The sequence below is a fragment of the Stegostoma tigrinum genome, chromosome 24 (assembly GCF_030684315.1).
Source record: "Stegostoma tigrinum isolate sSteTig4 chromosome 24, sSteTig4.hap1, whole genome shotgun sequence".
NCBI classification, from domain to species: domain Eukaryota; kingdom Metazoa; phylum Chordata; class Chondrichthyes; order Orectolobiformes; family Stegostomatidae; genus Stegostoma; species Stegostoma tigrinum.
The window spans coordinates 25,576,525-25,720,703 of record NC_081377.1 but is presented as its reverse complement, the minus strand read 5'-3'; the positions used below and the strand labels follow the sequence as shown (position 1 = coordinate 25,720,703).

The following is a 144,179-nucleotide window of genomic DNA, read 5'->3' as shown; positions in this document are numbered from 1 at the left end:
TACGCCCCTCTGTAACTGCATCCTCAACTTCCTGACCCATGGACTAATCGGTAAGAGGCAGCAACAACATCTCCTTCATGAGGATCCTCATCACTGGTCCCCTGCAAGGCTGTGCACTCAACCTCCTACTGTATTCCTTATACACTCAACTGTGGCCAATTTCCACCCCAACTCTGTTTACAAGTTTGGTAAGAACACTAACATTGTAGTTCAAATCTCAAACAACAAACACAGTACAGGAGAGAGATTGAGTGCTTAGTAACATATGTAAAGACAACAACAGTCTCTCCATTGTCATCAAAACGAAGCAGGTGGTCATTGATTTGACAGAGATCTGAGACAGAGTGGAGGACATTCCTGTGTCTGTATCAATGGTGCTGAGGTGGAGATGGCCCAGACCGTCCTGTTCATGGGGAGTGATGATCATCAATCTGCATTGGTCCACCCTGTTCACATAACAGTCAAGAAAGCACAACAACACATCTATTTGCTCAGGAGGCTAAGGAAATTCAGCATGTCCAGAAAGACTCTTACCAATTGTTATAGATGCACCATAGAAAGCCTCCCATATGGATACATTGCCACATGGTATGAAGACTGCGCTGTCCAATTCTGCAAGAAACTATAGAGAATTATGAACACAGCTCAGTCTATTCCAAAAAGAAGCCTTTCTTCCAATGACTCCATCTACACTTCTCATTGCTGTGGAAAGGCTGCCAACATAATCAAAAGGTCCCTCTCACCGTCATACTCTTCCACCCTCTTGCGTCGGGCAAAGGACACAAAAGTTTGAATTCACATATGAACAGGTACAAGAACAGCTTCTTCTCCACCATTATCAAACTTTTGACCAGACCTCTCAAAATGTTAATGTTGATCTTTCTGTGCATCTTCTCTGCAGCTGTAATACTATTCTGCACTCTGTTCTGCTACCCCGTTGCACATTGCATGGTTCGATCTGCCTGTAGAACATGTAATATAACATATTTAAATGTATCTTGGCACAAGCGACAACAATTAATCAAGTCAAAGTTTTTTTTTGAATGAATTACCCGGCTAAAATTGGCTATTAGGCCTTATTTGTACAAAACAATTGAATAGAAGATATGGCAGATCAAAAAGCTGAGATAGATTCTGCAATCAGTAAAGCATTTGGGTGAAAAAAAATCTAGAAAAATTAGTCTTCATACATGTCGAGTGATGTTTTTCCCGAACGCTGCAGAGCTCTTTGGCCTGAATAGATAAGTGAATATCAATAACAGTCAAACATGAGGAAAGTAACAAGCTAAAAGGAAAAGCCTGAGATAATGGGAACTGCAGATGCTGGAGAATCCAAGACAACAAAATGTGAGGCTGGATGAACACAGCAGGCCAAGCAGCATCTCAGGAGCACAAAAGCTGACGTTTCGGGCCTAGACCCTTCATCAGAGAGGGGGATGGGGGGAGGGAACTGGAATAAATAGGGAGAGAGGGGGAGGCGGACCGAAGATGGGGAGAAAAGAAGACAGGTGGAGAGGAGAGTATAGGTGGGGAGGTAGGGAGGGGATAGGTCAGTCCAGGGAAGACGGACAGGTCAAGGAGGTGGGATGAGGTTAGTAGGTAGATGGGGGTGCGGCTTGGGGTGGGAGGAAGGGATGGGTGAGAGGAAGAACAGGTTAGGGAGGCGGAGACAGGTTGGACTGGTTTTGGGATGCAGTGGGTGGAGGGGAAGGGCTGGGCTGGTTGTGTGGTGCAGTGGGGGGAGGGGACGAACTGGGCTGGTTTTGGGATGCGGTGGGGGAAGGGGAGATTTTGAAGCTGGTGAAGTCCACATTGATACCATTGGGCCGCAGGGTTCCCAAGTGGAATATGAGTTGCTGTTCCTGCAACCTTCGGGTGGTATCATTGTGGCACTGCAGGAGGCCCATGATGGACATGTCATCTAAAGAATGGGAGGGGGAGTGGAAATAGTTTGCAACTGGGAGGTGCAGTAGTTTGTTGCGAACTGAGCGGAGGTGTTCTGCAAAGCGGTCTCCAAGCCTCCGCTTGGTTTCCCCAATGTAGAGGAAGCCACACCGGGTACAGTGGATGCAGTATACCACATTGGCAGATGTGCAGGGGAAACCTGCACAACTGGTTCTTAAATCATAAAATGTGAGGCTGGATGAACACAGCAGGCCAAGCAGCATCTCAGGAGCACAAAAGCTGACGTTTCGGGCCTAGACCCTTCATCAGAGAGGGGGATGGGGGGAGGGAACTGGAATAAATAGGGAGAGAGGGGTAGGCGGACCGAAGATGGAGAGTAAAGAAGATAGGTGGAGAGAGTGTAGGTGGGGAGGTAGGGAGGGGATAGGTCCCCACCTACACTCTCTCCACCTATCTTCTTTACTCTCCATCTTCGGTCCGCCTCCCCCTCTCACCCTATTTATTCCAGTTCCCTCCCCCCATTCCCCTCTCTGATGAAGGGTCTAGGCCCGAAACGTCAGCTTTTGTGCTCCTGAGATGCTGCTTGGCCTGCTGTGTTCATCCAGCCTCACATTTTATTATCTTGGAATTCTCCAGCATCTGCAGTTCCCATTATCTCTGGTTCTTAAATCATCAAGGCTAGAGTCACCCTGAACATAGAGCATGGCATGTGAAAGCAGGGAATTAATGCAACTTTGTAAATTAACCTGTAGGTGTAGCCAAGATTCCTTCCTTGGTATCGTGTGGAATCAAAAATAACTAATTGAAATCCTGAAGGAGAAATGCAAATATCAGAGGTGTCAAATTGTTAGATTGTTTTTAGGAGGCTTCCTGTGGAATACTCAATCAGAAAGCTGAAATTTTTAAAAAAACAAAAAAATTCATGAAATCAGGCTAAGTATAAACATTCTCTTCTGACGGATTTGCTTAAAAGAAACTAAAACAAAGAAAAACAAAGTTGACACGTTTTGAATGAGCTAATCACAACTGCCCAAAAACAAAAAGTTACCTTTACGTATCCACTGGACTGGAAGATTGCCAATTTGAACTGGATGCGTTCTTCACCTCACTTCCTCGATGCCACCAGTTCAATCTGGCAATCTTCCAGTCCTTTAATGCTATATTCTCCTCTTCCTCCCTGAACACCTATATTCTCCAGCATTTCACTCTGCTGCAACAATGCTCCTCTGCCTCGATCCAAAAGCACAGCTCACAATCTCTCTACCTCTCCCCTATCCTGGCTTATCAAGGACTAGTTTAATAAAGATGAAAATTCCAGATAGTTCCTTTATTACCCGCTTCACAACCCCGGAATGGGTCAAAGAGCCAACTCATTGAGTCTTGGAGAGAGATAGTAGGAACTGCAGATGCTGAAGAATCTGAAATAACAAGGTGTGAAGCTGGATGAACACAGCAGGCCAAGCAGCATCTCAGGAGCAGGAAAGCTGACATTTTGGATTTTCTGATGAAGGGTCTAGGCCCGAAACGCCAGCTTTCCTGCTCCTAAGATGCTGCTTGGCCTCCTGTGTTCATCCAGTTCCATACCTTGTTATCATTGAGTCTTGGACCCCATTTACATCAGAAGTGATCTGTAGAGACCTGCTGGGTTTTCTCTGAAATGTCACCATCAAAAGATCAAGCAACCCCAACAAAAGATAGATTTAAACTCTGCACACCTTCCACATCCAGTCATGAATTGTTATGAATAATTAAACAACTAACAGGAGAAAGCAGGTTCACTAATATCCCCATGATAGGAGAGCATGACAGAGCAAAAGACAAAAAACTGAAGTATTTGCATCCATCTTCAGCCATGCGTTGAGTGATGATCTACCTAGTGATGAAGTGATTAAGAAATGGCTGAAGTCACAGGAGACTGCAAGGGCTATGGGCTCTGATAAGACTATAAGACATAGGAGTGGAAGTAAGGCCATTCGGCCCATCAAGTCCACTCCGCCATTTAAATCATGACTGATGGGCATTTCAACACCACTTCTCTGCACTCTCCCTGTAGCCCTTGATTCCTTCTGAGATCAAGAATTTGTCGATCTCTGCCTTGAAGGCATCCAACGTCCCGGCCTCCACCGCACTCCGTGGCAATGAATTCCACAAGCCCACCACTCTCTGGTTGAAGAAATGTCATCTCATTTCAGTTTTAAATTTACCCCCTCTAATTTTAAGGCTGTGCCCACGGGTCCTAGTCTCCCCACCTAACGGAAACAACTTCCCAGCGTCCACCCCTTCTAAACCATACATTATCTTGTAAGTTTCTATTAGATCTCCCTTCAACCTTCTAAACTCTAATGAGTACAATCCCAGGATCCTTAGTCGTTCATCATACGTTAAACCTACCATTCCAGGGATGAACTTAATATGACTTATATCCAGAATTAGCCATGCCCATACAGTGTGGAAGTGGACCATTCAGCCCAACAAGTCCTTGGTGGCCCTCTGGAGAGTATCCCACCCTCTACCCTAACCCTGTAACCTTGCATTTCCAATGGCTAATCCACCTAGTGTGGCCAAGTCACCTCACCGGTATATTTTTGGACTGTGGGGGAAAACCCACACAAACACAAGCAGGCAGAGGTTAGAATTGAACTCAGGTCACTGGCACTGTTAGGCAACAGTCCGAACCACTGAGTCACTCCTAGTACAGCAATAGTCTTGGCGTTTACTCTGAAATCTGGAAAATTGCCCAGGTATAATCTGTCCACAAATTCAGGACAAATCCAACCTGGCCTTTTACCACCCCAACAATCAGCCATGCATGAGTGTATTGGAAGGGGCCATTGGCAGTGCTGTCCAGCAGCACTTACTCAGCAATTACTTGCTCACTAACACTCAGTTTGGCTTCTGCCGGGGCCACTTAGTTCCTTAACTCATTGCAACCTTGGTCCACAAAATCAGATTAACTCCAGAGGTGAGGAGAGAGTATCTATCCTTGACATCATGATCACATTTACTCAAGTGTGGTGTCAGGGATCACGAGGAAACTGAAGTCAATGTGACAAAAGAAAACTACTCATGCTGAAAATCTGAAACAAACACAAGAATACTGGAGAAACATAGATAATGGGAACTGCAGATGCTGGAGATTCCAAGATAATAAAATGTGAGGTTGGATGAACACAGCAGGCCAAGCAGCATCTCAGGAGCACAAAAGCTGACGTTTCGGGCCCAGACCCTTCATCAGAGAGGGGGATGGGGGGAGGGAACTGGAATAAATAGGGAGAGAGGGGGAGGCGGACCGAAGATGGAGAGTAAAGAAGATAGGTGGAGAAGGTGTGGGTGGGGAGGTAGGGAGGGGATAGGTCAGTCCAGGGAAGACGGACAGGTCAAGGAGGTGGGATGAGGTTAGTAGGTAGCTGGGGGTGCGGCTTGGGGTGGGAGGAAGGGATGGGTGAGAGGAAGAACCGGTTAGGGAGGCAGAGACAGGTTGGACTGGTTTTGGGATGCAGTGGGTGGGGGGGAAGAGCTGGGCTGGTTGTGTGGTGCAGTGGGGGGAGGGGATGAACTGGGCTGGTTTAGGGATGCAGTGGGGGAAGGGGAGATTTTGAAACTGGTGAAGTCCACATTGATACCATATGGCTGCAGGGTTCCCAGGCGGAATATGAGTTGCTGTTCCTGCAACCTTCGGGTGGCATCATTGTGGCAGTGCAGGAGGCCCATGATGGACATGTCATCAAGAGAATGGGAGGGGGAGTGGAAATGGTTTGCGACTGGGAGGTGCAGTTGTTTGTTGCGAACTGAGCGGAGGTGTTCTGCAAAGCGGTCCCCAAGCCTCCGCTTGGTTTCCCCAATGTAGAGAAAGCCGCACCGGGTACAGTGGATGCAGTACTGCATCCACTGTACCCGGTGCGGCTTTCTCTACATTGGGGAAACCAAGCGGAGGCTTGGGGACCGCTTTGCAGAACACCTCCGCTCAGTTCGCAACAAACAACTGCACCTCCCAGTCGCAAACCATTTCCACTCCCCCTCCCATTCTCTTGATGACATGTCCATCATGGGCCTCCTGCACTGCCACAATGATGCCACCCGAAGGTTGCAGGAACAGCAACTCATATTCCGCCTGGGAACCCTGCAGCCATATGGTATCAATGTGGACTTCACCAGTTTCAAAATCTCCCCTTCCCCCACTGCATCCCTAAACCAGCCCAGTTCATCCCCTCCCCCCACTGCACCACACAACCAGCCCAGCTCTTCCCCCCCACCCACTGCATCCCAAAACCAGTCCAACCTGTCTCTGCCTCCCTAACCGGTTCTTCCTCTCACCCATCCCTTCCTCCCACCCCAAGCCGCACCCCCAGCTACCTACTAACCTCATCCCACCTCCTTGACCTGTCCGTCTTCCCTGGACTGACCTATCCCCTCCCTACCTCCCCACCCACACCTTCTCCACCTATCTTCTTTACTCTCCATCTTCGGTCCGCCTCCCCCTCTCTCCCTATTTATTCCAGTTCCCTCCCCCCATCCCCCTCTCTGATGAAGGGTCTGGGCCCGAAACGTCAGCTTTTGTGCTCCTGAGATGCTGCTTGGCCTGCTGTGTTCATCCAGCCTCACATTTTAATACTGGAGAAACATAGCAGGTTTGGCAGCAGTTGTGCGGAGGGAAACAGGAGTTAATGCTTTGATGCTAGTCTGACTCCTTCAGAATTTCAGAGTCACTTGGGGATGGGGGTGGCACATGTACAAAAGGAAGATGCTTCTGATTGTTAGAGATCAATTATCTCAATCCCATTACTGTACAAATTCCCCAGGACAATGTCCTAGATCCAACTACCTTCAGCTGCTTTATCAACAACACTTGCTCCATCATCAAGTCCAAAATGGGGACGCCTGCTGATTTCAAAAAATTTTTGCATCATTCATGGCTCCTCAGATACTGTAGTAGTCCATATCATTTACAGAAAGGCCAGTATAACATTCAGCTTTGGGCTGATAAGTGAAAGTAGCTTTCATATAAACCAGGCAATGACCAGGAGAAAGAATCTAACCATCACCCTTAATATTCAATAGCACAATTATATCAGAATCTCTCACTATTTTCATCCTGGGAATTACGATGGCTGCAAGTCCAAGTCATGGGTTAGGAATTTTGCAAAAATGAACTCATCGAACTCCTCAGCTGTCCATCATCCATAAAGCACAGGTTAGGAGTTGACAGAATACTTGCCTGGATGAGTGCAGCTCCAGCAACGCAAGAAACTTGACCACGCAAAACAAAAAAAAAGTGACCCACTTGATTAGCACTCCATCCACTATCACCACACTGACCTACAGTGGCTACAGTGTATACTATCCACATGTTATACTGCAGCAACTCACCAAGTTTCTTTCTGCAGCGTCTTCTAGAATCTCTAACACCTAGGATGACAAGGATAGCTGGTACATGGGAACATCACCACATCATACAAACTTGAAACTATATCACAATTCCCTGGCTGTTACTGGGTCAAAATCTTGGAACTGCCTTTCTAACACCACAATAGGTTTACCCCAATCCCCATTTCATAAGAGGTGTTGCAATTGAAGATAGTTTATCGCAGCCTTTTCCAGGTGATTAGGGATGGCAATAAGTGCGGACTTGGCAGTGATTCCATACCACACTAGTGGCTATGCAAAAAAAAATCTAAGAATTGGGTTGCTGTACTGCTGGCAGAAGTCCTTTGATTTGTCTTCTAGAATGTGGAAGTAACCCTGAGGATGACTGGGGAGAGGTTGCAGAAACAAATATGGATAAAGGTGCATTTAGAAGCAGGGTTCTAGCATGGATCAGAAACCGTGGGACAAACAGAGAGCCAAGTTGGTCAATGATGAATTGTGGGGAGTACTTTACATTGAAGTGAATAATCACTATTATTAAAATCTTACCAGGTTCCTGGTGGCTTTGCAACATTTGCTCTCACGACAGCTGGTTTCTTGGTGTGAAGACATGTGTTTGTGTAATTAGCCAGTCATTAACTGCATTTGAGGAAAGTTTTTTTTTCAGAAAGGGTGTATTAGTCATTTAAAAATACAAAGTCAGTTACCTATTTCAGTAAACCTGTTCTGAGGAAGGGTCACCGGACCCAAAACGTTAACTTTGTTTTGTCCTCCACAGATGCTGCCAGACCTGCTGAGCGTTTCCAACAACTTCTGTTTTGTTATCTGCTTCAGGTACAGATCGAGGAGTTATGGGGGAGAGGGGTGAATGGGTGAATGGGTGTATGTGCGTGCATGCTTGTGCATGGGCAAAGTAAAGACACCTTCTGCAAATACACTATTCGACACTTCCATCACCAGGAAAAACATTCATATGGCCAAGGAACCAGTAACAAGCAAAACCTGACAAGGGCAATATGTGTGTGGAGAAAAGCGAAGGGGAAGGTAGAGATTAAATCAAAATAGAATTGGAGGAGGAAATAAAGCACTCCATCCAAGGTGCTCACCTCCCACAAGGCACCAAGTATACTGGTGGACACTGTGCTCCCTCTCCAACAAGGCCCAGGCTTGAACAGAAGAGAGACAGGCAGTTGGCAGAAATGATCCACTACATAGCCTCCTGCCTGGACTTGTTTATTGCCAGCCTGGAGCAGAGTCATGAGGAGTTCCTCTGACCTCAACGCACCCAAAGGTCAAGGGCATGGGGCTGAACTGCAACCAAAAATAAAGCAAAATGTTCTTTAGGTAACTGAAAAAGGGAATACAAAAGCCGACTGCCAATGTACACATGGTCCATGGGCTCCACAACACCACGAAAAAAGCAGTTAGAGTGGGAGCCTGCAGATGACTGCAATCTGCAGTTACAAGGGACTACTGCATGCAACAACCTCCACCCCACATCCCCAGTGGAAAAAGGGAAGACTCCCAGCTAGGGAGCCCTCCACTGGGGATCCCCACTGCCTGGTGGGGATTGTTTTATTCATTCACAAAATGAGGGTGTTGCTGGCTAAGCCAACATTTATTGCCTATCCCTAATTACCCAGAGGTCTGTGGGTCTGGAGTCACATGTAGGTCAGAGCTGGTAAGGATGGCAGGTTTCTTCCCTAAAAAGGAATTAGTGAACCAGATGAGTTTTGCTGACAATTGGCAATGGATTCATGGCCATCATTAAACTCAATTCCAGATAAATTATTGAATTCAAATTCCACCATCTGCTGTAGTGGGATTTTAATCCAGGTCCCTGGAATTTACCTAGGTCTCTGGATTAACAGTCTAGTTATAATACCAGTAGGCTATTGCCACTCCAAATGGGATGCCAGGTGTCCAGGCCATGGATGCAAAAGAGGTGGATGGTGTGCAGCAACAGTCTATACATGCCTGCCATTTCAACATACTCTGTTCATATTGGTCAGCCAAGGCTACATGATTGGGTTGTTAACCTGGGCCAAAGATCAGTCAGTGAGATCTACCTGGTTCTAATTATCACAATACAGAAGACCTGTTGAACTCTTATTTATTTTATACGTGTAAACAGCAGAGTATTGTCAAATTTCTAGTGTTGAGTTCTTGCTTGCTACCAATAGTTATCTATTTGAAAACATAGAAAAATGTACATTGGGAAAGACAATTCCTAATATAACTCAGTTCAGCCCCATGCCCTTGACCTTTGGGTGCGTTGAGGTCAGTGGAACCCCTCATGACTCTGCTCCAGGCTGGCAATAAACAGGTCCAGGCAGGAGGCTATGTAGTGGATCATTTCTGACACCTAGGTGAGCATTATAACCTAATCAAGCTAGTGGAACTAGGTAATGTGAAGGGTTAAAATCTGCTAAATGTTTCTTGATCCAGAACTTGCTTTAACATGGCCACTTCTGACTTTAACTCAAGTTATGTGCAGGTAACAAACATGATCCAAGGAGGTACATTGGAACTTTAAACATCTGGATGTGAATTTGCTCGCTGAATTATAGAATTGTTACAGTGTAGAAAGAAGCTGCAGCTCTCTGCCAATTGAGCTATTACCAATCTCCAGTCTTTTCCTTGTAAGAATGGCCATGATTTTAAATAAAACAATCTAATGCCCTCTGGAATGTTTCATTTGGCCCTGCTCCCACCATACTTCCAGGCAATCAGTTCCAGATCCTAGCTACTTGTTGGTGAAAACCTCAGTTAATTCTTTTGCATAATGCTTTAAATCTGTGACCCCAATTCTCTCCATCTAGCCTGTACAGGCCCTTCGTTTTACAAAAATCATAAAAAACTTCTCTCCACAGGAAACCACAACCAACTTTTCCAAACTGCATAGCTGAAGTGTCTCAAGCTTGGAACTATTCTTGTAAACCCCTCCTGCAATCTCTCCAGAGTACTTACAATCTTCCTAAAGTGCAGTGCCCAGAAGTGTCCACTGGAGTACAAGTAGTGTCCAGATAATAAAATGTGAGGCTGGATGAACACAGCAGGCCAAGCAGCATCTCAGGAGCACAAAAGCTGACGTTTCGGGCCTAGACCCTTCATCAGAGAGCTGATGTGTCATACAAGTTCAGTAAAACTCCCTGCCCTTTAATCTTATTGAGAACACAATGCTTCATTAACAACCTTGATCCTCCTGCCTTGTCACCTATAATGACTTATGTACATTTACACCCAGGTGTATTTGGTCTTGTGACCCTTTACAATATCACCCTTTGTTTAATTCTGTCTTCAAGTTCTTTGTACTAAGATTCATCACTCCACATTTCTCTGCATCGAGCTCTGTCAGTTATCTGTCGACTCTGCCAACTTGTCTATGTACTCCTTAGTTTACTTTTATTCCAAATTTTTAAAATCTATAAACTTTGAAATTGTCCTATTGATGTTAAGTCTAAGTCATTTATATGGAAAAGCAAGGGTCACATACTCATCCCTGGCAAGCTCTACTACAAACATTACTCCAGCCCAAAACAGTCCACGCCTTGATGCCTGTCCCTCAGCCAATACTGTATCCACATTGCTGACTTTTTTTATCCCATTTGCTGTAAACTTGTTCACAAGACTGTTGTGTGGCATTATATTGCACAGCTTTTGGGAGTCCGTAATCATATAAGCAGCATTCGCCTCATCTGCCCTGTTAATGTCTTCAAAAAACAAACAGTTCAGTCAGATATGACTCTCAAATTCATGTTCACGCTTCAAAATCAGTATATATTTTTCAAACTATTACTTCTATAGCAACTAATAGTTCCAAGCAGTTTCCTCACCACTGAAGATAACTGGCTGGCCTGTAATTACTGATCTTATTTCTTGAACAAGCGTGAAATGTTTACAATTTAATCTTGCAATGTGACTCTTCCAACATTCCATTTGAAAGGTTATTGCCAATGCCTCCCCCATTTTCGCTCAATAGCCTTCATTATCTTGGATGCATTTCTCCCAGTGCCTTAACTTTTAAATACCAAGCAGATTATTTAATTCCAGCTCCTTCTCAGTTCTAAACCCTTCTTGTGACTGAGCTTCTTCCTCTATTACAATGGCCTAGGCAGCATCTGCCTCAAAGCTAAAGGTAGATGAAAAGTATTCATTTAACACCCTGTCATGCCTCTTTCTTCAATGTTTAAATCCCTTCTTTAATCCCTAAAATGGCTCTAATCATCCTTTTAAACAGACTTTTACTGTTCATACATTTATAGTAACCTTTGGGATTTCACTTTGTTAGCCACCAGTTTTTGCTCATAACCCTTCTTTGCTCCTCTTATTTGCTTTTTTTCATTTCCCTTCTCGACTTCTTGTACTTAGTTTAGTTCAATTGCATTTTCTACCTATCATTGGTCATATACACACTTTCTTCAACTTCATGTCTATCTTGTTACCTAAAGATTAGATTGTTCTACCTTTTCCTTTTCAGATAATATAGCTTGATTGTACATGAATCTTCTCCTCCTTTGAAGGTTACCCATTGTTCAGCTAAGCTTTTCCAGCCAACTTTTATTCCAGACTATCCAGCCCAGCTCCATTAGCATTCCACTGAAGCCAGCTCTCTGGCAACCAGTTATTCTTACTTTAGATTAACCGTTGCCATTCTCCAACATCTGAAATGTTTTGATATGACGATCACTGTCCTTACATGTTTCCTCATTGACGTATGATTTACTTAGTCAATCTTATCCCCAATGCCAGGTCTGGTAGCGCCTCCTTTCTTGTTGGACCCGAAAGGTGCTTCGTAAGAAATTCTCCTAAACACAGTCTAAGAACTTTTGACTCTCAACTAAGAGAGACCACTATTCCTGCTTACATTAGGTAATTAAAGACCCTTATAATACTCTACTTTACTGAAATTTCTCTGCAAATTTGTTCAGTTATGGCATATGCATTACACCAAGTGATTTAATTACATCATTTTTGTCCCTGAACAATAACCAAACTGATCCTCTACCGGAATCCTCAGGAAGGCAGCCTCTCTCTAATACTACTACTTACTTTTCTGACAAAGTTGTAACCAGGAATATTTAACACCCATTCCTGCCCTTCCTTAACACTTGGTTTTCATTATTGTAGCAACATCATATTCCCGTTTTGTTAACTATCTTTACCTTCCTGATCTTAACTACATTCCAGCATTCACATACATGGCATAAACCCAATTTAGTTTGGACTTTATTACTTTCTTCACGGACTCCATCTATATTCTAGTGCTACCTACATCTCCTCGCATTTTCTGCATGCTAGTATTACATTGTTATTCTTTCCTGGCTTCCACACCCCTGCCAAATCAATTTCAATGCCACACCAACTAAACTAACAGCATGCACTGCAAGGATCCCAGTCCTCGCTCTGCTCAGGTGCAACCTTCCAAGTTGTGTAGGTGCCATCTCCCAAAATCAGTCCTGTTGTGGCAGGAAACTCTGCCCTCTTGTACCTTTTTCCACCAACCCACATATGTCTTATCATCCCATTTCTGCACTCACTTGCACATGACACTGGGAGTATTCCCACAATTAGAGGTCCAGGTAGAAAATTTCTAAACTGGCTCCCTAAAGTCTGTTTAAGGCACCACATCCCTCTTCCTTGATAATAAAGTGTGAAGCTAGATGAACACAGCAGACTAAGCAGCATCTCAGGAGCACAAAAGCTGACGTTTCGGGCCTAGACCCTTCATCAGATCACCCTCTGATGAAGGGTCTAGGCCCAAAGCGTCAGCTTTTGTGCTCCTGAGATGCTGCTAGCCTGCTGTGTTCATCCAGCTCCACACTTTATTATCTTGGATTCTCCAGCATCTGCAGTTCCCATTATCTCTGATACATCCCTCTTCCTTCTTGTGTTTCTAGTACCAATAAGGGAGCGTGAATTGTGGCTGTTTCCCTCCCTAGAAGATCATCTAGGAGTTGCTCTGTGATATGCGTAACCCTCGCACCAAGGAGTCAACATTCTGCCCTGGAGTGACTTTGGCTATAGAATCTACTAACCAACAAAACTCCCCTATCAGTACTGTCACTCCAATCTTCTATCCTTCCTGTATAACTGGACCCCCGTGGCGCAACAAACTTGGCTCCTGCTGCACTGCCATGAACCAGCATCCTGTCTGATGTTAAGACTGTAAAGCTGGTTAGTGAGTGGGGCTGCTAAGAGCTCGTGAACTGCCTGCCTAGTGGTTTTGGTCAGTCTGGTAGGCATATTGCATTGTTTGCCCTTAACCTGCAGCATGACAACCTTACTGAATGTAGCTTTCTGCCTTGCAAATGCTCAGTGGGTCCAGCCACCACTCTAGCTTGAATCCCAGAGCTTAAACTGGTGCAGATGGTGACACTTTCCACAGATCAGGCATTCCACTTAGCCAAGCTGTCCTGCCCTCACCTTAGTTTAGCTTCACTTACTTTGAATGACTTTAACTTTGATCTGTACTGTTTATTCTAAACAGGAGATTGGTGGAAAGTAGAAACTCCCTGCCTTCATTCACAAATCAGCACCTTCTCCTGTGTCTAAATTCTCTCTTTGCCTGTGCTGGTTTAGAAATGATAGCTCAAATTGTCCTTCCTGATTTATCTTTTCTACTGGCTCCAGTGTGAAAAATGCCACAAGCTCAGAGTTAGGTCAATAGCCACTTCCAACCAATGAGCTTGAGCTCCTGAAATTTCACACCAATTTCGGTGCCTTAGTTCTCACTCTCACAGCAGCCACTTGCCCCACACTTGTGCTCTCATTATATTTTTATGGCCCCAAGTACTTCCTTACAATTAACACTCCATGTTTTGTGGGAAAAGCCTAAATTTTATGTTCTCCATGACAATATGAATAAAATGACTCCTGGCTGCAGTTCAGGTAAGTAAATAAGGTAACCCCACCCCTGTCAGTGTCAGCACATTACAACTAATCACTAAACCAATTGATTAAAAAGGGACTATTCCCCAAAAGTCAAACTTTCAGGAAAGCTAGGTGGGAAATTGGAGGGTTTATTTTACTGATGCTCTTCCATTTGATTGCTTTTGAACATCAGTTGGAAATTGGGATCAACCTCATTGCTTTGATTGGAGAGCTCAAAGAGCTAAGGGGTCTGGAAACACTAAATGAGGAGAGAATGCTGAATGTTCTTTGACATAAATTATAAACTTGTTTTAGATTAGATTCCCTACAGTGTGGAAACAGGCCCTTTGGCCCAACAAGTCCACACCACCCCTTGCAGCATCCCACCCAGACCCATTCCTCTATAATCCCTGAACACTATGGGCAATTTAGCATGGCTGATCCACCTAGCCTGCACATCTTTGGGATGTGGGAGGAAACCGGAGCACCCAGAGGAAACCCACGCAGACACGGGGAGAATGTGTGCAAACTCTGCACAGACAGTCACCCGAGGCTGGGATTGAACCCAGGTCCCTGGTGCTGTGAGGCAGCAGTGCTAACCACTGAGCCACCGTTACAATTATGGGACAAGATTCAGCAGTTGTAAAACAAATTATGTTGTTAACACCCTTAGAGAATCTAAAGTTGCTTTGAACATTGACCTCTGCATTTGTAACTTATTATACACTTTCATGTAAAGGTTCATAAAAATCACTTCCTGTGAAGTATGCTCACAATGACATCTGCCAAGCAAATTTCAAAAGCACACTCTTATCATCCTGCCCGCAATGCGTTGGCAATTCCCTGACATGGCTCCAGCATTCACTATTCAATTGATCTTTTTCCTCTTTCATCCTATTATAATCTGCCAGAGATGACTGAGTCTGACATCTTTTGGCGAGAGTTGAGAGATGTTAAATTCACAGCATCTGTCTGAAGGAGCCCCTGTAGAGTTCCCAGTGACAACTGAGCTCTGCTTCATTCAACTGTTCCAGCGCCTTTCAGTTGCTGTCTTATAAAACTGATGTTACTTTGGAAACCAAAATGCCTTTATCCTGCCATTTTATTTACCACAGTTGGCAAACAGACATGACCTTTTCCCTTGTTTGCAGCTTAGATTTGTTTCCTTCAGTGTTGTACCAATTATGTAAGATTGCCCTGTCTTCTCTTCTACTACAAAAAGAAAAAAAATCAAACTTAGTGAACTTATTTTCCCATTTCTCATAGCCAAGCATGGTCAAAATATAAGCATTCTAGAGAAAAAGAAGAGATATGCGTAACCTGTATCATTGACAAGATTCCTTTGCGTGGAAAGGAACGCCTACAGCGAATCCCTGGTACGTTCTACACTGGGCATGTAAGCCATGAGGACAAAAAATTATTGTTTCCTTTTGAGGGACACTTTCACTCCAACAATCTCAGATCAGCAGAGAAATATGATGTCCTCCTGTTAGGAATCAGTTCAGTTGGCTGGTTTGCAATGTGGTATAATGCTAACAATGTGGGTTTGAAATCTGGACAGATATAAATAACCATAAACACCTCCCCTTGCCCAATGTGGTTTAACTTGAAGATCACCATACCATCAGTTGTTGCTCTCTGCTGAGAGCCCAGCCCTATGGTCCACTAGGACTGTGGTGATGTTACCTTTTTCCACTTACCTCCCATTTATCATTTATGACAAATTACAACATCCACGGTTAAAGAGAAAGAAAAGTCCCTTTTGTTTCAGTAACAAAGACAGCTTATGCTTCCAGGGATGGAAATGAAAGATAACGTGCTTAGTTTAAAGGAACATCGCAGTTACTTTAAATCAACCTGTTTAGGCATGTTATGACAAACAAAATGCTGTAGAAACCCAACAGGTCTGGTAGTATCTGCGGAGAGGTTTGAATCGAGTTAGCTTTATCACATGTACCCACATGAGTTCAATGAAAAGTTTATAATGGCACCTTAGTGGCGACTTGTAAGTACAAAACAGTGCCCATGTACAGATTTGAGTACAAATTCTGAGAAAAAAAGCATTTTAAAAAAGAGTATTAAAAAAGAGAGTTAGCACTGAGTCCAATATGACTTCTTCATAACTGTAACAACACCTTCCAAAGTAGGTGGGGCTTGAACCTGGACCTTCTGGCACTAAGGCAGGGAAATGGCCACTGCACCACAAGTAGCCTTGCAGGAAAGTGTGTTTCCTACGAATCATCAATGCATATAAGTGCAAGGTGATATATTTACAATCAGATCAGGAAAAAATACAATTATGAACTCAATGAAAAGATACTGAAATGTGTGGCCAAATAAAGCAACACAAGTATAATATATAATTCATTCAATATGCTAGTGCATACAATGTTTATTTATTGGGATAATATATAATGAATAACAAATAGATTACAATACATTCTGCAAAGCAGGAAGAATAGGATTCATTTTGGAATGTGTCAGGTAAGAGCTGACCAGGCACAATGGGCCCAATTGCAAACATCACTTAAGTTCTAGGTTTACAAATTTGAAAACCACACAACCTCCAAAATCTCAAGCAACCTTAAACTCCTACTCTAAGAAATTTATTTTCTGATTCCTACCAGGGATCTTTAAAGAGTGACATACAAGATGTCTTGAAACATTCAAGCTAAGAAAACCAGCAGATATTCTATTCCAGGAACAGCAACAGAAGTTGCTGGAAAAGCTCAGCCGGTCTGGCAGCATTTGTGAAGAAAAAGACTCTGATCTTTCGTCACAGATGCTGCCAGGCCTGCTGAGCTTTTCCAGCAACTTTTGCTTTTGTTCCTGATTTACAGCATCCGCAGTCCTGTCAGTTTTTACTAGGCATTCCATTCCATTGGGTACTGGCACTTTTTGTTGTGTGCTGCCATTGTGAACCTTCTGCTCTTTCTTTTGATTGCCCTGTTTTATACTGTTACATGTTGACCTTCTATGAACCATTTTGCATACACAGCAATATTGAAATTCCATTGAACAAACATAATAGATGCTGCAATAAAATTAGAAAACCCCAAAAACACTCAGCAAATCGCTGAAAAGTCTTGCAGAGGGGGGCAATCTGATTTTTTCATATGTTGAATCTTCGTCTTTTCCTTCTGTGTCAAGATGAACAATATCAAAGTAATTGGGTGGAAATGAACATCTGAGAGCTGCCTCCTGGAATCAGAGGTTAGGCTTTATAATAGAAAGGACAAGTGATCGACAGATTCTATTACCTGAGAAGATGGAGCTATCAGGAGTTGAATGCAGGAAAGGTTTGAGGAGTGTATTTAACATAGGTGCAGATGGAATAGCTAGAGAGCCATGTAACCTTGTGAACAATTGAAGTGAATTATAAAAGTGGTTTCTTGTTACTGAAATAAAAGCAACAAATCTCTTATCTAGCCTACCTTTGCCAAGTCAATGAACTCAGGATTTAAAAAGCTCTTTGCTCGGTAAAAGGTAATTAGAGGTGAGATAAGCCAAGATCTTAAAAGTACATTAACTAACTGGTTTAGTTTACATTAAAATACTAAGTTTTACTTAGTTGGGAGCTCAGTCAACTTTAGTGTTAATACAGCTTCCAAGTGGTACAGCCAGTTCTTCAGAGATAATGGGAACTGCACACGCTGGAGAATCCAAGATAACAAAGTGTGAAGCTGGATGAACACAGCAGGCCAAGCAGCATCTCAGGAGCACAAAAGCTGACGTTTTGGGCCTAGACCCTTCATCAGAGAGGGGGATGGGGAGAGGGTTCTGAAATAAATAGAGTGGGCGGGAGGCGGATTGAAAATGGATAGAGGAGAAGATAGGTGGAGAGGAGACGGACAAGTTAAAGAGGCGGGGATGGAGCCAGTAGGGGTGAGTGTAGGTGGGAGGTAGGGAAGGGATAGGTCAGTCCAGGGAGGATGGACAGGTCAAGGGGGCAGGATGAGGTTAGTAGGTAGGAAATGAGGGTGTGGTTTGAAGTGGGAGGGGAGATTAGGTGAGAGGAAGAACGGGTTAGAGAGGTGGGGACGAGCTGGGCTGGTTTTGGGATGCCGTTGAGGGGAGGGGAGATTTTGAAGCTTGTGAAATCCACAATGATACCATTGGGCTGCAGCGTTCCCAAGCGGAAGATGATTGCTGCTCCTGCAACCTTTGTGTAGCATCTCAGAGATTAATGGCCCATTGGTGAGTTATGTGCAATTCTTCTCCTTTGTCTTAGGAATGACCCCCTTTTTCATTTTGCAATGGGTATTCTTTTACCGTTCTTCCTGCTAAGGTCAAACTTTTCAGTATCATCCTGGCCACATTTTCCCATGGACATATAGGCTAATGGACAACAGCAGCAGCAGAAAGTGTTACAATGGTTTCCAAGTCTCTTTAGGCCACTATATCTCTAACTTCCCAGATTGCGACATTGTGCAAGTTTGGTCGATGATCTCAGCCTGCTTTCGTGAACACAGTCAGCTGAGCAATCCTTTTCACAAACTCCCTTCTTTTAGCAAGTAATCTCGTCAGACCTGCAGTTTCCTGGAAATAAATGTGTAGAAGTTCAAAGACGCATCGTCTTTTTCAACTCAGCTATCCTTAATATAAAAAGTGACACCTCTTTCCACAAGCTCTGTCAATAATTTTTGTTGATTTTCACCCACATTTCCCACACAGACTTTCCTTGCACAACCTCTGTTTGTGCAGCATCGAAAGAAAGAGGAGATTTGACCTTTGGTATTTTTTCATGCCAGGGAACATACTTCTGAAGGCAGCAACAACCGCTGAAAGGAATACCATAACAACTCCATAACTGGGAAACTTGCTAATTACCTGAAAATATTGTTGAAGAAATAAAAATAAAATGTTAGAATTCAATGCTGGTAGAGAAGAGAAATCATTCACCTGTTGACTGTCCAGCAAGCTACTGTTATGTTAATCACAGAACTATGCAGTACAGAAGAGGCAACACAGTCCATCAAGCCTGCACTAACCACTACTTTAAATCTACACTTGTCCTACCTTTCAGTAATTGGCCCATAGCCTTGAAAATTATGACATTTCAAGTTTCATCCAAGTTCTTTTTAGTGGTTGTGAGATTTCCCAGCAACTACCTTTCCAGGTAGTGCATTCCAGGCCCATCACCCTCTCAGGGAGTTGTTTCCCCCCGAAAATCCTCCATTTCCTTCCAAACTCCTTGCTTTACAGCTTAAAGTTATGTTGCCTTGTTATTGACCCTTCAATTAAAAGGGAACAGTTTATTTCTTTCCAACCCGTATACCACCCTAAATCTTGTACATCTCAAACAGGTTCCACGAATCAATAAAATGTGGAGCTGGCAGAGCACAGCATCAAATGAGCAGGAAAGTGGACATTTTGGATCTGGACCCTTCAGGGCTTGGTGGGGGGAGTTGGGAGATCAGAAATGAACAGAGAGAAGGGAGTGGAACTGGGGGAAGGTAGGTGGGATGGTGATAGATGGATGTAGGTAGGGGGTTGTAAGATTGGTCAGCAGTCGATAGGTGAGAAGGAAGATGGACAGGTTGTGTCAGGTCAAGTAGGCAGGGATGAGAGGGAAAGCTGGGCATGGAATGCGGCTGAGGGTGGGGAGATGTTGAAGCTGGTGAACTCTATGTTGAGGCTATCAGCATTTAAGCTCCTGAGGTAGAATATAAGGTGTTGTTCTTCCAGTTTATTAGTGGCCTCATTGCGACGGTGGAGGATGCCCAGGATGGATGCATCGCCGAGGGATGGGGAGAGGGAGTTGAAATGGCTGGCAACCAGAAGATGGTGTTGATTGGAGCACACAGAGTGCATATGCTCTGCAATTCAGTCACCTAGACTGCGCTTGGTCTCTCCAATACAGAGAGAGAACATCAGGAGCTATGAATGCAATAGACCAAGTTAGAAGATGTACAGGCAAATTTCTAGCTGATTTGGCAAGATTGTTTGGGGCCTTGGAGAGAGGAGAGAGGGGAGGTAAAGGAGCAGGTGTAGCACTTGCTGCTGTGCAGGGAAGGTGCCAGGTGTGGTGGAAGGGTTGGTGGGGAGTGTGGAACTAACAAGGGAGTCATAAAATGAGCAGTCCCTACGGAAAGCAGATAGGGTGGGGAAGGAAATATCTTTGTGGTAGTGGGGTCTGATTGCAGGTAGCTAAAGTGGCTGACGATCAATCAGGTTCCACTTTCAGCCTTCCCCGGACTAGAGAAACAACCTGAGTTTATCCAGCATCTCTTCATCGATAAAACTGCTCCATCCTGGTGAATCTCTTCTGCATCCCCTCCAGTGCATCACATCCTTACAATAGCTGTCGGCTAATTGAAGTTTTGTTCAGCTCCGACATAACATCCCTGCTTATAATCTAAGAAGACTGATAAAAGCAATTGTCCCATATGCCTTACCTACCCTATTAACCCAGCCTGCTACCTTCGTGGATGTGTGAAAAATCACTCCTAGCCCCTTTGTTATTCTGAGCTTCTAAGTGTCCTACCATTAATTGAGTTCTTCCTTGCCTGGTTACTTCTTCCAAAATGCATCACCACACATTGACAATTAAATTCCATCTGTCACTGATCTTTCCATCTGACCGGTCGGTCTATATTCTCCTGTATCCTGAGACCTTCTTCCTCACTGTCAACTATCTCGCTAATCATTTCCACTCCCTTCACCAGCACATCTTCCATATTATTTATATTTATCATGAACAATATAGAGACCCAGCACTGATCCCCATAGTAAACCAATGGACATTAGCCTTCAGTCACACACACACAGACTTCTACCTATCTCCTGTCACTCAAAAAATTTTGGATCCAAACTTGCCAGGTTTTCCTGGATCCCATGTGCTTTATCTTCATATGGGACCATGTCAAAGGCTTTGCCGAAATCCATACAAGTTACATCAAATGCATTACCTCATCTACACACCTGGTCATCTCCTCAAAAATGTTCAATCAAATTTGTTAACCATTTTTGTGACCCTCTGAAAGCCATGCTGACTAGCCCTGATCAAGCTTTGCATCTCCAAGGAGAGATTAGTTCTCTCTTTCAGAATTTTCTCCAATAGTTGCCCAATCACTGACTATAAGACTCATTGGTGGGTAATTTCCTGTGCTACTCAACCACCCTTCCTAAACTACAAACACTTTAGCTGTCCACCAGTCCTCTGGCACCCTCCTTGTGGCCATAGAGAATTAAAAGTTTAGTCAGAACTCCTGTAACTCCCTCCCTTGTCTCCCACAGCAGCCTGGGATACAATTCATATAGACTTGGGGATTTATTCACTGTTCAGCCTATGAATGTCTCCAATATTCCTTCACTTTAACAATCTGTCAAAATAGATCACAGTTCCTCTTCCTGAAATCTGTACCTAAATGCTCCATCACAAGTAAAGGTTGGTGTGAAGTACTTATTTAACAACCTATCAATGTCCTGTGGCTCCACACAGATTGCCCCCTTTGTAACCTAAATGGTTATCCTCTTTCCCCTGGTACACTTACAGAATATCTTGGAATGCTCCCTAACCTTACCCAATGGTGTTTATCATTTCTTTCTTTGCTCTAATTGTTTTTTTCTCAAACTCCCCCACACCCCTTCTATCCTCCACTCGTGCCCCTTATTGTTTGTTCCCCTTGTACCTGTTTACCTTCTTATCCGGTTTGGAATATTCCTAAACATCCTGAGTTCTCTGAGCAATTTGCTTCTACATTTGGCTTTTAAGGGAATTCATATATCCCTGCAATTGGTTTTTAAGCACTGCCCATAGCTGCGCAGAAGTAGCTGTTCCTGGTCTACCTTCCCCGATTCTGTTTCATTTAAAAATGAAATCTTCCTTCCACCAATCCAAAACTCCACTCATAGGTAATTTTAAAATCCCAAAAACCAGTAGCAATCGCTCATTCTTTCTCAGGAAGTGAGATAGCCACTAAACGTGTTAAAGAATCTGTCTGCCTTCATTCCAGTAGTGTTTCTAATTTTATTCACAGTGTTTTGTGGTTTCCAGGCTTTGGGAAATGAGAAGGGCTGGATCTATCAATTATCTTTATGGCACTACTTGTGGGCCAGAAGCAGGATTGCCTTCAGACCTAATAGCATAGCTTCTAAAGTTCCCACAACTTCCAGGACCTTGTCTGAACTTGAACACTCTGGTTATTGATCCTCATCTTCACCTTACCACGGCTCTCCTTCCAATTGCCAAACCTCTTCCGATCTTTGCCAACGCCTTTCAAACTTCCCAACCATGATACGCACTGTTCACTTTCCTTTTGCCATTGGATTTTGCTATCTGACAGGGAGTGAGGTTTGCCAAGCAAGCAGGCTTCTGTCAGGAGTGGAAGAGATATCTATTTCTTAAAATGTGACACTCTGGGAATACTGTGCTTCCGGGTTTTCCTGGTCATAAAACCTTTCCCCAACTCCACACCAAAATCCATGTCAGTAAATATTGAGCTCTGGATGAGGGATGGGCTCAAAACTGCTTCAATTAGTGGAATTTGCCCAGTAATTAAGCATATATTTGAGCATTCAATTACTGTTGCGATGTTGGCCTTGAACTGATTCTTAGATGAGCACGCCTTTACATTGTGAAGATTGATTTTGCCATACAAAACATTAATACACCAGAATCCATATTTATCTATTTGTCTACTCAGTTTTATGTAAGTGGAACGAATAATGAAGGATAATTCCAAGTATAGCAAAAAAAATTAACATCCAAGTAAGGAAAGATAGTTAAACAAAAATGGTGGCCAGCAAATTTAGAAACCACTTCCAAGATCCTCTTTAAATTTATTTCTCTTACTTCTGGTTGCCATGACAGCTTAAGGATAATCAACAACATGATTTATACTGCAATAACCCAGCAAGGTGGCAACTGCTATTGAACTGTGATATTCATGATTAATATCTATTGGTATTTCATCAGCTCCAAAGTATTTGTGAAAAAGATCCGTTTTTTAAGTTTGCAAAGCAGACTTTCTTCAGACCATTATGGTTAAGCTTTAAGACAGTAAATGTAGTTCATTCAATTAAAACAAATAGCTGGAGAAACTCAGTAGGCCTGGCATCATTTGTGGCGAGAAAGGAAGTTGCCATTTCAGTGACTCTTAAGAAATAGTCATTGAATAAGTGGTCCATTGCAATAGAACATTTATCCTGAACAGTGAACAACAGTGCTTATAACATATGAACACACACACACACACACACACACACATACACACACACACACACACACGTACGGGTTTGCAACACAAACAATAATTTTCCCATTTAGCTTTAAGAAATGCTCACAACAGATTTTAAATTCATAGTGGGATGTAAACCAGCAAAACCAGCATCTATTGCCCACCAACAGTTACCCTTGAGGATGTGGTGATTAGCAGTTTTTGTGAAAAAAGGGGCAATTGATGTGATATAGGTATACCCAGAGTGCTGTAAGGGATGTACATCCAGGATTTTGCCTCAACAATAATAAAGGAACAGTGATGTAGTTTCAAGTCAGGATGGTGTGTAGTTTGGAGGGGAACTTGCAACTGCTGGTGTCCCAATGCTTCTGCTGCCTTTGTCCTTCTAGCTGAGAGAGGTCATGTGTTTGGAAGGTGCTGTTGAAGGAGGCTTGGTGAGTATTTTGCAGTGCATCTTGTAGATGTTACACACTGATGGGAATCACTGAAAAAGAGTAAATGCTTCAGGTGCATGGCAAGGAGGCTGTTTTGTTTTGGATGATATTGAGAATTTGGAGTGGTATTGGAGCTACATTCCTTTGAGCAAACGGAATATTGCTTCACACTCCAGACTCATGCCTTATGAATGGTAGCCACACTGTGGGGTGTCAGGTAGTGAGTTATTTCCTACAAAGTTCCAAGCCACTGACCCTCTATTGCAGCCTCAATAATTAAATGGCTGGTTCAGATAGTGGTCAGTGGTGACCCAGGATGTTGATAGCAGAGATTCAGCAATTATAATGCTATTGAGTTTTGATGCTGATGGTCTTCTCCCAGTAGTTGTGGGGCACAAGTATTACTTGCTACATATTGGCCCAGATTGAGTGAATTCCTAGAAGAATAGAGGGGCAGTAGAAGTATAACTAAACGGGAAATTAGGAGGGCAAAAGGGGCCATGAGAAGCTTTGGCAAATGGGGTTAAGGAGAATCCAAAAACAAATAAATTAAGGATGAAATGGTAACTAGGGAGAGAAAAGGACCCTTAAAGATCAGCAAGTCAGACTACTTGTGGAATGGCAGGAGCTAGGGGAGATACTAAATGGGTATTTTGCATCAGTGCAATTCCTCAGTCCTGATCAAGTGTACCCTAGAACTGTGGGAAACTAGGAAAGTGTTTGCGGGGCTCCTTGCTGAGATATTAGTATCATTGACAGCAACACATGAGGTGCTGGAACGCCGGACTTTGACTAACATGATGTCACTATTTAAGGAAAAGCCAGGGAACTATAGACCGGTGAGCCTGACATCAGTGGTGGGCAAGTTGTTGGAGGGAATCCTGAGGGATAGGATTTACATGTATTTGGAAAGGCAAGGATGGATCAAGTCTCATCAACATGGCTTTAAGAGTGGGAAATTATGTCTCACTAACATGATTGAAGTTTTTTGAATTAGTAACAATAAGGATTGAGGGGGGCAGAACAGTGGACATGATCTGTATGGACTTTGGTAAGGAGTTTGTCAAGGTTCCTCATGGTAGACTGGTTAGCAAAGTTAGATAACAAGGAATACAGGGAAACTGGCCATTTGAATACAGAACCAGTGGTGGTGGTGGTGAAGGGTTGCTTTTCAGACTGGACACCAGTGACTAGTGGTGTGCCACAAGGATCGATGCTGGGACCATTGTTTTTTGTCATTATATAAAATGTTATGGATGTGAACACAGGAGGTAAGGTTAGTAAGTTTGCAGATGACACCAAAATTGGAGGTGTGGTGGACAGCGAAGAAGGTTACCTCAGAGTACAATGGCCCATCTAATCAAGATCCCAAAGTGAAGCAGATGGAGTTTAATTTAGAAAAGCGTGAGGTGCTGCATTTTGCAAAGGCATATCAGGGCAGGACTTATACACTTAATGGCAAAGCCCTGGGGAATGTTGCTGGACAAAGACCTTGGAGTGCAGGTACATAGTTCCTTGAAAGTAGAGTCGTGGTTAGACAGGATAATGAAGAATGCATTTGGTATGCTTGCCTTTATTGGTCAGCACATTGATGATAGGAGTTGAGAGGTCATATTGTGGCTGTACAGGACATTTTTAGGACACTACTGGAATACTGTGTGCAATTCTGATCTCCCTGCTATAGGAAAGATGTTGTGAAACTTGAAAGGGTCAGAAAAGATGTACAAGGATGTTGCCAGGGTTGGAAGGTTTGAGCTATAGGGAGACGGTGAATAGGCTGGGACTATTTTGCCTGGAGGTTGAGGGGTGACTGTATAGAGATTTATAAATTCATAAAGGGGCATGGATAGGGTAAATAGACAAGGTCTTTTCCCAAAATCAGATGGCATAAGTTTAAGGTAAAGGGGAAAAGATTTAAAAAGGACCTAACGGGCAACTTTTTCACAGAGGGTGATTTAGAATATCTGGTCAGTACGGATGAGTTGTACTGAATGGTCTGTTTCTGTACTGCGCATCTTTATGCCAAAGTCTCACTGTTGTTCACACATTGTATGTGGGTGCAAACTGTTTCAATATCTGAAGATTCACAAGTGACGCTGCAAATCACACAATGTGCAACTGTTAGCAAACATCACAAATTATGATGAAAGTGAAGAATCCTTTTAAAATCCACCTATAATGGATTCATTTTGGAACAGCAAACTTCTCCAATCTTGCCCTTTGCGGATTGTAAGCTCACAGTATGCCAGTTTTTGTTTTAATGCTGTGTACTCTTGTTATATGTTATTTGGGATTCCAAAATAATTTTATTGTAGGCTGTACTTTATCGTTAGTTTCCCTGCTATTTTCTATTGGATGAAATGTGGCAACCTATCAGAGGCATAGAGATCTAAAGCACAGAAAAACAGCTCTTCAGCCCATTGAGTCTGTGCCAATCATAAACAAATACTTAACAACTTTTGTCCCATTTTCTAGCACTTGACCCATTGCCTTGTATGCTTTGATATTGCAAGCATACATCTAAATATTTAGATGTTATTAGGGATTCTGCCTGTACCACCCTTAGAGGCAGCAAGCTCCAGATACTCACCAGCCTCCGGGTTAAAAAAAGGTGCATCCTAACTTTCCCTCTAAATCTCCTGCAATTCACCTTGAATCAGTAACTAAAATCAAAAAAGTTCAAAATTCCTTATAATTAAAAAAGGACAGTATAGATAATTTTATACAACAATGATATGAATGATGTAGCTTTCAAGCTAAATCAGGAAATCAAGCGAGCTTCACACTAATTCAAGGTACAGTTATTGCATTTGGCTGAATTAGCTGATAGCAACATCTTGCATCTGAAATAGAAGGACTTAGCTTCAAGCTCAACATCGAGAATTGATGTTGAATCTAGGTCAAGGGACAGCTGCACTGTTAGAAGCACATTCCTTCAGATAACTCATTGAACAGAAGTCCCATCTGGCAATAAATATTTAAAGTCCAAAAGACCCTCTCAAACAATGATGTTTCCTGGTCAATAAGCTTCCCCAGGCAACACCATTGTGTAATGTAAAATCTTAGCATAAATAAATCAGTACATTTGTTTATATAACTATTTCCAAAAAAGAATGTTAGAGTGAATGTGAAAATGAAACAAGAGAGCAAAATTGGTACTAAGTCAGCTGCATGTTACATGCTCTGGAACATCACACATTATGTAGTTGGACCATTACCACCCATTGTATATCCCTGCAGGCATTTCCAATTACCCCTGCTGTTTGTGAAACACTGACATATTTTTGTAAAATGTAATAAGATGGCATGGAAACCTTTTCTATTATTTATGACAATCATTGGTCTGTTTCTTGTTTCACTATGAAAGATGCTCTGTTATTCACAATATCCTTACAGAAACTATTAAACAACTGTATGTTGTTACAAATTAGCTATATTAAACATTTGGGATTTGTGTTATTTTACAACATAAACAGAGGCATCCCTATTTCAATATCAAACCAGAATGAAGCTACATTTTGATCACACAATAAAAGATTTTTATTGGATCTTGGGTCATTGCACCCAACTATCTTTTTCATTTGCTGGCTCATAGCCCGCTTAAGGAAGTTGAGTTTCACTTTTCTTGTTACCTTTACATTTTATATTTACATGAATCCCTATTTGGCAAGTTATCAACCCTATAGTACTGGAATAGGAGGCTGTGGGAGGCCTCATAGCCCGCTTAAGGAAGTTGAGTTTAAAATGGCGGTAGGAGGGACCAAGAGCAAAGCCTGACATCATCCTGTCACGTCAGAATCTATGGTTTACTTAGGGGTCCTGTTGTGCCTTGTTTCCTTAAAACCCCCAGATATGAATTGATTTTATTTCTATTTCAACTTCCTGTCAAAAAGCTTCTCAATTTGATTCCAACTCTCAGCATCAACATTCCTGTTTCACTGTTAGCATACCTATGATATAAAGGCACAGAAAGAAGACCCACATGGAGCTCCATCATTTGCAATGTACCTAAGTTTATTGTGTGTCGAGCAAGTTTTGCAATTGATATGTTGCCTGAATTAAAGCTTTTCATTATCAGGACCCATCCGCAGTTCAATTGGTCCAGTGTGATAGAACTCTTTTGTGCAAGAATTTCTGTACTACATGTTCAGCAGAAAACTACTGATACATTTCCAATGACAACACTACCATGACAAGATAACAAATCAATACCACTAATGTACAGCAACAATGGCAAATTCAGCAAAACAAAACAAGTCAACGAAAGCACACCCTCATTTCTGTCCACCTCAGTTTTATTTTTCTAGGTTTTCATCTGCCCTGCCCGATTGGAATCAAATCCACCCCACCTCCCTAAGCTATTTTCCTTCATAAGTTTCCATATCTCTGCAATGCACCATCTTAGCAGTGCAATTTCTTTCAGTTCCTGTTTATTTGTCACATTGCTACTCTGATCTGATTTCTAGTAATTCCTAATTATTATTGTCAACATCCCAGCTCTCACAGCATCCATATTACAGGACGTCATCAATCTATTGGCAGCTTCTTTGAAAAAGCGAGTGTCATGCACAGTTTTTCTTGAAGTTATTTACAAAATGATCAAGTGTGGTAAATTACTACACCACTAATCCCATTTTCCCATCAGCCCTATCAATGCCTCACCAGCTGTGTTCAGATACTAAAATTCTCATCCTACTTTTCCTATCACTGTATAGGTCCACCTCTCTCCGCTGTTTGGTTGAGCGCACATTGTCTAAATGACTTTAGGCTACCAAGTATTGCTTTTTGAGTCCAATGCACTTTCTTTAAAAGTCTATTTACAGCCTAGTAGACACACACACATTCCTCTTAGAATGTGGTACAGAAAGTTTTGCCTTCCAAATGACTCTACATAATAATCTGACACAGCATCATTATACATCGTCATTTGACAATAGCTGCTGACTCATTGCTACACAACCCACCTTGTGATTTTCCTTTTGGCCGACATCCCACATCCATTCGTCTCCTCAGCTGCCTCCAATCCATCATCAGAAGCTACTTTTTTTGGCTATTATGCTGCTGGCTATAGCCTCTTGCCGATTTTCTGAGAAATCACTTCAAAACTTTCCGTCTCTACAAGGCTTTCATTCTCCATCATAACGTCCCATCAGCTCTCTGTAACGGAGACGTCCCTCAGAGCAGGTCCTTTGTTCATTTCTCTATCTCTTGGTCTTGCCCTTTCCTCTTCAATTGTTCGTTACAGTCTTTGGTTTTCAATTTACCTTTCCGGTTTATTCTAAAGCTCTCAGAGTCTTCTTCCTCTCTGCACGCAGTGATCTAGAAACGGTTCTGTTCAATCCACTCATACGCAATTTCATGTATTTTTTAAAAAAAATCAAACGCAGTTATAATCTCGATTTGAAACAAATATGTTCAGTTTTAAGACGGAAACTAACTTGCAAGTGATTGATGTTTCAGTTCTTTGGAACCGTGATCAAGGAAGAGCGGCTCCATTCCAGAAAATAATGTGATGTCCAGAGACCTCCTACTAAATTTATAAACAGCCCTGACATTTATGTTGTCAGACGCCAATCTTCATCTTAATGGGCGTCTATCGCTTGAATCAAGTAAGCACTTTGGACAACCTTAGGCATATTCATTGTAGCGTGAAAATGTCCATATTAATGTGCTGAATTGGCAGAGAGGTGAATTTTGCTGTCATTACCACTGACTAACCCATTGTGTCAGTCATAACTCCGCCCCAATCCCTTAGATTTTCTGTTTGGTTAGACGGCAATATTACACATTTCTGTGCAAGTAGCATACTGTGAAAATTAAGATGATTTTTAGGTGAGGTAACGTCATTACACAACTGCTTGTTAGCTTATTTGTTAAACTTGTCACTTTCACAATCCTACTGCTGCTGGGATTTCTGAGATCAGTGCTTGCTGCCTTCAACACTGCAAAAAAAAATGATGGATCTCCCCCTAGTTTGCAAAGACAACAGCGGTTCATGATAAGTTTCCTAATTGTTCTATACCAGGTAGGAAACTTCTCGTGGGCCAAAGGATCACCTTAGCTGATCACGACTTCTTTGCTGGCTGTAACGGCTGCTCGTGAAGTTTAGGCGGCGCCTTTAATTCAATTTCTATTCGTAAAGCTCAAGCGTTTGATTTTTTTTTGCAACCTCTTTTCAAGGTTATTTCTGGTAACTGAGGCTGACCGAGCTACTAAAATTGGAGAAATCTGCCAAACACCCCGTTTTATGCCCCTACTGAGAGCCACTGTTTCAATGAGATGCACCAGAGTACAACGAAAGTCTTGAATCTTAATTATAAATAAATATTTGCTTCGCTAAGTGCGGTACTTTATGCGAATTTTCGCCAGTCGTGCAGTAGGCATTGCAAAGTTGGAAGCTGCCATGCATCCGAGAGGCAGCTGGGACCCTGGGGAAGTCTATTAGCCTGTTATTTCCTGCATTCCTCGGTAGCTGGCACTCTACGCTCTCCGTAAATAAGGCTCAAACGCAACAAGACGGTGGCGGATTATCTGTGCTGGGGACAGGAGTCTGATCGCTTCCAGGAATCGACTGGACTGGCTATGGGTGATTAGATTGCTGCATTTGTTCCGAAGGACCCCTACTCCTGTCAAGGACCCGGGTATTTGAGGGAAAACTTTGTCGGCATAGCATCATCTGGAATTAGCATTTGAGTGGGTTGTTGATCTGTCCAAGGTGCTGAAATGTAGTCTTGCTCTCCCGAGCTGTTAGCGAGGTGGAAACCATGAGCTTCGCCGCTGAGAAGTTACATTGCAGTTTATAGCGCAATGGGACGTGAAGATCTACACTCTTGATGTCGAGGGGGCTTTCTTGTGCTCCAAATATGCGTGGCAGGATTTGACGGAATGGGCTGTTTTCTGGTATACCTGAGATCAACGGTGCTACTGTTTTTCAGCTATTTTAACATCTGCCTGATCACAGCGGGTAAGTCAAACATTGTCGGCTGCTGCTCCTGCGCCCCGCGGTGAGTTTGTCAAGAATTCCTCTGTTTGGTCTGCGACCGTGGCTTAGCTTCCCGGAGGGATTCTGCAAAGAAATACGATAGGAATAGCTGTACTGGAATATTAAGCTTGGGTCCGGTATCTGGTCAACAGTCCAATTATACCAAGAGGTATCTTGTCTTCTGAAGATTAGTCTCAATCCTATTTCGTGAACAAAGCCTGAATCAAAGTCTTTCCAGTTACTTGTCTTCGTCTTAAAGGAGTTACACCGTCAAATTAGCCTTTTTTTTGTTTCATGCTGTGTGTCTTTTGGCCAAACTGACTAAAAATGAGTAGAATGTTCAAATCTTAGTAAAAATATCACCCATACTTCTTCAGTTGTAAATTTGGTTGTGTACATAAAGCAGAGCTGTGAAACTAACTGGTCTGAATTTATTTTTCTTTTAACCCAAAAGGCTTACAGTGTCAGATGTAGCGCCAAGACAAAACAATTGACTTGATTTCAAGCGGAGCGGCGTCTTCCTTTTCTGCATTTACAGGGAAATAAGCCACGCTTCCTTTTGCTCGTGTAGCTCTACCTAACAATAGCGCAGCGTAGTTTGTACCTGCATGATCGTTTGTTCAAATGCCATTTTTAAAAAAAACTGCAAATAATATCCAGAACCGAACGGGTTTGGCGCCTTGGTCCTTGTAACTCAAGCACATGTACACAACAGTGAGCTGCATGCAAATATCAACATGAAGCTTTTAGAAGGAAATATCAGAAAGCTTTTTTTTAAGTCGTACCTGCAAAATCGATTAATTTTCTAAGAACTGTCTGAATATGATATTGTATTTGCCTTTCCTGTATTTTATCATCTAAAATATGAGATGCAGTACTGGTGCATTCTGACATAATAAGGGGAGCAATGTAACCAGATTATCCATAGTACTGCCTATTGCAGCATGTTGCACAGTTTTAAACCAAGCTAAAGTGCAGCTTCGAGTTTCTGACTGGTGGTGGAGGATATTGCATTATATAATGAAGGATAAATCAATGGAGCAATATCTGTTTCTAATTTCCATTGCATTGTTAGTTGCTAAATACCAAAGATTAGGGTATCAACTTAACAAGGTAAGTAACATGGTTGGAGATGCAAATAAGAAACTCGAAGGAACAGGAGTGATCATTATTTTCAAGTTAGCTTATCAAACATCCAATCATTCAATTTGTAACTATTTAAGAAGAAATATAAAGGTTAAATATTTAAAATGTGTTTTTATTATTAAAAATGTATTTTGCTACCAGAGGTGCACTGGCATTTTTCCCTCAAGTATTGATATTTCATGACACACATGTGCCAACAGATCACACTTCTAAGAACAATATATTGCTTGAATGGTGATCATTTTAAACAGCAAGCCAGGTATTACAACCCATTAGATTTTATTAATATTTTCTTTCTTTAAAGTGCAATTATGTATGATAGTAAATGAGGATACATGAATAAAAACTAATTGCTCATCCATAATGAAAATGAAAATTAAATCAAATGTGGAAACACTTGGAATTGTAACTTATTAAATATACTATATAATGGTTCAATATATGTTTTATTTGGATGTGCATGCACATATACGATAAATAAATATCATTGTTTGCAACATTTACTTCCATGTTGAAAAATAATTAAATTGTCAAATTTTGTACATCATAATTAAGAGGCCCTGGAAATAACCAGTAAATACAGCTTGTGGGGTGTTTTTCCTGGTATTTTTTAAGTCAAGATCAATAGTGGCTAGCTATGAATACAGACTTATTTACTAAAGGAATTCTGGTCTCCCTACTGGAAAGATGTTGTGAAACTTGAAAGGGTTCAGAAAGAATTTACAAGGGTGTTGCCAGGGTTGCAGGGTTTGAGATAAAGAGAGGGGCTGAATATGCTGGGCCTATTTTCCCTGAATGTCAGTGGCTGAGGGATAACCTTATAGAGGTTTTTAATAGCATGAGTGACATGGATAGGATAAATAGACAATGTCTTTTCCCCAGGGTAGGGGAGTCCAAAACTAAAGGGATAGGCTTAATATGACAGAGGAAAGATATAAAAGGGACCTAAAGAGCATCTTTTTCACACAAAGGGTGGTGCCTGTATGGAAATATCTGCCAGATGAAGTGATGGAGACTGGTACAATTGCAACATTTAAAAGGCATCTGGATGGGTATATGAATAAGGAGGGTTTAGAGGGATATGGGCCAAATGCTGGCAAATGGGACTACAGTCATTTAGGATATCTGGTCAGCCTGGATGATTTGGACTGAAGGGTCAGTTTCCATGCTGCACAGCTCTATAATTCTATGATATATATTAAATTGAAAAGTATCTCCTTTTAAAAGGAACAATGAAGATAATGAGCATTGCTAAAGTGTTAATGATTTATCTATAAAATTCATACATTTGCTACTAAGTTTCTGCATTGCATTAATAGCATATTTATGATGTTGCTATTTCAGTTTACAGAGTGCACACTTTATATCTGAAATGTCTGTAAGTCAATTTTCCCTTATTATTTCAGATGTTTTTAAATTGAATTAGATAATACATGAGATTCAACTCCCACCTGCCCCAAAGATGTGTCTCAATACACCTCAACAGTTTTTGTTTAAAAATACCTAGAATTAGATGCATTTATTGGCTAAATAAACAATCTTATAATACCCTCAAATTCACCACAAATGTAATAGTAAAAAATTTCCAGTGATAACAATGAATACAAATGGCATCAAGTGGATTACTGGAATGTTTTAACCTCAAAAACAAATTTCATGAACTATCAATTTCCAAGAATACCAATAATATGCACAGAGATCAATATCTATACTTATTCATAAATTTAAAGTATTTATTTAAAATTTTAAAGAGATCTATTTTGGGTATTGATTGTTTCCATGAAAGAGTGTTGATAATGCATGCTGCTGCGTGAGTTTTCGTTTCATAAGTGATTAGTTATAATCTGAGATGATATCTCTGATGCCACATGACTCAACACATTCTAGGCCAAGAAAGCTATATTTCTGTGCAATCAAAAACTTTGATGTAGGAGCTTTTAAAATTTCTCAAATGCATCAATATTATTAATGATTTTTAATATTAAATTGACACAGTGGTATAACTCTGCTTTGTGTCATCTTGTATTTCTTCTTAAGTGTAACTCTCATGCATTTTCACATGGTTAATATGTTATACTAATTATATAGTATACTGACATGTTAATACATTGTACTAACTTACCATGGCCCTGGCGTGCTTTACCACAGGTTTATGAGATTGCATGATATACAGAAGTGCAATTGTTCCTTCCCTAATCCTGATATGCTCTTTTCATTGAGGAAATCTGTATGAATTAACAGTGGAATAGCAGCCAAAAAGGTTCTGTCAATGGCCTGATCTTTACCATACAGTATTATGCCATTCAAACAGCATTGTGTGCATTTACTTTCACTGTTTTTAATTGAAAATGGCTTGAACATTTACAATCTGTTGTTTTAATTGTCTGTGGTACTCTCCATATTGGACAATATGATTACAATAATGGCTAGAAATTTTTAAATTGAAAGAGGACTATTTCACCAAGGAATTTCTTAAAGCTCGTTTAAGTATACTTTATCTCTGATTTGCAGTTGTTGTATATTGTATTGTTCATATGCTTTTCTTGACATTGCTCATTTAATGTTAAATTCAATTCAGTATGTCAAGAAAAGCATTTCAGCATACTTGATTGGCAGATGCAATAACTTAATCTTTAAAGAAATAATAAACAGTGCAGAACTTCTTGAACTACCTCCTAAAGCTTCGGAATATTTATTCAGACAGTTTAAATTGACCCAGCAATTCTGAAACAAGCATTTTAGTTCTTACTTATCTAAATAAAAAAAAAGTAGTTAGGTCATTGGCATTTCAATCACGGTGTTGAATAAATGAAAACATAGAATACATAAGTAGTGTGTTAATCATTTTCCAAAAGAGTAAACAAGAGGTCTATCAACTTTATACTTCTGCCTCTAAATTCATTTTATTGACAAGGCAGGGGGATTAGAGTTTAAAGCATTAAGTAAATTAGTGTTTCAGGCCTATACTGAAATATGACCTATCAACTAACTAAATAGAGGGTGAAATGAAACAAAATAATATAACATTTATTTTCTTTGAGAGGTTGTGTGTAAGATCCAGAAAGTCACATGGATTTTTAAATGGACTCCAAATTACATCAGTACTGAAAGGGTGCACAATGGATTTACTTTGTGAGCATTTGAGTGGATTTTTGCAAACTAAATTTACAAATAATTTCTTCAAGAAATGCATAATTATGGATCTCATTAATTCGATTGGGTGTTTAATATAAAACACCAAATTTGGCAACACTGCTTAGTTTATAAAGATAATGTGAACTATAATGTGAATAAATTAGCAGCTTATTTTGAAAATATATTAGAGTTGTTTAAATGAATGCAAATTGATCATACAAGTATTTCCTATTATTACTTTTAACATAGTAATTATTTGCTTGCCTTTACTGTGATATTTGAAGCACTTGCATGTTGAAAGTATTTATTCTCTACAACACGTTGAGTTGATTAATGATGGAGTTGGTTAGTAATGTGAAACATAGCTGTTCCTTTTCAGTAAACATTCAAATCCATCTGATATAGATGAGTTAAAGAACCGATCTCAATGATGACATTTAGTGATATTATGCATCCAGTCTTTTATAGATTACCAGTACATAGATGAAGCTCTTTTACTGAATATCTATTTAACCTCTCTAATTGACTATAGCGTGTGGTGCCATAGAGAATCTGGCAACTATGATATTGTTTATCTCAAAACCACTAGTTGGATTTAATTGAAATCACCAGAGAGGGCATGATGATGGGGGAGATGAAGGTGGGGGACTTGCTAATGGGAGAGTTAGACACAAATGCCTGCATTCCCAGCATTAGGAAATTTGTCCCAAATGAAGTTGAGGAAAGGAAGAGCCTAACCTTGAAATCCCAACTGTTGGCAGGGCAGCACAGTGGCATAATGGTTAGCACAGCTGCCTCACAGTGCCAGGCACCCAAGCCCAATTCCACCCTCAAATAACTAAAGTTTGAAGTTTGCTTTTTCTCCCTGCGTCTGCATGGGTTTTATCTGGGTGCTCTGGTTTCCTCCCATTGTCCAAAGATGTGCAGGTTAGGTAGATTGGCCATGCTGAATTGCTCATAGTGTGCAGGGATGTGCAGGAGAAGTGGATTAGCTATGGGAAATGCAGCATTACAGGAATAATGTGGGTCTGGAAGGGATGATCTTTTGAGGGTCCATGTGGACATGATGGGCTGAATGACCTGCTTCCACACTGTATTGATTCTATGATTATATGAATTTTACCCATTAACAGCCAACTGGCATTAAGTACCATGATTCCACTACCATTCAGTGGTGACTTAGGGGTTAGATGAGTGCTGCATGCTTTCACTTGCTGACAAAGGCCAATTAGTAAACCCCCAAAATGTCTTACTGGCTTACTGGTAGTGTGGTCCCTTATTGCTGAGCACTTGACATCTAATTGGACCTGGCATCAGTGGGATGGCAGGCCACTGTAAACCAAACCCCTGCGTTTGCCTCCAAACTAACTGCCATGATCCCAATCCTACCTTACTGATCTTTGTCATGGAGTCCCTCATTGATCTCAAGCCTCCTGCTGTCCCTGCTCCCAGTGGTATTGACAGCAATGAGGTGAGGCTGGTTTCTGGCTGGCAATTCTCAGCAGGCTGGATTTCCATCCGTGGAGTCTGTAATCCAGAGAAAAGTCCAATAGTGACTACATCAATGCACAATAGGCACTTATTTCCATCAAGATCACCCCAACCCCTTACGGAACTAACAGAAATTGCTCACAGAGGGTGAGAACCCTCTCAGGCTGATTACATCCTGATGTGTAAATCAGGTATATCAGCATTTACAGCCTTGACAGTATTAGTGTACAAAGGTGGAATTGGCTATAATAGGCATCAAGCTGACCTCTATTTTACTTCATAGTCAACAGAAATTATAGATGACAAACTGTAACTAAAATAAAGTAATTCAGTCTTTATCAGGTTCAGTCTTTTGAACTGGTGCTGGATCGAATTGCACGTAGCTACTCTTCCAGATTAACTTAGTCAACTGAAGTCAGTCTGGGATGGTTCAGGTCATTTGCACATTCAAGAGCAGTTCAAGATCTATCAAAGAGCTTAAACAGTGCAATAATTTGGGTAAAAATAAGCTGAATGAGTTAAGAAGAGACAGAGCTTATCAAAAATATTGAGACTAAAATGACGTCAAGAAAATAGAAAAAAACATTAAGTGCTATATTTAGTGATAATGGGAACTGCAGATGCTGGAGAATGCAAGATAATAAAATGTGAGGCTGGATGAACACAGCAGGCCCAGCGGCATCTCAGGATCACAAAAGCTGACGTTTCGGGTCTAGGCCCGAAACGTCAGCTTTTGTGCTCCTGAAATGCTGCTGGGCCTGCTGTGTTCATCCAGCCTCACATTTTATTATCTAAGTGCTATATTTAAATGTGTGAAGCAATCAATAACATACAAGAATAAATGGTTTTTAAGTAAGAGACAAATGGAGACATGTTTACAGAATGACCAAGATCGAAAACTAATACTCCTGACCACTTCTCTTTTAGAAGAGAATGGTGAAATGTAAAGGAGGAGTGAGTACCTGATAATAAAGGGTGAGACGGTGACAACAAAGGTCTTAGGTCAGAATATCAATGGTGGTTGAAGCAGATAGACAACAATGCTGCCAAATACTGGTGGGAGTAATTTAGAAGGACATTAAGGGTAGTTGTACAATTCAACAGAGTCATCCACTCCATTCTATGATTGCTATGCTCCATGGCAGGTCCTTGGCTCATTTCCAGCTGATGTTTCATCCTAAGCCATTTCCCTTGGTGGTTTTCATCATTGATGGCTTTCCATTGCCTTCAAGTCTCAGGAGTAGAGTGAGGAGGTGGGTCTCAAGTCTGCCTCCACCAGAGCAGGAATTGAACCCACAATATGGATGCTAGCCATCTAGCCAACAGAGCTAAGTAGTCTGTCCAAGGTGACACGAAGATGAGTGGTAGAGGAAACTGTGCAGAGGACTCAAAGTTTTTAGAGTGATACAGATAGTTTAAGTGAGTGGGAAAAGGTCTGGCAGATGGAGCACAATGTTGAAAAATGTGGAGTCATCCATTTTGATAGGAATAACAGTAAAAAATACTATTATTTGAACAGTAAAAAATTGCAGCACGCTGCTGTGCAGAGAGACCAGGTGTGTCCATGTGCATGAATTACAGTAGGTTGGTTTGCAGGTGCAACAGGTAATTAAAAAGACAAATGGCATTTTGTCCTTCATTGCTGGAAGGATTGAGTTTAAAAACAGATACGTCATTTTACTGCTATATAGGTGCTGGCAAGGCGACACCTGGAGTAATGTGGGCAGTTTTAGTCTCCCTAACTGAGAAAGGATGTACTGGCACTGGAGGGGTTGCAGAGGAGATTCACTAGGTTATTTCTGGAGTTGAGAGGTATGGCTTAAAAGGAGAGTTAAGTAGATGGGATTATGTTCATTGGAATTTGGTAGAATGGGGGGTGGAATCTTTTAGAAACATAAAATTATGAAGAGAATAGTTAAGATAGAAGCAGGGAGGATGTTTTCACTGGCGAGTGAAATTATAACAAGAGGGCATAGCCTCAAAATTAGGGGGAGATTTGGGACTGAATTGAGGAGGAACTTCTTCATCCAAAGGGTTGTGTCTGTGGAATTCCTTGCCCAGTGAAGTAGTTGAGGCTTCCTCATTGAATGTTCTTAAAGCTAAGATAGATTTCTTTTTAACAGTAAGGGAATGAAAGGTTATGGTGGAAGAGTGGATAAGTGGAGGCCAGGCCACAAAAAGATCAGCCATGATCTTATTGAATGGCAGAGTGGGCTTAATGGGCCAGATGTCTTCCTCCTGTTCCTGGTTCTTTTGTTCTTCCACAGGGCTGCTGGATGTGGAAAGTGCATTTAGAGTGGAAACCTGAAATCCTTTCATTAAAAGTAAAAGGGGTTCCTGGTCAGTCATGGGAAATCTGTTTTGACTCACCTCTTTCCCTCTTTTTGAAGGGTCTGTGTTTGAAGTTACCTTTGCATCTGTGGATGTGATATTGCATGGGTCTGTCTCTCTAGCCAGCCAGCTGATCTGCATTCAGGCATTTTTTGACCACATGAGTCCTCCTTTAAAAACACACATTTTGCAGTTATCTTAAAAATATTCACTGTATTTCAGGGTTTTGACCCATGGGCATGACAGTACACATAGCTCCAAATTACAGAGTATGTGCATATTGCCACAGCAACATGATCTCACTGAGCGAACTAAAATATATCACCACAAAGCTAGGCATTCATTTTGATCTTCCAGAATTCTCTAGAATGGCCCTGGATTAGAAAGTAAACAATATAATTCCAACAAGCACCAAGACATAGCTTGGCTGGTGGGTGAGAAGGGGACGACTTGTGAGATCCTTCATATGTGCCCGGACTCTCTGAGACACTACACGCTACACCTTCTATGACTGTGGGGAGAATGAGACTATCACAAATTTCCTTCTGGAATGTGCCTTTGCAAAGAAGATCTGGAGAGAGATGCACTGACTTTTATTGAGGCTTGTTCTGAGCAACACCATGATATAGGACTCTATGCGAGATTGTCTATTCCCTGGCTCACAGACCTAGACAAACATTGACTGTGCCTGGAAGACCATCAACTTGGTGGAAGACACTGTTTAGTCTGTCCAAAATTTGGTCTTACGGTACAAAGAGTTGATCACGACTCAATGCAGACTGGTGCATTCTCAGTCCGGGGCTACCTGCTAAGGTCGTCCTGCCATAGTACAACAAAGGTATGTTCAGGTATCAGGCCCTCTCTTTGCCTTAGGATGTGTGTAAATAATGTCCTGCAGGAGTAAAAAATGCCTTTGGTGTTTTTGCAGCTGCGAGAATGTCAAATTCCAATGTTTGTTCGTTATATGCAAATACTGCGCAGAACTGCTTTGGTACCAGTCTATGCACATAAAGATAATTTTCCATGAATAAAATACATTTTTGCCATAAATTTAAAAACAAAACTGTTCTTATGTTACATATTTTCAGCTGCAGGGAATGTCAAACTCTAGCATTTGTTTTTTCTTCTTGTATGCAAAGATTGTACAGACACGCTTTTGTACCTGTGTAAGTACATAGAGATAGTTTTCTATGAATGAAGTATATTCTTACAATCAAAAAAAAACTTCTGTTTTCAAGAAAGGAGATAGAGGAAAAAAGTAGAAAATTACAAAACTGTAGCTCAGGCTATCTGACTTCAGAAGTAGGCAAAATGCTTCAATCTATTATTAAAGTCAAATAACAGGGAGGTTGGAAAATCATAATATTATTGGGCAGAGTCAATATGGGTTCATAGCAGATCTGTTCATGTTTTTGGGCATTGTTTAATGAGCAGTAAACAGCGTGGGAATAAACAGGTCATTTTCAGGTGGGTATGCTGTAACTCTTATGTTACTGCCACAATCAGCGTTTGAGCTTCATTTATAAACTGTATCAACGACTTCGAGTGTAAAATATTCAAGCTTATTGATAATACAAAGTTGGGAGTGAAAGTAATCTGTAAAGAGAATGCAAAGACACTAAGTAGTTTATAAAGACAGGACCATAGGGCAGATTGAATATAGCATAGTGAAATGTGAGGCTTTTTAAATTTGCTTTCCTATTTCTCTCTCTTTCCAATATTACTAAACAGTGAGAGACTGGAAAATGTCAGTTTTCAGGGAGCAGAGCAGGGAGAGCTCCTTAAATGTGGATCATACAAAGTTGACACGCAGGTACAGCAAGCCATTACAAATGCAAATGTAATAGACTTTATTATAAAGGGTATGATTTTAACATTGTTAAAGTGAATGAAATGTTGAGTAGGTACAGGGAACCATTCAAGTAGTGGGAGGAAACAGGAAAATAATAATGGCAAGAACAATCTATTTAGGGGTTTCCTGCGACCATGAGCCTAAGGCCCAAAGACAGAGTGATGTTCACCTGGTGCCAGGATTGAGAACATCTCCTCAGCTCTGGAGAAGAATTTGGAATGAAAGGGGAGGGTTCCAGTTGTCATCTTCTATATTGGTACTAACAAAATCGATAGAACTGGAAAGGAGCTTCTGCTGAAAGATTTTGAACGTTTGGGAGCTAAATTGAAAGTTCGAACCTCCAAGGTAATAATCTCAGGATTACTATCTGAGCCATGTGCAAACGAGTATAGGGTAAATGTAGTCACGAACTGCAAGACTTAAAGATTGATGTAGGAAAAAATGAGATTCGGTTCATGGGACACAGGCAAGAAAAAGAAGTATTTCCAGTGGATGCACTTCACTTTGAGCAATGCTAGGACCAGTGTCCTAGCAAACCAGATAATTCTGGTATAGAGAGGGCTTTGAACTATTTGGAGAGGGAATGGTTCAGTACAGGGTATGTGTAGGCTTACAAAGCAAAAAGACATTGTCCTTAAAAAGCAAAGACGGTAGGAGACCTGAAGGCTTTGACAATGGTATCTGGAATTTGGTATTTGAAGGGACAGTGTACCGGCACTTTTTAAAATGAAAAATAACAGCAAATAGGGTCAAAGAGGGAAAACATGGTTTCAAAAAGCAATATTAATGCTCTTTCAATTAAATGCATATTGTATTCAGAACAAAATAGATCAATTTTGTGGCACAAATAGGGGTTAATGTAGATGATCTTATATCTATTACAGAGGCAGGGTTACAAGGAGATCAAGGCTGCCAACTATACATTCAGGAGTATGTGACTTCTTTTGCCAGGACAAGCAGAAAGGAATCAGTACTGGGGGAACTTTGTTAGTATGAGTTGGAATAAGATAGTAAGAAATCATCTATGATCTGCTTATGTAGAATTCATATGGGTGAACATAACAAAGGGAAGAACGCACTGATGGGAGTAATCTGTCGTCCACCAAGCAGAAGCTGTTGTGCAGGACAAATGATGAATCAAGAGATGATGTAGTTATATAAAAAGGGCAGTAGATTAATCATGAGTGATTTTAATCTTTATATACATTGGGAAAATCAAACTGGCAAAGGTAGGCACTAGGACGACTTCATAGAGTATATTTGGGACAGTTTCCTAGAACAATATATTAGATATGATCAGGGAATCAGACTACCCTGGATCTGGTAATGTCTAATGAGGCAGGTTTAGTGAATGATCTTGATATAGAAGATCCCTAAGGAATAGAGACTATAACATCATAGAATTTAGCATTCAGTTTGTGAGTGAGAAACATGGTCAGAAAGAATTGTGCTTAACTTAAGTAAGGGTACTTATGAAGGAAAAAGGTCTGGAGTGGACTGGGAAAGTTTCTTAACAGAAAAGATGGCCAAGGAACAATCACATGCATTTAAGAAATTAGTTCATAAATCAGAACAAAGATATATCCCAGTGAGGAAGAAGGATTTTACCATGGTGATACACCAACAAAGATGAACGAAGAAAGTTAAGGATAGTAACAATTTGAAAGCAATAAAACATACATGGCAAAGCTTAATGGTAAACACAAAATTGAAAGTTTGAAAAGCCAACAGGAGATGACAAATAAAATAATAAAGGGAGAAAATAACAGAGGTCAAGCAAGCATACAATATTTAAAAAATAACCAAAACATATAAAGTGACAAGACAGACCAAAATATCATAGATCCTTGAGAGAACAAGGCTGGAGGAACAATAACGGGGAACTAGAAAATGGCAGATTGGCTAAGTAAATAAAATGTGAGGCTGGATGAACACAGCAGGCCAAGCAGCATCTCAGGAGCACAAAAGCTGACGTTTCGGGCCGAGACCCTTCATCAGAGAGGGGGATGGGGTGAGGGTTCTGGAATAAATAGGGAGAGAGGGGGAGGCGGACCGAAGATGGAGAGAAAAGAAGATAGGTGGAGAGGAGAGTATAGGTGGGGAGGTAGGGAGGGGATAGGTCAGTCCAAAGAAGACGGACAGGTCAAGGAGGTGGGATGAGGTTAGTAGGTAGGAAATGGAGGTGCGGCTCGGGGTGGGAGGAAGGGATGGGTGAGTCCCAACCCAAGCCGCACCTCCATTTCCTACCTACTAACCTCATCCCACCTCCTTGACCTGTCCGTCTTCCCTGGACTGACCTATCCCCTCCCTACCTCCCACCTATACTCTCCTCTCCACCTATCTTCTTTTCTCTCCATCTTCGGTCCGCCTCCGCCTCTCTCCCTATTTATTCCAGAACTCTCACCCTATCCCCCTCTCTGATGAAGGGTCTAGGCCCGAAACATCAGCTTTTGTGCTCCTGAGATGCTGCTTGGCCTGCTGTGTTCATCCAGCTCCACACTTTGTTATCTTGGATTCTCCAGCATCTGCAGTTCCCATTATCTCTGATACGAGATTGGCTAAGTAAATAGTTTGCATCAGACTACATAGTAGTGGACATGAATAATATTCCAAAAGTACTAAATGAACAAGAAGCAAGGGATGAGGGGTGAAGAGATGGAGAGGATACATACTAAACAGCTATCCCTAGAGAAAAAGTACTAGGAAAATCAATGGAGCAAAAGCATTATATGCCCCTGGACCTGATGGCTTGTGTTCAAGGATTTTCAAGGAAGTAACTGCAGAGATAGTGGATGCTCTGATTGTCTCAGAAGACTGGAAAACTGCCACTGTGCACTCTTATTCAAAAAGGGAGGGAGGAAAATAAAATACGCTATAGTTATCTATATCATTGAGAAAATGTTTGAGTCTATTATAAAGAACTCAATAGTAGACCATTTAGAAAGCTTCCTGGTATATTTATTGTAATTATTTTAGGAGATAACAAGTTGGATGGGTATAATATATTTGGATTTACAGAAGGTGTTTGATGAGGTAGTGCATATAAGACTAGTTAATAACAGCTCATGGGGTTAAGGGTAGTATATTAGTATAGATAGATAATTGTAGAGATTGTATAGATTGTGAATGAGAACTTTGAGGAGCAGGAAAACAGGCTTGAACAGATCAAGATTGAGGAAGTTGACATGCTGGAAATTTTGGCAAACGTTAAGATTGATAAGTCCCTAGGGCCAGACCAGATTTATCCTAGGTTGCTCCAGGAAGCAAGAAAGGAGGTTGCTAAGCTGCTGGCGAACATCTTTGCTTCCTCACTCTCCACGGGAGTCGTACCATTAGATTGGAGGGAGGCAAATGTTGTTCCTCTTTTCAAGAAAGGGAATAGGGAAATCCCTGGAAATTACAGACCAGTCAGTCTTATGTCTGTGGTCAGCAAGGTTTTGGAAAGAATTCTGAGGGACAGGATTTATGACTATTTGGAAAAGCATAGCATGATTAAAGGGAGTCAGCATGGCTTTGTGAGGGGCAGGTCATGCCTTACAAATCTTATTGAGTTCTTTGAGGAAGTCACGAGACAGGTTGACGAGGGTCGAGCAGTGGATGTGGTGTACATGGACTTCAGCAAGGCATTTGATAAGGTTCCCCACAGCAGGCTCATTCATAAAGTCAGGAGGTATGGGATACAGGGTGATTTGGCTGTCTGGATTCAGAATTGGTTGGCTGACAGGAGGCAGGGAGTCATTGTAGATGGTAAGTATTCTGCCTAGAGGTCAGTGCTGAGTGGTGTCCTGCAGGGCCTCCGCTCTTTGTAGTTTTTATAAATGACTTGTATGAGGAGGTTGAGGGGTGGGTTAGTATGTTTGCTGATGACACAAAGGTTGGAGGTGCCGTTGATAGTATCGAGGGCTATTGCAGGCTTCAGCGAGAAATTGACAGTATGCAGAGCTGGGCTGATAAATGGCAGATGGAGTTCAACCTGGATAAATGCGAAGTGACGCATTTTAGAAGATCGCACTTAAATGCTGAATATAGGATTAAAGGCAGGATTCTCGGCAGTGTGGAGGAACAGCGGGATCTTGGTGTTCAAGTGCATAGCTCCCTCAAAGATGCCACACAGGTGGATAAGGTTGTTAAGAAAGCATATGGTGTTTTGGCTTTCATTAACAGAGAGATCGAGTTTAAGAGCCGTGAGCCGTGCTGCAGCTCTACAAAACCCTGGTGAGACCACAGTTGGAATATTGTGTCCAGTTCTGGTCGCCCTACTATAGGAAAGATGTAGAGGCTTTGGAGAGGGTGCAAAGGATGCTGCCTGGACTGGAGGTCTTGTCTTACGAGGAGAGGTTGATTGAGCTCGGACTTTTCTCTCTGGAGAGAAGGAGGAAGAGAGGTGACCTGATTGAGGTGTACAAGGTAATGAGAGGCATGGGTAGAGTCGATAGCCAGAGACTTTTCCCCAGGGCAGGATTGACTACCATGAGGGGTCATAGTTTTAAGGTGTTAGGAAGAAGGTACAGAGGAGACGTCAGAGGGAGATTCTTCACCAAGAGAGTTTTGAGCGCATGGAATAGTTTGCCAGTGGTAGTCGTGGAAGCGGAGTCATTAGTGACATTTAAGCGACTGCTGGACCTGCACATGGACAGCAGTGAATTGAGGGGAATGTAGGTTAGGTTATTTTAATTTTGAATTAGGATTATTCTACGGCACAACATTGTGGGCCGAAGGGCCTGTACTGTGCTGTACTTTTTTATGTTCTATGTTCTATGTTCTATAACTGGGTGACTAATAGAAGATGGAGAGCGAGTTTTGAGAAGATTTGTAGCTCAGGTTGAGGTTCTGGGTGTGAGTTTGCTCGCTGAGCTGGAAGGTTCATTTTCAGACGTTTCGTCACCATTCTAGGTAACATCATCAGTGAGCCTCCGGTGAAGCCTTCGTCGGAGGCTCACTGATGATGTTACGTAGAATGGTGACGAAACGACTGAAAACGAACCTTCCAGCTCAGCGAGCAAACTCACACCCAGAAGATGGAGAGTTAGGATAAAGGGGCATTTCAGGATGGTAACCTGATGGGCTGCCACAGAATCAGTCGTAATTATTTATAATATATATTCATGACTCGGATGACAGAAGTGAATGTATTATTGCCAAGCTTGTAGATGACACAAACATAGGGTGGGAAAGCAAGTAGTAAGGAAGACACAGCATCTACAGAGGCATGTAGACTTGTTAAGAAAGCGAACAAACAGACTGACTGATGGAATATAATGTGCAAAATATGGAGTTATGGGCTTTGACAGGAAAAGCAGAAGAGGTGAATTTTAATAAAACAAGGAAATAAGGGTGAAGAGGGTGAAGACATGACTGCCAAGCTGATTCAGTGTGCTTCGTGCATGATGTGGGAGGTCAGGGTCACTGATGCTTCTGGCTCCTATAACTGGAAAGTGTGAACACATTCAGCTTCTGAAGGAGCATGTTGCAGCACTAAAGAAAGAGGTAGATGACCTCAGGCTCATCCGAGAGAATGAGAATTTTCTGGACAGGACCTTCAGCGAAGTCATTACATCGAGGATACTAGAAGAGAGAAGGGAGATGACGATGAAGAAGGAAGAGATAATTCAAGTACAAGAGACCCCAGGGGAGATACGTCTCGTGAACAGGTTGAATCTCTTGGAAACGGTCGAGACAGATGACACTGCAAGTCCGAGAGGCGGACAGGTCTGCCAATCGAAAATTGGCGTGGAGGCAGAGCCAAGGAGGCAGACATCATGCAGAGCCGTGGTAATAGGAGACTCCATAGTGAAAGGGGCTAAAAGGGGTTTCTGCAGCAACAGGCGGGATTTGAGGATGGTGTGTTGCCTTCTGGGTGCCAGGATCAAGCACATCACTGACAGAGGGCAGAGAATCCTCAAGGATGAAGGTGAAGAGCCAGAGGTGGTGGTACATGTCGGCACAAATGATGGCGGGAAGAAGAGGAGGGACATTCTGCAGCGGGACTTCATAGAACTCGGAAGAAGGCTGAAAAGCAGGACTTCCAGGGTGGTAATCTCTGGTTTGCTTCCAGTTCCTCGGGCTGGAAAGGGTAGGAACAGGGAGATAATGGACTTGAATGTGTGGCTAAGGAACTGGTGCAGAAAACAAGGATTCAAATTCTTGGATCACTGGGGTATGTTTTGCGGTAAGGATAAATTATACAAGAGGGACGGGTTGCACCTTAATAGGTGGGGTACCAGCATCCTGGCAGGCAGGTTTGCCACCGCAACACAGCTGTGTTTAAACTAAGTAGTGGGTGGGAGGGGACATGCTGGAAATGTAAAATGGAAGTTAAAGGGAAAGTGAAAATAAGAGAGGTTAGGAAAGACAACAGAATCAACCGAGCAGAAAACTCAAGAAGGGTTCATACAGAATGGTCGGGTGAAATAGGGATTGATAAGAAGGGTGAGGGGAGTAACAAATTAAAAATATTATATATGGATGCACGAAGCATAAGAAATAAGGTGGATGAGCTTGAGGTTCAGTTGGAAATTGGCAGACACGATGCTGTGGGGATAACTGAGACGTGGCTTCAAGTGGACAGGGCCTGGGAAATGAATATTCAAGGCTATACGTGCAATCGAAAGGACAGACTGACGGGCAGAGGGGGTGGGGTGGCCCTGTTGGTGAGGAATGATATTTAGTCCCTTGCGTGGAGGGACATAGAGTCAGGAGATGTAGAGTCAGTATGCATAGAGCTGAGGAATTCTAAGGGTAGAAAGACCATAATGGGAGTTATCTACAGGCCCCCAAACAGTAGTCTGGATGTAGGGTGTAAGTTGAATCAGCAGTTGAAATTGGCCTGTCGCAAAGTTATATTGGGGGATTTTAACATGCAGGTAGACTGGGAAAATCAGGATGGCACTGGACCCCAAGAAAAGGAGTTTTTGGAGTGCCTCCAAGATGGATTCTTGGAACAGCTGGCACTGGAGCCTACCAGGGAGGAGGCAATTCTGGATCTGGTGTTGTGCAATGAACCGGATTTGATCAGGGACCTCAAAGTAATGGAGACATTAGGAGGTAGTGACCATAATATGATAAGTTTTAGTCTGCAATTTGAGAGGGAGAAGAGAGAATCAGAAGTGTCAGTATTGCAGTTGAACAAAGGGAACTATGGAGCTATGAGGGAGGAGCTGGCCAAAGTTCAATGGTTCAATACACTATCAGGGGTGGCAGTGGAATAACAATGCCAGCTATTTCTGGATATAATGCAGAAGGTGCAGGATCATTCATTACAAAAAGCAAGAAAGATCCTAAGGGGAGGCAGCGGCGGCCATGGTTGAAGAGGAAAGTTAAGGACTGTATAAAGATAAAAAAGAACAAGTATAACATAGCAAAGATGAGAGGGAAGCTGGAGGACTGGAAAAGTTTTAAAGAGCAACAGAGGATAACTGAAAAGGCAATACGTGGAGAAAAAATGAGGTAAGAAGGCACACTGGCCAAAAATATAAAGGAGCATAGTAAAAGCTTTTTTAGGGATGTGAAAAGAAAAAAAATGGTTAAGACTAAAATTGGGCCCTTGAAGACAGAAACGGGTGAATTTATTATGGGGAACAAGGAAATGGCAGAAGAGTTGAATAGGTACTTTGGATCTGTCTTCACTAGGGAAGACACAAGTAATCTCCCAGATGTTATAGTGGCTGAAGGACCTAGAGTAATTAATGAACTGAAGGGAATTTATATTAGGCAGGAAATGGTGTTGGATAGATTGTTAGGTCTGAAGGCTGGTAAGTCTCCGGGACCTGATGGTTTGCATCCCAGGGTACTTAAGGAGGTGGCTCTACAAATTGTGGATGCATTGGTAATTATTTTCCAAGGTTCTATAGATTCAGGATCAGTTCCTGCGGATTGGAGGGTGGCTAATGTTGTCCCACTTTTCAAGAAAGGAGGGAGAGAGAAAACAGGGAATTATAGACTGGTTAGCCTGACGTCACTGGTAGGAAAGATGCTGGAGTCAATTATAAAATTTGAAATTACGAATCATTTGGATAGCAGTAACAGGATAGGTCAGAGTCAGCATGGATTTACGAAGGGGAAATCGTGCTTGACTAATCTTCTGGAGTTCTTTGAGGATGTAACTATGAAGATGGACAAGGGAGAGCCAGTGGATGTAGTGTACCTGGACGTTCAGAAAGCCTTTGATAAAGTCCCACATAGGAGATTAGTGAGCAAAATTAGGGCACATGGTATTGGGGCAAAATACTGGCTTGGACTGAAAATTGGCTGGCTGACAGGAAGCAAAGAGTAGTGATAAACGGGTCCCTTTTGGAATGGCAGGCAGTGACCAGTGGCCTCCCACAAGGTTTGGTGCTGGGACCGTAGCTATTTACAATATACATTAATGATATAGATGAAGGCATTAAAAGTAATATTAGCAAATTTGCTGATGACACAAAGCTGGGTGGCAGGGTGAAATGTGAGGAAGATGTTATGAGAATACAGGGTGACTTGGACAGGCTAGGTGAGTGGACGGATGCATGGCAGATACAGTTTAATGTGGATAAATGTGTGGTTATACACTTTGGTGGCAAGAACAGGAAGGCAGATTACTATCTCAATGGCATCAAGTTAGGTAAAGGGGAAGTTCAACGAGATCTGGGTGTTCTTGTACATCAGTTAATGAAAGCAAGCATGCAGGTACAGCAGGCAGTGAAGAAAGCTAATAGCATGCTGGCCTTCATAAGAAGTGGAATTGAGTATAGGAGCAAAGAGGTCCTTCTGCAGCTGTACAGGGCCCTGGTGAGACCACACCTGGAGTATTGTGTGCAGTTTTGGTCTCCCAATTTGAGGAAGGACATTCTGGCTATTGAGGGAGTGCAGCGTAGGTTCACGAGGTCAATTCCCGGAATGGCGGGACCATCATATGTTGAAAGATTGGAGCGACTGGGCTTTAACACACTTGAGTTTAGGAGGATGAGAGGGGATCTGATTGACACGTATAAGATTTTTAAGGGATTGGACAATTTGGAGGCAGGAAGTATGTTCCCGTTGATGGGGGAGTCCAGAACCAGACGACACAGTTTAAAAATAAGAGGTAGGCCATTGAGAACAGAGTTGAGGAGAAACTTCTTCACCCAGAGAGTGGTGGATATATGGAATGCTCTGCCCCAGAAGGCAATGGAGGCCAAGTCTCTGGATAGTTTCTAGAAAGAGATAGATAGAGCTCTTAAAATCGTGGAATCAAGGGTTATGGGGATAAGGCAGGAACAGGATACTGATTGTGGATGATCAGCCATGATCATAATGAATGGTGGTGCTGGCCCGAAGGGCCGAATGGCCTACTCCTGCACCTATTGTCTATTGTCTATTGAAAGATTTCAGAAAGCAGCAGCACATGAAACTCCCCCAACAGCAACCAGTCAAACAAACCTTCACCAACTAACCAGTCAAAGGGAAACTGGTGGAAAGATTGCACTGGGCTTCCTGGGCTTATGACAGAGCCTTAACAAAAGGAAGAGCCTAATTAAAAAACTATATTGGCATAAGATAGTTATTCATATTGTCAGTGCTCCAACATGTAGGTTACTGATTCATCAACTATGGAGGTGGGAAGAGCCATATATGGTAATCAGCAGGAGGTTTTCTTGTTTATGTTTGAACTGATTCCCTGACACTTCACAGGGTTACATTTGCATATGAGCTGCTCAGTGGTTAGCATTGTAACCTCACAATACCAGCGTCCTGGGTTCAATTCCACCCTTGGGCGATTATCTTTGTGGAGTTTACACATTCTTTCCATATCAGCGTGTTCTCCAGGATGAGCAGGCTAGGTGGATTGGCCATGCTAAATTGTCAGTAGTGTTCAGGGAAGTGTAGAGATTAGGGGGTGCACTGAGGATTGGTGTGGACTTGTTGGGTCAAAGGGCCTGTTTCCACACTGTAAAGATTCTATTCTATTAAGTCAGTGATTTTACAGGATTGGTGTGAACGCTCCTTATTCCTACCATAAGTGAAGTGCACAATGCAGAATTGTCAGTACCAATCATCTGAGGTTATCATGACTAAGCTGAAATCCTCAATGTGTTGCTGGAGGGTGTGAAGTTGTCTAGTTCATCCGAAAGGTATTCACAGAGGGCTAATGAAGAAATACAACCTAATCGTGAGTTGAAGTATAGAGCTCAAGTCAAAGAGCTCAGCAGAATGAAAGTGACTATTTCTTTAAACAAAATGTAGATGGTTGTAAAACAACACCCTGGAAATCAGTTCCACATCTATAGATTTATGGCATGGACATAAAGCTCACAAGGATGGACTGAGCATTTGTGATACTAAGGGAAAAAAAAAGAGAATACCCGTTCAAATTCAAAGCTCCAGGAACCTGAAAGGCAGAAAATACTTGTTTAAGAATGCAGCTATCTTCAATGATGGATATTCATGAGAATAAAGGTCCAGCAGATTATATAATGACGTGGCTACCTGAGTCAGCAGAATTCCTCTGCAAAGGGAATTCAGGAAATGAAGAATTCTTCTAGTAAGATCATGGATCAACTATAGAGTTTCACATTATTAACCCCCTCAGCAAAGTGAACGAAGGAGATAAAAGACCCTCCAGCTGAGAAATAATTCACAGATTGATTCAGATCTTGAACTTGATTAATGTAAAAGGCCATGAAACAAAAGAACTACCAAAGTTTCAAGTCAGGAGATTGCATGTTCTGAAAACATTGTGTAACCTTTAGACTGCCTGCATTGTGAAATCAGATAGGATAGAGATAAATGTAAAAATAGATATATGTGGATGTATATACGTTAACTGTGTGTGGAAAAGGCTTAGGAGGAGATATTGTATAAGATAATGGTATAAGATAATGGCTCTGAAAGATTTATGTACAAGATGTATTAAGCTCCACCCAATCAGATAACACTACCCACTCACAAGGTTGAGAAACAGGCAATGAGATAACAAAGTGTGAAGCTGGGTGAACACAGTAGGCCAAGCAGCATCTCAGGAGCACAAAAGCTGACGCTTCGGGACTCGACCCTTCATCAGAGAGGGGGATGGGGAGAGCGTTCTGAAATAAATAGGGAGAGAGGGGGAGGCGGACCGAAGATGGATAGAGGAGAAGATAGGTGGACAAGAGAGTTGCAGTGGGAGAGAGATTCCCTGATGTTGGTTCAGAGGGATGAGGGTAACTTCTTCAGGTTAGGCATCCCTGGAAGAGGCTTAGCAGTGAGGTTAAAATTGTGATCAGAGATAATGGGAACTGCAGATGCTGGAGAATCCAAGATAACTAAATGTGGAGCTGGATGCACACAGCAGGCCAAGCAGCATCTCAGGAGCACAAAAGCTGACGTTTCGGGCCTAGACCCTTCATCAGAGAGGGGGATAGGGAGAGGGTTCTGAAATAAATAGTGAGAGAGGGGGAGGCGGACCGAAGATGGATAGAGGAGAAGATCCCTTTGGGGCCAGCAGTGTTGTCATTGGCTCATGATAATCTTAAATAATTATGCCTAACCAGTTAATATAACTTGTACCCATTGCTATCATGCAAAAGCTGAGTGCTTTTCAAGAACAAATGCTTCGTCTCATTAAAGACATATTATAACAGATAATGAAGCCATAGACTCAGCAAAGAAGATTATCAGCACTGTTTCTTAACCACCAAGAGCCCAATGTGACTGCTCCTGAGAGGATGTTATCCTCCATTGAAAATGAGGGATCACAGTTTTAGAATAAGGAGCTGGTCATTTGGAACTGAGATTGGGAGATGTTTCTTCACTTGAAAGGTTGAGACTCTTCAAAGTTCTGTACTGTGTATGCTCAGAAGTATACAGCTCTGGTTGCCCTGATATAGGATATTATTAAATTGAAGAGGATTCAGAAAAAAATTACCAGGGTGTTTCTGGGACTGGAGGATTTGAGTTATAAGGAGAGACTTGGATAGGCTGGGATTTTTTTCACTAGAGAATGGGAGGTTGAGAGGGCGACCTTGTAGAGATTTATAAAGTCATGAGGGGCATAGATAAGGTGAATAGCAAAGGCCTTTACCCTGGGATGGGGGAGTTCAAAACAAAGGGGAATATTTTTAAGGTGAGAGGAGAGTGGTTTAAAAGGGACCCAAGGGGCAACTTTTTCAAATGGAGGGTGGTTCATTTGTGGAATAAACTGCAAGATGAAGTTGCAGATGCAGATACAGTCACAACATTTATGGAACATTTGAACAGGTACATGAATAGGAAAGGTTTAGAGCGACATAGGCCAAATACAGTGAAGTGGGACAAGTTTAGTTTGGTAAACTTGGCTGGCATGGACGAATTGGACCAAAGAGTCTGATTACACGCTGTGTGATACTATGATTCAATGTATATATGTGATAGGGATTAATTAATTTTTGAATACCAAATGAACCAACAAATAGGGGGATTGTGCAGGGTGACAGGTTGACATAGAAGCTCACCCTGACCTTAGTGAAGGGCAGAGTGAGGTCGAAGTGATTTATCGCTACCTCATGTTCCTATTCCCTCTGTTTTTATGTCATTAGATTCTACAATATCCCATGGGACTTCGCATGAAAAATGCTGAGCTAAATTTGATAGTCATAAAATGAGATAATAGGACAGTTCATCAAAATATGGCCAATAATATTCACTTTAGGGAGAATCTTAAGTGACTTTGAAGCCAGATTTGAAGGATTGCAGTGATCATGGAGGGCTGGATGTAGTTACTTCGAGAGGGAGCACTGAGACTGTGGGAAGATTTGAAACAAGGCAAATGTTTTACATTAGGAAATTTACCAGAATAGGAACCAGTGTAGGTCACAAGTGCAGATGATGGATTGTCTGAGATAGATTTCAATGTTCTTCTCTCTCTCAGAACAATGCTGTACACCACTAATCAAATGATTGTGTTACAAAGAATAAGTATTTTTGACATGTGAAGATTTCAACAAATTTCACGGCAAAGGTTAGCAAATGATTCAGCTTTTGCAGCAGAAAGGAAGATAGGAAGCAGGTCAGAGTTTCAGCTGGAGATGGGCAGATGCAGGCGTGGAGGTGGGTGTTTGAGGTTAAAGTTGGTGGCCTTAATGACTGAAGGTCTTATTGATTGAACTAATGTAGTTAGAAGCTGAGCTCATTATTAGACATAATGAAAGATGACAAGATAAATTGAACACAAGATTATAATGAATGGTTTAACTCTCATTTTACTCAATGACAGCCTCAGTCAAAATAAATCAAGTAAATGTTTTTTCTTAAAGGCTAGTCAGGTCACCTTGAGTAAGCCTTTCATAAATTGCAAAAGGCCATCTCTTGATCCTGATGAGGGAAACACAATTCCTGTAACAGATATTCTGCTCCCCTTGCATTCAGCTGCCAGCAATATTTCATATTGATCACACAACAACTAAGATGTAGACAGAGCTATCATCTGTAATGGCTGACCCCCCCCCCCCCCCCCCCTAAAGGGCTTTCCCCTGTTTGTTATGGCACTTTTCTTTTTGACACATTAAATGGTTCTCATGCAAATGGCGTTGCTGTGATGAGTAGAACTTTATGCACAAACAGATGCTTATGTAAAGTAAAACTAACCAAAGGAATATTGTTATGGCAGCATCAAAGTTTGGCTATAAACGACATCATAGAATTAAGAGTCTGTTGTTATTTTACACCGCTTCCAAGCTCTAGTAGTTCACTAAGGACAAAACATATTCATATAGAAAGCATCATTGGGATTCAGCATTGAAATTAATGTAGGAATATTTCCTGTAAAGGACATGCAGGCAAATAAAACCAACAACTATGATCTCAAGGGTAATCGGATTAAGTTCATGACGAAATAGAGATATTCAAACCGTACAGTACAAAATGAAAATGGTTAAGGGAATAGCCTTGTAAAAGTCAAGGCTTATAAAATATTTAATGATAGAACTAATTGTGACAAAGTACTACGATTAGTAGAATCAGGAGTCATACATTTATAATTGTGAAAAATACATTGAAAATATATTTTGAAAAGAGATTATTTTACACATTAAATGTTTAAAACATTTTCATAGACATGGCAGCAGACATATAGATATATTAAGATAAATGTAAGGCCAGGTGAATGAGCTTGATTTCTAGGGAATCCTGCTTTAATGGGGAAGGTGACCTTTTCTCATCCTTGACTGTGGTTTTTAATTGTTTTTATTCATTTTAGAATTCAATAACTGGCAATTTGTGTGTTGAGAAAATGATTTTCTGAAGATCTAGTAAAACCAGTTCAACAACTGATTCTCATTATATACTGAAAGGAGCCAAATTTAACCAAGCTTCCTTGAGTTAATAAAAGATTGAGTGTGTTAGTTACTAAATGTGAGAAGTAATAACGATATGACATGCATTGATACAGGTTATAAATGAGAAGTGAGTCCAAGAAGAAGTTATAAGTTCAAGGATATATAGATCAGTCTCCATGGATTACTCATGAAGAGTAGATAGTAGAACATTGGTAGTTGAACCACAAAGAAAAATCGCTGGATAAACTCAGCATGTCTGGCAGCATCTGCGGAGAGAAATTGGAGTCAATATTTCGGATCCAGAGACTACTGTTCTGAAGAAGGATTACTGGATCTGAAATGTTGATTCTGATCTCTCTCCACAGATGTAACTGGACCTGCTGAGTTTATCCAGCAATTTCTGTTTTTGTTTCTGATTTCCAGCAACCAGAGCACTTTTGATTTTTTTTTGACAGTTGAACTGTTAGTTTGAGGATTCTAGACTTTGTGGGTTATTTGAAGTTCTTTCCTTTTGATGCCTGACAGTACTCTTTGTGAGAATCCTCATTTCCTTTTCACTGTCATACTTACTTCTAGAATTAAGAACGAAAGAGGCCTTTACCTGTAGCACCAGGATGACTAGAGGGTGGTTTTAAAATTATGACCTTCCCGTCATGCTAGTGATCAAATGGATCAAAAGGATCTTGATCAATTTGGCCAATGGACACATAGAGTTTAATTTGCATAAATGTGAGGTAATGCATTCTGATAAATTGTACAAAGGCAGGACTTACACAGTTAATGGTAGGTCTCTGGATAGAGTTATCAAATAGAGAGACTTGGGTGTTCAGACGCAATGTTCATGACAGGTAGACAGGGTAGTCAAGAAGGTGTTTAACATACTTATCTTCATTGCTCAAACCATTGAGTTGGGACATCATATTGAGTTTGTACAGGATGTTGGTGATCCTACTTTTGGAGTACTGTGTACAGTTCTGGTGGTCCTGCTGCAGGAAGAATGTTATTAAATTGGAGAAGGCTCAGAAAAGATTTACACCAGGCTGTTGCTAGGACTGAAGAATTTGAGTTATAAGGGGAGGCTGGATAGCCTGGGATTTTTTTTCACTGCAGTGTACGAGGTCGAGGGTGAACTTACAGAGGTTTATAAATTCATGAGTGGCTTGGATAAGGTGAATAGCAAAGGTGGTAAAGTCCAAAACTAGACGGCATATTTTTGAGGTGAGGAGAAATATTTAAAAAGGAACTGAGGGGGAACCTTTTCTCACAGAGGGTGGTTCATATGTGGAATGAGCTGCCAAAGTTAGTGGGAGATGCGGGTACAGTTACAATATTAAAGACATTTGGACAAGTATATGAAAAGGAAAGGTTTAGAGAGAAATGCTCCAAATGCAGGCACATGGGACTAATTTAGTTTCAGAAACTTGTTCAGCATGGATGAGTTGAACCGAAGGGTCTGTGTTCATGCTGTATGACTCTATGGCTCTGTCTCTTGTGTCTTCTTCAGACTGCCATCTTTTCTCCCATGTTCACATTCTGGCAAAACTCCCAGGGATTGTAGTGCATTGCTGCTCTTTCAGGCCATCCCTTTGAAGCTTCTTTCACACCTTTTCAGGTATGATATTCCAGGGTGTCTTTCTCGAGACAACAGGAGAATTTACATCTGCAGTAATTTACGCTGTATCAGCCCTCTTTTCAAAAGCACATTAAAATTTAGTGTATCCAAAGGTAATCCAGGGTGATGATTCGTGGTCATACCTCTAAAAGTACTTCATTGACTGCAGACTTCTCAGAGGCATCTGATGACTATAAAAGAATTTTATACATGCAGACCTTATTTTTCTTTCAATTAGGTGTAAATTAATCTTAATATTTAACTGTAGAGCTGACAAGAATTTCCCAGGGAGTACTTATGCGCGGAAAGGCTTACTTCTCTGTAAGCAAATCTTAAAATATCTTAGTTAGGGATTTTTAAAAAATTTTTAAATTGGGCACATATACATCAATTCTCACATCAGATTGCAGATCCAAATGTGTTCTTGATTTTCCCTTAATTGTTTTAACTAAATTAGCATTAATTGCATCAGGTGATAATCTGTTTCATTAGATATCTCCAAGTGTGAAAACATTGATTGATAAACATAACATTTTATTTCCACTGCATAATACTTGCTGATTTATGCGTAGCAATTCCCAACTTTGACTTTTTTATTTGTACTTACACTCTTGTGGTATAATCTTTAATTAAAATTGAAAACCAATTTTATTTGCAATGTGTCGGTTCAGGAAACCAGTGACTTTTCAGAAAGCAGGGATCACATTCAAACAATTGTTAATTTTTTTTGGCTGGAGTTCACACCATTTTGCTGTCTTAGTGTCAGATAGCTTTGCTGCACCAAGCAATTCTAGCTTCTTTTACGAAGCAATGCAGGGTCAATTTTGTTCTTATTTAAATTGGTTTTCTCCCTTTACAAACTGCTCATCATTGCACATCATCCTCCAGCTGGGAAGGCAAGATAGTATGGGCACACTAATTCTACAATACTGTCAGTGCAGCGCAGGAGCAGCTTCAACAACAACACATATTTATGTAACACCGCTAAATAAAATGAAATGGAGCTAAGCAAAACGACAGATGGCATTAACAATTGGCAACCTCTCTGTCGGACCTGATAATATTTATATGAAGAGAGGGTAGCCTGTGGAAAGCTGTGTGAATTTAAAACGAGTAAGAGATCTAATGGAGCACAAAAGCTGACGTTTCGGGCCTAGACCCTTCATCAGAGAGGGGGATGGGGGGAGGGAACTGGAATAAATAGGGAGAGAGGGGGAGGCGGACCGAAGATGGAGAGTAAAGAAGATAGGTGTAGAGGGTGTAGGTGGGGAGGTAGGGAGGGGATAGGTCAGTCCAGGGAAGACGGACAGGTCAAGGAGGTGGGATGAGGTTAGTAGGTAGCTGGGGGTGCGGCTTGGGGTGGGAGGAAGGGGTGGGTGAGAGGAAGAACCGGTTAGGGAGGCAGAGACAGGTTGGACTGGTTTTGGGATGCAGTGGGTGGGGGGGAAGAGCTGGGCTGGTTGTGTGGTGCAGTGGGGGGAGGGGATGAACTGGGCTGGTTTAGGGATGCAGTGGGGGAAGGGGAGATTTTGAAACTGGTGAAGTCCACATTGATACCATATGGCTGCAGGGTTCCCAGGCGGAATATGAGTTGCTGTTCCTGCAAACTTCGGGTGGCATCATTGTGGCAGTGCAGGAGGCCCATGATGGACATGTCATCTAGAGAATGGGAGGGGGAGTGGAAATGGTTTGCGACTGGGAGGTGCAGTTGTTTGTTGCGAACTGAGCGGAGGTGTTCTGCAAAGCGGTCCCCAAGCCTCCGCTTGGTTTCCAGAATGTAGAGGAAGCCGCACCGGGTACAGTGGATGCAGTATACCACATCTGCCAATATGGTATACTGCATCCACTGTACCCGGTGCGGCTTCCTCTACATTGGGGAAACCAAGCGGAGGCTTGGGGACCGCTTTGCAGAACACCTCCGCTCAGTTCGCAACAAACAACTGCACCTCCCAGTCGCAAACCATTTCCACTCCCCCTCCCATTCTCTAGATGACATGTCCATCATGGGCCTCCTGCACTGCCACAATGATGCCACCCGAAGGTTGCAGGAACAGCAACTCATATTCCGCCTGGGAACCCTGCAGCCATATGGTATCAATGTGGACTTCACCAGTTTCAAAATCTCCCCTTCCCCCACTGCATCCCTAAACCAGCCCAGTTCATCCCCTCCCCCCACTGCACCACACAACCAGCCCAGCTCTTCCCCCCCACCCACTGCATCCCAAAACCAGTCCAACCTGTCTCTGCCTCCCTAACCGGTTCTTCCTCTCACCCACCCCTTCCTCCCACCCCAAGCCGCACCCCCAGCTACCTACTAACCTCATCCCACCTCCTTGACCTGTCCGTCTTCCCTGGACTGACCTATCCCCTCCCTACCTCCCCACCTACACCCTCTACACCTATCTTCTTTACTCTCCATCTTCGGTCCGCCTCCCCCTCTCTCCCTATTTATTCCAGTTCCCTCCCCCCATCCCCCTCTCTGATGAAGGGTCTAGGCCCGAAACGTCAGCTTTTGTGCTCCTGAGATGCTGCTTGGCCTGCTGTGTTCATCCAGCCTCACATTTTATTATCTTGGAATCTCCAGCATCTGCAGTTCCCATTATCTCTAAGAGATCTAATGGAGAGTGTGGGGGGAGGGTACTCCTTCATTTGGATGACGAGTGATCGAGCTGTGACTCTGTGCCTCTGGCTGATGTTGGAGTGTGCTACCAATAGCTGCCTCCATCCCTTGACCGTGTTTTGTAACTTGCTGACTGAAACATTCCAGTCAATTTCAAAGGGCTGGTCTTTTTTTTAGCAAGTCTCTTTCAATGACCTAACAGGCTTGTTAGTGGCTGTGTCGCCAACACCCCATCTTCCAATCCACCTTGTTCCTAAATGGTCAGATCGCCAAAGGGTCACTGGACTCAACATTTAACCCTGTGTTAAAACTGAAAGAACTGCAGATGTTGTGAGTTAGAAACGAAAATAGAAATTCCTGGAAAAGGTCAGCAGGTCTGCGAACATTTGTGGAGAGAAATCAAAGTCGATGTTTCGGGTCTAGTGACCCTTCTTCATTGGTCAGAATTTTACCAGTCCTTTAAAGGTGGGCTACAGATGGGACAGCAGGTAAATTGGCAGCAGATGCCATGCAGTAGGAAGGGAAGCCCAACATTTTCCCACTGTCAGGAGATATTCCTAGTGAGAGAATCGGCTGCAGATCGCATGCCCACTAATCAGAGGCTAATGGCTCAGTAAAATATTTAATTGTCTTATTGAAGATCATTATTACTGGGATGTTGGCATTTTACTGGCGTCAAAATGTCCTTCCAGCAGTTCTTGCAGCACAGTTGTAGTGTCCCTAATCTGGACCAGGAGATCTGAGTTCAAGTTCCATCCGTTCCAGAGTTATGTCATAATGTTCTGAGCAGTTTGGTTAGAAAATTTATTGTGTTTTTATAGATAATCGCCCATCATGTGGGGAGATGGCCAACTCTGTCAAGGTGGCCGTCCCAGTGGCTGCTTTTGGTTGGGCAGATTGGGCAGGCAGGCCAGTCATTAATGAGACAGCCATTAATTGGTACTGCCTAGAAAACTACCAGCATGGTCCTGATCTTTGCCTGTGCCAATTTAGGATTCTCGTATTGTGCCACTTTGGAGACTCCTAGCCTAACAATAAAATTCTGATTTAATAGCCACAGATGATTATTTTATACATCTGTCAAACAGCTTCAAAATCACAATGAAGTATTTTTAGGGCTATTAAGGTCCTGCTGCTAATGTGGCTAATCCTAAATGGAGAAATGTTCAGGATCCTTATCACCCTTTTTTCGAAATGCTATCAAGCCACCTCACATTATTTACCTTGCCTTCCTTTAATAATGAAACGATATAATTCATTTCATTTTCTTGACCGCACAAATACACCTCCATCCATGAATTTAGGAATTATACAGCTTAATTACCCATGTTGTATAAACCAATAGATTGTCTTTTATTTAACCGCTTGTGTTCTGTGTACTCCTACTGATCATTCCATCATTTTTCATGCATTAAGCATGGAAAGAAACCATTGGTTTCATAGTCCATAATGCTCTTTATGCTCCACATGCCCTCATCCTAACTTTCTTTATCTAATCCTATCAGCATAACCCCTTTGAGATATAACAAGGTGTAGAGCTGGATGAACACAGCAGGCCAAGCAGCATCAGAGGAGCAGGAAAGCTGTCCAGATCTGAAACATCAGCTTTCCTGCTCCTCTGATGCTGCTTGGCCTGCTGTGTTCATCCATCTCTACACCTTGTTATCTCAGATTCTCCAGCATCGGCTGTTCCTCCTACCTCTGAATCGAGCATAACCTGCTTTTACTTTCTCCCTTGTGTGAGCTTCTATTTGAGTAATTCCATTCTATTTGTCTCAACAGCTTCTTGTAATTAACAAGTTCCCCATTCTAACTAATCTCTGGGTGGAGAAATCTCTTCAGAATTCCTGGAATTATGGGCCCCGGTTTAGGATTTCCCATAATTAAAAAAGTCTTCTGTGCAACTACGTTTTCAAATCCATCCATAATTTTAATAAATCTAACCTCTGGAATTTCCATTTTCCAAAGAAAGCAGCCACACTGTATCAAATAATGATGAAGCCAATTGATAAATATCTGGCATACCAGTTTATAGCCATGTGGTTGGTCTTTGGTGCAATTGATGTCATCTGACAGCTGAAATATAGCATTTTATTGCTAATTAAATCATATGATACCTGAAAGATTGTTGGACAACTTTTCCATTTGACAGCTTTCATCCATTTTTGGAAACAATGTCAGAAAATGTCAAACTTCAGGTAGGAGCTACGGCTTGTTCAGTCTTTCCAAATGAACAAACTTCCTAATTCTGATATTATCCCTGCAAATTACATTTGGATCTTCATCAGTGTCTTTTTATCTCTTTTTATGTATAAAGTGAAAGCCAAAACCATTTACTGTTTAACCAAGGTTGTGTACAAGTATAACAAAAGTTCCATACGTGTTTAACGTAACTTCTGCATTTTTAATTCTATCCCAAATGAACCCTGTGCTTCTTTGCGTTTTTTGAAAAGGGCCTTATTAACCCATCACTAACTTTAGCGATTTGTCTTATTGTTTTTTCTAAAATCACATAAATGTCAATTATGTCTCATTGTATGATGCTTCCTTAGTATTTTTTCTCTTCTCCTCCCAGGAGAATTTGTCGTTCTTTCAAATAATTTTCTGCTACATAAACTTCCATTTCTCTGAAGGGTGACCAATAAACTTAATATCTTGCCAAGGACTATTATATCCTCCCTAATTTCCTTTCATAATCTTTACCTTTCAAAATCACTGTTTGTGTTTTAGCCCATTTATTACTCCAGAACTGTTGTACAACCGATCCATAGCATAAATTATATAAGATAATAGCTCTGAAGGGGTTAATGTTCATTGTGCATTATTTCCATTCATTCTAATAAAGCACAGTTTACCATAAATCCATTTTCAAAGAGTTTTTGTTTTTATCAAAATAGCTTTTTAATACTTTAATATGTTGGATAAAGTGAAAATAACATTCACTTAGCAGCTCTAATCTGCAAATCAGTAGTTTGTCTCACTATCTGCAGTCCCTCTCATAAAACATGTCCATCAATGCTTGCTGAGCAGCCTAATATTCTTCCTTTGTTATTTACATTTGGAGTTTAAACACCTCTGAATCAACATAATGCTTTCACAGTCTGGAAAGGCTGTGTTTAACTTGATGTAAATCCTATTCCAAAGACTCAAATTTATAAGTCCTTTTATTTGTGAAGACAAAATCCTTTGCCAGGCTATCATATGGCATCCCACTGAGGAACTGATGGATGCACCTGACTGAAGCAAAGATGTGCAAATCCCAGCTTGAATCTTGGAGCTTTTGCTCCAGTCCATAAATGATTTAACTTGTTATGCTTCCCAATGTATATTTGCTCATTCATTCTGTTGTTCACACAAACTAAGGCATGAATTTTACCTAACTATAAGTGTTCATTTATGATGTTCTCCTATCGATAGGTGCATGATTCATACAGGAGTGAATTTACTTCCCCTGTGAATGTTAACGTAGGAGCATATAAAAATGGGCCATCTGGTCCATTGACCATGTCCTGCTTTGGTGCCAACCAGCATCATACCCCGTCCAATCACACTGGGCTCAAAAAAAGGAAATTAAAACTTGAGCCAATATAAGAAAGAAGTTATCTGAGCTTTGGGTCATTCAACAAGTTTCCAGAGATTACAATGACCTGTGAAAACTCACTCAATGACCCATTTATCTTTTGTATGTTGCAATGTTCAGGTCCTTTTTTGAACAGTTACAGTAAAATTACAGCCTGAGACAGAAAACCACCCTGTGAAAAGAAAGAAAAAAATCACTGACAGTACCTAATTCATGTATACCTCCTAAACTGTCTAACACTCAGATTTTGATCACATATACTGAATTGAACTTTTCAATTATTTGAAAGATTTTGATCAAATTTCTTGGACATTGTTTTTCTAGAACCAAAAGTATTAACTCTCTAAGTCTACTTAAGTATTGATTTTTATCAATTGATCCCTCCTCTGAATCTATTTCAGGACTTCTACATTGTGTACTTCTGAGAGGTGACCAAAACTGCTCAGAATGCGGTCAGTTTTAAGTATAATTTGATTTAGTCCAGGTGGTATTTGTGACAATTGTGTTATCTACTTGATAATGTTAATCTGAGGCCTCCAACAGTTTGATATTTGGACCATAAATGAGCCATGCTGTTGGCTGGCCTCCCACGTATTTCCAGCAATTATAGCTCTTACAATTGGAAGTTAGAAATTCTGGTAGGTGTGCTGTCTATCTAAATAGACAATGAACATTTTAAAGGGAGGCATCTTTCAATTTCAGGAATTCAGCAGCCCCACTGAAAGGATTAACCACATCAAAATTTTTCAAGCCAGAGCCACTAACTTCTGAGGCTTCACCTTTTAGAGCAATGAGAGGAACACAACGAGATCTTATTTTCTTCAGGTATTTGAAGATCAGTGGGTATGTCAAAACCTATTCAATACTAGTATAAACATCCCCAAGACTGTGTTCAGTTCCTGATGTAATATGACATGTGACTCAAGAAACAAAGGAAAATCTAATGTCTTCCTGTCTCTTTGGGCAGGAAATGCCTCAGTGCTAAGGGGACTTGACAGGATTTATGAAGAAGGGATATTTCTTCTTGTAGGAGAGACTAGAACAATGTATCCACGCATCCAACACTATTATTTTGTAGTAAACACACATTCTGTGCTAACAATGCTGCCAACAAGCCAAAGGATACCCTGTCTACTCATGGAGCTTGCATTTTAATGCCTATGTGATGCCAGGCTATAGGCCATCAATGACTGGTGGACTGCATCAAATATTACATCCTTTTGACTGTCCACATTGGCATAGGCCAACCATGCTCAATCATCTTGTGCTTGCAAAGGTCAGAACATAGGGTACAATACTAGGTGCAATAATGTGTTTGGAAAATTTTTATTAAATAATCCAGACTGTACTAAGAATTCCATCAGAAACCAATTTATGTTTATTCGTGGGGCTTGAAGTATATTTCAATTGCATGTGCTAGGGGCTGCAGGACCTTGTCCTGTAAAGATGAAAGGAGTTTGTACATACAGTGGATGATTTTCATTGAGGAAAGGTTTATAGATTGTGACAATCCCTGCTGCATTGCCCACGACAATGGCCTGACCATTTAAAAAAATCGGAAGAACTGTGGATGCTAGAAGTCAAACAAAAACAGAAATTGCTGGAAAGTCTTGGCATGTCTGGCAGTAGAGAGAAAGCAGAGTTAATGTTTTGGGTCCAGTGACCCAACTTCAGAGCTGGTGGTAGCTAGGAAAAAGTTGTCTTTTTATGTAGAAGGTAGCAGATAGAGCCAAAGAGAGAGAAGAATTGTTGGACAGACAAAGGAGTGGATAATGATCAGCCTAACAGAATGAATAGATACTAATGGGGACTATTATCGGGTTGTGTGCAATAGCACACCATGTGATAACAAGGCCAGGTGCGTGGGGGTTGGGGTAAGGGCATGAGGCAAGGTGCCTCAAGCCATAAAATAGTTGAACTCAATATTGAGTCCAGAAGGCTATACAGTACCGAGCAGTAAATGAGGAGCTGTTCATTCAGCTTCTGCTGAGCTCTCCTGGAGCACCTCAGCAAGCCTCAGGCAAAAGTGTTGGCCAGGGAACATGGTGTATTGAAGTGGCAGTCAACTGGAAACTCAAGGACCTTGTTCTGGTTTTGAATCTCATTTATCAATATTTTAGTTCCGTGCAGGCAAGCAATAACTTTTCCTTTTACTTTAAAACTGTCAATTCTTTTTCTCACCAACAATGGAGTTGCCTGGCTGATTGAAGCTCTGACCAGGATTTTGTTTTACTGTTTGCTCATAACTATGTTATGAATTATGGTTACATATCCAATTTGCTTCATCATCACAATTTGACTTCTGCTGCCATGTTTTTTTAAATGAACCTAATAGCCGTTTATTTATATTAGAACACTAATTTGACAAGTTCAGTCTTATAAATAAATAGAAAACAGATCTTCAATATGTAAAAAATTCTCTTCTAAACTCCACGCGGTGTTACTAACCAAATATCTTTGAACAAATTTTGTTTTTATTTAAATAAGCTGTTTGGCCCCTCCCTCAGACATTGTTTTTCAGATGAACCAGTAGATTCCTACAATAAACCATAATGAGCTGAGCTAGATCATTTTTCTGTGTTTGAGTTAGTTTTACCTCACCACTCATGACCTTTCCTTTCCTCCTCAAGCTCCAATGCTCCCACCTCAATGTGAATTGTGACAGAATTAAAGACACTAATATAAAGGTAAATGTTAAACAAAGATCCTATTACATTCATTATTCATCTTTTTTCACACAATGACATAGGCTAAACATCCCTTCCTTAGGTCATTTTAAACCTTGCAGGTGGATTCTTACTCCAATAGCTGTTTGAGTTCCTCCAAATATTTAATCTTACAATGGCAGTGCTACATCTACAAGAAGACTTGTCCTTGGCTCGCTCCATAACTTACATCATGCTCTGCTCACCATTTGATCACTGTCGATCTCCTACAGCGTTTTTACACCAACTTCAATTGTGTGAAATTAATTCTGTGAATAATCAAGTAAATCCTGAATACATTTTCACATTTCCTGTCAGTGTCGAGAAGAAAGGTCTTCATGCTGAGTTCAAGCTTTCCCCTCTTCACTCAATCTGGCACTCCACAGATTGATGGCAGCTACTATAAGTAGACAGAGTTCATGAGACATGTGCCACTTCATTACCATGTGCAACTTAACATGTTCAGATTTACCAATGGTCTCCCATATCCTGGTCAACATTGAACTCTGTCCACTCTCCTCATGACTGTTCAAGATGAAAAAAATAACCAAAAAAAACCCCACAGGATTTAAGATCCAGAATAAACAAAGGTTAGGCTGCAAACCATTCATTTAATTCTCACAGCACTGTTCATGCTTTTCTCACTGGCTAGAAACATTGGTTGAATCCTTGTCTCAATAGATTTAGAATTAAATATTCTTTCACAGAACAACCACACTGCTACAACAAAAACTAGATATATATTTCATAAACCATTAAATTCTGAACATGTAACATGCCACTAAAAAGTATGTTTTAAGAACATGTAAATTTGATTTGATTCCAACCACAGATGACAGCATTTTACCTGACAAGAAAATTATTAATAGCATGGTGTTAAAATTCATACCAATAGCAAAAATGGCAAAAAACATTGGTCTAGAACCAATAAAAATATATGTCTAAATCAGCTTCAAATGAGCTAGCATTGATTTTATATTGGAGGTGATAATCAACACAATGTAAAGCTGTTAAATAACCACGAGGATACAGCAAATGAGACTGAACTCATATATTTAATTGGAGAATGTAAACTGGCTAAATTATATCTGACCTAGGAGTCTAGGGTGCTTCCATTGATGAAAATTAGAACAAATGCTCCAATTTCTAATATTTAGTTTTCTGTTTCATTTTTCTTTTTAAATTGATAAAGGTACTGATAAATTCTAATCAAGCTATTCAGAAATATTGTTACAAACTTCTGGGTTCACATCTATTACCTCTCCTTCTGACATCTCCGTCTGCTATCATAACATTCATCTTAGCTTGAAAGTTTATAAGTGCACATATCAGCAAATTATATTGACTTGGCTGAGAGGCATGGACTCTACTACTGCCTTACAAGAACCCTTCCAGCAGAAGGGACAGATATTTCCTCATAACACTTCCTCAGATATTAATATGCATCTCTGGAGCATGTAGGCCTTAAACCATTAATATACTTGCTGAAGCAGAATTGCATTCAGAACTGTTGGGCCACTGTTTCTCATTTGGGAAGCTAACCAATGAACATCTGAATTTTGTTCAACCATGAAAGGCTTTACAGATAACAGTAATTACACCGTGTTGTCATATGCATCTAAACATACACACAAGCATATTCATTCGCATACATTCATGTAAAGTATAATACATTTGCATTCAGTCCATCTTTAGTCCATCCCTAATCAGGTTCATTGCTCCAATTCCACTCTAACTGAGGTCTACTAAACTGATCTGGAGTTGGCTGGTAAATGTACCACCGTGTAGGGTTCAATGACCCACCATGTGCTACACATACTAAACTGTTAGGATTACACAGAACATAGTAAACATTTGCTTGATTTAAACGAAAACTGTGGCAGTAATAATCCATTATAAGTGCTATTGTTAACATTGCTATTGTCTTATGAAATGTAAACTCTAGGAGCTTTATTTTAATTAGATGCATGTTGAGGCTGATTGCTGATATCTTGGTGATGAATAGAGTATTATTTACAGATAGCAAGACATTTGATAGGTAGCAGGTTTGTTAATGCAGCATGCTGCTCAGAGACGTGGGGCTAGATTTTATCCTTGGTGAATGTAGAGTTTTTCAGACACTAAATACAGCACAGTGTGTTCCACTTTCCATCTAGTCTTAAATATTCATTAGAATAAATATAATATTCTGCAAAGCAAAATGCACTCATTTGGTACAAAGTAATGCACAAAAACATCAAGTAAGTATCTGGACAAATTAATTACAGACTATCTAGACACATGCAAGTAGGTACAGGAAAGATTAAGTTGCAATAAAAACTACGCATTTTTTACTTTTTATGATGGACTGCAAGATTAAATTAGTACTACTTAAAACCCCCTGCACAAACTGTCAAAAATCAAATCTCTTACCTCTCCTTCTGTCATTTTTCATGTCTGCTATCGTAACGTTCATCTAACTTTGAAAGTTTATAAGTGCACACATCAGCAAATTACATTGTCCAATCATACCATATTTTTTCAAAAAATGCAAGTTATTATATTTATAAGTAAATTGCATGGACGCGTATATTCTTGATGTCTGCTCATAAAATGGAACTGAATGTAGCCTGTCGGAATGGGCAAACACAGGCAATTACACAGGAGATAACAAGGTGTGGAGCTGGATGAACACAGCAGGCCAAGCAGCATCAGAGGAGCAGGAAAGCTGATGTCTCAGGCCTAGAACCTTCATCAGAAATCCATTTCTTGTGATCTCGGATTCTGCAGCATCTGCAGTTCCTATTATCTCTGATACAATCACACAGGAGGCTGAGAGTCCAACTTGTGGCAGTGCGACTCCCACCTTCTCTGTGAAACAGAAAGAGGCTGATGAAGGGAAGTGAACTGCTAGCATCACAAAGTTGGTTAGGGTTGTTCATGATCACTAAGCCCTGAGACTTAATGATGGCTGAAGAATCAAATGATAATCACACAGGTCTCCCATATGTCTACAAAGCTGCCCAGCAAACCCTCACGGGTTTACGAGCTGCGTAACAGAAGCGCTGTGCCGAATGATGGTCATCAGGAAGGGGCAGCCAGCTAAAAGCCACCATTTTAGCTCTTGCTTCAAACCCTTCTTCTCTCTCCCCCATAGGCAATCCCCTCCCAGCACCTCCCAACCCTCTTCATTCCCCTCTTACTAGGGATTAGGGAGCATTGTTACGGAAAGCCTGAGTTACCAGCAGTATAAGAGCATCATTTTTATTTTTCTGTATACTTGGTAGTGAACAGAAATGGGAAAAAAAAACTATTTGGAAAGAAAAAAACAATTGTTGAAGAATTGCAGCACTTTTAAAAAACATTAGCTATTGATAACAAAGGTCTTCTGCTTGGCAACAATTATGTGATTGGATCCCAGTTAGCCAAGAAGCAATGGAAACTATGAGAGTTCGAGAATATGGCCATTATTGTATAATTATTCTCCAGACTAATTTGGCAGATATTCAGAAAAAACTCTGATCAGGTGTCACCTATGTTAGTAGTCATTAGTGATACTTGTATGATCTCATGGAATGTTGGGGTTTTAGACAAAATAAAAACAATAGGCTCCACAATCAGCCTGAAAATTGAACTCAATATATATTAACAGTCTGTGAAAGGTTTCCATTTGTTCCCCTGCTTCAAAGAATTCCTGACAATGTTTCTTAATACTCTGACCAAAGGCCTCATGCCTCTCTCAAATCCTGTGCAATTCAACAGCTTTGGCTCTTTGTATTTGCAAGCCCACATCAAACAGCCATGAATCAGCTGTTGCTGTCAACATGGGATATAGAATAGAAAAGGCAAGCACTTAGAAAACGTCAGCAAAATATAGAAATGACATTTCTATTGAATCATTTTTGTTCCTATTCCTGTTTCAACCTTGTCCTCCTTCAGAATTGAATTGGAAATTCTTCCTGGTGAAGTGAATTACTTCAACATGCAAAACTCCAACGTACAAAGTTCCAATAGTCTCATCTCTGAAACCTTTTCTATTGAATTGCATCTATTTTAATTTAAGCAGGATACACATGAGTATTATAGCACATGAATGTTAACTCTGTCCTTATTTAAGAAAGATTTTATGGTACATAGTTTTATTCCATTTTACTGTAAGGTCAAGTAAGGCTGGACTTCTATTAGAAGATTGTCATAGTGTATCATCATGCGTAGATAACATAGCTCCATGGAATAGCTTATAAAAAGTTGCACATTCAAAAGCAGTGTTGAATGGAGGGAATATTTTGCAGACTTTTTCAGATGAAAACAATTGGTTGATGTGTCAAAACAGACACATCAATATGCGAGTCTTGATAATTGTGTAAATAAATTTGTATGATTGATTGTATCCATAGTTGAAATGGTTACGATGATGAGTTAGGGAAATTATTGTGTTTTGTGGCAGAATTGTTTTAGCAATTAGCTGACTAACAGCTGTATTTTAGTACCCATCTGTCTTTTGACAAAATTGTTTAATAAAGAACCAATCTGCACTGGCCAGACCTTTAAAACGGCAATACAACATCCAAACGAACTGCAGATGCTGGAAATCAGAAACAAAAACAGCAATTGTTGGAAAAGCTCAGCTGATCTTGCAGTATTTGGAGAGAAATCAGAATTAATATTTCAGATCTATTGGCCCTTCAGAACTGATGGTAACTATAAAAAAGTTAGTTTTTATGTGGAAGATAGAGCAGCAGGAAGGGGTAAGGAGTAAACAATAGATAGAGATGGAGCCCAAAGAGAGAAGAACAAAACTTGGGAGTCCCTTGAGAATTCTAAAGCCTTCTGGGCTCAATGTCGAATTCAAGAATTTTAGGGCTTGAGGCACGTTTCCTCATGTCCTTACCCATTGCCCACATGCCAACCCTTGTTGTTCACGTGGTGATACACACAACTCATTGTTTGCCGTTAGTAGACCCCATTAGCCATTAGTCATTCTTCTAGGCGGACCATTTATCCTTTTGCCTGTCCTACTGTTCTTCTCTCTGTCTTTGTGCTCTTTCTCTGCCTATGATTCATTCCTTTTCCCCATATCTCGAGCATTGAAACAAACCTTTTCCATGTTACCATCAGTTCTGAAGAAGGGTCACTAAACGTGAAATGTTTACTCTGCTTTCTGTCCACAGACGTTGCCACATCTACTCAGCTTTTCCAGCAATTCTATGTACTTTTGGTTCGACATCAAAATGAATATTTTCCTTGGATTCTAGAGATACTCTGAGGGAGGATACTAGTGGAGATGCCAATTGTATTTCATCTATTTAGACACACTTTTATATCGGAACCAATTGGTCCTCCATTGACGACTGAAATAGGTTTGTTACAGATGCATGAAACAAAACGTACAGGGAATGGAACAATTTGTTGAGGAGAGGATTGTCATCATTTTCGGACATGAAGCCATTAAAGCTGCTAAGATGGGTAGGAAGTGGAAACTGGCTAGTGCTTACTTTGCATTTTGAAATATTGATTTCTGATATTGATTTGTTTTAAAATGATATGTTTAGAAAGAATAAAAGCACAGTATCAATTTAAAATGAGCTGAAGTTAAAAGCAATAGCAGATTAAATTTTTTTGATTTAGATATTACATTTCCAATGATTGCTGACTTATCTATAGCTGGGAGATTTCAGTGATTTCCCACAATTATTAGGGAATGAAGCAGCAAGGTATCATTGAAATGCAGCTTGAATTGAGACCCAGAAAATGAATAACAAAATAAACTGAAGTTTACAGTCTAAATTGTGAAATTAATATACATGAAATTTTTATTAACTCTCTAGAAAACTGAAAATAAAATCCAGATTTCTTCAGTACTAATGCAGTTAAAACATAATTTTAATTTGCATCATTGTAAGATGTTCCAATGATGGTAAAATCAATCTTCAATTTCCATCACACAATTTTTAATACCTGGGACGTTTCACAGATTTTTTTGAGAAGAAGGAAATAACATCGATCGAAGACAAAGTGTACCAGTTCAAGAAAATGCCAATAAACAAGAACCAGTCTGAACATAAACAAATATGTCATCACAATGACTAAACCCATTAACTCAAATCAGTGCCTCCTGTTTGATTTATATCTTTCGGAAATTTTACATGCTGGGATGCAAATTGTCTGCGGCTTATCCAATTTGGAAATAAACAATTAAGATAGACATGGGAAGACACAAAGGAACAGTAATTCAGTCTTCAGGGCACCGGAGAGAAAGAAGAAGAAAATGAATTTGCAATGGAAGACCTCAGGGGATCTGTCTCCCACTCCAACTGTCTTGCAATCTCTTCGGCCATGAAACTGCTTGACCATGTCCTGAAGCATGGACATCGAGCAGTTTTTCCACCGCCCCTCAGCGCTTACTTCTCTAACCATGTGCCTAACCCTCCCTCTACTGACCCCTTCTCCCGCCTCCAACACAAGCCCTCCCCCTGGACACCACCACCAGGTCTCCGACCCTCCCTCAACCTCTTCGTCTCCAACTGCCATCGAGACATCAATCACCTCAACTTCTCCACCCCATTACCCACTCCAACCTCTCCCTCACAGAATGTGCAGCCCTCCGCTCCAATCCCGACCTCAACATAAAACCCACAAACAAGTGAGGCACGGTTGTAGTATGGCGCACTGACCTCTACATCGCTGAGGCCAGGCACCAACTTTCCAACACCTCCGTCCACCGCTCTCTGGATCATGACCCTCCACCCCCGAGCTCCAAACCATCATCTCCCAAACCATCCACAACCTCATCACCTGAGGTGACCTCCCACACACAGCTTCCAACCTCATTGTTCCCCAAACCCCGCTTCTCTCTCTGTCCCAAAATCCACAAACCCGCCTACCCTGATTGACCCATTGTCTCCATCTGCTCCTGCCCCACCGAACTCATCTCCACTGATCTGGACTCTATTTTCTCCCCCATGATCCAGGAACTCCCTACCTATGTCAGTGACACCACTCAAGCCCTCCACCTCCTCCAGAACTTCCAATTCCCCAGTCCCCAACACCTCATTTTCATCATGGAAGTCCAGTCCCTATACACCTGCATCCCCCATGCAGATGGCCTAAAGGCCCTCTGTTTCCTCCCGTCTCGCAGGCCCAACAGTCCCCCTCCACCAACACCCTCATCCGCCTAGTTGAACTCATCCTGACCCTCAACAACTTCTCTTTCGATTCCTCCCACTTCCTACAGACAAAGGGGGTGGCCATGGGTACCCGCACGGGCCCAAGCTATGCCTGCCTCTTTGTAGGTTACGTGGAACAGTCCCTCTTCCGTACCTACACTGGCCCTAAACCCCACCTCTTCTTCTGTGACATCGATGACTGTATCTGCGCCGTCTCTTGCTCCCACGAGGAGCTTGAACAGTTCATCCACTTCACCAACACCTTCCATCCCAACCTCAGGTTCACCTGGACCATCTCCAACACATCCCTCACCTTCCTGGACCTCTCTGTCTCCATCTCAGGCAACCACCTAGAAATCGATATCCATTTCAAGCCCACCGACTCCCACAGCTACCTAGAATACACCTCCTCCCACCCAGCTTCTTGCAAAAATTCCATCCCCTATTCCCAATTCCTTTGCCTCTGCCACATCTGCCCCCAGGATGAGGCATTCCACTCCAGTACATTTCAGATGTCTTCGTTCTTCAAGGACCGCAACATCCCCCCTGCAGTGCCCTCAACCGTGTCTCCCGTATTTCCCGCAACTCATCCCTCACACCCCATACCCGCAATAACCACTAAAAGAGAATCCCCCTCATCCTCACATACCACCCCACCAACCTCCGGATCCAACGCATCATCCTCCGACACTTCCGCCATCTGCAATCCGTCCCACCAAAGACATTTTTCCATCCCCACCCTAGTCTGCTTTCCAGAGGGACCACTCTCTCTGTGACTCCCTTGTCCGCTCCACACTCTTCTCCAACCCCACCACACCTGGCATTTTCCCCTGCAACTGCAGGAAGTGCTACACTTGCCCCCACACTTCCTCCCTCACCCCCACCCCAGGCCCCAATATGACTTTCCACATCAAGCAGAGGTTCACCTGTACATCTGCCAATGTAGTATACAGTATCAACTGTACCCAGTGTGGCCTCCTCTACGTTGGGCATACCAAGCAGAGGCTTGGGGACTGCTTTGCAGAACACTTATGCTCGGTTCGCAATAAACAACTGCACCTCCCAATCGCAAACCATTTCAACTCCCCCTCCCATTCCTTAGACGACATGTCCATCCTGGGCCTCCTGCAGTGCCATAATGATGCCACCCGAAGGTTGCAAGAACAGCAACTCATATTCCGCTTGGGGAACCGGCAGCCCAATGGTATCAATGTGGATTTCAACAGCTTCAAAATCTGCCCTCCCCCCACTGCATCCCAAGACCAACCCAACTCGTCTCCGCCCCCCCACTGCATCCCAAAACCAGCCCAGCTCGTCCCTGCCTGCCTAACATGTTCTTCCTCTTACCTATCCCCTCCTCCCACCTCAAACCGCACCTCCATTTCCTACCTACTAACCTCATCCCATCCCCTTGTCTGTCCTCCCCAGACTGACCTATCCCTTCCCTACCTCCCCACCTACACTCACCTCTACTGGCTCCATCCCCGCCTCTTTAACTTGTCTGTCTCCTCTCCACCTATCTTCTCCTCTATCCATCTTTGATCCACCTCCCCCTCTCTCCCTATTTATTTCAGAACCCTCTCCCTCTCCCCCTTTTCTGATGAAGGGTCTAGGCCCGAAATGTCAGCCTTTGTGTTCCTAAGATGCTGCTAGGCCTGCAGTGTTCATCCAGCTTCACACTTTGTTATCTAGGCTTGCCTACCTACTCTGTTTTGAAAGGATGAGAGAAAAACAACTATGCCAGGTGAAAAAGCAAATAAGAGAAATGCCCATTCATTGACAATTCAAGAGTACCAATAAATTTTCCTCCTGCTGAGGATATAAGACAACAATTAAACAACAATGGTTTCACGTTAAAATCTACCACCTCCAAGGTCCATAAAGATGTTTAAACTGACTCTTATTAGTCTCTCTTTGTATTCTAGACGCTCATCTTTTTTTAAACTTCATACCCACGTTTGTGCACAGTTGAAGTTGCATTTTATTAATTTTGTGGAAATTAGCGAGTATTAAAATTCCTTGTTTGCTCAAGAAAACCTTGTAATTGTCTCCTTAATTTTGGCTAGTATCATGTTTTATTTGAAACACGATATAGCTGCATTTATGAAAGGTTTAAAAATCTTTGTTAAAGTCAAGCGAGGCCTTTGAAAAAAGAGGAGCCACTTCACTTCTCCCTACCTGGTCATAACAAAAAAGGCAGATGTCAATGCAGGCCTGAACACTTTGGACCTTGTGCAGCTGAATAAATCCTATAATCATAACCCAAATCATTATGTTAATTCACTGGATTTTAAACTGTCAAATTTCAAATTAGCTAAATTTGACCGAAATAAGATTGAGGTTTAGAGTTCACCGTTATTAAAAAGTAAATCAGTCAGCAACATGCAATGATCATACATACACTGTAAAACAATGACATCGGGAAGTTGCCCCATCCATTTGCAGCTTTCCACAAGCTTAATGGAAATGATATCTTTACAGAAATCCCATTGAAATTCCATGGGCAACTACAAGCGAAATAATTAGTCAGCATCGTTTGTGATGGCCCTGGTGCTTTGGGGGAAATAACAATATTGTGCTCTTGAGTGATGTGCCCTATAAGTCTAAGATGAAATGTTTGGGAATGGATTAAATGATTTAGACTGCTATATAACTGAAGCACAAAATAAATAGACAGCCAATTGGATATTGATTTGCAATTAATCTCAGAATCTAGAAAATACAAATATTTGTGTACAGAACAGAATCTGCGGTTGTGGAAGGTATTTGAGAAGTCACTTTACATGCTATTATTTAGATAAAAAAAACAGAAAGCAGATGACCCCATAACATTTAATGGCAATACTATCATTGAGTCCCCCAAACGATCTGGGAGTTACCATTGACCAGAAAGTAAACTGAATGGGCCATATAAATACAGTGGCTACAAGAACTGAGTGAGTCCAGGCATCTTGTAGTGAGTAACTCATCTCCTCACTCCCCAAAAGCCACTCCACTATCTACAAGGCATTTCTGCAGAGCAACTTGCGGCAGTTACACACTGTTACTGCTGGTGGTGGGAGTGAATATTTGTGGATGTTGTGCCAATCAAGCAGGCTGCTTCGTCTTATATGGTGTCAAACATCTTAGTGTGGTTGGAACTTCCATCCAGACAAGTGGGTTCCTTTGACAGAACCAAAGGTGCAACCACTACCATTTAAAATGACAAGGGTGTCAGATACATAGGAATATCACCATTACAAGTTCCTCTCCAGCCACTCATCATCCTGACTTGGAAATGTGTTCCTGTTCCTTCACTGTTGCTGGGTCAGATTCCTGGAACTCCCTCCCCAACAGCACTGTAAGTGGACATACACCAAATACACCATACGGGACTGGTTGGACTTGACAGGCAGGACTGACCATAGTAAAATCCTGAATTGCAAGGACATGGAATCCTAGTCAGACCAAGCACCTGGACTGAGATCAGGTGAGCGCTTGACTGATTTTGGCAACATCCCCCTGACAGACCATTGAGCCCCTTCTCTCCACTGAGAATTGGTCATCTCTGACTTTCAGATGTAGCTGTTTGGTTGAAGCAGATGCAGGGAGTTTGACATGTACACTGCTGGAACATGCTGTAGGTGTGATACAGGCAGAGCACAGTGCCATCCAGCGACATATCCACACAATGGACTGTTCAGTGATGGTAGCCATGACAAGCTGCTTGACCTCTCCTCTGCATTAAAAAGCAATGCCATCCAGAAATGCTTTGAAGCCTGTAAGTTCTTCCTGAAACATAGTCAGCTAAAGAGCAAGCCAGAGACACTGTGAGCCTCCAAGTAAGCACAAAATGACTGAGCTGCAAGTAAGCAAGTTAAAATCCATAAATACAACCTGTTTGAATGTATGAGATGGGTGTGCATCTCTATATACTGGTGAGAACACTGACATTTCCATGAGCTCCAAAGGGCACAATTGAAGAGCCGAAGTATATATTTTGAGTTCAGTCAAGGATCAACTGTGAATGTCTGGTGAGGCAGGTGTTTCGTCGTTGTTGACTGTCCCAGAAGGGAGAAGGCAGATGCTGTCTATGGAGTGTGCAATGAGATGTTCATAAGTAGAGCTTAAAATGGAGACCCAGATAAGCACACGGCAAACTGTATCATAAGGTCACTAGTGATAAATTAGTAACAGCCACAAACTGTATCACTTTCCAGTCAGGAATCGATGCCATCTAGTTTCTTGAAAGTGAATGGAAAAACCACAAGCTGCATATAAATGAGGAAGATTAGCTACTAATCAGATGCAAATGCATGGAAATAAATGAAATTGTGATCTTGCTGTTAAAGCCTTAAGATAAAATTGAAGTCTTTTTTTTCTCAGCATTGAGAATTAGATTTTTTTATTTTTGCTGAATGCTCACATTTTTCAATGTTGTCCATGTTGCTCAAGGTAGAATTTTCCTGTACCCTGTGTGGTAAATCCCTGTAAGGATTTAAGCTAGTGAAGGTTTAGTAGCCTGCTGGCAGCAAGCTAACACATCAATAATGGTCACAGGCAGCAGAAAATGCAATGCACTGGATATATCAAAGTTAAGCTTCTTGCTTAGAATGTGGTAAATACATAAAGAAAGGTTTTTATCTAATGGTAATCAGGAGAGTGGCATCTCTGAGGAGCTAGAACTAATTCTTTTTTCTTGTTTGGTTGATATCATTTATGGCTAAGACATAAATACCCTGATAAGAGTAGTTAGACAGCAAAACAAAACAAGTCAGGAGACCATAAAACATATACAATCTGGGCTTATTTACATGCAGTCCATTTGATTCCAGCATGGGATTTTAAGTAAAAGTCAGTGACTGGTTAATGCATTTAAAATTTGAAAAGCAATGCATCATAGAACGTTGAACATTACAGCACAGTACAGGCCCTTCGGCCTTCGATGTTGCACTAACGTGTGAAACCAATCTGAAGTCCATCTAACCTACCCTATTCCATTATTATCCATATGTTTATCCAAAGACCATTTAAATGCTCTTAAACCTGGCGAGTCTACTGTTGGAGGCAGGGCATTCCACGCCCTTACTACTCTCTGAGTAAAGAACCTACCTCTGACATCTGTCCTATATCCATCACCCCACAATTTAAAGCTATGCCCCCTCATGCTAGCCATCACCATCCAAGGAAAAAGGCTCTCACTGTCCACCCTATCTAATCCTCTGATCATCTCGAATGTCTCTATTAGGTCACCTCTTAACCTTCTTCTCTCTAACAAAAACAGCCTCAAGTCCCTCAGCCTTTTCTCATAAGGCCTTCCCTCCATATCAGGCAATATCCTCGTAAATCTCCTGTGCACCTTTTCCAATGCTTCCACATCCTTCCTATAATGTGGCGACCAGAACTGTATGCAACACTCCAAGTGTGGTCGCACCAGAGATTTGTACAGCTGCAACATGACCTCATGGCTCCGAAACTCAGTCCCTCTACCAATAAAACCTAACACACCATACGCCTTCTTAACAACCCTATCAACCTGGGTGGCAACTTTCAGTGATCTATGTACATGGACACCGAGGTCTATCTGCTCATCCACACTACCAAGAATCTTACCATCAGCCCAGTACTCTGTATTCCTGTGACTCCTTCCAAAGTGAACCACCTCACAGTTTTCTGCATTAAACTCCATTTGCCACCTCTCAGCCCAGCTCTGCAGTTTATCTAAGTCCCTCTGTAACCTGCAATATCCTTCTGCACTATTCACAACTCCACCGACATTAGTGTCATCTGCAAATTTACTAACCCATCCTTCTATGCCCTCATCCAGATCATTTAGAACAAAGAACAAAGAAAATTACAAAATTACAGGCCCTTCAGCCCTCCAAGCCTGCACCGATCGAGATCCTCTGTCTAACCTGTCATCTATTTTCTAAGGATCTGTGTCCATTTGCTCCCCACCCATCCATGTACCTGTCCAGCTATATCTTAAAAGATGCTAACATGTCTGCGTCTACCACCTCTGCTGGCAATGCATGGCAGGCACCCACCACCCTCTGTGTAAAGAACTTTCCATGCATACCTCCCTTAAACTTTCCTCCTCTCACTTTGAGCTCATTACCCTGAGTAATTGACTCCCCCACTCTGGGAAAAAGCTTCTTGCTATCCACCCTGTCTATGCCTCTTATGATTTTGTAGACCTCAATCTCTGTCTTTCTAATGAAAATAATCCTAATCCACTCAACCTCTCTTCATAGCTAGCACCCTCCATACCAGGCAACGTCCTGGTGAACCTCCTCTGCATCCTCTCCAAAGTGTCCACATCCTTTTGGTAATATGGCGACCAGAACTGTACACAGTACTCTAAATGTGGCTGAACCAAAGTCTTATACAACTGTAACATGACCTGCCAACTCTTGTACTCAATACCCCATCCGATGAAGGAAAGCATGCTGTATGCCTTCTTGACCACCCTATTGACCTGCGTTGCCACCTTCAGGAAACAATGGACCTGAACACCCAGATCTCTCTGTTCATCAATTTTCCCTAGGACTTTTCCATTTACTGTATAGTTCGCCCTTGAATTAGATCGTCCAAAATGCATCACCTCGCATTTGCCCGGATTGAACTCCATCTGCCATTTATCTGCCCAACTGTCCAGTCTATCTATATTCTCCTGTAAAATTTATAAAAATGACAAACAGCAGTGACCCCAAAACAGATCCTTGCGGTACACCACTAGTAACTGAACTCCAGGATGAACATTTCCCATCAACCATCACCCTCCATCTTCTTCCAACTAGGTAATCTTTGATCCAAACTGCTAAAACACCCTCAATCCCATGACTCCATATTTTATGCAATAGCCTACTGTGGGGAACCTTATCAAGAGCTTTACTGAAATCCATATACACCACATCAACCACTTTACCCTCATCCACCTATTTAGTCACCTTCTCAAAGAACTGAATAATGTTTGTGAGGCACGACCTATCCTTCACAAAACCATGTTGACTATCCCAAATCAAATTATTCCTTTCTAGATGATTATAAATCCTATCTCTTATAATCCTTTCCAACACTTTACCCACAACCGAAGTAAGGCTCATTGGTCTATACTTACCAGGATTGCCCCTCCTCACCTTCTTGAACAAGGGGACATTTGCTGTCCTCCAGCCTTCTGGCACTATTCCTGAAGATAATGACTACATAGAGATCAAAGCCAAAGGCTCTGCAATCTCCTCCCTAGCTTCCCAGAGAATCCTAGGATACATCCCATCCGGCCCAGGGGTCTTATCTATTTTCATACCTTCCAGAATTGCTAACGCCTCCTCCTTGTGAGACACACATATCCAGCATGTGTGACAGCTTCAACATCAATATCCAGAAGTGAGGTAGAGACATCAGTATCTGTGTATTTTTGTGGACACATAAAGTAACACTTCTCACTGAATCAAAATACAAGCAGGGCTCATATCTTGTTTGAGTTCAGAGATGCACTTTGCTGAAAAAAATTAATCATTATTCTTACTTGGCTTGAATGCTGAATCCTTCACATTATGAGACTTAGAAGCAAGTGAAAAGATGTTTTCTTTTATTATACCATAAAGAAAATTTAGCTTGAAACAGGGCACCTGGCTATCTTGTGGCACATGCACTGTTGTATGAGTTCTGAAAGGGTTAATGTTGGAGACTGCATTAGGCTCCAACCAACTTGGTGCTGACATAGAGACTTGGATGGAGAGTTGAGGAGTATAGTTTGACATCTCAGGGGTTTATGTGTCACCTCTCGCTCCGTATAATATTAATAACTGGATCTAATTAGCCAATGTAACTTCTATCTATTGATATGATACAATAAATTACATCCTGTTAAGACATCTTGGTAAGATTCACTAGTGAAGATTCACAATTTTTTTTACCGTTGCTAACTGTTACGATAAAGAGACAAACAGCTGAGTGAAACCAGCTTTTCTACCTCTGCATTTACAACACAGTAAAATTAGGACCTTCAAAGACCCTCAAAATTGATCCCAATCATTCCAAGCCAGTCTTTGGAAGAACCAATTCCAGACTTTGCAAATAATCAATTCCAGACACCGGTTTGTATCTTAGACAAAAGACTTAGCAATTTATTAACAATACGCTACCTTGTTGTTTAATTTTACTCTACTAATCCAATTCATCAATGCTATAAACCCAAAAACCTTTGTTATGAACTCCATTCACGCAGGCAGACAGACAAACAGAGTTAGGGGGTTTAAAAAGAAAATAACAAAACTGGTCAGATTATTTGAGTGGTTTTCATGATGTGTTGTTCCACATGCAAAAGTGGTAGTTACTTGGTAGACTTTGCTGAAGATGTTGATCATGGTCACCTTTAAGGTTCACTCAGATAAAGGTAATGATCATAACTTGGAAATTCAAAGAACAGAAAACTAAGAGTTGTTCATGAAGCTTTCATAGGGAGCTTTCAAATCTTCATGCTGTTGCATAAACAGCCAGACACTCTTCTTTTTCACAGAAAAAATCAGTCGAAAACCCAATTCAAATGCTGATCACTCCCTGACATACTAACTATCTCCTCCTCAAAGTCCCGGTTACCATTCAACATCAGTCATCTGTGTGAGCATAAGGTTTCTTCCAGACTTGTTAAAACCAATTCTGAGGTACTGACTTCATTAATAGCCAACTTCTACTATCTATTTAAACATAATGCCTTTCCTAATGACAAAGCACCTGCAGAACTTTTGACTAGGAAAGAACCTGCAATTAAATCCCAGGCCTGGCCTGATGAATAAACAAAAGCTCGTTTGGTCTGTTTTGCTGTTACTCTCAGTCCAAAGCCAGCTTTTGCTCACAATTCCCAGTTTACAACTCCAAACCAAAACTGATAAAAGAATAAAATTAAAATAATGAAGTTTCAGCAAGGGCTGTAAAATAACCAATAGGCCCCAAAGAACTGATCATCAACTTCAGAAAGACAGGAGGAGAACACTTCCCCTATCTACATCAATGGAACTGAGGATGAGAAAGTGAAGAGCACCAAGTTCCTTGGAGTGACGATTACCGATGAACTGTCCTGGACTTCCCATGTAAATGCAACAGTCAAGAAGGCACAACAAGCCTCTTTTTCCTCAGGTGGCTCAGGAGATTTGGCCTGTCCATATGGTCCCTCACCAACTTCTACAGATACACCACTGAAAGCATACTATCCGGATGCATAACAGCCTAGTATGGTAACCGCTCTACCCAGGACTGTAAGAAACTATTGAAGCTGGTGTGCATAGCCCCAACTATCACAGAAGCCAACCTTCCATCCATGGACTCCATTTATGTGGCTCGCAGCCGCGGAAAGGCAGCCAATGTCATCAAAGAGCCATCACACCCTGGTAATGATTTCCTACAACCTCTTCCATCAGGCAGAAGATACAGAAGCCTGAACACATGCAAAAGTGGGTTCGGGTACAGCTTCTTTCCGGTCATTATCAGACTGTTGAATGGATTCTAGCCTCAAATAATGTAACCTGCAATGTAACCTGTATGCCTCTAAGTCTTTTTGATCTATACATCTTTTGCTTGCTGTACGGCTCGTAAACAAAGATTTTCACTGTATTTTAGTACATATGACAATAAAATTAATCAATCGGTCTTAGGCAGAGAATAGAAAGGAGGATTGTGGTAGCACTCTACCCAACCAGTAGGTTGTAATGATTGGTTCTGCAAACGCACAATGGATATGATCTTTCTGAAGGTTGGTAGAAGTATTTAATGAATCTATCAATAGAAAGTCCCTATACGTCCAGTGTTTTTAAAAAGTACATTTTTAAACAATCTTGTCTGCTTTTCTGCCATTGGTAATTTTCTTTTTGTTTGGTGTTCTTTCATGAAGCAGCGTTGAAAGTTATGCCTAATTTAACAATGCAAGGATGAATGGGGCCTTTAAGTTGTGCTGTAATGTTGCAGTTTGTTCCACTTGTATGTCAAAAGATTCAATTGACTGACTAGGAGTGAAATAGCAGCTAATCCACCAGATGATTCTGATGTGTCTTTTTAATGAAAATGTATATCTTTGAACCGTATTTCGATCATTTGTTAATTGACAAACCACTGTGCTGCTAAAATTTAAACAATATTTTTCAAAATGAAAAGTCTATTCTGACTTAAATGGCAAGGGTCAAAAAGAAATTGTCTGAAACTTTTCTATTTTCATGTCATGAAAGCATCAGTTTGTTTTGGACTGCAAGGACTTGTTTTGTGAATTACTGATCAGATCGCAATCTATAAGTAATTTTGATACTGTCAGCAGGAAACCTAAACATATATCATTTTATACAATTTCCTTTTGATAAATGAGACATGCTTAGGAAGACTAAGTCAAATAAAAATTGCTTTCAAATAGGACACTGACTTAGCAATTTTACTTGGAGTCTGACAGTGTGACAAATGGAAATGTCATACCATCACAGCCAAGGTGCTCTTTGAAGACCAAGAGTAAGTTTAAAGGGAGTGTGTGATGTATTTGTATTGCGCTATCTGACGTTGAATTTATTAATTCTCAAGACCTGCCATCCCTCAAATGGCAAGAATAGAGAAAGAAACAAAAACAATTTAATTTAGATGGAGGTTTTGAAAATTAAAATTCTCGAGATCAGCACATGGGAATCTTTAAAACAAATTACAAGCAGAAAGTGTGAAGAGATTTTGTTTTAATTTGTTTCCTTTCTCCAATTACAGACATACCAGCAGCTCCCGTCAATGTCACAGTCCGACAGCTGCAGGCCAACTCAGCAGTGGTATCATGGGAGGTTCCTGATGGAGATGCTGTTATTGGTTATGCTATATCGCAGCAGGTATTACTGTATTTGCTTCATCAGTACATTTTTTTTGTTCTAATTCTGCCCATTCCTGCATTGCAACTGTTCCTCAATGCCTTATTTATACTGTGAAAAAAGCAAGAAATATCATCATATCTCAATAGAATTTTGTTCTGATTTAATAAAAACCAGACAATGTGCACCTTGATATACTGAATCCTCCGAATGTTGAGAATGTTACAGCATGACATAACCCAGCAAAATAAATCACATTTTATTATTATTTAATAAGGACCTAAAATTACAACCTAAGTAAAGATTATAGGTGTATTGTGATTGAGGGTCATTTGCGGTATGCATGACGCTGCATGTATGAAGTGTCTAGTGTATTTGATATTGCTAATTTAACATTGCCTGAATAAAGTTGCTATGATTTTTTATGCATTGCATTGTACAAGTTCTATTAATCAACTTATGGTCCAAACACCAGAGCAATGAACCTTAGCAAAAATGATGGGCAAAACTTGGTAAGCCCACAGATCTGCTAGATTTAAGAATGATCATATTTTCAATATGATCAGGGACCCGGGTTCATGTGTAAGCCTGGATGGTTGTAAGCTGGAATAACTAATATTAAATAAGATAAATGTAGTAGATTTGTTTTCAAGCTCTTGAACAAAGCTTCTCTGTTCTGATCTTCCAGTGAAATATAACAAAAATTGTAATAATAAAATCAGCTCTGCTTTTGAATTCTACAGTTTGACTTAGACATTCTGTTATTGCTAATATTAGTTTCAAACTTAAGATGCTGCTTGATATCAAGATGTGCTTTCTAAAACAACAAAGTATTCCAGCTTTATGTCTTGCAACTGCTATATGTGCTATTAAAAATTGAGGCAAGCTCAACTGTAAACAAACTGCCAATGTCTATGTTAGAATGTATGCAAATCATGTGGCAAATTTGCACCCTATTCAGAAAAGTTAGTTTTCAATTCATGGTCAACAATACTCTTTCAGTTATCTTCACTGGGTGAAATTTACCAGAGCATAAGCAATCCATAAGATGGTGAAGCATTCTTATTGAAACGGGAAGAGAAAATTAGAACTCACCTTGCTGCACATAGCACATTTCAAATTGAATAATGAAGTGACAATTACAGTAACCAGACAGCAGTTGACATCCTACAACATCTGGCTCACCTATTAGCAAATAGATGGCTTGGGGACAGGAAAAGCAATGAATATACTAGAAAGATGCAGAAATTTGAAGAATTCAAGTGTAAAATAACTGCCTGCTGGGAAATAACAAAGTGTGGAGCTGGATGAACACAGGAAGCCAAGCAGCATCTCAGGAGCACAAAAGCTGACGTTTCGGGCCTAGACCCTTCATCAGAGAGCATTCATCAGAGTGCTCCTGAGATGCTGCTTGGCCTGCTGTGTTCATCCAGTTCCACACTTTGTTATCTCGGATTCTCCAGCATCTGCAGTTCCCATTATCACTGCCTGCTGGGGAGGATGTTTCACTAGCATTTGATAGTATTCCAATAAGTACTGTCAATGAAGTGATATACTTAATATGACACATTTTTTCTGGAATCAATTGCAGGTCCTGAAATAACAATGACATCTCTGTTATACACATTGAACACAGAAAAAGATGACTGATGGAGCTTTATGAAGTTTCTGTAGAGAAGTTGAAATTTAAGTTATGCCCTAAAATAAAGACACCAACCACACACATAAATAATTTGAATGCACTTTTCCTGGAAAATGCTCTTAACTTAATCAAAAGCAAAACAGAAATTGCTGGAACAACTCAGCAGGTCTGGCAGCTTCAGAGAGAAATCAGAGTTCATTTTTCGGGTCCAGGGATCCTTCTTCAGAACTTCAGAGTTACTGAATTAAAATGGAATTAAAACATTAATTCTGATTTTTCCCCATACTTCCTGCCAGACCTGTTGGGTTTTTCCAGCAACTTTTGTTTCTGATATCCAGGTTCCACCATTCTTTCAGTTTTTCCTTGAACTTTATATATGCCTCTGTTTGAGTAACTGTGCACACATTTATCCACATTATTTGTACTTTCTTATTGCACAGTGAAAGCATAACTTAGCAAAATTTTTCTTAACTCTCAAAGCCTTAAGCTCTCTCCCCATTAACACATATGTAACATTGTTGCAACAAAAAATATTTAGCTCTATTTACAGATTCTTTATGCATTTTAATTCCTCTTTATGATTCTAAACTACTTGTCACAGCATCGTTGCAAATGTGACTCAGCAGTAACCTATCTTCCTACTGTGGTGTCTATTCCCAGTGGGAAACGACAAGAGGGAAGTATCAAGCAGGATTGCTATTGAAGTAGCCCAAAAGGCAGAAATGCATTTGAAGAGACAGCAACACCCTGAAGAAAACTGATCTACCTGTAGAATTCAAAAATATCTGAATCTCCAATGGGACTTCCATTTTACCCATTTTCTTCAACATTTTGAGCCCAACATCTGGACTTCTCCTCCTTCCTTGATTCATTAGAGTCATCTATCCCAATGCATGCCTGAGTATGGAAAATATTCCTCTCTCAAGATTCGGGCACTGAGAACGTGCTCATGGTGATGACCCCCAGATCAGTCCAAACTAAATGCCAGCAGACGTAGCCAGTCCTACAGCATTCATCCTCCAGAATATTCAGACATTATGTAGAAACTCACCAGTACATGATCTATTCGTCCTTCAGATGTAATCACTACATCAATAAAGATCAAAAGTTAATCAATTTTATGGCCTAGGATTCTGTTTTGTGGTATGATAACATTAATGGATCATGTAATCAGCTGCAAGAGGCCTTCATTTCCTTGAATTGTATGGGAGAGAAATCTAAATGAGTAAGTAGGAATGTGGTGATAATAATTAATAGTTAATACTCTAACTATCTTTTTGAGCTTATTTTATGTATTTACCATAACAGCATTACGCAGTCAGGAAACAGATGCAAATAAATTAATCTCAGTCAATTATTATATTGTTAGCCCCTCTGGAGTGTGATGATAACATTTTTTTCATGAAGCTGTAATTAAACACAATCAAAATTAATGGAGATCAAATATTTAAACTGATATGTCTTAAGTTCTTGACATTTTAGAATATTTATTATTTGTCACACTGTAATCTTAGGAGTCTCATGCCCCCTTGTCTGTGGTGGAAAGTTTTGAATGAGAATTTAAACAGCCTGATTCATTTTAAAAAACTGTAAGTTTAACAGGGCATGGAGGGTCAAGGTGTCGGTGAAAGATGTTGCTATAACTGAAAGCAATGAAGAACACTGAAGGGACAGCTGTAAATTGCAGTCACCTTTAAGATGAAATAAGTAACCAGCACATTGGCATAAACTTTGTTATTGACAAGTCTTCATTTAGCATACAGCTGCTTATGGCTATCTGTTTATGTGAGAAATGTAAACTTAAATGCACTAGAACCTTTTTGGTTACGTATATTATATTTATCAGTGAAAATTATGAGAGATCAATCAGACTTTAGATTAAAAATATTTACAAAGAACAAGTTAAAACTTTGTTCTCTATTCAGCCCGTTGTTCCTAGTCTCCCCTCATCTTGCAAACTATTTCAATTCTGCAATCTCAATCTACCCAGAGCATTAATCACATGGCTACAGTATTCGCTAGCATTAAGGAAGTGTCTCTAAATTCTCAATCTCAAATAATGTATTATCAATGGATTTTGTTGCAAGTGTTTAATATATAATGTTTTCACTTAAGCTTAACGTGTATGTTGTATTCTTAGAAAAAGGATGTGCGAATGCTTCGCCTTATCCAGGAAGTGAATACTACAACTCGTTCCTGTGTGTTGTGGGACTTGGAGGAGAACACTGAGTACATTGTCCATGTGCAGTCAATTAGCTTGAGTGGCGTGAGCCCAGCAAGTGACCCTATCTCCTTCTGGACCCCAAAGGAAGCTGAGAAATCAGCTTCAAAAGGTAATGCTAAATTGAAGTGCTTTAATAGAATGGCTTATGACCAATAGAATTGCTTTTACCTGGAGCATCGGAGGCTGAGGGCTGACTTTTATAGAGTTTTATAAAATCATGAGGGGCATGGATGGGGTGAATAGCCAATGTCTTTTCCCCAAGGTAGAGGAGGCCAAATCCAAAGGGTATAGGATTAAGGTGGGAGGAGAAAGATTTATAAAGGGCAACTTTTTCGTACAGAGAGTTTTGCATGTATGCCAGAGGAAATGGTAGAGGCTGGCATATTACAACATTTAAAAGGCATCTGGATAGGCACATGATGGGAAATAGTTAAGGGGGATATTGACCAAATGCTGGCAAATGGGACTAATTTAGTCAAGGATATCTAGTCGGCACAAATCATTTGGACGAAGGGTCTCTTTCTGTGCTGTATAACTTCATGACTATGAAATAGAATCTGGCTCCTGGTTGTATTCTGCAAGTGAATATTGCAGTTCTAAATAATCCACAAATATTTTTAATACCATTCTGTATGTGCAATTTAAATATTTTATAAATTCATTTTGATAATTGACTCTACATCACCAGAAGTTTTTTTTTATTAGCCCTTATTACTGATGCACCATCAGCAAATAAAAAAAAAATTCGCATCAGATATGCCCTCTGTGAGGATAGAGACGTGAGCCTGAATCTTGTGATTTTGGCTCAGTGTGAGTTGTGTCAGACTTCTGGGAGGGTTTTGCTCCATGAAGGTTAGTGAGATTTCTTGATGGACGGGTCTAATTAACTACTTGCCTCTCCCCCATGACCTCCATTATGTCCAATTCTAGATCCATCTTACAACATATAGTTCCCAGACCAACTCACCAAATATCCATCGAGAGAGTAGCATCCCCTGTGCTTTCCCTGAAAGGCTCCCGTACACCCAAACAAGTGTTGGCAATCCAGTGTTGCCCCTCACTAGCAACTCTATGACATAGCAGCCACAAAGGCACACTGGTCATGACACAGTCACTTGGCTGACATTACCCCTATCATACAACCCATTCTCTCACCCTCATCACTGCACCAGGCCACACAGTTTACCTTTCCATCCCACTTGAAGACTCTCTCTAAGTCACTGCTATTCTGCCCTAAATGTCCAAGGCGAACATCACATACATGCAACCAATCAGACCACTGCAAACATAATGCCTTATTTACAAAACCATTAGAGGCTGCCATTTAGCCCCACAGTGCAAACCAAATACTGGGATGATGACAAAAGACGTGTGTAGAGTTCATGAAAATTTGGTGCACCCAGCTTTCATACATAGGAACTGGGTGTGTCATCCAGGTCTTGTTTGACTTGCAGTGCCCAGTGCAGCTGAGCTCTTTCATGCACAAGGAGAGCATCCTTGTCCTTCTCCTTAAAACACTGCTCCCATTTTCCCAGTTCCTTGGCATCCAACACATTGCCTCCTTGCCTGCTTCAATTGTGCAGAGCACATCCTACCAGGGTGATGCAACACAGACTGTGCAGATTATACTGGAGGTCATGCCCCCGGTGAAACTGACATCTGTAGCAGCCCTAGCATCTGTTTCCACCACAGCCATGGTTGTAGCAGGGGCAGTATTGTACTGCACTCTACGTCAATCAGAGGGCAGCGCAATGTCTCATAAGTCAAGGTCACAATGGGTAGCCCTTGTCCTCAGGAATCATCTTTGTAAGGCACCTGGACCTTCACATGCCCAGATACATGTGAGTGCTTCAGGATGTCAGAGCTATGACAACAGCCAGGGTTGTGGTCACACTCTCCAAGAAGTGGTAATGGAGATCACAGATCGCCTGAACCTTAATGAAATGTAACATCTTCCCAATGATGAATTCTGCAACAATGTGATATGCCACATGTGTAGTCAATTGCAACCTGCTCCTGGAGAAAACCAGCCATTTTCCAAATGCTACAGCCCCCAGACTTCAACCCTGACTTTGTCATCAGGAAACAAAATAACCTGGTGTGATCTTGCCCAATGTTATCAGTCACTGATGAATTTATGGGAGCATGGCTGAGAGTTCCCACATAGCTCACCTGTCAAACCTTGGAAGGAGCATGTCACATAGGTGTTCTGAGTGGCTGTCACCTTCACAGCCGTCAGGAGAGGATGGTCTCCCAATCCTGTAGCCCTCAGATCCCACTCTAGTATCCAGCCCAGTTCCATTTACAGAATCAAAACCTCTGGCACTCCTGCGGATCTTGCGCATGTTGAGGGGTTCTGGCTACAACTTATTCCTGAGGTGGACACTACATGGGCTTTTGTGGCAATTTGTGGCTGTTCCTGAGCTTACCATTGGCTCTAGTCCTCCTGCATTCATTTTCACTTCTTTAGAAGGCAGTCACTGTGACCAACATCCCACTAGCATCTAGGCACACACCACTGAGTGGAAATGGCCCAAATCAGAAACACTAAGATTGAAAGGCAACTCTCAAAGTTGTCAGTGGTAGACTCTGCATGTAAGCCCTGTGCACACTTCTCCACAGTGAGATGCTCTGCACCATGTATAATGACAGACATGTTCCCATCATTCATTCAGCTTCTGCATCAGCCTCATCATGTGCACCAACTTCACTAAAGTGTCATGTCAGCTGAGAGATCAACACATTACAGATAAAGGGAGTGTCTGCTCTGTTTTGACCCATTCACATCTCGGACCCACGTCAATTGTTCAACTTTTCATTGCATTCAGTACAGAACACTGTTAGACTTACATGATAGAAACTGAAGCAATGTTCTCCCACAACACCATTGGCAATTGCATTAATAATGGTTTACACTGCCAGTAAAACCACTTTCATTAGCCTACCATACCCTCCAATGTTGCTCTGCCTAACACCATGCATAATGTAATTTAATATTCTTTTTCTAGCTTACCATTAAATATTAAACTGCATTCATCGTTGCCAAACCCAGCCAGCAACGATTCTTGTGTGTCACATACAGAGATGACTGTTAGTGTTTTACCTATCTTGTTTTTGTGATTGTCAATTGACACTGCTGCCATAGCCTGTGAATTATAGAACTTTTACAACACAGAAAGATGCCATTCAACTCATTGTGTACATGCCAGCTTTCTGTGAGAGCAACTCAGTTAGTCCCAAATTCTTCAGTCCCTTACATAATAGCTCGGAAAACATTTCTTTTTTCATTTCACTTTGAATCTTCATCTTTCACACTGTTAGTCAGGGCACTCAGAATCCTAATCAATTGCTGCAAAAACATTTTAGCTCATGTCACTTCTGGAGCTTTTGGCAATCACCTTTATACTGGCTAAAAAGTGTGGAGCTGGATAAACACAGCAGGCCAAGCAGCATCTCAGGAGCACAAAAGCAGACGTTTCCTAGACCCTAGACCCTTCATCAGAGGGTGAGATACCTGAGATGCTGCTTGGCCTGCTGTGTTTATCCAGCTCCACACTTTGTTATCTTGGATTCTCCGGCATCTGCAGTTCCCATTATCACCTTTATACTGGCATTCTCTGGTGTCATCCAGTAAGGGGAATAATTTCCCCCACCTGCTCTGAATCCTGCTACATTAACATTGAGCTGCAGTAGTGATAAGGAAAATATTCTGCAAGGAATTTCCAACAAAGCAGTGGAATAATTTATAACTGGTCAAAACAGGTCCACTGATGTTTCAGCAGCACATTTACTGTCACTGTTTTGCACATTTCATCTGTGTATTTTTATATTGTTAATAATAAAGATTTGTTCAAAACTTATTTTATATTTAATTAGGTTGCACAGTAAAAATATATATGCCATTGCAAACTCTTGTAAAATAAATAATTGCCATCCAGGAGGTACTGCAAGAATCTAACAGTCTCTTTTCTGCAAAATCTACTATAAATCCTTTTCAAAAGGAAGACTCGAATTTATCTAATGCCTTTCATGGCTACAGAATGTCCCAAACTGTTTATAGCCCTGACATACTTTTCCAGTGCAGTCACTATTGTAATGTAGGAAACACAGCAGCCAAATTGTGCAAAGCAAACTCCCACAATGTGATTATGGACAGGTAATCTGTTCTTGTAATGATGATTAAGGGATAATTATCAGCCAGGCCACTAGGCACAACTTTACTACTTCAAAATAGTACTGTGGAATCTTTTCTGTCCACCTGAGATTGCAGATGAAACTTTACCATCCCATGTAGAAGATGTGCATCTCTGACAGTGCAGCATTCCTTCAATACTGCACCAAAAAATCTGTTTGATTGTTCTGCTCCGTTTTGACGTGGGTAAATAAGAACTTTCCGACTCAAAGATGGAACAGGTACCAACTTAGCCAATGCTCACATACATTTTACAAACCTTGTGAGTATTCTATAATCTGTCTGAATGATCAAAGAAATACTGATATCAAACAAAGTATGTACTGAGGATAGTAATAACTGCAGATGCTGGAGTCAGAGATAACACAGTGTGGAGCTGGAAGATGGCAGGCTATAGCTGAATGAGTACAGTAATCAATTAGATGGTCACATTGTGAGCCTGAATTGAACAGAATAAGTTGACACCGTTAAGATTCAATGCAGTGTACAATATTTTAATACTTTCTATAGATCTCACATAATCACTTCATTTCTTTACACACGTTTAAGCAATCACAATTTAATAAGCTGCTTCTGCAATCAGCAATATGGTATGTCTTACCTCTGCCTAGTCACCTGCACTATTGTTCCTTAATTGATCTAGTAAAATGGAAGTCTTTCAGAATTCATTGAAAGGCAAATCCCCGATACAATGAGGCTTTTCATTTGAAAGCAATATTGATTAATGATAAAATAGTAATTGTTATTAATATAGAGGCAATCTAAACAATGGCTATACTCTGAATATGAATGATATTTAATGCTCCTGCTTGAACTCATAAGCTTGTAATAATGCTACTGTAAAACTACTTAACATTTCCATGATTTTTGACTTTGTATCTTAGAGAAATTCCTTAAACAAACTAAAATAACAATTTTTTGAAGAAGGGTCCAGACCCAAAACATCAGCTTGCCTGCTCCTCTGGTGCTGCTTGGCCTGTTGTGTTCATCCAGCTCTACACCTTGTTATCTCAGATTCTCCAGCATCGGCAGTTCCTACTATCTCTAAAGTAACAAAGACAGGATTTCAGACGAATGTATTAATTATACATATAGCGATACCCCACAGCATTCATTCAAAGTGTTTAAATAGAAGAATAAAGAATGTCTGCTGTTCTTACATCAATCATTGCACGTGCATGTCACCAACATAGGCTAATCACGAGTCCCAGTTCAAACTCCATTTATGACATTCCAATCTTGACAACTGTGAACTGACAGGAGTATTGTTGTAAGTCATTAACTATACTAAATCCAAATCCCGTTTTACTTTAGAGACTGAACACAATGTAAGAATTGTGTTACTGCTTTAACTTTAACAAATCTGTACAAATGAATACTGGTGCGTGTATGGACTGAGCTACAAGGCTGGTACAATTACAACATTTAAGAGGCATCTGCATGGGTATATGAATAGCAAGGGTTTAGAAGGATATTGGCCAAATACTGGCAAATGAGACTAGACTAATTTAGAATATCCGGTCAACATGGACAGCTTGGACCAAAGTTTCTGTTTTCATGCTGTAAATCTGACTCTATTAGGCCGTTCTGATTGAATTTTTGTCAAAAGCTATATTAATGTACTAAATCAGAGACCAGGTTCAGTCATTGTGCTATTATCCAGGAGCATAGAAACAGAAATAGACAATTAAGCCCATTGAGCCTGTCAATTGTTCAGTGAGGTCATTGCTGACCTAATATAACCCAGCATTGCCCATAAAATGTATACCTTTAGTTAACAGATATATAGTACGTTTTGTTTTTTATTTACCCACCATATTATTTGAATTTGTGAGAGAAAACTGTAAACTTCTACCAGCTTTCAGGTGTGGAAGCATTTGTTAAGTTCACAGCTGAACATTGGCTGTAATTTTTAGACTCTCCCATCAGTCGTAGACTGCCCAGGAAACAGAAATGGCTGGGAAAGGAAGGAGACCTGTATGTGGTGTAGGAGATTTTTTTAAAAAAGAAATATGCTTTATGTACAAACATACACGTTTGGATCAAGAGTAAACCATCTGATCCAACAAGCCTGCTCCACCATTCAACAGATCATGGCTGATTTGATTGTGGCCGCAATTAAAACTAATACATCTACAATCTCTGCAGCCATCTCTTTAAGACTCCAGGACAAAGCCAATCAGATCCTATGAGATGCATAACATTGATTACAAAGAGTAGCGAAGTTGAGTAGAGCATTCATGGATTGGAAGGCAAGGTGTTAGAATTTGATGCTGTAAAATGATAGGTGGGGGTGGTGTGCAGAAGAGTGTGTGGTCTGTTTAAAAGATTATGTGTTTTTCTAGGCATAGAGATTTTTTTTAAATGCAGGTGCACGGAGAACTCCTGAAATTGTTGAAAGGTTGTGTGGTTAGCAACCCAGGCAATAGTTTATTTTGTTATTATGGCAACTGTTTTGAAAATCAGCCAATTGATTTTAGCCAGGAACTTAGAAACTTATTACCAATTAAATTTAAATCTGATGGCTTTGACAACCTAGGACTAATCCTAGTGTAAGGAAAAATAGATCATCAAGGATGTTAAAAAAAGGCATTTGAAAATCAGTGTGAGAGCAACTCCCATCCAATCGAGTTAACAATCCATCAGCTCTAAACAGAAAATCACTGACTGTCTCAGAATTCTCTAAGCTCTCAGAAAACCATCATCTCAATAAAGGTGTACATCTGCTCTTGAGTAATGTTCCTGAGGCAAGAAGTTGACAAAGCGAGGTGTTCCTGACACAAGAATTTGATGGGGAAAGGTGTTCCAGACTAAGTATTAGTGGAGAGGATGTGGAGCATTCTGGAAGATGTATCCTGGCTGTAATTTTGAGAAATTAAGTTTGGAACAGCATACCATTACATTTTTGCTTTATTCAGGAATAGTTTGTAATTAAACGGGAATTGTTCAATTTATTAGCAGTTCTGTTAATTTGTTCACTGTTAGATAAATAGTTACTTGTGGATTATAGGGTAACTGTCATTAGTTCATTTCATTTAACTTCCCCTACATAATAAAATGAGGGGGTAAGAGGCAGGTTATATCACTTTGTGCACTTCTTTTAATAGATCATGAGGAGAAGCAATCATTTCTGGGTGTTTTGTTTTTAGTTATCGGGCAGGGGGAGCAGGATCAAAACCCCTGCTTCATTACAAAATGTACAGAATTTATTTAAGGTAAGAGGTCATTAATTAACCCTCAACATTCAAAATGTAAAGAAAAATCAGGCATTTTAGGATTGAATAGCTAAGTGTGGTTAGAGCTATTTCACACAAAAACAGAAATTGTCTTCATTACCTCACATCATCCCAAGCCCTTCATAGCCAACTGAGTATATTTGAACTTTAATAACTGTTGTTTAGTAGGGAAAATTCAGCACAACATTGTCTCTCAAAAAGCAATGAGATAAATGACAATATAATCTGTTCTAGGTATCACTTAAGAGATAAATGTTCTGTCGTTCTTCACAGAATATCATGAGTTCTTTACACATACTTGAGAGGACATGTTGTCACTTAATTGAATATCTTGTTAATGTTTGGCTATGCGACATCATTAGGTACTACACAGAAGTCACCAACATCTGCCTACTTCACAATAACTTACAAGCTGTGATCCTCCTCGATAGAATCACTGCAGATGCTATCTCAATGAAGACTGGGGTCAAGCAAGGCTGTGCTACTGAACCAATCTCTTCTGCGTTTTCGTCATTGCAATGCTGCATCTAACATCCAGCAACGTACCCAAAGGAGTCATTATAATCTATAGAATAGATAGGAAACTAGTCAACCTATGTCACTTTCCACTCAAAAGCAAAATCAATCCGCCCTTCTGTCAATGAACTTCAATTTTCAGCTGGTGCTCGTGGGCATCTCATTAAACATCCAGAAAACAAAGGACCTCTTCCAACCACCTTCCAAAATACAACACCTTCCCTTCCCATTCACCTCCCCTCTACACCTATCTCTCCCCCACCCTTTTAATTAATATCAGTGATTTTATGGAAAATGGAGACCATTTGTTGTATTTTGCGAGCCTTGTCCTAACGAAGGCACAGACGACAAAATCATCATTGCTTCCAATGTGCCAGGTCAGCCTTAGGTTGAGTGGAGAAAAGAATACTTGGGGACCAGGATCTCAAATCTAAGACTGTGATCCTAAAGGGCAGCTGTGAATAGTGTGTTCCCATATGCTTCATAATCTTGAGCAACCTACAGCTAGCACATCAAAGCATGGAAGAAGTGTTATGAATTCTCCCTTTGTAAGACTATTCAAATCCAATGGCAAGGAGTACAGTCCAACAAAAGTGTCCTCTCCAAAGTTAACATACCAGCATCAAGGCATTAAACACTGAAAGCAGTCCTCTGGGTAGACAATGTGGCTTACACACCTGACACCAGGCTCCCAAAGCAGCTTTTCAACACAGAACTCAGTCATTGCATGAAATCTCCAGAAAAACAATGGAGTAGCTTCAGGGATGGCTAAAGAGATGAAACATGCCAGCTGACTCAAAGGAGTCCCTAGCTTGTGACAGGGCAAAATGGAGAAGGTTTATTCAAGAAAGTACCAAACTAGAGACTTTGTCAGGAGTACACATAGACAAAATCAAGGTGTTGAAGAGAGTGCACAATGACTTAGCATTTTGACTGATTCTTCAAGCACTACCTGTCCATCACATAGCACATATCATGCATTGGACTTACCAGCCATGTCCATCAAACCCGTTGGACTACATTACGGCAAGTCATTCTCAATCCTGACAGGCTGCTGAAAAGAAGTGTATACCATTGATGTGACAGTCTAGATTAAGTCTTTAAACTGAGCCCAGGCTAGCCCTTCCAGAAAAGAAAAGGGAGGAAATAGTTCTCTTTCATTATATCTAAAGACCTTTTTGTTCAAAGATCTCTTTCCCGTGGCAATTTTTTAAGAGTTTCACTCTCTCACAAATTCACTTTCTCAATGTCTTCTATTTGGTAAATTAATTATTTTCACTAAGGATATTTTGTTGATTACAATATGTAGGTGTTAAATAACAGCACGCCGAATGAGTGAAATGTGTATGTGATAGCAAGCATGAAACCATGTGTCATCTTACTCTGTTGACCTAGTGTGGTAACTTGTAACTTTGAGTCTCAATACTTTGAAAGCCAATAACTCAAAGTCCACAGCCAATAATAAATGAACCATCTGAACTCTTTTGTCTATGGACTTATTATGGTGCCAGCAATTTCCCATAACAGTCACCTATAAAACCAGTACAATTTAAGACTATCTTTTTATTTTTCTGGATTTTTGTCTGTGGTCTGAAATGGGAACTGGACTATTTTAAAACCCAAGGTTTGAGGCAGGAATTACTGCTGCATTTCTTAAAAGCAAACCACCATCGCTTATTGTTCAAGCTGTTGTTTGTTCAACCAATAGGGAAAGTTTCATTGCAGATGAACTGGCACTGGGGGTTGTGTATAAAATGAGATTTCATTGGTAGCTGATTGGTCTGTAGGCTGATATGTAATTGCTAATGACAAAGATATTCTACTTGGCAACAATTGTATGATGAGTCTTCCATATAACCTAACAGCTTTTGGCTGTCAATGAGATAGGCAGAAGATTTTGGACCTCTGGAGAGACACTTGTTGTCCTTCTCTCTGCAGTAAAATTATAACTAAAGTTTGATGGAAGATGGTTTATTTTCCCCTCGCCAGTTTTTGTGAGCTGTTGCTTTCAACTGATAAGTCAGAGACCTAATAAATTGTGAATCAATTGCTCATGCCTTCAGTAAGTAACTGAAAGCACATGGAGAAAAGAGATTGAGGAGCAGCAAGTCCTGGCAAACTGAAAGGATCGCCTGAGCAAACCCTGAGAACAAGGACAATTCAACTCCCTTCCTGGTTATTCCTTCCAGTCATAACATCAAAATGTTTTCATCTGTGTCTGTCTGTATGTGTTTGCAGGGGGATTTTTATAATTAATAGGATTGTATGCCAACAGAGCAGCTAGAATCTCATGAGGGGCATGGATAGGGTGAATGATCAAGGTCTTTTTCCAAGCTAGGGGAGTCCAAAACTAGAGGGCATAAGTTTAAGGTGAGAGGCGAAAGATTTAGAAGGGACCTAAGGGATTTTTTTTCACCCAGAGGGTGGTGTGGATATGGAATGAACTGCCAGAGGAAGCCCTGTACAATTGCAACATTTAAAAGACATCTGGTTGGGTGTATAAATAGGAAGAGTTTAGGGGGATATGGGCCAAGTGCTGGAAAATGGGACTAGATTAATTTAGGATATCTGGTTGGCATGGACAGGTTGGACTGAAAGGTCTGTTTCCATGCTATGAATCTATGGCTCAATAGCTCTAAATAGCAATTCATGTTAAGTACAGAAACCTCATCTGTACTTTCTGTTAATTCAGGACCAAACTGACAGATAAATTAGGGAATTGCATATTTTTATAAAATCTTTAATTTTGTTACAAGCAGGGAACAGTAGGGCTTGATTTTCAGTGTGCTACCCCAGTGAAGTGTTACACTATATCAGATATATGTTTAGTCTTATGTTCAACTCATTGATATTTTGACTAGAAGTAGACAGTTATTAGATTATGACAGATTTGCTGGCTAATTAAGTATATTGAGAGAAACAGTTGTTATTGGAATATACCCAATTAATTGATGCTGAGTCATAATGAAATGTTTCCTTGATTTTAGATGGACCATTATTCTACATAATATCATTATTTGTGAACTAAGGTTTTATGCACATAACGGTCAGAGTTCAATAGGTTCAGTCACCAGGGAGACAATAGAGGCAAGATAAACAGTGAGAGAAAGCAGCAAAACAAATTCACTATAAGAGGGGAACATTGTTGGGAAAGCCACAGCTAAAGAACTCTACTTTAAAAACTCAAGATGATTTTCAACCTTTTGCTAACTCAATGACAAGTTTCTGAAAGACTAATGGAAAACAAAGACCTGATAATAAATCCAATATAAGTAGCAGTAAGTCAAAAATAAGAGCAGAGTCCCAGAATGCATCTGCTTGCAAGCTAAATATTCCATGTGCCACACAGTTGTTAAGCTTTGGCAGAATTACTAAATGCTGACATACACCTTATACTTTTGTTTGGCTTGCTCACTGTTGTAGCATATTTGCGAGTAAAAAATGGACAGTGAAATATCTCACTTCATTAACCCTGGTAGTTCCCAACAGAGGACTTTGAGTCTGTGGTGAAGCAATTTGTGAAGCTTTACCACTGACTTGTGAGATATAAAGTGTGTAGTTTATATATATTTAAATATCATTTATTTATAATTTGTATTTTGAACAAGTGGTGTGCAGCTTTTGGTCTATGCGTATGAAGGGTTTCATGATGAACATGCCAGACTTTTAGAGCCATGATGCTCTTTAAACCAGTGTGAAAGGAAATCCTTGCAGTGATAATGAGTATTTGATTCCATTGGGAGAGTTTTACAAGTGAACGTAGGCATCACTGGCTGGCCAGTACATATTCCCCGTCCCAAGTTGCTGTAGAGAAGGTGGTGGCAAGCTGAATTCCTGAGCTGCTGTAGTTTCCACGTTGTAGGTTGATCCTTAGGGAGAGGATTCCGGGATGTTGACCCAGCGACAGTGAAGGAATGGTGATATATTTCCAAGTCTGACGGTGAGAGGCTTGGAGGGAAATTTGCAGGTGACCGTGTTCCGGGTAGCTACTGCCCTTGTTCGTCTGAGAGGAAGTGGCCTTTGGTTTGGAAGGTATTGTCGGGGGGATCTTTTGAATTTCTGCAGTGTGTCTTGTAGATAGTATACACTGCTGCTTTCGAGCATCGGTGGTGAAGGGGCTGGATGCTTGTGGATATGGGCTTGCAGGCTACTTTGCCCTGGATGGCATCAAGTTCCTGGGTGTTGTTGCAGCTGCAGCCATCAAGGCAAAATGGGAATATTGCGTCACACTCCTGACTTGTGCCTTGTAGATGGTGGTAGGTTTTGGGAAGTTAGGAAGTGAGTTACTGGCCACAGTATTCCTAGCCTCTGACCTGCTCTTGTAACCACTGTTTATGTGGCTACATGTTTATGTATAAACGTTGAAGACTATTAGTCTGCTTTCAGTTTAGAAGGAGCTGGAATTGTTGTTTATTCTTAGAGGGGAAATGCCATAGCTTGCAAGGAAGGAAAGAACATATAGATTTGGAGGAGCATCACATTACATTCAGCCACAGTGTGCTGCATAATCCTAGCATACATTGTACTGTGCAACTGGAACAGGCAGAGAGAGAGGATGTAATGTGCACCAAGGGGGGAGACCAGTAGCAGTTGTAAAGGGAGGAAGATGAGGACGCTGTGGTGGAAAAACATCACCTTCAGCATGATACGGCATTGCAGCATTAGGCACAACAATCCAGACAGGACCAAATTGACACTTGGTTCCAGTGTTTGAGAACTGGATGCAATTATCATTCATTGACTGTAAATATGTCATTGTTCAAAAGGTAAGTTGTCCCTGTTTTTTTTTTCCCAGAAGCAACAGCGGCTGTTTTTGTTTGTTTGTTCTTCATTTTAGGCATTGTTCAATAAAAGTTAACATTTTCAACCATTTGAAGACTTTCGAGCATGTTACAGTTCCCAATTGAACAATGGCTCAATGTTGCACAATGCAAGGCATTAGGGAAAGATCTGCACTCTCTTGAGTAAGGTTCTAACATGGTACAGTGTGAAGGATGGGTAGTCTGTGTAGATTGGTTCTTGTAGCTACTCATACCATTCTTGTCGATCAACCAGGTGATAATGTAAAGTAGCAATACATTTACAAATGTGAGCTTTTATGGCAACAGTTCACTGGGGAACTGAGCTGGAGTTCATGCCCCACTGCTCCTGAAGTCAATACAAATGTGAAAACATTTAGTCAAGCTATGCAAAGTTCCTAAACAACCTGACTCGAACTCAGATTAAAAGAAATCACACCCCAGCTCATTACCTAATATGATCTGAAGGAATGACTGAACAAAGAGACAGGTTAACGGACACATTTGCTTTGTCTTAATTGAATGTATAAATTTGGGGAACTAGTAATCGGGTGTGTGAGTTTTATGGAGTGTGGTTAACTGAAATAAAGCTCTCACTAAATATGTGGACTCAGATTCTGTTCAAATACAGTTGTGGCAGTGGATGGTTCAATCAAAGTGTAAAGTTTCAGGGTATGATAACCCACCCCAGCTTTTTAAAAATGATTTCAATGGCCAGTAGAAGAATGAAATTAATGATGTGGACCTGGGTTACTTCTTTACCAAAGTGGAAGCAAAGTATGCCCTTAACACTTTTGTTACCACACAGAAGCAAGATAGGAGAAAAGATTTCTTCAGACTTGAAACCTGATGGTTTAAGCATGGTTGAAGATTTGGATAAATGATCTCTTGACTGCTTATGCATAGTTAGGCTTTGACAAACTAAGGAAGACTGACGATAGTACCATGCAAGTGTACAGAATGGAATTCAGATGTTGGACAAGGCTGCAGAAGTTAGAATTGGAATTTATTTTGAAATTCTACTATCATGCTGGCATTTAGGTTTTGAAGAAGGGCAACTGAACCCATAAATGTTAATTCCGATTTCTCCCCACAGATGCTGCCAGACATGCTCAGTTTCTCCAGCAATTTGATTTTGTTTCTGGCATTTAATCAATTGAGCTGTGCCAAAGGATCAAGGTATCAAGTGTGGACAGATTTTTAGTTTTGATGGGTATCAAATTTGTAGATACACACACTTTTAGAGCACATGCTGGAGCACTGAAAAAATACTTTTCAATTGCATCCAAATAGGGCTATCAGCGATATGGCAGAAAATGAAGGACACAATGGTAACAAATTGGTGAGATTGTCTAACGTAGGTCACAATTGACAGCATGAAATGAGAACAGTAACAAATAGAAATGAGATTGGAAATTATATTAATAATTCTCAAAGAAAATAATTTTGGGATTTACAATAAGTGAATGAACTCCAGGAATGTTGGAAATGATAATTAATAGTTCTAAGAGAAAATAATTTTGGGATTTACAATAAGTGAATGTACTCCAGGAATGTTGAGGATGTAGTCAATCATGATTCTGGTGCAGTTCACAAACTGTCCCAAAGATATAATGAAGTATTTGAACTAAAGTGAAATGAAAAATTTGGAGGTGAAAGATGGAGACACAGATCAAAGAGAGGACACTTTATTGGTCACCAGATGTTTCAGCTCAGTAGTTAGTGGGTTGGTTGTGGACTCTTTCAATTATACAGTATTAGAGAGTGGATTTATGTCTGCAGTGTCTGAAATAGACTTGCTAAGATGGTCAGGAAAAAGTGAAAGAATTTGAGAATTCCACCAGTTTCAGGTATTGGGATGATAACACAAAGAATCTTTGAAAAGATTGGTTGTTACTTGCAAAATAACCAGAAACAATCATTTTATTTTTGTGGATGCAGTGTCTAGTGAAATAGATTTGCTATTAACTCGGCCATCAATGAAAAAAGCACAGATTAAAGTAGATTTAGAAAATGACAAAGCTAAGCTATTTGGAAAAACAGGAAATTTGCAATCTACACAATTGAGACACTATTGGACTTCTTAAATGGTACACAGTCTGTTCAGTTAAAAAACTTAACAAGTGTTTTTAATGTCAGGGGGTGAAAATACAGAAGATAAAATGTCAATTGTATTAAAATTACGGAAGCAATTTGCCTAACTATCCTTTCAAATTTAAACATTTTAGTAAAGGATGCATGCATAAGGGATGTGGATAATGATAAGTTTATGGGAGACATAAGTGACAAGTGTGGGATTTGTTAAAAAAAATCAAAAAACATTGTCATAGCTTATAACAAGAGATTTGAGTGAGGTAGTAGCAGTGGATTTATAGGTATGGGATAAAGTTAAAAAAAATACATTTTGTAGATTTAGCCACAGTTTGTCAGTCAACAATAATATATTGTACAGATGAGAAATAGTTATGGTTGAAGTAGTGGATAAGTGTGTAGGGACTGGATTTGGACTGCCGACTGGGTTTCTCACCGATAGTAGTGGGTGTATTCTATTGATGACTTCATTTCTACGTGTGTGAATATGAATGCAGTAATCATGAATCCAGCAGCAGCAGGTCCTTTTGCCAATTGGTTATGAAATGAACCATGCAATAATACACAAAATGGTTTGCAAAAGTTTGGCAGATCAGCCAAACTATGTCATTATCTGTACTTGCTTAAGCGTACATACTATAAACCCCTAAAATCCTGTGTGGCCTTCTCCAGCTGGATGATGAAAGGAGGTTTTCTCTTGCGAGAGAATCTAGAACGAGGAATCATGGTTTAAATATGAGAGGGCCACCATCTAAGGCCGCGATGAGTAAACATTTACTGAGTTAAGAGTCTTTGGGAATTACTCATCTCAAAAGGCAGTGGACGCAGCAGCTTCAAATATTTTTAAATCAGAGATTAATAGATTCTTGATTACCAATGGGTGTAAGATTATCACAGACATGCAAGGATGCAGACAGAAGTTAAAATCAAATCAGCCATCATCTTACTGATTGCAGAACAGGTTTGAAGGGCTGAGTACCTGAGTATTATTTGTTGCAGCTGGTGGGAGGACATAGCGCAATCAGTTATTTTGTGGTAGGAATCCTAAAGTTCCATCAGTATTAAGTGAAAAGTCTCCAACCCAGGAAGATGTTACTATTAGTTCTGCTTTTTCAAAGTATTTGAATACACTGCATGCAGTTATCAGAAAAGCCAAAGTGTCAAAGAATTTGGCAAGCCCTAACATACAAGATAAGGCCATCGGAAACCAGTTTCAATATGGGAAATATGGTTTATTTTGAAAGGAGGGAATGGAGAGACCTGGGAAAGTTAGGCATAAAGGTGGAAAAATAAGCGTCCAACAAAGAAACCAACTATTCAGGTGTATTCTTCAAGATTACATGGTATGAATTAAAAATTTACAGATTATGAAAAAGTTATAGAAAATAGAGAGGAGCAAGGTACCTCTGAGCTCCATGTGTTACATAGCTATGAGGATCAAACTGCTACAATTGAATTTATCTAATGACGAACAGATCAATTCCAGTAGTCAAGGTAGTAATTGATCCCAAAGAACAGCTACCAAAAATGGATAATGAAGTAAAATATTAACTAGAAGAGATAAGTCAATGCAGTAACTATAAGTAGAATAGGAAGCTCCACTGGAATGTACAAAAGTTGAATGAGGGGCAAAAGGTTAGGCCCATGGATCAGGAACATGAAATATTCATGTCAATTGTGACAATTTGATCCTCACAGATGTGTAACATGTGGATCTGAGAGGGATCTAGCTCCACTCTATTTTCTATAACTCTTTCAGAATCTGTAAATTTTTAATTCATACCACGTAACCTTGCAGAATGCACCAGAACAATCATACTGCACAAACTATTATTTTTCCTTCTTTACCAATAACTTTTCCCAGGTGCCTCCATTCCTTCTATTATAATAAACACGGAATATAAATTGCAGGTAAGAAAACAGTGTAATATCAAATACTCTGTTCGGGAGTGAACACTCCTCGTGAAGAGATCATAAACCATTGAAAAAAATCCTTTTAACACGAGCAGAATGTCAAACAGAAGCCTCTGGAAAGAGCTAGAAGGCAAGATACCAACAGCAGCAAAAGCTCAATTAATCTGGAAATGTTTAGAGCTACGAACAAACTAGAAGACAAATTAATAAAAGATACCAAACAACAAGTACTACAAAGCCAGAGAAAGTTTGTGATGCGCACTGAGGTGTAAAATAGGGGAGAAACAGCCCTCTCACATAAGCTGATATGCACAGAAAACATATCTCCTTTTTGGAATTATGAGGATAAAGTAAAACTTCGGGATCAAGAGTAAAGCAGATTCACTCATTGCAAGAAATGCAATTTTGAAAAATTTCTTGGCTTTATCAGCAACAAAACTTTGGGTGTGTAGATCAATTGGTGCTGAAACTGCATTTCTGTAAAGAGATCAACTCAACAGGGAAGCTTTTCTTCACTGTCCAAAAAGAGACGTCAAATGCAATGACGACATTCTGGAATTTAAAGAAATGAGCATATGGCCTGAATGATGCCTCCAGAGTTTGCTTTTTCATCGCAAAATCTGTGTTATTAAAATTGGGCTGTCTTCGGTTTAACAAAGAACCTTCTATGTGTTACTGACATTGAGTGCCAACTTCAGACATTTTTATGAATCACCAAGATGAAATTTTGTGGGGTGGGAGCAGAGAGTTTGCAAATGTTGCGACAAATGGACCTGAGGCCAAATTCAAAATTGGAAGTCAGACTTTTTTGCTTTTAAGAACATTGTCTTGGAAACTAGGCAAGATGTAACAAATGTCACTTTACATCAGCAATATTATTTGGAAAATATTAACCCAATTGTCTTTAGTCCAATAGGACATCAAAAAAAGGTGCAGTAGCTTCCAAAATTGAAATGAAGGAATAGAGGTCTAATTGGATAGCTGAGTTGGCTAGACACCCTAACCAGGCCAGATGTCAATTTTGAAATATTGGAGTTGAGTACAATTTTGAAAAATCCCAAGATGGAAGATATTATTCAGGCGAAGAAAACATTGAAAAAAATTTAAAAGGAGCATTGTGTTTGAAATTTCTACCATGGACAGATGCCAGCAAGATGAAAATTGTTGCTTTTAATCATGCTTCTCATGTAAATTTCTGCGATATATTCTCAAGTGCAGGACGGTTTGAAATTTTCTTATGGGAAATGTTGCCCTTTAGCTCGAAAGTTAAAATGATCAGGGTAGAAAGAAAGCACCTCATCAGTAGAAAATCATTTCATGGGAAGTGGTCCTAAACTTTAGCATAGTAACCATGCTGACAGAGTCATCATAGGAAGAAGCAAAAGTAATATGAACTGATCTTGTGTTGTACCTCCAAAGTTGAAGTAAGCATTTAAAGTAACCATCGATGTGAGTGACATCGGGGTAGGGGCTATCCTTCTTCAGGAAGATTAATCTTGAATAGAGAGACCAACTGGGTACTTGCCCAAAAAAACCACACAACATTAGGAACTGTACTCCACAGTAGGGAAGGAAATGTTTGGATTGTTAATGGCTTTCAATCACTTTGAAGTATATGTCCAAAATGGATGCAAGGAGACTACAGGTATACTGACTACAGTCCATCAGGTTTTGTGCAAAGGTTTAAGACACAGAAAGCCACGTTATTCTGTTAGTGCTTGTCCCTGCAATTCACACACTGACCATGTTCCTAAACTAAAGTCCCACTTGCCTGTGTTCGGCCCATATCCCTCCAAACCTTTACTATTCATATATCTATCCAAATGTCTTTTAAACATTATAACTGCATCTGCATCCATCATTTCCTCTGCAAGGTCATTCGACACACAAACCACTCTGTAAAAACACTGTCCATCATGACGTTTTCAAAACCTTTTTCCTTTCACCTTAACAAGTATACTGTTTTAGCTTTGAACTTGCCCACCCTAATTGTACTGTTAAAAACTCACACGCATTGTGTGTGTGTGTGTGTGTGTGTGTGTCTTTTTGTTCAACTTGTTTTTCAATTTCGTGCATGAATGGACCTCATTGCATTTGTCCTGCTGGGAAGTGGCATGCTGACAGGTCAGAACCCCAAAGTACCATCGACATACTTAGCCATTTAATGTTATTTAAAAGATGTCTGACACTGACAAATGACTGTAAATGTAAATTCAGTTGCTGTCAGGAAAATTCATCTATGGGACCTATGGAATGTTGCATCCGAATGTCAAAGAAATTTCAAACAGAGAGAAAATTAACGGGAAAATATTATGAGGGGGGGCTGACCAACCACCCGCTCCTCACCTCACCCCACCCCTCACCACTACTGCCAACCCCTCCTCAGCAGAAAACCACCTCTTGCAGAAGTGTTTAAAACCAACTATAACGCTTACCTGTGTGTTTAATGGCCTGGTATCCTAATGTTTGTACCAGTGTATGTGAATGTCACAACCTTCAGAACTGCCATTAAACACCTCTGCAATGAAGGTAAGAAGAAATACCCTCTCTTATTCAAAGTGCTAGAAGCAAACTAGCCAGCAATTCATTGTTGAAAAGCATCAGGACAAAAGAATTTCTTTAGCTCACAAAGCCAACATTATTAAAATTGACTGGTAAACTACTGATGTCAGTGCTACTGCATTGGCTACAATGTTCAACATGTCAAACAATCAACTGGTCATCTCTTAATTCTAACTTGTGAATCACTGACCACAACACATACTCCGGGCCAGGATTTTGGCTCCTGATTTCCAGAATCATATCTGGAAATATCCTGACATGACAGACCCACCTCAGTTGAATGGCCCCTATTAGACTCTATTTTCACCGAAGGAAAATGGGCAGGATTGAGATAACAAAGCGTGGAGCTGGATGAGAACAGCAGGCCAAGCAGCATCTTAGGAGCACAAAAGCCTCTATAACAACCATGCTCCCTACTCACCTCCACTGCCCCCTCATGGTGCTTCATGGCTTGTCACCCCATGCTAATTCATCCACCTCCACAGTCCACTATCCATCATATGCTGACTTCACGTGCAGATAAAGAGAGAAAACCTGCTAACAATGTAAAACAGCTATCACTTTTGCCCACTTGGCAGTGAAAAGAACTCCTATTCAAGAAACCCTTTCAAAGCTTTTAAACTTCTTCAAGTAATCAATCACTTATGAAAACAAACAAACTTCTAGTAGACCCTACATCAAAGACATTTAATCTTTTAATAGGTTGTTTAAATTGCCAAACTGTGATGTGAGAATCCTCAGTTGAAAACCTTCAAATGGTGGTTTGATTAGTAATTCTTGTTGAGTGCATGCAAACACTTTGGCAATGTACAATAGATTGTGCTGCACTCTTGTGAGTACTTGTCCAGTGAAATTTTGCTGGTAGAAATTCTTTCCTTTCTCATTGTGCCATATGGCATATTAATGCTGATAAATGCTATTATCACTGCAGATAATTTATATATTTATTCATGAATTAAGTTTTTTTCCAATTGCATTCTTTTAGTTTTACAGCTTTCGGATGGAATTCAACCAAATTGATGCATTCAAAAGCTTACATATAAATCAGACTATCCAGATTATGCCTCATAACACAGTAATGCTTATGCAGACTGGAAGATTATTACACATTCTCAAATCCTCTCAGTTAGTGTAAGATGCCTCAAGTCTCTGAGTCAAAATCCTCTCTATGACAGCACAAATTTGATATCCTCTCTGAAGTGAGGTTGGGGAAACTGGACAGCAAGTCACTCTCACCTACTTAAATATTTATTCCATCTGGTGCAATGTTTTTGATAAGTAGTGCATGTTGAATATTAAACAACACGTGGTCACTGATGCATTCATTTGTGAAAGTGATCTCATAATTCATACTATCCCACAATGGTTGCAAACCAAGGTTATTTTTGATTTGGAAGAAGAAAGTTAGTGATGCTTTGCTGCTTGACATCTATAATAGATATCTATTAACAGTATTGATCATTTGAACATGAAATGTACTTTATCCAACTTACAACTTATCGACCATACTAATGTACTTGCTGTAGTTTATTAGTCGCTTTCATATGACTTTTCATATTGGATTCTTGATATTTACAAGGAGGGAGTGAAATTCCACTCCCGCCTCCCTACCCCCAACACCCAACCCCAACCCCACACCTGCACTCACAGAGGTAGGTAATATCAAGGACAATAGCTTTGAAGTCTGCAAGTGCATGTAGAAATAAATGTTTTAATATACTAGGCATTCTCCACAGCTTTGTACTAGAGCCAAGGGCAAAGCTGAGAAATGAGTTTTGTACCACAGACTGGGGCAATGTTGACTATATGATTCAAGCACGCAACCCTGAAGACGGAAGCATTGTGGTCCCCTGTCAAATTGCACCTAAAACCATGTTTCCATTAAGATAGCAGAGGTTAATACCCTGGTTGAGGCCCTGTTAAAATCAGCTGGCCCTGGAGGCAAGGGAGGGGAAGGAGGTCATAGAGTCATAGAGATGTACAGCACAGAAACAAACTTTTGACATTGTTAGGCCACTTCTGAAATATTGCATGCAATTCTTGTCTCCCTGCTATAGGAAAGATGTTGTTAAACTTGAAAAGGTTCAGGAAAGGATGTTGCTGGGTTTGGAAGGTTTGAGGTACAGGATAGACAAGGGCTATCTTCACTGGAGTCAGAGACTGAGGGGTAACCTTACAGAAGTTTATAAAATCATGAGGGGTATGGATAGGGTGAATAATCAAGGTTCTTTTTTCCCCCAAGGTAAGGAAGTCCAGAATAGTGAACATAAGTTTAAACAAGAGGGGAAAGATTTAAAACAGACCTAAGGAGGAACATTTTCATGCAGAGGGTGGTGTGTGTATGGAACGAACTGCCAAAGTGTGGGAAGCTGGTACAATTGAAACATTTAAAAGGCATCTGGATGAGTAAATGAAGAGGAAGAGTTTATAGGGATATGGGCCAAATGCTGGCAAATGGGACTAGATTAATTTGGGATATCTGCTTGGCAAGGGTGAGTTGCACCGAACAGTGCTGCACTTCCTATTGCTGCAACTCCTAGGACTGCACGCAGCTAAATAACAGCTAAGAAGCTAAGCTGCAATGTCAGGAATGACTGAAAATAAGTAAATTATCTACTTAATCCATTAAATTATCTCCTTTCTAATCTTTTATCAAAAGATCAACATGGCAAAATATCTTTCTTTAAAACCATTTTATTAACCTTATATGTCTTTTATTGAATAGAAACAACCTTTACAGCAGTATTAAACAGACAACTAGTCTACAGGCACCCATTTTCATCATTCTGTCCACATATGCAAATCTGCATTAAAATAATAAAACTAAATAAAATATGATCCTATCTTCCCATTCCTGCCCCTCTGTTCTTCTACCCTGTTCCATTATTTTTTACTAAAATCCTTATTTCCCAGCTCTCTCCATAATTTCAAAGAAGCAGGTTTCACCTCACCAGCAATTTGGCTCTGTTAGTGTTTCCTCACTCATTCTCATTGTGAGAAGGATGGAAACAAACTTGGAAGCAGAAAATGTTAGGGATAGGGAAGCAGATGGTGAGGGACAAGAACACGGAGGAGGCAGGGAGATGGAGACATTGGGAGAGAAATATAAATGTGCCACAAGCCACAGAGGAAGACTTGCTGCATCTGTTGCTGCAAATGCAGCAAAACAATCAACCTGTTTACAAGTACGTAATTTACCAATTCTGTGACACCTCAACTGCACAGAAGAAATTTTTCTCTTACATGTATTGTAATGTGTCTATATACCGTATAATGCTATAACCTACAATTAATGTAGTGTTACAAAATTTCAAGTATTTTCCTGCAATCAATAGGCAATGTTTTGTTTTTTTTTCAAAGATTTGTTAAATATTTGTTCATTTGAAGCAGTAAAATGAGTCAGTCTAATAAAGGAGATATTTTGTCAGTAGTTATAGTTTTACTAATTGATTCACAAAGTTATCCTGTCTTTCACTGACTGAGCTGTTTGATCTGTCTTACAGAGGAGGTGCAGCAGCACTATACACAACTGAGGACAGGCGAAATGATCATTATTTTGGTTGTGCTCGTCATGTGGGCAGGTGAGTATTTGCTCTGCACCGTTTTTCTTGGTATTTGATGACTTTTTTTTGTTTAACCTGCCATAAAGAATGATGAGGGGAGAAGATGTTGTGATTTCATTTCAAATTGAAAAGAAGCATTTTTGCACATTTTGGGAGTTTTGCAAACAATGCTACAAAACCTCTTCATTCAGTAAGTTTCTACTGTCCAATTAAGAAAAAATAATAGATTTCCGTATTTGAGATCAAATTAAAGGTCATACAGTCACAATTTTATATCTGCAAAGTCTGAACTCCAACAATTAACAGGTCCTTTAGGCTTGCGTTAGTTGCACCTTTTACTATTCGATGGTGACAAGATTCTACTGTTAACTCTTTCTTGTACCTTCTTGGCTTTAAGGCAATTGGCCACATTTCCCACTTCATTCCTACTCCAGCCTCTGTGGCAAAATCCTCATCTATCCCATCTTCACCTTTAAGTTTCACTTCTGACGTGTTCTCCTGGTCAGTCCCCCATGAGGCAATTTACCTTCAAATTTGTCCAGAACTTTAAATTCTGTTGCCTGTGTCTCATGCTATTCCCCATCAATCCTGTTTTTATCAGCCTTCAGAAATCTCAAAAAAGCTGAATTCAGAATTCTCAACCTCTTTAATAAATCATTCTAACATGCCCCCATGCTTTACATCTGCAAGTTACTCTATACCACTAGACCAACATATTCCAACAGCTGGTATTCTGTTTAATGTTGTTTCCTCTTTATACATTTTCAAAAACTTCTCAATATCTACATCATTGCATTCCCTTTCCACCTTTAATTCGTCTGCAGCTACAATCCATTCAGCCTCCTGGAAATGCATTGGGACATTTACATTATGGGTGGCAAATTATTGAGACAATGAATTGTTATCCATATGAAGTGTAATTATTAAGAAATGTTGCTTTTCATCTGTGTGCCAGGTGTGATAGCACTATTTTGTAGACAATATGATATCATCAAGGACAATGAACCTACCAATAATAAGGACAAAGCCAAGAGCTCTTCAGAGTACAGTACACCAGAGCACCCAACAGGAGGTCTACTACGCAGCAAGGTAGAATAACTATTATCTGACGTACAAAAAAAGTCAAACTATGTCTAAACTCAACGATGTACACAGGAAGAGAAATCCTTTCAACAGCTGAATGAACAAGTAATATGTCAATATGTAGCAAAATTGTGAATTTCTAATTACTTGCATTCTCAGGAATTCCCATTATCCCATGTAAAATGAAGTAACATTTGTTTGAGTATTATTTAACTCTCTGACGTGCACAAATTGTTTTCTCTCCATTATATATTGGAACAAAAGAACACATTTTGTTATTATAGTACCAGCTTGTGCAACTCCTCTCTGAAAGCAGATCTCCCATTACTGGTTCAGAGATAGTAGGAACTGCAGATGCTGGGGAATCTGAGATAACAAGGTGTGGAGCTGGATGAACACAGCAGGCCAAGCAGCATCAGAGGAGCAGGAAGGCTGACATTTCAGGCGTAGGCCCTTCTTCAGAAATTCTGAAAAAGGGATTTAGGCTTGAAACGTCAGCTTTCCTGCTCCTCTGATGCTGCTTGGCCTGCTGTGTTCATCCAGCTCTACACCTTGTTATCCCATCACTGGTTCCTCACTCTCCATACTACTCTTCTCTTATTTTGATATACATCAGCTGCAATTCCTGCACCATTGGTTCCACAGAAAGATTCTTTAAATCAAAACCCTGCCATTTCCCCTTCCTGCAGTTGGATGGAAAGGGAATATAAAGGGAGAATAATTGGGTTTGTCTCTCTCAAGAAATGCTCAGGCCATTCTCATCACCTTGAAAATTAACTGCAGATTGAGAAGCTCCATTGGAACTTCCTCAACTTGCCAGCAATTAAGCGCCTCGAGGAATCAATTAATGGAAATTTAAAGGCCTCAAAAAAAAACACTGCACTAAATATTTTTCTGTCAGCAAGCAAGAAAAGTGGCTGTTTTGTAACTGGGTAACAAGGGTAATTTGCCTGCCAGGTTGATGTTGGGAAACTTCTGTTTGCTTCAGTCTGGGGGCTTTCAGAGGCATATATTCGGGTCAAGAGGACGACGTCTAACATCTACTCATCTATGCGTTTCATGCTTCAGATCTGCTTGTGATCCCTCCACACAAAGCCCTACTCTTCTCTTCTTGATGCTGGATCCCCAAAAGCTGCAGGCCTCTGATTGGCCAGTATGTGGCAAGGTTCACGCCAACGTGGAGGCCTGGGATGGGCCGAGAAGCTTGAATCAGCTCCTAACAAATTGGTTGGCTCACAAACTGGAAAGCTTTCTGGGTGGTGTGGGTGATGAATCAGTCACCACTAAACACATCCACCCACACTTTGCCTGTGATTGTCTGTCATTTCTTACTTCTCTTTATTGAAAAGCCTGGAGACCTGGGGAAGAATTCTGAATGAGGCAAACCCAGTATCTTCCCCTTAATATTGCAAACTACAGCATTTGGCTGGATCATTAATCACTTTACCATCACACATACCTAATGAAAATGCCTCGAGGATGACAATAAATTATATAATGGTTCTCACTGTTTTCCATAATGCAATCAATGAAACTCTCCATGGCACTTAATGAATAACATGAAGGCAGATGAACTTCAATAAAATCTTGAATAGAATTATAAAAGAAAGGCTGATCCTGTTTAGAACAACTTGGCGTATCTCTGAATGTAAAGTCAATTTCCCTTGGCCAATGCATCCAGAACAAGGACACAGTCACAAGATACCCTATTGGCCATTTTGGACTGAGATGAGGAGAAATGTCATCACTCAAAGGGAAGTAAACCTGAGGAATTCTCCACCACATAAGACTCAAGGGACAAAGTCACTGAATATATTTAAGAAAAAAATCGACGTTGAGATGGAGGATCAGCTATGATCATGTTGAATGGCAGAGTGGACTCAAAAGGTTGAATAGCTTACATCTACTCCAATTTCTTATGTTTCTTTTTCACTCTGATTTCTCCATTGTTGCCCTCCTGTGCACGACACTCCCCTACCCCTACATGAGCGGCATCCTTCACACTGCTCAGTCTCCCATCTCCATGAAGGCCCCACTTAATTTATTTCCACTGTGTTACTCATTATCTGGTCCTGTGTCCCACTTGCAAACAGCTTCTGAACAGCCAATTTTCCCTTTTTAACCATGCACCTATTGTAATCTCCCTTCTAGTCACTTCTTTTAAAAACCTTTACTCGCTAGCCTCTAAAATCAACATGCAGGGCCAAATTTCCCATCCTTTGCTGAATTGAGGCTTGCTTTCATCCCAGTTCAATTTCTGCCATCCAATAAGATGTGCCACTGATTCTGCCGTTATAATCCAACATTGGAGTTGTTTACGTATTTTTGCTAGGCATGCTGGCCTGAACCAAATAAGAGTAGAGATTTGCTGTTTCAGGCCTGCTCCTGCCTAATGTCTCCAAGGTACTGGTAAAAATGGAGAAATAGTATTTGTAATTCCGAGCCACTCTCATTGCAATGTGATTGCTGTATAAGCTTCCTGTGTTTTAGCAATGCATCACTTGACCTCCATGAGAAAGCTGCAAGGTTTGAAGTATGTATTCAAATTTTTGGTTTTGTGTGGGAAATGTGTTAGATTCATCAAACCAAACTGTAGAAAGAGTCAGCCACACTAGCCATTTTTTTTGTACATCAGAGATGAATTGCAAAGCAAGATAGGGGATGGCATTGCCTCAGACAATATGTTTTGTAATCAGCAATTGGTAATATTGACGGATAATCAGTAGTTGTTTACAAAGATCATCTAACATTTTCTGTAGAATGGATTTTGTCACTCAATGTTTACCATCAGATCGCATTTACCTAATACACTTCCATTTCTGAAGAAGGGTCCTGACCTGAAACGTCAACTTTCCTGCTCCTCTGATGCTGCCTGGCCTGCTGTGCTCCTCCACCTCCACAAGCATCTGCAGTTCTTACTATCTCTGAGTCAGTTATTACCTAGCTGTGTGCCCATGACGCTTTTTTTTCTGATAGATCAAATTGATATAAAATTATTATAAAATCATAGAATCATACAGCACTGGAGGAGTACATTTGATCCATTGTGAACTATGAAAGTGGTCTCACTTCCCTGTTCTTTCCCCATAGCGCCTCAATAATTTCCCCTTCAAGATTTCATCCAATTCTCTTTTGGAAGTCATACCTTTAATGTGTTTTTTTTAAAATCAATTCTTCCTCGGAACGTGAATGGCGCTGACGTTTATTAACCTTGCAGCCTGTGCATTCTACACGTGAACTATTCATAGCATAAAGCATTTTCCCTGCCCATCCAGGTTCTTTTGTCAATTACCTTAAAATGTTTTTTAATATCACCCACAAGTACATTTATATCTATTATAGATGTATTTACAAACAACTTGGTATCTGTTTGAGTGAAGCCTAGTTCTAATTACTTAACACTAGTTGCTGACAGTTCTGTACCTCGGAAACAAAATGTTGCCATCATGCTGGTTTATTTCTCCCCCATGCAGTTAAGTTTCTATCTCAACTGCATCACTGCGCACAGGTTATGTACCTCTCCACAAGCATTAATGAAAGGATAATTAGGGAGACAGCTATTAATAGCTTGGTCTGCTGCACTTCCTAGCAGCTTGTTTCAGAGCAGCATCCAGCAAGACCTTGAAATAAATTTCTCCTGCCTTTTCCACTATAATTACATTGATTAGGGAGTGACTGAGAAGATTTAATAACCCGCAGAATGCCTAACTTCAGGCTGGCTTTTAAAGAGGGTGAATGAACTGTACAGAACTGTAAAAGGACAGCTCCAACTGTTCGGTCTGTACTTAAGTTGAATAATAGCACTCCTGACCTTTACTGTGCAGGAGATGAGAGCACTGCAGATGTAAGAATTTAAATAACCACATTTCAGTGCCCTGATACATAAAGATCATGACTTAGAGATTGGATTATATTACATTTAATTTCAGGCAGAAAATGGTAGCTAGTTCCAAGGTCCATATCTTTATGCTGGTGCCTTTTGAAGATTAGGAAATTATCCTTCAAGTTGTTGTTCTTTCAATTTGCCCTCAATTTAGGTGCAAATGTAATGGGATAGAATTTTACAGATATCCATCAACTCCCAGGGAGAAGAGCAGTACCTCTAAAGTCACATGCCATGGTGATCCCAGGCCCATTGCCAACCTACTCCCTTTGTACTTTACCAACAGCAGGGGAGGCATTGGGTGCTTCATCTGCCCTTGAGCCACCTGGGGCTCTTATGTGGCCATTTAGTGACATCTAACTGCATTACTTCCATCGCACTAGTATTTACTAACAGTTAGGATGGATGTTCCTCAGCCATACTGTGCCCAGCTGAGGCTCAGTGAATGTCATTTGCACGGGACATGGTTTATTATCATTGAAAATATACATGTAATTCTACAAAGCTGAACGTTGCCTTTAATTTCCTGAGTAACCTTACAGTCCTTAAACTACTATGTTCTGACATCAGTTTAAAACCTGTTTTGGAAGTGCAATTTGGTATGGAAGTTTATACTACCCCAGTTACAGCTGGCCAAATGGAGGATGAGGCTGTTCTCTCCCTCCAAAGCCTCCTGCTTCTTGCACTGATATTGTTTCTGGAGTGTCCACTCCTTTGATTAGAATGGCCTCTTAAAATACTCCAGGTCATCCCCAAGCACAGTGGCTTAGTATTGCATACTATGTCGGCATGATAATCGACATGCAGATTCCTCCTGTGTAGTTACAGTCGTTTGATACAGCAATGGAATTCTCAAAATTCAGTTATTCCCTGTGTATGAGTTTCTGTCCCAGCAAAAGGAGCTACAAAAGGCAAGTTCGAACCGATAGCTCTCTCTCTCTCCTTGGATACTGCCTGACCCAATGTGATCGCCAGCATTTGTTGTTTTCAGTTCAAAAGGCAGTATTGGATATTGTAATTTCCTTATTGACTGAGCCCACCCCAGGATCCGGGCTGTCTGGAAAAACAGTTCTACCATATCTCTGATCTAATGTTCCATATGAAACCTCGCAGCATTGCCTCACCAATACCTATTCAATATAGTCACTCGAAGTAAATGGCTTGAATATCTGCCTGACCTGATCCAATTTGACAAAGAATAATTGCGCAAACTAGAATCTTCTCCAGAATATTTCTGTTAGTAACTGAATGAGAATTGCTTTGCATTGAAGCCTTTAGTCAGACAATGATACTGGATCACCATAGAAACTTCTTTATCCTGTCCAAAAATACCCGGCAAATTTCATGGAACATCAAAGTGGGGTTTAGAAAGTGATACTCGAGGTACTTAGCATAAGAAACAGTTATGGGGGCCTGAGTGAGGTTCGTCATTGGTGACAGAACAACAGGAGATATGTTCAGGTTCAATCCTTGACAAATTCTGAAATGTTGTCATAGTACCTGACATTTACAGCATTTACAATGTTTAGTCTGTCACAACAACTTGTGTTGAAATTGATTCCACAGGGGAAACAGCTAGTGATTACACTGAAAAAGAAAAACATGGGAAAATCATAACAAAACAAAACACATAGCTGCTGAGCCCTTTACAGATTAATGACAGCACAAGTGAAGTATATGCGAATGGCAAAAGCAGAAATAATTGTTTTGACTCATGAGGAAACTATTTTTCTTAGCTAAATTCTGTTGCTATTCAAATAATGTACAACTACCATCATTTGTTTTATAAGTTATGGAATTCCAACTGTAAACCTCCCTGGCTTTAGTGAAATTACTGAAACATACAAGATTCTAAGGGGGCTTGAGATGTTGAAAAGATGTTTCCACGAGTGGGGAAATCACATACTAGGTGACAGAATAAGGAGAAGTACATGTAAAACAGAGATGTAAGGGTTTTCTTCTTTCAGAGGTTAGTGCATGCCTGGAATTCTCTATCCCAGACAGTCATGGAAGTTAGATCACTGAAATTAGTTAATGAGGAGGCAGATATTTGAAACATCAAGACTAGTCGAGGCCTAATATAACTTTATGTTGCTCAGTGTCAGATTTTGTTTTGAGCAACAGCACTTTCTGCAAGTTCCCCTCAAGCCACTTGCCATCCTGACCTGGAAACATATCACCATTTCTTCACTTCATCTGGGTCAAAATCCTGAAACCACCCCACCCACCCAACTCCAATAACAGCATTGTATGTCTACTGAAACCTCATGGACTGCAGCGGTTTAAAAAGGCAGCACACCACACCTTCTCAAGGGCAACTATGGATGGGCCATAAAGCTGGTCCAGCCAGTGACACCCATATCCCACACATTAACAACAGCTTTCCTGTGGTCAGCATTATTATTAATCCTACTCAAGGAAAATGGGGCAAGATTTGCCTTTGGCATCATACACATTGCTTAGCAGTTGAATTAAATATAAGGGTAACCTTCATTGCTGACATTTAAGTGCATAGATTTTTTTTAACTCTACGATTTTGTACATGTCATGGAGAAATAAATTTAGTCCATTGCTTCTGACTTAATCATGGCTGTAGGACAGGGTGGTGCAGGCCAAAATTAGTTGAATATAAATTCAAGGCTGATGCTTGGAAGATTAATCAGCATATGGAAGTAATCTCCAAGTAGTGTAAGGGTACAAAATCTCAAACTAACTCAAAGTTGCTTTTATACTGTGAGTGCCAAGCAGCAAGTGCTCAGATCAAACATAGGCTGCTGAATTTATTATGTTATTTATGACAGGCTGCAGGAACTGATGACATTCATTTGATTATAAAATTTCTGTCACACCTCACTGGGCCAACACACTGGAAATCAAGCTCCACTGTTCTCAGAACCATCACAGCAGCTAAATATTTTATCACAGTATGTAAAATTCTCCAGTTTACCTGTCTTTTAGACCCAGGTTGACAGGAAACATGGGCTAAGTTTCAGTACTTAAGAAATATTATTTAACTACAAATAAATGGATTCTAGCCAGAGGTAAACAACTGTGAAGCATCAACACCAAGTCTACTAGTTAAAGCTCTCAGCCCTTAAAAGTCCTTGTAAAAATACATACAGACAGACATTGAGAGACAAAAAAGGCATTGTTGTTATGGTTGGAGAGAAAATGCAATCACCCCTGCCCACAGAGTTCACTGAGATGATTTTTTTTTGTCAGGACTTGCTGTCAATCTTACTTCTCCATTTATTCTTCACCACGTCACAGCAGGCGCAGGTTGACTGATTCACAAATTACAAATTGTTGTAAAGGCAGATACCCAGAATTTTGCCCAGCAATGAAGATTGCAATACATTTCCAAGTCCAGATGATTGCATAATTTGGGTCAATTTGCAAGTGGTGGTGCCTGCTGCTCTTGGTGATCTAGGTGGCATGGGTTGCAGGTTTGGAAAGTACTCGGACGTCTATTTCTCAAGTGCCTACTTCATGACGAGGTTATCTTGTGATATTCTGAAAAGGTGTTAAATTGGAAATCAGTTTGTCTCAAAAGGAAAGAATTTCCAGTTAGATTTTACTTAATATATTACTGGCAATTTATATTATCTGCAAGGAATATTTATTATAAAATAACTTACAATATCTCTACATGGAAACGACTTCAGATTAAACACTGTCTTTTAAACATGTATAAAAGGCATTTACAAATACTGATATAGTTGAATTGAAATAGCTTTACTGTCAATGTGCTTGAATGAATACTGTGAAAAGTTTACAAGTCACCACCGATGGTGCCATCTTAGGTACAGATTCTACAAAATAAGTTCTTAGGAAAAATATTAGAAAAATAAAGAAATCAAAAGTCCAGCGTTCGAGATTGTATGATTAAATTAGAAAACAGAGAAATAAAAAATTTTGGGACAACACAGTCCTTCTAACCCAGTCCACACCAACACATCGCTGTCAGTTCATGCTGAGTCTGGATTCCAGACCATGCTGGGCTTCACCTCAAGGCTGGGTGGCCTCAAGGCCCGGCTAAGACCGCGCCAGGCCAAGAAGCCTGCCACCATGTGCTGCCAACAGACCACCATGCCAGTTCAAGAGAATGCCTCACTGAGTCTGCACTGATGCCGGGAGTTCAGGATGTCACCGAGAAGAATGGAGACAGAAAGATAAACAAAGAGAAAATAAAGAAAAAAAATGGACAGAATGGACGAGCCCTGGCTGAAGTATCCTATTCTGCCATCGTCTTGGATTAATCTTTATAACTTGCTTTGTAACTTCTGAAAGATACACCCCAGAAGATTTTCAGGAGCTCCTTTGATGGTGTAATTACTGTGGAAGTTTGGAAATCCCATAGCGGCAGACATGCACAGAGTTACCATAACAGAATAGGAGGAAATCTTAGGGAAATTCCCATTGACAATACCAGTGGCCCAAAGGGAAGGTGTAATACCTTTCCAATTTTTTTGCCATACTGGTTAGAAAAAACTGTGAACTAATAAGTCAGTAACTTTGGAAGAAATGAACTATCAAACTCCCTAGATAAAAAGAAAATACTGTAGATGCTGAAAATCTGAAATAAACACAATGCTGGAGAAACTCAGCAAGTCTAGAAATGTCTGTAGATAGAAATAGAGTGTTATCTCAGATTCTCCAGCTTCATCAGTTCCTACTATCCCTGAAATAGAGTTAATGTTTCTTCAGGAGTATTTCATGTTGCATGATATGTTTGGCTCCGTTGGTATGAAATGTAATAAGATATCAAACCCTCTATTAGACCTCAGCTTGAAAGTCTAGGAGCAAGTATATTTCCAAAAAGAAAATTGAGCCTTTCAAATGGGCAATGGGATAATGCCATGAACTAGTACATCAAAGAGTTTTTCAAAAAAACCAAACATCTCTCAAATTTGAAACAAATAATGCCAAAACATTTAGAAAGTATTTTATTAGAACTTTTAAGAAAGAACAAGTTTACCTTTTGAATGAAAGTCTATTGGTAGCTGAAAAGTTGGAACAGTAAAAGATGACATATGTCAAATATCTACATGATCCAAGCATTACACTCTACCATGTTAACTGCAACTAAAGACAGGCTACGTGGAAGTCTTATAGAATACGCAGGTCATAAGACTACTGTTAACGTGTCAGCCAAAATAATGCTTGTGATATCAAATTTACAATTGCGATGTCACCAAATAGAAGCCAGGATTCAAGGTATTTAATATAGATTCATTGGCCATGAATTAGTTTATGGCAGGTTGAAAGTGATGTTGCCCATTGTACTGTTTATGGAGTTAACACAAAACAGCTAAAATAATCACTACCTCTTCGTTCCCCTACCCAACTCCCTCCATTTCGCACCCCCCAAAAACGTGCTGAGAGATAACTAGATAGCTTTCAAATGGCTCTCAAAATGGTGGTAACTTGTGCAGTGTATCTGTACTCAGGAAATGTAGTTAGTATTTCTCAAAGCTTGTAAATGGTGCCCTAGAGCAGGTTATGCATTGACAGAGTCAGGCCATCTGTCTTATGTACACGGTGTAGGGTGTGAAGGAGAAAGTGATTTCAGACCCAATCCTAGCAACCAGATGCCCAAATCTTTTCAACAAATCATAAGGTGTGACCCAGATTGCCCAAGCCTTTAAGCAAGAAAAAGAGAAAGTGTAGCAACAGTACATAACACTACAAACTTAAAGACAGAAATAATATAATTTTATGAGGTGTTCCTAAAAAATCTGCAAATGTTGGAAACCTAAAATAAAACAGTAAAGCCAATTTTGTAAAGAGGGAATTGGGCTGTTTCATCTAAAGAACTGATACAGAATCAATAGTTTGAATCACCCTCCACCTATTCTAATTGTCTAAGATTCCAAGACAGATTGACATTGTGCTGATGAATGCCAAACTGGTGTAAACGTTTCAATTCACTCTCTCTAATGAGCAAGGATTTTAGTTCATACAGCCAGACTTGACAATATTTGGTCTGAAGTGCTGCTAGTAAATAATATTGTCCTAAATAATAATTTAATCCTTTTTTGTTTTGATTCAGTTTCCAAAGAACAAACCTGCTGTAAATATCATTGAAGCCTGACTGCTGACTAATAAGAAGATGGTTTAATTAATCCATTATCCTTCTCTTGGGAAGGAGCATTGGCTTCTACATTGCAGAGTCCTGCTTCATAAATAGATTTGAAAGCACACAACAATCAAGACTTTTTGAAATGATCATCTTCATCAAGGATAGGAGATCATTTAATTTCTCATCTGTGAAAAAGAAGAGCCCTAAAGTTTTGTATAATACAACAAAAGGTATTTAATAAAGATTTCTATCTTTGCATTCTTGCAAAGGACTTTGCTAGTTTAAAAATATGGTTGCATACATGCAAAGTTTTCTCACTGACATTTCATTGAATCAATTATAAACAGTTGATAAATGTTTCAGAAATCCAAGCTATTGAAGGTTATCACGTCAATTGTAAGCAACATGTTATTATGCATATTTTAAATGTTCAATGTCTCTTCACAGAGAGGAATGTGATTTTTGGCAAAAAATTCTTAAATGGATCCACAACGATGGTTTAATATAATCAGAGCTAGCATTACGACAAGAAAACAGGCTAGATGACTTTTGAGTTTCAAGAACAACTTTAGTGTAAAGGTGATGATTATTAGATTTTTATCACTTCCTTCAATGATATTAACACTGTTTTGCTTTTAAAAATGATAGTTTAGGCTTCAAATCTGCAAAGAAATATGAAAGACATATACAAAGTGGTAACACTTCCTTGAAGTTTAAAAAATAATTCTTTCAGCCTGTGACCATTTCCTACTGACCAAGTTTCTGAAAATATTTGTTTACACATTGTAATGATTGTTTAATTGCTTTTTAATTACTCTTATAGGGGTCTTGCGCCATAGTGGCAGCACACCTATCTTTGGGCCATGTCCCCTTATTAGAAACAGGAGGAGATTTAATCACAGGGTTCAGTAGGTTGTTATAACAGACTCCTTCCATCATTTTTCCATTTCATGGGAGAAGAGTGCGAAGATACATTTTAAAACAGCAATTCTTTAACCAAGAGAGCACCTTTGACTTGAATCTAGATAATGATCACACCATTAGCCACAAACATTAGGCAGTTTGAGTGTTTTCTTTCAATTTTATTCCTCATAACTGCAGTATGGATTTCAATCAAATGTGAAAGCAGAGAACACCTGGTAAAGCATTTATGATTTGTATTCATTATCCCACTGTAGGCGTACTTCAGAATATAATAAATGTATATTATGAAATTTTCACAAGGCTTTAGGACATGTGACTCTGAGGCACACAATTTTCTCAAAATTCATGTTTTGTTTTATTTATTCAAGGGACACCAACCATCTGCTAATCTTTCCTGATCAACGGCAAACATGACAAATAAATAATATCTGTAACAAGACACATATACCGGGAAAGACCTTAGATATGTTCATGGCTGTGTTTTAAAATTACCACTAAGATTGGGATTGAAGTTTTTATAAGTTTTTTTTATTTCTAAATTTACTGCTAAAGCATATTATAGTTTGCTAGACACTAGCACAAGAATGGTTGTGTTGATATACATGCTCCCAGTCACTTCATTCATATTTGATGTAGCTTTGATGGAACTGAACCTTGGATTATCACTCCCGAGGTAGGTGCAGTTGAGAAAATTTCTAGCTTACGACATTTGCCTTGGGATCAGAAGAGCCCTAAGTGTTAGAGCCATCATTCCTGGTGGTGAGGTGTAGGTTCCTGCTGGAGTCGGGACCACACTCCTTGGAGGCACCCACAGGGACTTCTGAGTGCTTGGGCAAACTGGTTAAAAGGACTGCCTCAGTTCTGAAACTTTGTTCCAGCTGTGTTGTTAAATATTAGGCCCTCTAACCCTTGTCTCTCTCACATATTCTGCCATGTTAAAAGAAACTCTCATTCATAAAATCCCGTTCAATACATTTAAATCCACTCAAGCACCTAAGCCCTTCAAAAAAACAAAAGTCTTTCTTAAATTATGAATATCACACAAAGCACAAGATTGCTAATCCATTAATAACTTTTTGAAGCTATCAATCATACTATGAATTTATGCCCAGACCCCTCCCCCACCCCACCTACTTCGTGGAAGCAGCTAAGCAATAATAATGTTATAATGATAGCACTTCCGGTTAAGTCAATAAGCACATTTTCTTTCCAACTCTCAGGCACAGTCTGAGTCAGAGTCATTTTCAAAATTTAAGTAGTTGACCATTTGAATAACTTGATTGCTTGACAGTTCCACTAACCTTACCCACTGACCAGATACATGTACATTAAAAAAAAGTAACATGCAGTGTAGAATGAGACCCTCACTCCAGGGAAAATATGGTCTGCTGTAAAAAAACAATGAATTCAAATGGTCCTGCTGTTCAGATTATCTCCCATCTGAGAGTCACTTTTCTCTTTCCCCTAACTAAGGCAAAACAAGACCTGTCGGAAATGGAGGTAAGACTTTTGGATCCAGGGTCCAAACACCATTTTGGATAAAGTGTACAGTGCCCTCTAGTTTGTGAAAATATAGGTATAAGCATTTATAGAAAAATGTCAAAACATTAATATTTGACTTATTTCAATCAGTTCAAGTTACAAACCAAAATTGTAAAATTACATTGAAGTTACAGTCTCAGAACTGTATGGTAAAATGGGGCTATCCAACTTTCCCCTTCAAATGCGAAAATACAAATGTAAAACATAAAATCAAGCATTCCATTGCATTACAGACCTCAAATGGCATTTTTGTACTTTGATTTTTGCTGTCTAAATTTGAGTGTTCTCTCCGAGGCTTTTCACTTGTTATGGAATATCAAAGGATACAAAATAGAGGAGGACAGATATAACCGAGGTACAAATCACTTGTGTTTCCACTGGGCCTAATGCTAAATGCAGGCCATGCCTGCAACCTTTGGTCTTTCTGGCAAATTTTTGGCTACAAGATTAAAGTGAAAACTCAAGGCTTCACCAAATACAGTGAATTTGAGAGTCAAACTGCAGGGGAATTGCCGACAAATTCGGGTTGAATGGAGCTTTTATATAACTGTGGAGATCTCATGTAACTTGATTTGCCAATATACATGCTATGTAACAGAGAAAAATTGCAAATGAAAACACAGTAAAACAGCAAACATGGAAAAAATACTTTTATTTTCAATGTGTTCACATCTTACAACTGCCTGACATGTTCTTTGCAAAAGGCATTGAAGAATATTTTGAGTTTTATCTGGCAAAAACTCAATAACCTTTTTCTGCTTAATGTGCTATCATTGGGCCCATATAATGGAGTCCTTCCTGTCATCAATGGAATCAAACATGCTTTCCCTGTTGTGCCGCAGTGAACCTTATGCTTCACAACAGGTAACAAACTTGCTGGCAGGACTTCACACTTCTTGGTAATCTCTGCTTTTTGTCAGTGTTTTCTGCTTGCTGAATCAACTTCACTTTCTCTCTAGTTGACAAAATGTTTAAACTTTCCACAGGTTTAGCCATACTAGCAGGGCTTGAGCCTCCTTCGACAAGGAGATCTCAAAGTCAAATTATGGCTTGCCCAATGCTTGGTAATTTCGGGATCCAACTTAGTCCAACTCAGCTCCGAATGGTTGGTCATACGATGGGTTTGCATGAGTCTGGCCAGTCCAGAGTCAGCATTCCAAATTCCAAAACTTTGGCTTGTGACAGGCATTATTTTATTGCAATTGCTATTTTGCTGGCAGGGACAGGCTGACAACTTAGACAACTGGAATTGTGGCTTATCCAAATTTGCCTCATTACAATGTCACCCAACATTTCATACCATTCTAAAGTGCTGCGTAAAATATCCATGTACAATGAACTCCTATCGATATTTTCCTCAATAAATAAGCCAGCTATGTGAGTCAACAAGTCCTTAAAACTTCATTCCGTTAATCATTTGCACTTGTTATGATGTGTCAGAACAGAACGTTTTGCTTGATGTGGGTCTCCTTATTCTTGTCTAGAATGAGTCAGTCAAGAGTTTACATGGCTTCTTTCTATTTTTCTTCTGAATTCCCACCTGTCAAATTAGTGCTTGAAATCTCCCTCAAGCTAAAATGTTTTCTGCAGTATTAACAGTGGCCTTTTTAGACTTTTAAAATGTGATCTTTAAGACCTCATGCTTGCATAAAAGTCTTGGGTATCTGCAAACGTGACTCTTTCATGTGCTTTTTTAAAACATTCCCTTATAAGGAGAGAATTCTTTATATTGTTCAAATCTCCAAATTTGACATCATTTAACTATAGGTTCATCTATGCAATCGGGGGCCAATAGTCTATTGCTTCAGTATAAGCTCTTGGACTAAGTAGTGCACCTAGTGCCATTCCCCAACCATCTCCCCATAAATCATGCACATTCTGCCTTTCAAGATAACAATCCAGTTCCGTCCTGATGCTTCAATTGAACCTCCTTCCACCACAGTCTCAGGCAGCAATTTTAGATCTTAACCATTTGCTGAACATTTCGTGTCTTCCATTGTTTATTTAACTAATTACCTTAAGTCCACTTCATTCTCAATCCTTCCAATGCGGAAAGAGTTCTCCAGTCCACACGACGATCAATTGTCTTGATACAGCAGTCTATTATTGTGTTATACCCAGAACAAATTATTTTATACACAAGTATTTATACGTATGTGGTCATGTTAATTATTATTATGACATACAGAAAATTTTAGAGAAAAACAAATAATGTACAGGAGAAATATTTCTCACTAAAGCTGTTTGTAATTGAAAACTATTTTAAGTTGGTATGTTTAGATGCATAACACCAGTCACCGCACTTCTGAAGTAATTCTTTGTGTGAAGCAATTTGTGATGTTTGTGTTATTACAGCATAATATAAATTAAACAATTGTAAATCACTGTTTAGAATAATGTGTACTAAAGTAATCCATGCAACTGAAAAACAAAGTGAGTGTTAGCTGCCCCTTTGTGAACAGAAACCTAGAACTCAAGTGTTTGTAGGTGCAGCATTTAACATAATTCTCTTGCTGCAGCACCAGATTACTTAAGTCACACTCATAGCAGAGTCCCTTCTATTGCACAATGCAAGTGAGCATTTCACAGAGATAATGGGAACTGCAGATGCTGGAGAATTGCAAGATAATAAAATGTGAGGCTGGAAGAACACAGCAGGCCACGCAGCATCTCAGGAGCACAAAAGCTGACGTTTCGGGCCTAGACCCTTCATCAGAGAGGGGGATGGGGAGAGGGAACTGGAATAAATAGGGAGAGAGGGGGAGGCGGACCGAAGATGGAGAGTAAAGAAGATTGGTGGAGAGAGTATAGGTGGGGAGGTAGGGAGGGGATAGGTCAGTCCAGGGAAGACGGACAGGTCAAGGAGGTGGGATGAGGTTAGTAGGTAGATGGGGGTGCGGCTTGGGGTGGGAGGAAGGGGTGGGTGAGAGGAAGAACCGGTTAGGGAGGCAGAGACAGGTTGGACTGGTTTTGGGATGCAGTGGGTGGAGGGGAAGAGCTGGGCTGGTTGTGTGGTGTAGTGGGGGGAGGGGACGAACTGGGCTGGTTTAGGGATGCAGTAGGGGAAGGGGAGATTTTGAAACTGGTGAAGGCCACATTGATACCATATGGCTGCAGGGTTCCCAGGCGGAATATGAGTTGCTGTTCCTGCAACCTTCGGGTGGCATCATTGTGGCAGTGCAGGAGGCCCATGATGGACATGTCATCTAGAGAATGGGAGGGGGAGTGGAAATGGTTTGCGACTGGGAGGTGCAGTTGTTTGTTGCGAACTGAGCGGAGGTGTTCTGCAAAGCGGTCCCCCCCAAGCCTCCGCTTGGTTTCCCCAATGTAGAGGAAGCCGCGCCGGGTACAGTGGATTCAGTATACCACATTGGCAGATGTGCAGGTGAACCTCTGCTTAATGTGGAATGTCATCTTGGGGCCTGGGATAGGGGTGAGGGAGGAGGTGTGGGGGCAAGTGTAGCATTTCCTGCGGTTACAGGGGAAGGTGCCGGGTGTGGTGGGGTTGGAGGGCAGTGTGGAGCGAACAAGGGAGTCACGGAGAGAGTGGTCTCTCCGGAAAGCAGACAGGGGTGGGGATGGAAAAATGTCTTGGGTGGTGGGGTAGGATTGTAAATGGCGGAAGTGTCGGAGGATGATGCGTTGTATCCGGAGGTTGGTGGGGTGGTGTGTGAGAACGAGGGGGATCCTCTTTGGGCGGTTGTGGCGGGGGCGGGGTGTGAGGGATGTGTTGCGGGAAATACGGGAGACGCGGTCAAGGGCGTTTAACACCCGGCACCTTCCCCTGCATCCGCAGGAAATGCTACACTTGTCCCCACACCTCCTCCCTCACCCCTATCCCAGGCCCCAAGATGACATTCCACATTAAGCAGAGGTTCACCTGCACATCTGCCAATGTGGTATACTGCATCCACTGTACCCGGTGCGGCTTCCTCTACATTGGGGAAACCAAGCAGAGGCTTGGGGACCGCTTTGCAGAACACCTCCGCTCAGTTCGCAACAAACAACTGCACCTCCCAGTCGCAAACCATTTCCACTCCCCCTCCCATTCTCTAGATGACATGTCCATCATGGGCCTCCTGCACTGCCACAATGATGCCACCCGAAGGTTGCAGGAACAGCAACTCATATTCCGCCTGGGAACCCTGCAGCCATATGGTATCAATGTGGCCTTCACCAGTTTCAAAATCTCCCCTTCCCCTACTGCATCCCTAAACCAGCCCAGTTCGTCCCCTCCCCCCACTGCACCACACAACCAGCCCAGCTCTTCCCCCCCACCCACTGCATCCCAAAACCAGTCCAACCTGTCTCTGCCTCCCTAACCGGTTCTTCCTCTCACCCATCCCTTCCTCCCACCCCAAGTCGCACCCCCATCTACCTACTAACCTCATCCCACCTCCTTGACCTGTCCGTCTTCCCTGGACTGACCTATCCCCTCCCTACCTCCCCACCTATACTCTCTCCACCTATCTTCTTTACTCTCCATCTTCGGTCCACCTCCCCCTCTCTCCCTATTTATTCCTGTTCCCTTTCCCCATCCCCCTCTCTGATGAAGGGTCTAGGCCCGAAACGTCAGCTTTTGTGCTCCTGAGATGCTGCTTGGCCTGCTGTGTTCATCCAGCCTCACATTTTATTATCTTAGCATTTCACAGAGTTTGTTATGGAATTCACAGGTTACTCGTGGTCTTCAAGTCTGTATGTGTCAAGCACACACGTCTAACATTGATTATGTGCATGCTTTCATTATCAAGTTACTTTAGGATGGTAGAATCCCCTACAGTATGGAAACAGGCCCTTCAGCCTAATACACACCTGACAAAGGCACACAGATTAGTGGCAGTTAAGAGAGCTCAAATCCTAAAACCCAGAAAATAAATGCACTAGAGATCACTTTTTTCTACTAGATTATGGATTTTGACTTTCAGAGAGACGTAGTTTTATTTAACTTGGCTTGCAATGACGCTGTTGATTTTGGCTAGAAATATACTGAAAATGTATGTTCAGTGGTTGTTATTTAGGATATTTCAGCTCTGTTTCTTTCAGTCGTTCACAGACTGTGGGTATTATTGTGAAAGTAACTTCTTGCCTAGCCCTAATAGCCCTCAAAATGGTCACTGAGTCACCTTCATGAAATGCTACCATCCACATGGCGATTAGCATATTTTGTCACAGCAGTTTGATGTAACTGAGCGGCTCGCTAATTTCAAGGGCAATTCAGAGTTAGCCATGTTGTTTTAGATTAGTTGTTCTTTATAAGTAGAGTGGGTGAGGATAGAAGGTTCCTTTCTAGGGAATATTAGTAAATGAGATGAATTTTATGATTATCCTATAGGATCATGAGCACTGATATTTGTATTAGTTTTTGCTTTAAGTTCCAAATTTATTCAGTAAACTGAATATAAATTTCCAACCTGCTACAGTGGGAGTTGTCTCCATGTCAATATCAAGCCCTGTGGATTACTAGCTCAGTAATACAGTATTCTACCCAACATTGGATAAAGTGGCCTAAATGGGATGAAAAACTGAGACGACAATTGCGATATTTAATCAAAAGAATCTTCTTCCATATTATGTTGACAACATAAAACAGAAAGGTCCTGGAACAAAGTCATTTAGTCAATAATATACGAAATAAACATGAGAGTAAATTAACATACGATAAAGGTTTAAAAGATGCACTTTATATAGACTTAATTTTAAGTGCTGGATCCTACATGAGTTATCAAAAAGCATCATTACATAACCTAGACCTGGCATGTTACAAACATCACTGATCACACAATGCCTCTGCACTTTGTAAATTGTATAGAACATTTATCAGTGCTTTTACACTTAACAGTATTCACTGGGCTGGTTCTAACGATATAATTTATATACAAGAGGTCTTCATTGACATTTCTGTCATCCATAAGTGAGTACTCATTGAAATATTAATCCCACCAAGTACTATGCGCATTAACAGTTGTTCAAATTTGTTTCCAATGTCTGTTTTTGTGAATTTCTATAGAAAGGCATACATTTATAGAGCTATAGAATTGAATGTAATGGTCATGGTGGGGAGGACCATGTACACATCTCAAAGGCCCTCTTGTAGCCATTTTCAAGAAGCCTGATAGGATTAAGTCATGGCATCAGGTTCCTTGGCTCCTATGAGAGGCACTTTTCACCTAGTACACCACAAATTGATCACCTTTGAGAGTTTCTGGCCAACCAAATGCTGGCAGCAGTCTGGTGCCTTCAACATTGCTGGGATCAGGGGTTTGTACTGCAGTATAGGCTAGGCAGAGGATCAACAATGGAGTCCCAGGGATGTGGTGTGTGGAGCAGGTTCAGTGGGACCAGACAAGGATGCCCCAAGGTAGACAGGTAAGATGGGGTGATCTTACTCCAGAACCAAGCCTTCTTAATGGTGGTTGCTTTTGCAAGTCACAGAGTGCATGGTAAGGAGGCACAATACTCTAGGTCCCAGGCCTAATCTGCCAGGGTAATTCTAGCAGGTGTCATCCCAGTGACTAATGGTTAAATACCAGTGACAGTGGATAAGGCTCAAGACTGATCCTCAACTGGTCACTTGAGGCCCTTAAGTGGCCCCCAGGTGGGAAGGTTGTGTTTGAACTTTCCCACCACTGTCTTAATCTCGATCCACACCTTCCTGTCTGATCACACAATATTCTCCATCCTCTACGAGTTGGTAGAAGGGGGAGGTACTATTAGGTTATGCCTGTAGACTTCGTATAGCACAGAAGGAAGCTGTTCAACCCTTTAAATCTACGCCAACTCTTTGTAGAATCATCCAGTCAGACCCATTCATCCACCGTACATGCATTGCCCAGCAAACTTATTTCTTCAGCTGCCTATCCAATTCCATTTTGGGATCATTCACCATCTGTAGGTGCACCACTCTTATCAGGAACAAGTGCCAGGTCACTACTCACTGGACAAAAAGTACATTCTTCCAAATAATCCCCTCCACATTGCTTGCCCAAAACCTTAAATTTTTGCATCTAATCTTTGTACTATCAACTGATGTAGAAGATTTCATCATCTCAAGGTGTTTTAAAGCCAAAGAAGTACTTTTGATGTACATGCACTGCAGAGAACACCGCAACAACACTTGCACACAGCAAGCAACCCTAACTAGCAATATGAAAATAATCAGTTAATTCGCTTTAGTCATCTTGATTCAGCATGATTGCAAGTAGAATTCAAGGAACAAAAGCTATAACATTTCATGCATAGACGTCAAAATACACTTTAAAACTGTAAAGTCCCTTGATTTTACATCCAGCATGTAGTGCTATACTCAGAACACTCACCCTACACTCATATAACAAAAGAATAACTGATAGGACCATTGCAGTACTAATCTCAATTGACGTGTAAGCATTGAAATTTTATCACTAAACCAACAAGAAAACAACATTTCTAATTCTGGAAATCTTGCATGAGGAAAGAGAAAGACCTCGTACAGCAATATTCCGTAAAGATGTACCTTGGGTCACTTTTGAATGCTATAAAAAGAACTTGTTGCTGAATAGATATATTTTTGTTTAGAAATTCCATAGCAAATGTTGATTTAATTGTTACCCAAAATGGGTCATCCTGTTCAGATGAGTCAGCACTTCTTCTCTTACTGTGGACGTATTATAAGTTGTCATATCTAAATTTAAGAACTTCACACTGCCCTCGATATGATTAATTGGTTGTAAGCTGCTGAAAGTTCTCGGATGCAGGAACCTTTGAACTTCCTTTGGGAGTAACAGACCGACTACAATTGCTGGAGCTTTCTAAAGGACAGTAACTTCCAGGCTGCGACAGTTCAGTCCTGTAATCCCCATAGAACTCTTCCTAATTTAAAAAGAGTTTATTTCAACAAAACTGAATCAGAACAAACACAAAAACACAAATAAGCTCATATTAGCTCAGTGTAAAGCCTGACATGTTGATGAATGATAGAAGTCATAAAACTGTCTTGACTGGATTCCTACAGTTTCAGCTGTGGGGATTTGTTAAACCTAGTCCATACAGCACTCTTACCAGAACTTTAAAAACATCTTAGCTTGTTTGCTTGCTAGACCTTGATTAAAGTAATCATCAGCAGTGTCCTGGAAGCAGTCTTTCATCTCAAACACAACAAGAATTTGCCCTTTTGCAAGGACGTACGAAAACTTTGCAAGTCATGTGAAGGGAGAAAATTAGTTAAGGAAGGGGATAGAAAACAGTGGATATGCTGTCATATAAGTGTAGTATGGCCTGAAAACAGGTGAAATGAGCTATTCATGCATTGAAATAGAAGTCTGTATAAAACTCTAAATAACACTATACAACAATAATGGGAACTGCAGATGCTGGAGAATTCCAAGATAACAAAATGTGAGGCTGGATGAACACAGCAGGCCAAGCAGCATCTCAGGAGCACAAAAGCTTTTTTTTTTCCTATGTTAAATTTATGACTAGCATAATTGTAAGGCCTATCAAGCTTCAATCAATTTTGCTTCAAACATACAATTTTGACCAATATTCCTCATTAAAAAAACAAAGCTCCTTATCTTTAGATAACAAAATGTGAGGCTGGATGAACACAGCAGGCCACGCAGCATCTCAGGAGCACAAAAAGCTGACATTTCGGGCCTAGACCCTTCATCAGAGAGGGGGATGGGGAGAGGGAACTGGAATAAATAGGGAGAGAGGGGGAGGTGGACCGAAGATGGAGAGTAAAGAAGATAGGTGGAGAGAGTATAGGTGGGGACGTAGGGAGGGGATAGGTCAGTCCAGGGAAGACGGACAGGTCAAGGAGGTGGGATGAGGTTAGTAGGTAGATGGCGGTGCGGCTTGTGGTGGGAGGAAGGGATGGGTGAGAGGAAGAACCGGTTAGGGAGGCAGAGACAGGTTGGACTGGTTTTGGGATGCAGTGGGTGGGGGGGAAGAGCTGGGCTGGTTGTGTGGTGCAGTGGGGGGAGGGGACGAACTGGGCTGGTTTAGGGATGCGGTAGGGGAAGGGGAGATTTTGAAACTGGTGAAGGCCACATTGATACCAAGATAATAAAATGTGAGGCTGGATGAACACAGCAGGCCAAGCAGCATCTCAGGAGCACAAAAGCTGACGTTTCGGGCCTAGACCCTTCATCAGAGAGGGGGATGGGGGGAGGGAACTGGAATAAATAGGGAGAGAGGGGGAGGCGGACCGAAGATGGAGAGCAAAGAAGATAGGTGGAGAGGGTGTAGGTGGGGAGGTAGGGAGGGGATAGGTCAGTCCAGGGAAGACGGACAGGTCAAGGAGGTGGGATGAGGTTAGTAGGTAGCTGGGGGTGCGGCTGGGGGTGGGAGGAAGGGATGGGTGAGAGGAAGAACCGGTTAGGGAGGCAGAGACAGGTTGGACTGGTTTTGGGATGCAGTGGGTGGGGGGGAAGAGCTGGGCTGGTTGTGTGGTGCAGTGGGGGGAGGGGACGAACTGGGCTGGTTTAGGGATGCGGTAGGGGAAGGGGAGATTTTGAAACTGGTGAAGGCCACATTGATACCAAGATAATAAAATGTGAGGCTGGATGAACACAGCAGGCCAAGCAGCATCTCAGGAGCACAAAAGCTGACGTTTCGGGCCTAGACCCTTCATCAGAGAGGGGGATGGGGGGAGGGAACTGGAATAAATAGGGAGAGAGGGGGAGGCGGACCGAAGATGGAGAGCAAAGAAGATAGGTGGAGAGGGTGTAGGTGGGGAGGTAGGGAGGGGATAGGTCAGTCCAGGGAAGACGGACAGGTCAAGGAGGTGGGATGAGGTTAGTAGGTAGCTGGGGGTGCGGCTGGGGGTGGGAGGAAGGGATGGGTGAGAGGAAGAACCGGTTAGGGAGGCAGAGACAGGTTGGACTGGTTTTGGGATGCAGTGGGTGGGGGGGAAGAGCTGGGCTGGTTGTGTGGTGCAGTGGGGGGAGGGGATGAACTGGGCTGGTTTAGGGATGCAGTGGGGGAAGGGGAGATTTTGAAACTGGTGAAGTCCACATTGATACCATATGGCTGCAGGGTTCCCAGGCGGAATATGAGTTGATGTTCCTGCAACCTTCGGGTGGCATCATTGTGGCAGTGCAGGAGGCCCATGATGGACATGTCATCAAGAGAATGGGAGGGGGAGTGGAAATGGTTTGCGACTGGGAGGTGCAGTTGTTTGTTGCGAACTGAGCGGAGGTGTTCTGCAAAGCGGTCCCCAAGCCTCCGCTTGGTTTCCCCAATGTAGAGAAAGCCGCACCGGGTACAGTGGAGGCAGTATACCACATTGGCAGATGTGCAGGTGAACCTCTGCTTAATGTGGAATGTCATCTTGGGGCCTGGGATGGGGGTGAGGGAGGAGGTGTGGGGACAAGTGTAGCATTTCCTGCGGTTGCAGGGGAAGGTGCCGGGTGTGGTGGGGTTGGAGGGCAGTGTGGAGCGAACAAGGGAGTCACGGAGAGAGTGGTCTCTCCGGAAAGCAGACAGGGGTGGGGATGGAAAAATGTCTTGGGTGGTGGGGTCGGATTGTAAATGGCAGAAGTGTCGGAGGATAATGCGTTGTATCCGGAGGTTGGTAGGGTGGTGTGTGAGAACGAGGGGGATCCTCTTGGGGCGGTTGTGGCGGGGGCGGGGTGTGAGGGATGTGTCGCGGGAAATGCGGGAGACGCGGTCAAGGGCGTTCTCAATCACCGTGGGGGGGAAGTTGCGGTCCTTAAAGAACTTGGACATCTGGGATGTGCGGGAGTGGAATGTCTTATCGTGGGAGCAGATGCGGCGGAGGCGGAGGAATTGGGAATAGGGGATGGAGTTTTTGCAGGAGGGTGGGTGGGAGGAGGTGTATTTTCACTCCCCCTCCCATTCTCTTGATGACATGTCCATCATGGGCCTCCTGCACTGCCACAATGATGCCACCCGAAGGTTGCAGGAACAGCAACTCATATTCCGCCTGGGAACCCTGCAGCCATATGGTATCAATGTGGACTTCACCAGTTTCAAAATCTCCCCTTCCCCCACTGCATCCCTAAGCCAGCCCAGTTCATCCCCTCCCCCCACTGCACCACACAACCAGCCCAGCTCTTCCCCCCCACCCACTGCATCCCAAAACCAGTCCAACCTGTCTCTGCCTCCCTAACCGGTTCTTCCTCTCACCCATCCCTTCCTCCCACCCCCAGCCGCACCCCCAGCTACCTACTAACCTCATCCCACCTCCTTGACCTGTCCGTCTTCCCTGGACTGACCTATCCCCTCCCTACCTCCCCACCTACACCCTCTCCACCTATCTTCTTTGCTCTCCATCTTCGGTCCGCCTCCCCCTCTCTCCCTATTTATTCCAGTTCCCTCCCCTCATCCCCCTCTCTGATGAAGGGTCTAGGCCCGAAACGTCAGCTTTTGTGCTCCTGAGATGCTGCTTGGCCTGCTGTGTTCATCCAGCCTCACATTTTATTATCTTGGAATCTCCAGCATCTGCAGTTCCCATTATCTCACATTGATACCATATGGCTGCAGGGTTCCCAGGCGGAATATGAGTTGCTGTTCCTGCAACCTTCGGGTGGCATCATTGTGGCAGTGCAGGAGGCCCATGATGGACATGTCATCTAGAGAATGGGAGGGGGAGTGGAAATGGTTTGCGACTGGGAGGTGCAGTTGTTTGTTGCGAACTGAGCGGAGGTGTTCTGCAAAGCGGTCCCCAAGCCTCCGCTTGGTTTCCCCAATGTAGAGGAAGCCGCACCGGGTACAGTGGATGCAGTATACCACATTGGCAGATGTGCAGGTGAACCTCTGCTTAATGTGGAATGTCATCTTGGGGCCTGGGATAGGGGTGAGGGAGGAGGTGTGGGGACAAGTGTAGCATTTCCTGCGGTTGCAGGGGAAGGTGCCGGGTGTGGTGGGGTTGGAGGACAGTGTGGAGCGAACAAGGGAGTCACAGAGAGAGTGGTCTCTCCGGAAAGCAGACAGGGGAGGGGATGGAAAAATGTCTTGGGTGGTGGGGTCGGATTGTAGATGGCGGAAGTGTCGGAGGATGATGCGTTGTAACGCTTTTGTGCTCCTGAGATGCTGCTTGGCCTGCTGTGTTCATCCAGCCTCACATTTTGTTATCTTGGAACACTATACAACAGTTGTTTTTAGCATTTGTATATGAGAATTAGGAGCAGACAAAGCCATACAGATGACTAGCCTCCTTCAAAATGACAGAATTTGAGTTCATCATCTTCACTGTTCTGCATTTTCCTTGATTCTGCTAAAAATCCAAAATTACTTTAAGATTACAATTGAACAGAAAATAGATAAGTGTAGCACAATTTTCTGAGGTAACCCCTGTCTTTTATCAATCCTCAATAACTGTGAAGTTGTCCAAACAGTAGCTGATCATAGACCCACATTTTACACCATTCAATAATGTTGATGGAATATGCTTTCCACTAAAATTTCAAAACATTGACTTCATTTTTAATGCATGATGGTGCATTTCAAAGCTGAAAGTGCTAGGGTCACATTTTGTTCAGTGAGTTGTTCCATTTCTTTCCTGCTACGCAGTCAAGTTAAATGTTAAAATAAGTCAAGCCCATGATCCATTTCAGCCTGAAATTGTTTCACTGGTTTCCACGTTTTCAGCAAAAAAAATCAGGAACGGACATAATGCAGTCAGTACTTATTGAGCAACCATCTGTCAAATAAGCAATAAAAGCAAGAAGGGATAATGATCTTCCACTTCATCTTTCAGCAAAGTGAGGATTAATTGTCAACATGAGGCAGAATTCAAAACACAGTTGAGTACCTTGTGCTCATTTTGGTCATTTCTCTGCACCATCTCTCAGTCACATATCAACCCTGACCTAAGTTTGCTCTTGGTCAAGTAAAGTCTTGATTGTAAAATTCTCGTCACCTTTTTCAACGTCACCAATTTCATTTACTGTATTTATCTGTATTGATGCCATGCCTTCAGTTGCCTGGACTGCCAGCTTTGGATTACTCTCGCTCTCACTACTCTACCTTGCTTTCCTCCTTAAGACACCCTTTGGCTAAGATTTTGGTCATCTGACCTAATCTCCTGATGTGCTTTGTGTCATAAGTTTGTTTTCGTATTCCACCGCATGGCAGCTTGGGATATTTTATTACATTAATGGTAGAGAGATATCAGTTACTGTTGACACATTAGCCAACTAATTAAATGAAAATAAATTAGCATCATCTTAACAGGAACTGAAGTACTTTTTAAATGAAACGTTCAAGAAGATGTTACTGCTTTCAATCTCTACAGGTTAGCCACATTTCCAATTGAAACTCTGTTTAAATAAACCATTTGCCCTTTACAGACAAGGTACAGACTACAGAAATAAATGGTAGTTTTCATCTCATGAAGCTGTTAGCTGGTAATACTGAGCGAAAGCGACTTTCTAAACCGCACAGTGTTAGATGAAACTATAATCAAGTTAATTCAGTTTTGGAGGCATGCAGGGTATGCTCAGGTAGTGATTTTTTTTTAAACTTACGAATAAGAGGACTGGTCATAGGATCCAAAGAATGAGTTCAAATCCCACCTCAGTAGTTTGAGACTTTGCTTTATTTTTCAAAAGCTAGCAACTAAAAAAAATCTGGTATCTGTAAAAAGGGCCACAAAGCTATGAGATTGTTATAAAAAATCCACTGGCTTACCAAGGTCCTTTAAGGCAGGCTTCTTTTCACAATCTGTCCAGACTATAGGTGACAGCAGTTATTATCATCACCATAGAATCCTTATAGTGTGGAAACAGGCCAGACTGATGAATGGATTCTCTAGCCTCAAATAATGCTGATCTTGCTAAAGTAACGCAATGTAACCTGTATGCGTCTAAGTCTTTTTGATCTGTACCTCCTTGCTTACTATGATCTGCCTGTACTGCTCATTAACAAAGCTTTTCGCTGTACTTCAGTACATGTGACAATAAAATCAATCAAAAAATCCCATACCAATACCATTGACTCGAAGCAACTTCTACCAAGTTCCTCATTTAAAAGCTGGATTAAGAAGTCACTGGAAGGAGACCAATCACACCGCAGTCTCAGGGGCAGCTAGGGATAAGCAATTAAATGCAGCCCTCATAATGGTGCCCATTTGCAAGGCTTTTTAAAGAAATTATATTCTTAAAAGAAGCTGGTTGGTGATGCCTTTAATCGCAAGTATGTTATGACAGACTAAACCAGGGTTTAAGTACAAATTCCCAACCCACAACATCACCATATCCATTTGAAAAAAAAAGTCTTCCTCCTATTGAAAACAGAAAATTGTCTTCTATGGTGTTCATCCTGAAGAAGAAATCTGACATGAGGTGGTGGACAACAGTTCCATACTTAACGAATTTATATCTTTTCAGTCTGTGATCAAAATTAAAAACCATCTACAAACAAGAAGATAGTGGTCAAAGATATTGCCTACCATGGATATCCAGCTGATTTCTAACAGCTGTTTGGTTTATAGAAAATTAATTATATACACCAGCCAGCTCCATAATATCCCTATATCAGGGGCTCCCTAATAGTTTGCTCCTTTAAAATGCTGAGGTATTAGTCATCATCCATTTTCTGTAAACTTCAGCACATTCTGAAACAAAAGTTTTTTTCGAGTAAGGCCTTTTGCAACATTGATCTTGAATCTTCTTTTTAACTGCCACTGTAGTTTCCTATGTTTGGACACTAGCAAGGAATGTATGGATTTGTCTGCATAAAGTGAACACATTAATGAGGATAGGCAGGAATTTTAAAACACCCAGCAATGTTCTTCGCTTCAGTCCACTTTTTCCACATTCTTAGGAATTACAATTATCCACTTGTCATTTATATTCACAGTGATGCTTGTCCTGGTACATCAGAAAATCTACCTTGTTATTCTTAGTCTAAGTAAGCTAACTGTGCTTTCCCTAACTCAAACTGTTCCAGTCATGGCAAAAATATGAATGATTTACAGACAAAGTGTTTCTATGATCAGCTTAAGGCTATCATTTCCCATAGGTTGAGTTGACTATCTCAACAGTGCTGCTGCAAGGTTTTCTCAAACAGACAATGGTAAAAGCCTGGGAGCAGACCATTACAGTCACAGATAGCATGTAGCACAGGCGGTGGATACTTAAAATGATTGGTGCAGAATGGAGAGATAAAGTGCAAATGATACACGTTACATTCTATATTTTGCACTTGTTGGAAGACTTCAAACAATCTTTGAAAAATTGAGCCTTCAGTGAATTAGGATCCAAGCCCGTGCCTTTCAAATTAATTTTTGTTTCATTCAGATGAGGTTTGCTTTCTAGAATGATAATTTATTAATCTTTACTGGAGGTTATATTAATGAAAGCATGTATAAGTTGATGAAGCCTATATACAGCCTAAAGATATTTTTTATTAGATTTTGTCAATGTTAAAGAATTTAAAAAGGAGGGACTTTCATACTTCAAGACAGTATCATGCCGATACACAGCACTAAATTTGAAGAATTAAAAACAAGTGACCTCCTAAAGATGCCTAGATGTCAAAATGAATGACCTAAAACTAACAGTAATCATTTTTCAGTAATCGACTACGCACTTTTTTTGGGTGTAGTCATGACTGTTACATCGGTAAAAGCAGCATGCAAATTTTCACAGAAAACCAATAATAGGACGATTAAACTATTTTGAGGCGATGTTGTTTGATGGGATAAATATTGCATGGAACGCTGCAAAAACGTATGTGTTTTTACAAATAATGCCATATTAAAGCAAGTAACACATTTAAGTTCATGTGGGAAGACAGAATAGACTTGCTGCAATGTTTGTTCCAAAATAGAATAGAATAGAACATTACAGCACAGTACAGGCCCTTCGGCCCTGGATGTTGTGCCGACCTGTCATACCGATCTGAAGCCCATCTAACCTACACTATTCCATGTACGTCCATATGCTTATCCAATGATGACTTAAATGTACCTAAAGTTGGCGAATCTACTACTGTTGCAGGCAAAGCGTTCCATTCCCTTACTACTCTCTGAGTAAAGAAACTACCTCTGACATCTGTCCTATATCTTTCACCCCTCAATTTAAAGCTATGCCCCCTCACGCTTGCCGTCACCATCCTAGGAAAAAGGCTCTCCCTATCCACCCTATCTAACCCTCTGATTATTTTATATGTTTCAATTAAGTCACCTCTCAACCTTCTTCTCTCTAACGAAAACAGCCTCAAGTCCCTCAGCCTTTCCTTGTAAGACCTTCCCTCCATACCAGGCAACATCCTAGTAAATCTCCTCTGCACCCTTTCCAAAGCTTCCACATCCTTCTTTTAATGCCGTGACCAGAACTGTACGCAATACTCCAAGTACAGCCGTACCAGAGTTTTGTACAGCTGCAGCATAACCTCTTGGTTCCGGAGCTTGATCCCTGTTTTAGCTTTAATAAAAGCTAAAACACTGTATGCCTTCTTAACAGCCCGGTCAACCTGGGTGGCAACTTTCACGGATCTGTGTACATGGACACCGAGATCTCTCTGCTCATCTACACTACTAAGAATCTTACCATTAGCCCTGTACTTTGCCTTCCAGTTACTCCTACCAAAGTGCATCACTTCACACTTGTCTGCATTAAACTCCATTTGCCACCTCTCAGCCCAGCTCTGCAGCTTATCTATGTGTCTCTGCAACCTACAGCATCCTTCGTCACTATTAAAATACATAGACTTCAATAATACGGCACTCATACAGGGCTCCACTTGACAATCAACTGACTTCATACACGCAACTCATTGTCATACAACATGGAAACAGACCCTTTGTTCCAACTCATCCAATCCGACCAGGTTTCTTAAACTGGTCTAGTCCCATTTGTCTACATTTGGCCCATAACCCTCTAAACCTTCACGGTTCATGTACCTGTCCGAATGTCTTTTAAATGTCGTAATTGTACCTGTTGCTACCACTTCCACTGGCAGCTCATTCCACAGACACACACACACACAACCACCAAATGTGTGGAAAAAGTTGCCCCTAAAGTCCCTTTTAAATCTTACTCCTCTTGCCTTAAACCTATGCCCTCTAGTTTTGTACTCCCCTACCCTTGGAGAAAGACTTTAGCTAGTCACCTTATCAATGCCCCTCATGATTTCATAAACCTCCATAAGGTCACCCCTCAGCCTCCAACACTTCAGGGAAGATATAGTCCCAGCCTATCCAGCCTTTCCTTATAACTAGTCAGAGCAGGTGCAACTATTGAGCCAAAATGGCACAGGCGACTGTCAGTGTTTTCACATAGATTGGTCTTTGTATAGCAATAATCCAATTGTACAGCAATAATCCGATTGTACAATTTTTAAAAAGGATTTACACAAGTAAAATGGCCATTTATTTAGCATGAGTTTAAAGAAACCTATTTTAACCCAGCTCATGCAAGGTAGCCAATGCTACTACAGAACCATCAGTCTGGTTCCCTTACTGATGCATCAGTTGGCTCAGATACTGATGCTTGCCTCTGAATTACAAAGTTATGATTCATCCCTTACTCCAGAAATTCAAATTCAACATCATTTATAGATGGGATTCTCTTGATGTTTTAGCCTGTGGTCGTGGGAACCACCGCATCCTGTAAGATTGAGTTCCATGAAACCAGTTTGAAAAACAGGGAAGTTCTCTATGTTCTGGACGATATTTATCCCTCAAATCAACATCACAAAAATGGTGATCATTATCCATTTTCAATCTGTGGAAACTTGCCATGTGCACATGAGCTGCCAAATTTTGTGTCTTAAATTTCAAAGTATTTTATTAGCACTAAAGTGCTTCACAAGATCCTGAGATATTACAAGTCAGTACATAAATGGTATCTTTCTTTTCCATTGATGCATCTCCTGATGCTTCTGAGATGTTTTAGTAAATTGGGAGCATAACACTGGCTTTGAAAGTGCAACATGGTAAAATTCCTTCATGATTACTCACACTGAACTGTTTAGATTTATAACAGGAGTTGGTTTGCTCAGCTGGTTTGCAATGCAGAGTGACACCAAGACCACAGATTCAATTCCCACGCCACCTAAATTACCGTGAAGATCTCACCTTTTTGATCTCACCCCCTTACCGGAGGCATGCTCTCATTAGGCAGCAGACCTATTGCTCTCTGTGACGGTAGCAACTGCTGCTAGTTTTATTAAAATAGTGGAATTTCAGCTGCACAGTCGGTAAAAGTTAAAGCAGCAGAGTCAAAGCAACTCTGAGGAAGTTTACAAGAATAGGACAGTGTATTTTTTTTAAAATCAATTTATTGATGATGTCACTGGCAAACTCAGCACTTATCCCTTCCCTCTTTTCCTTTGTGAAGGTGGTATTGAGCTGCCTTGTTGACCAACTGTGTGTGGGGGTGGGTATATTCTCGGATTTTGATCGAGCAACGATGAAGAAACAGAAAGTTACTAGCAAGTCAGTATTCTATGTAACAATGCTCCAATAGCAAAATGCTATTTTGCAAAAGAATCCAATACAAAATCTTTTAAAAAAAGCATTTGAAGAGCGAGATCAAATTGCTTTTCCCCTGTTAAACTTAATTCACCCTACATAAATATTTAATTGCATAATTAGTTGGGCACAAACAATACATCTGAACCATTTGCAATGATATTCAGATTTCCTTGGATCATTAAAAATAATAACTAATAGCAATTAAAAACACAATGAGAAACAAAGATGGATTAAGCAGGACCATGCTTGAGTGAAAACAGACAGCGCACAGCGTAATAATAAAGGCTTTTATGAGCATCTCAAAGCAAAATCAAAGTGTGGCATCTCTGTGGAAAGAAGATGCCAACTTTGCGGAACAAAAAATGCTGAATAAATATTTTTGCCACTATTTATAAGTAACTAATTAGTCAAAGGAGACTATTAGGAGGCTTAATATGCGTCAAGGCTCATAGAAGTCCAGGCTGTATAAATCTACTATCTAATGGACGATGCTGAGAAAACAGCTAAAGATGACTTTCAAAATTCTTTGGCAAGAGAACGTGTACTAAATTTGTTCAGTAGCAAATACTGCATTATGCTTTAAAAAGGGGGAGAGAAAAAAAGAGTAATCAGCTAATTGTAGCTCAGTTAACTGCATAGTAACTTTGGGAAAGCTTAAAGAACGAAAGAGAAAAACAAATGTTTCAAAACAAGGAAAAGTCAACATGGACAAGACACTTGGATGTTTAAAATTTCAAACTGTATTTCAGAAAACATCAAATAGAAAACTTGAGGATTAGGGCTATTGTATTCAAAGGAAAGCAATGGTGTAGGTCGAGGCAAAGAATAGGTCTGAAGGAGGAATAAGTGCATGTATTTTTGAACTGTCAAGTATTAGCTAGGTGGACAATCTAAATACACTTCCCACGGGACACATTTTGTGCCTATTACATAAATTAACTGGACTGGGGCATAAAGAGAACATCAGTATTTGCCTGAGTGTTAAGGTAAACTAAGATAATATAGTCGGTTTTGATAAAATGCATTCTTACACGGCCTCACGTTATGGAAAGTCACACAATAACTGTATACTAAAAGCAATGGGGACAGAATCATATTATAGCCAACACAGATAGGGAAAGTTTGTGTTTTACGAATAGTGCTCTCCTATTCTTCAATCATGTTACAGCCAATTCGCGTTGAGGAAACATGCGTTCTATCAGAACCAACCGTACAAAAGAATCGGACAAAAAACTGCAGATACTATCTGAAATAAAAATAGAAATTGCTGGTGAAACTCAGCAGGTCTGGCAGCATCTGTGGAGAGAAAGAAAAGTTAATGCTTTGAATCTAGTGACTCAGAGTCATAGAATCATTCAGCATGAAAACTGGCGAACATAATCCCAAACTAAACTAGTCCAACCTGCATGCTCTTGGCCCAATCCCTCCAAACCTCTCTTATTCATACATCCATTCAAATGTGTTTTAATTGAACACTTCATCAGAAAGTTCATTCCACATGCGGACCACACTCAAATTTGCATCGTGTCTTTTGTAAATTTCTTGCCCCTCACCTTCAAAATGTGTCCCCAGTCTTGAAATTCCCCATCTTAAAGGAACAGACAACTATCATTAATTCTATCTATACCTCACATTATTTTATAAACTTCTATCAGGTCGCCTCTCAACCAGTTGCACTCCAGCAAAAAGAAGCCCCAGCTTATCCAACCTTTCCTTATAACTCAAACCTTCTATACCCAGCAACATCCTGGTAAATCTCTTCTAAATTCTCTCCAGCCTGAGAATATCCTTTCCATAACTAGACAACTAGAACTGGTCACAGTACTCCAGAAGAGGCCTCACCAACGTCTCAAATCCTATACTAATAGGACCAAGCAATTAAGGCAAGCATGCCAAACACATTTTTAGCCACCGTCTATATGTGATGATAGTTTAAAGAATTACGTACCTGCAACACTGGGTCCCTCGGTTCTACAAAGCTACCCAAAGTTCTACCATTAATCATATAAGCCCTACCCTGGTTGGTTGTATGAAAATGCAACACCTCGCATATATCCAGATTGAATTCCATCTTCCATTTTTCAGCCCATTGAC

General features: G+C 40.9%; 1 protein-coding gene across 1 annotated transcript; it reads left to right on the top strand.

Annotated features, from left to right (window-relative positions):
* Nucleotides 1–29,944: 29,944 nt before the first annotated feature.
* Nucleotides 29,945–125,890, top strand: fndc5a (fibronectin type III domain containing 5a). The gene is made up of 6 exons (XM_048557802.2): nucleotides 29,945–30,722; nucleotides 83,314–83,429; nucleotides 87,191–87,383; nucleotides 110,088–110,165; nucleotides 111,103–111,236; nucleotides 121,166–125,890. The coding sequence occupies exons 1-6, from the start codon at nucleotides 30,644–30,646 to the stop codon at nucleotides 121,205–121,207; spliced, it is 642 nt and encodes a 213-aa protein (XP_048413759.1). The 5' UTR covers nucleotides 29,945–30,643; the 3' UTR covers nucleotides 121,208–125,890.
* Nucleotides 125,891–144,179: the final 18,289 nt, after the last annotated feature.

Coding starts and splice junctions, on each gene's coding strand:
- fndc5a (XM_048557802.2), top strand. CDS start 30,644: ATGGGCTGTTTTCTGGTATACCTGAGATCAACGGTGCTACTGTTTTTC. Junction 83,430..87,190: donor GTTATGCTATATCGCAGCAG/GTATTACTGTAT, acceptor TTGTATTCTTAG/AAAAAGGATGTGCGAATGCT. Junction 87,384..110,087: donor TGAGAAATCAGCTTCAAAAG/GTAATGCTAAAT, acceptor TCTGTCTTACAG/AGGAGGTGCAGCAGCACTAT.